General features: G+C 34.2%; 2 protein-coding genes and 2 long non-coding RNA genes across 4 annotated transcripts; 2 read left to right on the top strand and 2 right to left on the bottom strand.

The window, feature by feature from the left end:
* Positions 1-24,493: 24,493 nt before the first annotated feature.
* Positions 24,494-29,373, bottom strand: LOC123537397 (uncharacterized). The gene is made up of 3 exons (XR_008367998.1): positions 28,714-29,373; positions 28,122-28,298; positions 24,494-24,630 (listed from the first exon to the last, which is right to left on the bottom strand). It is a non-coding gene; the product is annotated as an uncharacterized LOC123537397 (long non-coding RNA).
* A 9,781-nt stretch (positions 29,374-39,154) lies between these two features.
* LOC123537595 (uncharacterized) lies at positions 39,155-66,397 on the bottom strand. Its single transcript, XM_053527778.1, has 11 exons — positions 66,338-66,397; positions 47,293-47,491; positions 46,946-47,042; positions 46,179-46,309; positions 45,368-45,619; positions 44,947-45,120; positions 43,498-43,724; positions 43,055-43,226; positions 40,481-42,853; positions 40,165-40,352; positions 39,155-39,277 (listed from the first exon to the last, which is right to left on the bottom strand). The coding sequence occupies exons 1-7, from the start codon at positions 66,395-66,397 to the stop codon at positions 43,519-43,521; spliced, it is 1,119 nt and encodes a 372-aa protein (XP_053383753.1). The 3' UTR covers positions 39,155-39,277; positions 40,165-40,352; positions 40,481-42,853; positions 43,055-43,226; positions 43,498-43,518.
* An 8,153-nt stretch (positions 66,398-74,550) lies between these two features.
* Positions 74,551-85,741, top strand: LOC123536843 (uncharacterized). Its single transcript, XR_008368160.1, has 4 exons — positions 74,551-74,654; positions 75,383-75,440; positions 76,557-76,646; positions 84,021-85,741. It is a non-coding gene; the product is annotated as an uncharacterized LOC123536843 (long non-coding RNA).
* A 22,020-nt stretch (positions 85,742-107,761) lies between these two features.
* LOC128549974 (uncharacterized) lies at positions 107,762-131,216 on the top strand. The gene is made up of 12 exons (XM_053527779.1): positions 107,762-107,776; positions 111,621-111,709; positions 112,435-112,574; positions 113,237-113,326; positions 115,939-116,122; positions 116,509-116,599; positions 118,350-118,464; positions 120,877-121,149; positions 121,885-122,041; positions 125,697-126,463; positions 127,038-130,686; positions 130,768-131,216. The coding sequence occupies exons 1-11, from the start codon at positions 107,762-107,764 to the stop codon at positions 127,142-127,144; spliced, it is 2,028 nt and encodes a 675-aa protein (XP_053383754.1). The 3' UTR covers positions 127,145-130,686; positions 130,768-131,216.
* Positions 131,217-140,949: the final 9,733 nt, after the last annotated feature.

Raw genomic sequence — 140,949 nt, forward strand, 5'->3', positions numbered from 1 at the left:
TTTACCTACTATGCAAGAAGTTTTTAGAATAGAAAAAGTTATCAGACGAGACTATAAGAAAAAACAAGCTTTAGTAAAATGGAAAGGTTACAATGAAAAATTTAATAGTTGGGTTCCGTTTAGTGAATTGGAAGAAATTTAAATTGAAAATATATTATATAAATGAGTGATAAAAATCTAATCTCTAATAATGGAATAGAAACAATAGATCAATTAATTATCCACTTAACTAAACTAGCTGTTGCTTACAGAAAAAGTTATAAAATTTGTGGAAGAGTAAATACAGGATTACAGATTACAGCAGGTATCTTTGGTTGTTCAGCTGCATTAGCACTTGTTCCAGCTATTCCTATATTTGTAGCAGTTGCTGGTGCTGTTCCATCAATAATTACTATATTTATTAATAGACTAAAAGACTAAAAGTTGGCGACAAGAAATTTATTTTAAAAGCACATCATCACAAAATAAAACAACTAATAACAAAAGCACGGACTGCAGCTTTAGCTGTCCGTAACCCCAATGATCCTGGAAAAGAAGAAGAGAAAAAAGTTATTCAAGATATTTTTACAATACTGTTAGAAATGCAGAAAGTAAAAAACTAGTCAATGCCCTTTGAAACATATATGAAGGAATTTAAACTTAACGGATATAAAAGTAAAAAAGAAGAAGAGTTATATCAACTTTAACTTTAATTAAAGATTTTTTTCTATAAGTATTTTATATAAATGAGAAAAATTATATCAGTTGAAGGTAATATTGCATCAGGAAAAAGTACGTTTTTAGGTATTATTAAAGGATATAATCCTAATTTTAATATAATTCCAGAACCAATTTATGAATGGCAAAATGTTATGGACCCAAGCGGAAATTCATATAATCTTTTTGAACTTGCTACCCAAGAACCTATAAAATATTCATTTCCTTTTCAATTAGCAACTTTAAACAGTCACATAAAAATGTTAAATTCTGCTAAAAAATTTGATGGTGTTTTTTTTCTTGAACGATGTTATTTAACTAACAACAACGTTTTTACAAAACAATATCACGACAACGGTGTTATAAATGACCCCGAATGGGCAGTATACAATCTTTTCTTAATTGAACATGTTATTAAAATACATGGAAAAAACCCAATTGATGCTTTTATTTGTGTTAAAACCGATCCTAAAATATGTTTTCAAAGACTTCAGAAAAGAAACAGAACTGAAGAAAACAGAGTTGGTTTAGATTATTTAGAAAAACTACACAAATTACACGAATAATGGTTAAACAGAATGTCTCAAGAAGGTATTAGAATTTTAACAGTTGATAACAATTTAGAAAAAATAACTTGCAAATCTTATTCAAAAGATATAGATAATATTACCTATTTTTTAAATGTTCTTTAGATGTGTTTTTTAAAGATTTTTTTCTATAAGTATATTATATATAGATGGTTAATAGAAAAGTAGATAGAATGATTATGTCAAAATTATCTAGCACTTTAGGAGAAATAATGAATCCAGACAAAAATTCATATGAAAACGTTCTTAAAAGAAGAAATGTTATTAAATCAAAACTTAATCAAATAGTTAGCGATGAATATAAAAATCATGTCATTGATAAATTACAAAATGTTATAGATCCTTATCTATTAGAAAGGAATTTATCTGAATGGGAATGTGGTTGTCTATTAACTGAAGAAGAAAATACCGAAAGATTATGTAATTGTCCCAGACCAAATAATTATCGAAACAATCCTAAAAATGTTATTGTAACCGATTGTGATACTAATGAAGAAAAAACATATAAAAGCACTTACAAAGCATCCAAAGAATTTGGTATTAATGCTGGGTTAATAAAAATGTGTTGTGAAGGGACAAACCGAGTAAAATGCGGAATATCAAAAGTTAATGGAAAAAGATATAAATTTAAATATTTTATTTCTTCTTAAACTTTATTCATTGTTTTTAATCCTTTTTTTGCTTCAAGATTTATTTTCTAAATATAATATATAGATGGAAATCGAGAGATCCACAAAACAATATTATAAGAAATTTGAAATTAAAATTGAATATAGACAAGATCCAAAGAATCAGTTATATTTAACTATAAACGACTCATTTGGTATTCTTAAATCCGAACTTAAAACTTTAAAAGGTATAAAAATAAACGTTGTTTTAAATATAACTTTTGTAAAAATGGATAAAACTGATACAATATATAAATCAGCTTATTTTCAATCAAAGGCTTTAGAAATTATTAACACAAACGAAATAAAAAAAAAACTTTGCGTCAAGCTTTTGATGAAATAATAAATAGAATTGGTAATTGGATTTCAGAAGGAAGTGGTTGGAGAATAGAGTCAGTTGATGCTCATTATATAAATAGATATAAGTATAGTCCATTGGCTGCTTCAAGTTATTTAGAATTACCAAAACCATTACAGAATCCAAAGAAAGGATTAATAAATATAGAGAATGATGATAATGAATGTTTTAGATGGTGTCATTTAGCTTACAAATTTCCTGTTGAAAAAAATCCTCAAAGAGTTTCAAAATATGAAGAACATATAAACGATCTTGATTATACTGGAATTAAATTTCCTGTTACATTAAATCAAATACCTAAAATAGAAGTTTTAAATGATATTTCATTTAATATATTTGGTTATGAAGAACCTATGGGAATTTATCCATTGTACATATCAAAATATCAATACGAAGAACACTGTGATATGTTATTAATCAGTAAATATAAGATAAATAGCACGTCACCAGGGACCCCGGTCCATCATTATGTTTGGATAAAAGACTTTAATAGATTAATGTTTAAAAAAACAAAACATTAACATAAAAAACATTTTTGTAAATCATGCTTACAAAATTTTTCACAAGAAAAAATATTAAAAGAACACGTTGAAAATTGTTTAGCTATCAATGGTGTTCAGGGTGTTAAAATGCCACCAGAAGGTAGTAAAGTAGAATTTAAAAACTACCACAAACAATAAGAAGTACCCTTTGTTATCTATGCTGATTTTGAATCAGTAACAAAGAAAGTTTCAAGTGCCCAGCCAAATCCAGAATCTTCATTTACCGAAGAATATCAAAAACATATAGATTGTGGTTATGGTTACAAAGTTGTTTGTTGTTACGACGACAAATATACTAAACCAACACGGGTTAATAGAGGACCCAACGCAGTTTATAAGTTTAGTATAGAAAAAATGCTCGAGGAAGAAGAGCATTGTAAGGAAATATTTAATGAAAACTTTAAGAAAGATTTGAAAATGTCTAAAAAAGATGAAGCTTTATTTAAAAAGCAAACATCTTGTCATATCTGTGGAAAAGAATATAAGAAAAATGAAACACCAGTAAGAGATGAAAAACAAAGTTTTCCAAACGGACCAAAGGTCCGGGATCACTGTCATATAACTGGAAAAGTTAGAGGAAGCGCTCACTCAGAGTGTAATATTAATAAAATTCCTGTTGTTTTTCATAATTTAAGAGGTTATGATAGCCATTTTATTATGCAACAAATAGGGAAATTCAAAAAAGAAATTAACGTCATTCCAAACAATATGGAAAAATACATGGCGTTTATGATTTCTGATTTAATTTTTATTGACAGTTTCCAATTTATGTCGCAGTCATTGGATAACTTAGTAAAAAACATCCCAGATTTTAAATATTTATCCCAAGAATTTCCTAAAAATAAACTTAATTTATTAAAAACAAAAGGTGTTTATCCATATGATTACATGGATTCATTCAAAAAATTCAAAGAAACCAAATTACCATCAAAAGAAGAATTTTATTCAGCGTTAAATGAAACTAATATTTCTGATAATGAATACGAACATGCTAAAAATATCTGGAAAAAATTTAAAATAAAAACAATGGGAGATTACCATGATCTCTACCTAAAAACTGACGTACTGCTTCTAGCAGACGTATTTGAAAATTTTAGAGGTTGTGTTTATCATATTACAAATTAGATCCGTGCCATTATTTTAGTAGTCCTGGGTTAGCCTCGGATGCAATGCTTAAAATGACCGGAATTCAGTTAGATTTAATAACTGATATCGATATGTATTTATTTATTGAAAAGGGTCTTAGAGGTGGAATTAGCTATATTTCGAACAGATATAGCAAAGCAAATAATAAATATATGAAAGATTACAATCCAAAAGGAAAAAGTAAATACATTATGTACCTTGACGCCAATAACCTTTACGGTTGGGCCATGTCGCGACCTTTGCCCTCTGGGAACTTTAAATGGGTCACCGAAAAACAATATAAGAAATTAATTGCAAAAGGTAAAACTAACTTTATAGTTGAGTGTGATCTTGACTATCCAGAAGAATTACATTCTGTTCACAGCGATTATCCTTTAGCTCTAGAAAAAATTAAAATACCAGATGAATGGTTATCTAATTACAGTAAAAATATTAAAGAAAAATTTGAAATAGGAAAAAGCAATGAAAAGAAGTTGGTTCCGACTTTGAAGAAAAAGAAGAATTATGTAGTTCATTATAGAAATCTTGAACTGTATACACAACTCGGTTTAAAAGTAACCAAAATACATAGAGTATTAACTTTTGATGAAAGTCCCTGGTTAAAAGAATATATTGACTTTAATACACAGAAAAGATCTGAAGCAAAAAATTCATTTGAAAAGGACTTTTTTAAGTTGATGAACAACTCTGTATTCGGTAAGACGATGGAGAATTTACGCAAGAGGGTTAATATTAAACTAACTAATGACGAAAATATTTTATTAAAACATGTTGCCAAACCATCATTTATTAGTGCAACAAAATTTAACGAGAATCTTTTTGGGATTCATAGAATAAAAGAAAGTTTATTACTAAATAGACCTTGTTACGTCGGAATGTGCATTCTAGACTTATCAAAATATTTAATGTATGACTTTCATTATAATTACATTAAAGAAAAGTATGGAGATTCAGCAAAGTTATTATTTACTGACACAGACTCATTGTGTTATGAAATTAAAACTAAAGATGCGTATAAAGACTTTTATAAAGATAAAGAATTATTTGATAATAGTGATGACGAAAGTAATTCAAAATTTTACTTCGGTAATAATAAAAAAGTAATAGGAAAATTTGAAGATGAAGCTGCCAGCATTCCAATAGTTGAGTTTGTTGGATTGCGGAGTAAAATGTATTCATATTTATTAGAGAATGAAGTGAATATTAAAAAATGTAAAGGAATTAAAAAGAGTGTTGTTAAGAAGACAATAGTTCATAAAGATTACAAAGATACTTTGTTCAACTCAACACAAAGTATGCATAAATTTAAAGTTATAAGATCGAAAAAACATAATGTTTCTAGTTATGTTATAAATAAAACATCATTATCATGTTATGATGATAAAAGATATATCCTCGAGGACGGGGTTACTACCCTAGCTTATACATAAAAACTTAAAGATTTATACATCTTTCACATTTTAGAAAGAACATAGTTTCTTATTTTTAGGACATCTTTTACGATGTAATTTTTCACATTTTAGAAAGAACATAGTTTCTTATTTTTAGGACATCTTTTACGATGTAATTTTCACATTTTAGAAAGAACATAGTTTCTTATTTGTAGGACATCTTTTACGATGTAATTTTTCACATTTTAGAAAGAACATAGTTTCTTATTTTTAGGACATCTTTTACGATGTAATTTTCACACTTTAGAAAGAACATAGTTTCTTATTTTTAGGAAATCTTTTACGATGTAATTTTTTCACATTTTAGAAAGAACATAGTTTCTTATTTTTAGGACATCTTTTACGATGTAATTTTCACACTTTAGAAAGAACATAGTTTCTTATTTTTAGGACATCTTTTACGATGTAATTTTTCACATTTTAGAAAGAACATAGTTTCTTATTTTTAGGACATCTTTTATGATGTAATTTTTCTTTGGGACATCACTTCTCAATTTTTAGCTCCGGTTTAGAGAAACATAAGTTTCTGTTTTTATGATTGTTTTAGGAGAAACATAAGTTTCTACTTAAATAATAGAACCATAAATTGTTAATTGAATATTTTTAACGCTCAAAGAATTAATATAAATAACATCATTCATGTTAAATTTATTAGCATAATTAATAGAAATAGATTCATTTTTTTCTGTTATTTTTTACATCGTAACTTTGAAGAATTATATTTTCTTTGTTTTTTAGTTGTAATTTAGCTTCTCCTTTATCTAATTTAATTGCATCAACAAGAATAATTAAAATACAATTAAAATTAATTCTTACATTATTACCATTTTGAACTAAACCAGGACTAGCATTTACAGTTTTCCACTGAAATAATCCACTATCAGTATCTTCGGTATAACATGTTAAGAACAATGGAGGTTTTCTTATTATTTGTCTTTCTATTTTACTTACTTTTTCATTTATATTATTAAATATTCCCATTATATTAATTATTCCAGTTAAATAAAAATACAATAATTAAAGTTTTTAATTCAAAAGTTTACTTTCTTTATAATTTATATATTCCTCCAATATGTAGAATTTGACATGATAACTATCCGTCATAAGAACAAATGATACTTCTGTAGATGATGAATCGTCATAAGGATGAATGTCAAACATTGCCCTTTCTGTTAAATAACTTTTAAATTTTTTTTGATATCTACATAAAATGCTTAGGGGGATGGGATTACTTCTAACTATCTCGGGTGTTATATTTACACTCCCACCGGGAAATGTACCTGTAAAACCATCTTGCCACCACCTAAAAAGAAAATGTGATATTTTGCATTTTTCCCCCTGTCCAGTCGACGTTAAATAAAACCTAATATCTATTATATAAATTCCAGCCTTTTTGACTGAAAACACATTTTTAATAACACATCCGGTACAGCTAGTTTATATTCTTGGTTTGTGTTTATAAAATCTTTATAATCTACGACATTAACAGATTTCAAATTAAATGCACTAAAATAGCCCGTACCACTATTAATTACATTTTCATATAATGAATATATCCAGACACCGTGGCGATCAAAATACTTTTTCATTTTTATATATGAATGTACTGGTTCTCCAAAATTATAACCACTGTTATATTCAAAAAGAAACACTTCACGTTTTACTTTTTCCAGTTCAGATTTATATTCTGTAAATTTATTTTCATGTTCGAGAATTACTTCAGCTAAATCATCAACTCGTTTTGTTGTAGCTTCACCAGAACTTTTAGTTTCATGATATATATTGTCTATTCTTTTTTCAAAAACAACGCCTTGTTTATCATATACATCCAGCTGATCATTAATTATATTAATTGCTTCAGTATTGGTAGAAATTGATTGAGCATTAGTAGAAATTACTTGGGTATTAGCAGTGATTGATTCTCCTTGTTTAGCTGATATTTCAACTACAGAGTCCAGATCATTTTTTTTTTTTTAATTTTATCATTAAACTCGTTGATATCTTTTTGTAATATTGCTGTAAGTGTACTTAATTCCGCGTACTTTAAATTATGACGTGTGTCAACAGTACTAATCAAGATCCGGAGTTGTTTCTTTAAATTTTCTAGCCGATCATTAATTATATTAATTGCTTCTCCTTGTTAAACTGATTTTTCAACTACAAGGTCCAGTTCATTTTTATGTTCTTCAACTTTAGCATTAAGCTGCGTTATATCTTCTTGTAATATTTTTGTAAGTTTACTTAAGTCTGCATACTTTAAATTATGACGGTTGTCAACAGTACTAATCCAAATTCGAATTTGTTTTTTAAACTCATCTATTTTAGAATTAAGCTCTTCTTTAAGGTTATCTAATGCTGTGTCGTGATCATCACCTCTTTGTGAAGCTGCTTTTACCAGTTCAGATTTATATTCTGCAAATTTATTTGAAAATGTATCGAGTAAATCTTGGTGGTTTTTTTTCAGTTTCAGTGTTTAGTTTATTTATTTCTGTTCTGATTTCTAACTGATACATATTTTGTAACTTTTTCTCGGCTTCAATAATCTTGTCTTTTAGTTCTTCATGTTTAATCATACTATCTTTTAGTTCTTGAACTTGAGTGTATGAAATGTTTAAATTGACTCGAAATACTTCTTTTATGTTTTCGTCTGTCAAATCAGATTTCTCTTCAAGTTCTTTAATAGAATCAACCATAGCTTTCATTTCTTTTTCAATTTTATCTTGTAATTGAACTATTAATAATGAATTATTTTTAAAATCTTTTGTTAATTCTTCAATATTCTTTACTTCTGTTTCTAATGTCTGTTTTATACTTTTAATATCTCCAAGATTATAATCATCTATTACACCTTGAACTTTTTTAAACATAAATCGTCTCGAAACTGCATCATTGGGTTTATCTGGATTTTCTAGGTTTATAAGGTTATTACCTCCCATATCCAATGCTCTGTTCATTGTGTTATCAAGTTCCTTATTTCTGTGAAGATATGATTCCGTTTCCTTTTTAAGTTTTTTGAATTGTTTTTAGTAGCATAATCACTTAAATCAATATCAAATTTAACTTTACTTATACTGTCAGGTTGATTAATTTGTTTTACATCATTAAAAACTCCCATCTATATATTACCAGTAAAGTGTTTTCTTAAAAACTTCCTTGGTTTGTCAATATATAAGAAATCATATTTTTGATTTGTTGCATTAGCAAAAGAGTTAGGGTTAATATTTTCTTCATAAAAAATCATATCATTTTCTCGTTTACCTGGACTTTCAAATAAAATATAATGTGAACAGTTAATCCGAATATCTTTTGGTGTTTGATAGTAAGACTGACTTAAATAAATAACGCAACAGTTTTTGTGGCGTCCTTGAATAAAGTATTTTGTTATTTCATTCTGAACCTTTTTATCTTCACATACAAAATCATCAAATATTACTACTTTTTGTTTTTCTGATTCAAGATTCTCACAAGGTTCAATTTGGTTGGAATCAGCTGAATATTCAAGTATTTTTTCTGCAATTCCATTTAAAAGTTTAATTAAATCCTGATATTTAGATTGTTCTAGGTTTTTAGCATACAAGTATAATTTATCATAATATATAAGAGGTTTTCGAAGTATATGCATTAGTGTATTTGTTTTTCCAGATCCAGAAGACCCACATATTAACATTCTAAAACATGAATCCGGCATAAAAGGATAATGTTGTTTAAAGTTATTATACTTGGTATTACTTTTTGTATCATAATTTGGAATTTCCATTTATATATAAATTAAATAATAATATTACATTATCTTACATTATCTTACATTATTATATAAATGCAATCAAAACTTAATGAAATGAGAATAAGAAAAAACTTAGTCGAACAAAAGATTAGGGCTCTTAGAGAAGAAATAATGAAAGAAAAAATTAGAAAAGCTACAAATCGGGATATCTACACTGAAATTTATAAACCAATTACTGAAGGAATAGAAAGTCAAAAGAACAATTATCAAGTCAGTTAAAAGCATTACCTGGAATTAAGGAGCAATTAGCGTTACTAGGTGATGAAATGAAAGACATACAAACATATCAAGATTTACCACGGCTATTCCAAGAACCGCTACCATCATTACAGAACTCCTCTGAACGTGTTAAAAAATCTTGTAAAAATATTGACAGATTATGAAAATCAAATAAGAGAAGAAAAAGAAGATACTGAAGAAGAAACTACTAAAGAAGAAGAATTGGGAGCAAGACCAAAAGAATTTACAGTTGATCTTCATAAAGACATTAATTTAAAACTTTTAGATAAAGAAAAATATAACACACCACAAGAAGTGTTTGACTTTTTTCACAGTAAATCTAAAGACCCCAATAAAAAAATGACTAGAGATGAAGAAGAGAATATCATAGAAAATGTAACGGGGGATATAAATTTTTTTAATGCTCAGGCGGTGTCAAAAAGAAATATAAAAAATCCCACAGAGGAAGACAAAAAGGAGGCAACAGTTTTAAGACAAAAAGTAAATAATCTCAAAAAATATAGAGGTGTGCTCAATGATATTCTAAAACAAGGAAAATATACGGGACAAGGAATAAGATATCATAATCCGTATAAAGTCTCACCAAATGGACATTATGGTAATTTAATTATTAACTTAAATAAACTTTATGGTCAAAACAAATTAATTGCTAAGGATAGAATAACTGGAAAGGAAGTAATTAACACTAAAGTAGATAATGATTTGATTGATCTGATTAATAAAAGATGAAACAATAATAAAAAACATTCAATTCATTCAAGAAAAATATTTAAAGAATTAACAGAAAAATCAGGATTACCTGTCAATAAAAGATCTATGAAATTTAAAAAAGTAATTAGGGGACAGGGTTATGACGTTTGTCCGTGTGATCCAGAAGACCTGATTAATGACTTGGAGTTAATTTGTGGTTCAATTCATGCTGGAAATAATAATGAAGAACTAAAAAATGAGGGTATTAGGGTAGTAGATCAATTATTAAAAATGAATTCACTCTTACCAGAACAACATGAAATGTTATATAAAAAATATTTTTCTTGAATTTACACTTTTATTAAAAAGATATGTTTAATAATTATATAAATGGAACAAAAAATAGTATTAAGTTCGCTGAAACAGTTAAAGATGATGATAAAAATACTCCGAGTGATTTTACAATCAGATTTGGTCGTTCTTTAATTTTAGATAAAAATAAAACTTATGCTGTTGGTTTGGATAGTATTAACACTATGACCTATTCTTGGCATAATATTAGTGATGAATATGATAATAAAAAAATTCGTTATAATAATGGTAAGGATTGGAAAGATATTATATTTACAAATGGTTCTTACAGTTACACTGATATTAATAATTACATAAGGGAAACATTAATAAGTAATGATGATTATAAATTTGATAAATCAGACATTGCTCCAATAAGTTTGGAATTTGATTTAAGTAGTTTTAAGATTTTGATTTCAATTAAACATAATTTTATGTTGGATTTAAGAATGTCAAATTTTCATACATTGCTTGGATTTGAGAAAAAAGCATTGAGAAATACTGAATGGGGAACTACAACACCAAATATAACTAACTCTGTCGATACAATTTATATTCATTGTGATCTTATTGATAATTCACTTGTTGATGGTAATTTCAGTGATATTATCTATGCTTTAAGTACTGCAGATTTAACAAGAGCTTATCCGTTTACAAAAGAACCACAAAGAGTTGGATATTCTGAAATATTATAAATTCAATAAGAATATATATTACAGATATATTTAGTAGAATAATTAATTTTAATGAGGTTGAAACAAGTTTTACATTAATATTAAAAGAAATAAATTAAAATTTAGTTTTATATAATGTACAAGAAAGTTTATGATAAAAATAAAGGAATATTTATTTATGTTGATCCTCACACAGGAGAAGAAAATATACATGGTATACCTGTGGTATCCGAGGACGCAGTCCTTGGTACAGATATCTTTGACACTTTAACGAAATTGTTTTCAAGTGGAGTTGCATCTTCAATTAGCACAGCTGGAAAAAAAGCTCTGGAAACAGCAGGAAAAGCAGCGCTAGAAAGTGGAACAAAAAGGTTGGAACAGAAGTTGGAAATTTAGCTGCTAATAAAATTGTTGAAAAATTTAAAAAGAAACCTGCTCTGGCAGTTGGTGATTTAACTGTTAAGGAATTACAAGAAAAGAATAACAGTAAAAATAATGAGGTGGATATTCATACGAGAATAAATAGAATATTGTCAGGATCGGGGACTTTAGCTCGACAAAATCGTATTAATAGATTAATTTATAAAAAATAAAATTATATATAATATATACATGTTTAGAACAAAACAATATTATGAAAGATACGAACTAACTCCTATTCATTTAGATACAGCTTTAATATCTGTCTTGGGAAATAATGTTAAACAACAAAAAAACGGATATCACTTTACAATTAATGATAGAAGCTCATATTTTGATTGGTTAAATGGTTATTTTGAAGTAAGTTTTATGGTTAATAAACTTGCTGATGGTGCTAATTATGCTGACGGAGATCAAATTGCTTTAATTAATAATGCAGCTTCATTAATTGATCAGTTAGTGGTTAAACAAAATGGGAAAATTGTATAAGACTGTTATTTGTTTATACAAAGTAATAAATGTAAAAAATTTAGTTGAATTATCTAATGATTATGCAGAATCAACTGGAACAAATGAATTTATCTTTTTAGATACTGGTGCTGTTGCTGAAAGCAGAAAAGATAATGACGATTATAATAAAGGTTTTGCTACTAGGAAGTTATTAATCCAAGGTGGTAATGAGATAAATGCTAAAATTCCATTAAATAATTATTCATTTTTTCAGGGTTTAGAAACTAATATTTTACCTCCAAGTCAAATTCAAATACCACTGCAACTGACGGATGATGATGAATTAATTTTTAGAGCTAATGCTGCTGATGCTGGTAGAGTAATTGTAACAAAATTAATTCTATGGGTTCCGCGTTTAATTTTCAATGGATTTGGACTTAATCTAATTGCTGAAAGATTTACAAAAGCAAGATGGTCATACCTTCGGGAAATGATAACACAGTCAATTGATGCAAGACAAGTTGATACAGTCTTTAGAATAACAGCTGGTATAACAAAACCACAACATGTATTTGTTTATTTACAACGAACTACCAAAAGTAATTCACAACAACAGAACCCGCATTTATTAGATACATTTAAGGTAAATGCTAATAATAATGATTGCACTTTAAGCTCCTGCCGTCTTGAAGTTGGTAATGGTGTTTTTATCCCGAAACAGAATACACAAATATATCAAGAATATATGACGATGTAATTAATTATTATTATAAACAAAATAATAAGACTACTGGAAGTCTGCTAAATAAATCAAACTTTTATAGTTTATTTGGATTTGTTCATTTTAATTTGGAATATAAAAAGGAAGTAATAACAGAAGATCATAAGCATATCACGTTAACAGCTAAATTTAATAGACAACCAGTAGCTGATATTCGTGTTTACGCAATTGTATTGTATGAAGAAACAGTTAAAATAAATACTATTGGAAATGAACTTGTTATTGTTTAAATAAAATAAAAATAAATAAAATAAAATTAAAATAAATATAAAGTATATAATGGCATCAAATTATATTGAATATAAGGTTAACCTAACAGATGGGCAAAAGAAACATTTAGCACAGGCTTATAATAATAAAACTCCATATAATTTTAGATTAAAACATGAACAATTACGTGGAAACTTCCCTTTACTTTTAACAAAAACACAAATTAATCAAATTAAAAAGTCTATTAGAAATAATAAGGGGTTAGAAATTACAATTTCAAAAAAAACAGATGTCCATTCAAGGTCAAAATGGTGGATTTTTAGGAGCTTTAGCTGGTTTGTTAGGAAAAACAATTCTTCAAATGGCAGCAAAAATAGCCCCAAAAATATTAGCTCCTCTGGGTATGGGAGCCCTCTCTGGGTTAGCCAGTACCGGTGTTAGTAAGTTACTTGTGAATGGTATGATTTCGGTAGCTAATGATAAGAGAAATATGATGTCGCCATATCTTACACCTAATCAAAGAAAGCAACTAGTAGGGTCTGGGGTGATTAAATTAACACAAAAACAAAAACAAGACGGCGGGTTTTTAGGTATGTTGGCTGCTAGTCTAGGAATACCTTTGATTACATCTTTGTTAAGTGGTAAGGGACATGGCCAGGGTATACAGATTGATTCTCAACGGAGACCGTACAGACGAATTCCTATAGTAAAAAAAAAATAAAATTTATAAAAAAAACAATTTCTAACTTTGAAATTGAACAATGGGTAAAACAATTAAAAATTAAAAATTTTAGGGGTGTATTTAGTAGAAATAATTTACCAAGAGTGAAACTCTCGGAGACCACAGGTTTACCAAAAACGAAAGAAAAGGTTGAATGTGGAATAATCAATTTAGATGACTCTGTTGGTTCTGGAACACATTGGGTTTGTTATTTTAATACTTTGTACTTTGATCCATTTGGACTTCCTCCGCCGAAGGAGGTAATTGAATATATACCAAATGTAAAGTACAACAATGTCCAATATCAAAACAAAACAAGTACACTCTGTGGATATTATTGTTTATTTTTCATTAAAATGTTACAAGATAAAGTACCGTTGTATGATTTATTGTATAGAATACTAAAAGTTAACAATCAAAGAGTAAATGAACAAACAATTATAAATTATTTTAAACTATTTTAAGTGTGGAGTTTAAATATATAATCTCTTAAATTTTCCTTCTGGATTTTATTTTTAAATATATGTTTTCTTCATTTGGTTAAACAAAAGATTTTAATAAATTATTTATTAAAATCTTTTGTTTTTTTAATTGGCCGACTTTGGATTTTTTAGAACAGGGTGGCTTATTAAAATTGAAAAAAGTGTGCCAGAAGCGCCATTTCTTATACTACTAAAAGAATGTGCTATGAGCTGACGAAACTTACAGCTTATGAAGCATTATCATTGATATTTTGCAGTAAAATGAAATTTAGCTACACATGACAAAAATATTGAAACATATAACTACAAAATAACATATTGATATTAATATCTCAAACTTTTTCACTGAAAAAAAAAGAACTTGTCGTACAGTCGTCGGACAATTGAACCCAATCAGTCTATCCTGTGCAAAAATATTACCGTTTTACAGTCTGCTGTAGAACGTCTGTAAAGACATGTAAGTACAAAAGCCCAGAAATAAGGGTTGCAATTTACAGTTGTGAAAAATTCAAGTATCAAAAATACAGTTTTAAAACAATTCCTTTGAAAGTTACAACTGTAAGACTGGCATGTCTCAGAATTACAGCTTTAAGATTTTTTGAGAGGAAACATTGAGAACTGTCAGCCATCTTTTATGTATTTTATGTATTTTGTTCGAATATAAATGAAATTCAGAGAGACAACACATCTTCTCAAATATTGGAAATTTAACTGTGATCGAGTTGTTTAAACATCTAACATAGTTGTGAACTGACTTCTATAAGCATAGCCATTAACTTTATACAGTATATTTATAGCATAAAAACTTACAAGGTGGCAAGATTGTAATACGTTATCATGACAAAGATATTTTTATAAACAATATCTGATGCATAGTTTCTACCCTGTACCTCTTGAATTTTGCAATTGCAATATTTTGTTTTCTATTTTATATTTCACTCATTAAGATTATTTTTTGTGGTAATGGCTGGTTCCCTCTAATGAGAATTACATTTCATCCTTAAACGTTTGTACTTCTGCTTTCCTCCTCTGAAATAATGCACCATTTTTCAGCATCTGTATCATTTTAACATCTGTAACTTTTAGGCATATTTACAGCTGTAACATTTTCATTTTTTCGGGTAAATTTGTTTTGCAGCTGTATATAATGTACATAATTGGAACTATTTTACAGTCGTTTTATATATCTTTACGAAATTTTACAGCTGTAAAATACCTGTATTTTTATTCAAAATAACAGTCATAATTATTTCAAATTTACATGTGTAGATTTTATATCCTTTCGGGTACCATAGCAGACTAATACGTACTACCATAAAAACGGGGGTCGCTATTACCGCTATCATACACCGACTGACTACCGCAGACGCCTAAAACGTACCATCAAAACGAGGGTCCACATTACCGACATCGTACAGCGTAGGACTACCGGAATTTTTTAATTTTTCTTTGTATCTGGGGGGAATTTGAATGCTTTTTATTTATTGCAGAATTTGACCTGAAGTGTAAACTTCCATTTATGTTATTAACAACACGGTATAAAATCAGTTAAACTAATAAGTTAAATCATTCATATGACATACTAAATAATATTACGCAACAAATTACAGGTCTCCATAACATTTAAAACAAAACCAAACGTCTCGTGCGCAATAATGTTCTAAAATCATTGTTATCGCAATTTGTTGATAAGAAAATCCTTTTCAGACAATTAAGGGATCATTACTCTACAAAAATACCCATTAGTTTTGATGGTTGCTCGTCGCGGTAATTACCGAACTCAGTTTTCAAAACTTAATTAATTACTCATTTCTACGCTACGGTATTTAAAGCTATTTTACTACGTCTGCATTATGCGGCTCCGGCATTCTAGAAGTCTGAAAACCACGGGTCTGCCACTGATGCGTTTTGTAGACTTTTCACCAGTTACTTCCACTGTGGCACTACGGTAGTTCTAAACTTTTTTCCATGAAATACAAAATTTCACTGTGGTAATCAGAAATAGTGTACATTTATACACTACGGCAGTAATATTTTAAATTGTTATTGCACATGGAATATACATATATACACTGTGGTAATTCTCTACAGAACGCTTCATCGTTTTTACGCCGCAACGGTAATACATATGCACACATCGCTTCTTCCATTTGCATACTAGACGTGTGTAGATTTATCCACTATGGAAGTATTGCACTTTTCAAATTTAAAACTCAAACTTTAGGTTAGGATGCATTTAAATTATCCCAAAGTACACAATGGTAATTTTGACTGAGCTCCATGCATTATGCATTATAATGCATGGGTACTCTGGAATGCTTTATAAATGGTACAGTATTCAGTATTTCACATGTGCCTTTGTATACTCATTATATCAATTTATAGTCCGGGTCTGTAATGTAGGAGATACATTCGTGCACTTGTAATCTCTGAATCCTCTCGCTGACGGAGGGTCGCAGGTTCGAGTTCTGCTACCGACTAGAATTTTTTATGTGAGAAAGTAGGCAGTTGCTTACGGACTTTGGCGTCTAGTACTGGTCTTTCCTAGGAACGATGGTTAGTTGAACTGGCTGCCTGATATAACTGGAATAATGTTGAAAATGGCCGTAAATTCAAACAAAAACAGACTCTAAAATGATCTGTTTCCAAAACCGTACATGAATGTGCTTTCGGTGAAATGAGATCTTATAATTCTTCATTATATGATTAAACAATTTATACCTTAATTGTGACTTTAAAGAAAAGTATAAACGGAATACAGCTCGCAACTGGGATACGCTCTAATTTAGATATAATGCTATTAATAAATTCAGTTATTTTAAAATTTGTTTGAAAGTCAGTAAGGCATAACAAACTAAGAAAAAGACACTTTTAGCTACTATTATAAGTTTTTACCACGTAGTGTTTCGCATTGTTGAGTTTTGTTTTGGCACTTGCATCGTATACACCAAAAAAAACAGATTATGAATATGAATAAATTTAAATGAACCTTAATAACGTATAGTTGACGCGTTTACATGGTCCGATCCGCTGACATAACTGGTAGGTGACTAAAAGTAAAATGCAACAAAAACATTTTTATAACAGAAAATAATAAGATAAAACAATAAAATTAACAACTGAATGAAAACACTACAGTACAGGAAATCTCCTATGAACGGGTATGAGTAAGAAGAATCATATATCAAATGCTACACAACCTGAACAACGTATTTTGGACTAAATTTCATGATAGACAGTCTACTTATAGTCCGATCCGGAGAAACGGGTAGGAGACTAAAAGTAAAACATTAAAAGCAAGCAAAAACATTTGACAGAAAATAAAAAAAAATATTTAAACGAAAGCAAGTTGTAAAAGCTATAACAGATGAGGATCATTCATTACTTACAATTCATCGCAAAAGGTAACATAGAGCATATGTAATGTTACACAAAAAGTTCACTAAAAGTCATGAAATAATTCCTGTTTTTTTGTTGAATTTGTACTGTAGTCCGTTTAAACTACACTTTTGTCAACAACTTACAACAATAACCGTTAATCTATATATACATGTATTTTTTTCATAGCCGTCTAAAGGCAAGGGGGGAGGTGGGGTAGGGTAATTAGCATATTTAATGACGCATAGAAAGATAAAATGTCCAAAATTCACTGTGATAAACATGTCATCGGTAGAATTGTTTAATCAGTTAGTTATGTGTCTATATTTAATATGCCCGGTTGTATGATTATTATTTCTAAACCATATTACAATGTATCAAAATTTACAAGAAGTCAAACTTTATGAAACATGTTTTTCTTGAATTTCAAAACTTTAACTCTAAGCACCTTTTCCCTTGAGACAGCTCATATTAGAAAAGTATATTGCGTGTGAAAATTAATTATCAAAAGATGAACCAATCAAACTTTCTCATTCGTACTAAAAACATAACGTACATATACACACGACACCTAGTAAAAATGTGTACACCATGTAATGTTGTCACTAGTCTTAGACACTGTCTGTTTCTTTCTCCAGTTTGTGCTTAATGTCCGCTAGTCAGACATTCATTTCTTCTTCGTCGATTTCCAAGATAATTTTGTTGGCATTTTACGGGGTGTTTCTATTTTAATATGTACCTTCCTGGGTGATTTTTGGCAACCGTCATGTAGCTAAATTGAAGGAAGGGATTTCTTATTAAAATGTAATAATAATGAGCAATAATAAAACGTATCAAATTATAACATTTAGTGATTTGCAATGTTTATATATACTAAAATCGATTTTCTGGAGTTTCCAATTTTGCTCTTGTTGCCATAAGTTTTACGGACGTTTTCGGACTGGAGGTCTGTATGGACTTGTCTTTTAGTTAGCCAATCCCAGTTCTGGACGCATGATACGAAAGAAAGCATTCCCTGAAAGTATTATTTAAAAGATCACGGGGATTAACCCTGAAAATAGATGACAAATATTTTTATGTAAGCAAGACATTTTGATTTTCAACTACAATTATTGCACAACTTCTCTGGAACTGGCTTTTGTACTTAAGGGCTGAAACATTTTATCCTGTACTAAGAAGATTAACCTGTTAAGAGCAGTCGAATATATAATGAAATAACAGACTTTTCCTCTTCTGACATGCTTAAATATTTCGAGAAATTTGACCCAGAGCGATAATTTGAGTACATTTTTGGATTTGAGCGACTTGTTGATTCAGACCCAATTTATATACATGGAGTAAAAGAAAGCACGTTCACGTAACATAGCAATGACTCAGTAATACCATGAAATCTTTAAAACTACTCATTAGATCAATATAACTTTTTAATAAGAAGAGTATTGTTATACCTGTGTAAATTGTCTTTACACTGCTTACAACCAAATGATGACGTTGGTGTTCAGAGACCACCGGCGGTCTTTAGTTTCTTCATTTTGCAAAACTGACAAGCATTTGTTCGCCCTGACATTGAGATAATTTCATGTGAGTCTGCAAACTCTCGGTCAATGGAATTAACTACCTGCGTTTGTTTTGGTTTCCTAATTCCTGAACGGTAACCTTCCATACTCTAGCTACCATATTTCCATCTTTGATTTGACGTGTCATATGCTGTCTTTGTTCATTGTACTAACCGAAACCATGAATTATAATGTATTACATGTATTACATTATTCCTGCCGAAACATCCTTCTGTCGGACTAATTTCTGTGGTTTCAAATCATATGGCAAGAATTTTCGCCCTTATTAAAAGACCCACAAAGATGGATTGAGCTGGCAAGGAACGCCTGTGCCAAAGGGATGTGTCTAGAAGTACTATACGGTTCATCCAGATGTTCAACAACCTTCCTCGTTAGTTCTACTTCTTTTTTTTCCTCTAATATAAACTTTAAACTTCCAAAGATATGCAGAAACTGCATCTGCTAAAACGAATATTTTAAAGCCTCTCTTTAATACATACTATTAACTAAATGTTTATCTATTTATATTTTTTAAAATGCATCACTCCTCTTTACGAGTATTACGTGCAGCTGCGCGCCTGTACAAGAATTTTAAAGTAGAATGGACAGGAGAATAAAGTAATACACGGTGTGTATTGAAGGCATGAATACAGTTGATAGTGTTAAAACAAGAGGATTTACAGATAAAAGCAGTTTAAAGAAACAGGTCTATCATGTAAAGCATTGTGTGCAAGTTTGGTTACACCCTGCCTAAACTGGTTCAGGGTTGGGGCTTGCACAAGTTGTACTGGAAGGGAATTCAAAAGCACTATGGTGCCTGGAAAAAAGAGTACTTATAGTTAATTACAGGGAGTGAGGATCTAGGTATAGGAGTGGGGATGCATATGTCTTGTTAGACGGGATTGGGGAGGGGGAGGGGCTGACATAGGGAGGGAAGTGGTACAGCAACCAAACCACTCTGCAAATAATTACCACAGTAGGGCGTTTGCAGGAAACGAATTTCATGTAGTACTGCAGTGTAGTTTTTTCTCGTCCTGTTACTAAGAACTATAGTAGACTTTTGTGAGAAACTTGAATTTTAAGGCAGTGCCATAGTGTAGTTATACGTATTAAATGGAATTATGTGCCACTTCCACAGTGCTGAGAAGTTACCCTGCAAAGGATTTTTACTGGTAATCAAAACTTATCCTGTAGGATTTATTTATTTCCCCCGATTACCACAGTAGTTTAATGCAGGGCATGCGAAACCAAAGAGAGTGCCGCAGCGTATTAATACATATTCACACAAAATAGCATGTACTGCCACGGTGATGCAGTGGCCGTTTAAATATGTGACTTTTAATAAATAACATTAACTGTTTGTTTTATCTGCATATAAATACCACAGTAGACTATTGCAGGAAACAAGAAGCTATAAGTTGTGCCACAGTGTAGTTATACCAATAACCACACAATGGACAAAACTACCATTGTGTAGCAACCGTTTTACATAAAAATTACCGCAGCATAAAAATGTAGTATATTTTTATTAATTCCTTCTATTTTCAATTGCGAAAAAAATACAATTTTTACCCAAATACTGCATTATGCGCTATGGAAATGAGCACCCCCATTTTTCTGGTACGTATTAGTCGTCTGCGGTAGTCCGCCTGCAAAACAGTAGCAAAAATGGAGAACCCCAAAAACCCCAATTATGCAAATTAAATTAGGTACAGCTGTAAAAATAGCTGTAAAAATGCAAATTTGTTCGTAAGACCGTATTGTAAAAACTGTTGTAATAATATAGCGCAACATTATCGCATAAACTGTGCAATGGATTGGCAGAATTATTGGTATGAACTTAATGCAAAAAAAAATATGAAATAGGGCCGTATTATCTAACCAGTGCAAAATGAATTGCTTGGATTTGTTGGCAGGAACTCATTGTCACCATTTGGAACAATATTGTTTCAGTTTAAGCTATATTCAAGTCATAACCATTTAAAACGAAAACAAATATGACATGAAATATGCGCTTTATATTCGTGAACCTGTCTTGTCTTGACTTATCCCAGCTTCGAAATTTCAATGTCATAAGCATATTTTGCAATTTTTAATATATCATTTGGATCTCCACTCATTTTAAACATGTCCATGCATTTTCTACCAAAATAGAATCTCTTTATTCTGGTACGCCTGAGTACTTTCGGAACATACATCCTTGTAATTAACAGATATGTTTTGTAAATACATCCTGGCCTTCTGAATGCCAATGTAACTTTAACTAGACACTTGTATTTCTCATTATTCGTGGTAAATCATGAAAACACAACAGAATACATGGGTCTTTAAACACATTTTACGGACGATTGCTTAAACGGCGGACGTAAAGTGATCACAAAGGCTTGCACTGAGGTTTCACCTACAAATGATTTAAAAAGACGGAAGAATGAGATATTTTTTATCTTTAAGTGGAAATTGGTCTTCTTGCTCGCATATTAGCCTTTAGCCGGCTGACGGCAAGCGATTTTGCCTTTGCGGCATCCGTGCAGGCTGATCATGGTCTGCACTGTTCCCTATGCAGTCAGTAAATTTTCAGTAAACATCCCTTTGAATAATAAATGGTACTGCTCAAACTGAATGATAGACAAGTCCATTTTAGAAATTTAGCAGGGTAAAGGTTAATATTTCAATAACATTCTTACATACTACAAGATGCACAAGAACCTAGCTTAAGTGGACAATTAATTAAAAACGCTAACAACAAAGGAAAGCAATAAATTTTCTGCTAAACAATTTATGCAAAAAGAGAACATAGCTTTAAAATGTATAAAAATGTTTAAAATTCGTTCTTAATATCTCTTGAATTGGTTAAAACGAAAGTAGACTACTGTAAATTGCTGCTGTATGGAACTTCCAAAGACACACTGCAAAAACTTCAATGTGTACAAAACACAGCGGTCCGCATCATAACCAAGACTCCGCGATACAATCACATCAAACTACCCTTGAAGGAGTTGCATTGGCTTCCGGTTTAGTTCCGAATTGAGTTCAAAATCTTGACACTTACATACAAAGCCATGAACAAAGAATCTCCCAAGTACATTGTCGATATGCTGGCTGGACAGTAAAGTATGATGGCAAAAGTTTCAAGCATGCAGCTCCAAAGCTTTGGAATGCCCTCCCAGCAAGCATCAGAGACTCAAGCTCACTGTCCGCATTTAAAATATCTTTAAAAACACACCTCTTTCACACACGTTATATAAAATAACAAAATCTGAAATACTGTTGAAAATGGCGTTAAACCCAAAACAAACAAACAAACAAACAAACAAACATACAAAAATAACAAAATCATGATAGGTTTGTTTAGTGTTGAGAAAGAGATTGCTCTTTTTTAATAGTGTATGTAACGTGATTTAACATTGAAAAAAAATTAAGGATGATCTTGTTTTAATTACTATTCCTTATAATCTTTTACCAATGTATTTACATATATATGTATGTATGTATGTGTTCTTTAATGGCTTTGTAAATCACTTGAACACGCATATTTTGTATGAAAAGTGTGCTATATAAAATAATGTGCTACAATAATAATAATAAAACGAATACCAAATAAATGTTTAAACAGTTAAAGCTAAGGCATATAAATATATACATATGACAATTTATTCAAACACACGTTACAAAAACAAATATCAGTTAGAACTGATTGTATTACAGTTAAGGTTGTCTAAAAATTTCCTTAGAATCTTTTTACACTCTAACATAAGAAAGGCCGCTGTTGCAAAACTGCAGTCATTTTGTATGAATTACTATACTCAGTCAATCAAAAATAAACAAATGTTAAATGTGTATCATTACAATTGTAATAAAGTCAACAAGCAATCAACCTAATATACATACAAAACATTTCCCCAATAGTATCATTTGTCCTTCTTGTAACGTAAACTGTAACTTATACACTGGGAAATACCATATATTCTCAGAATATGATCGATCATCTAACTCCATAAAGATTAAATCTTTTACAGTGATTGTGGCGTTAGTGTAGATCGTGATCACATTTCATAACCTATCATGATCAGAATAGATCAAACCGAAACTGCTATCAATTTGTTTGGTTATGTCTCATGCTTCCAAAGGGTCTTCTTATAAATTTGGTTACCTTTCACAACAGTGCGCTTATGGGCCAAGCCCTGTTGCGGCCCCTTAAGATGTCGACGCGTTTTTTGACTCAATGGTGTTATTATTTCTGCTCGTTTGGAACCATGGAACCCATTCAATTTTATTTAATACTTATATTTACTAAGGTTTTCGACAGGCAGGAAGATTACATTGTATTGTACTGAGAACATAAAACGTTTTTGTAAATTTCAAATTTTATCATTTTGTGTTTTGTGCTAAAAAGGTGCAGACGAAGCTGGTTCACATATGACATCATCATAATATTTTTGTGCTCTCTGGAAGTGAGGGATATTCTCATATTTTTCAAAACAAATGTATTGCAGTGTGATAATATAAAAGCTACAGCCAAAGCATGATGCACTGATGAACAGAAATTATCTCTTTTATAATAACCTTATAGTTTAGAGGTAAAATAATTGTGTTTATTACATACAAGTACTTCCAATATCTTCAATTACAATGGAACCTGAGAGGTCAAACATTTCCATATACATGTACGTACGAATTTTATATCGGGTGCGTGACGTCATTTTTGACGTGTGTCGTCGTGTTAAAAAGTCCATTATCAGCGATATTTTCATTTTCACTCGTGCTAAAGAGCACATTTATATCGCTTAATTGAGTAAATGTGTTGGATATAAAAAACTGTTAGGCTTGCATATGACTATTATCTTTGCATCAATAAATATGCACGTTTTTTTTGCATTTTTTCTTTTGCGGAATCCTATAGTTCTGCTGAAGAAATCATGAACATATCTTGATACAAAGCTAATAACCTGCAGTTATCTGGGAAATTGCACACATATGATTAAATATGACGCGCTATTTACGATGATAATAAAAATAATATTAAACACTAATAATGTCACATATGTAAATAACCCTTATACCTTGATGAGTTTGATTAAAAGTCCGAAACTGCAACATGTAATAATAGTTTCCACTATATTCTCATTTCAATCTTTACACTTATCTTTGACTCATGTCAAGTATATTCGATAAGGTATTCAGGATAAGCCTGAGTATCATGAAATATAACAAATATTTTAGGATTGTTAACATCATCTACAGCACTGTCATAATGTACTTTGAAATTGTTTACTACAACGCAAGGTTTCTCAGGTAACGTTGCCATGTTTTGGTTGCCTTGACAATACTCTCCGGTAAGAACTCTGTTCCGAAACATTCTTTTGTTTCCGTTTGCGTCTCTGGTAGCATATTGATCTCTGTCAGAATACGAAGAATGTACCGCAAAGTAGACACCTTGTCCATGTGCTGTCACTGAAAAGAATGTAGCTTCTTTACTTTATTTATTTGTTAAACATTTATTTCACGCCATTCTAAATATATTTAAGTTATTTGTAGCCGGTTTCAAATGACCTTTTAGTAACGGTTGCGAAGCTGTTATTTAGGAAATAAAATCTATAGGAAGTTCCTTTGGAAGCACAGAATGCAACCAAGCAAAAAATATAGCAGACTCGGTTTGATTGGGTCTGTTTTTTAGTAGTAATGGAAAGTGCAACACCCCTCACGCCCCCTAGCATTATACATTCAACCTTCAAAATTTAAAAGTTAGAGTACACTCTGAGCACAGTAAACATAACCGGGGCCATATATTACATGGCAGGTCGCCCACAAATAGAAACTGCTGTGGAGAGATCGGGAGATGAGTGTTTTAAATACAATCAGCATGTACATTTTAATTATAGGTAAGAAATTTACAAAAGTAGGGGTGTAAAAAAGAGGCGTCAAAAAGGGGGAAAGTAACACCACCAACATATAAAACAACATAGTCAAAAACAAGCTGAAAATATGGGCTCTGCCTTATACCCTAGTCACACATACGGCGCGGATAGCTACGTCTAGCTACGGACAGAAACGTAGTAATCCGTATCGATCCGTATCGATCCGTACCTAAGCCGTACCTCAGAGTAGTCATTCGTATTAATCCGTACCAAAACGTGGTCGAAACGTATTCAAAACTTATTCCAAACTTGCAAGTTTCTCCAACTTTTGAACATGCACACAAGTTTGAGCGAACCGTAGCCATTTGAGCGTGACTTTAGTCCAACTTGGCTGAAACTTATTCATCCGTAGTTAAACGTACTTAAACGTAGTTATCCGTGCTGTTATATACCTCGCCGTAGCCGAACGTAGTTATCCGAGGCTGCTCTTACTTAAGCATAGTTCAACGTAGTTTACCGCAGACCCGTCCGTGCGCTGGGCAAGTTGCAAGGCGCAGTAAAATGTAATTCAACGTAGTACCTCGTACCTATCCGTTCTTTTTCGCGTCATGTATTGTTTTGTTTGTTTCCTGTTTCTCACCATTTTCCCCGTATTAAGACGTACTGCTCCGTAGTTATACACCAACAGACTAATCCCGCACCGTACCTCAACGCACGGACATATCCGTATGTGTGACTGTAGCTTAAGACCGGTCGGTAAGCAATGGAAAATGTTTGGGCAGGGGCGTAAAATATCTTTGTTGCATTCCTGCACCACACTTACTGAGGGCATGTCAATCATACAGTTACCTTATTATCAGCTTGTTAGACGAGACAGTATAATTTCCAGCTGAGAAAAGCTCTAACATAAGTGAACCACGGATGTCGACTCAGTATTATACATGTACTTTAACAAAAGCCGATAAACCTCCTTTTATATATTCGGATTTCACTGATATTTGCCCGTTTTATCTTTTTTTTTCCGACCATATCACTTTTCGATAAGTATGCCTGTAACTGAATTTTATTTTGGAAATTGTTTTGCTAAATCAGACTATGATGATACTCAGTTAACATTATTGTATCATTCTTATCAGTTCTAACTTGATCTCCACAAGAGGGAATAATCCCTGATAAAGTAAAGGTTAAAGACGAATTCAAAAGGTTTGCAAGAGCGTATAAGTGTGCCAATTTCTAAGTGAAAAGGGCGGATTGTGAAATGATTTGATTTCGTGGGTTTGGCCAAGACAGCTATTCGTGGATGAAAAAAATTGTGAAATTTGATCTTTGAACATAAAATGAAATAAATAGGAATTTTACTGCTCGCTAAAATTAAATTTCGTGGATTAACTAAGGCAATCAAAGAAAACAAAAACTTATGAGTTCACGGTAATTTAGAAAGAGTGGTGCCAGAATTATGACCCTTGTGATACGATGTTGGTGGTTATATTGAACAGCTAAATTCATTTATTAACAGCAGTAAAAGAGTGAAAGCGCGTCAAAACTTCAACTTGAATTCCGCTTAAGCCGGTACTAGGGTTTGTAAGAGGTGTTACATATTTAATTACCTCCCATGATCAGTGTGTCCATAAAATCGTGTCTGCTAATATTACCTTTGATTGTTTCTATCTATGCTTCCGGGGGAGGGGCTCTTCTTTTAACTTTTATTAGTTAAGTGGGCAGAATTCATTAAAGCCCCTGTAAAGATCCGGAATACAAATTACATTTCCATCCAAATACGCAAATTTCGTCAGATACATATCTCGATATTTATTTTCACTGTGCGTAAGTGTAATGAATTAAATAATTTTAATTGCGAATATTATACGTTGTAATGTCAACTTATTCAACCGGTTGTTTACTTCAAAAATGACCATTCCCACAAGGGTCATTTAACTGTTCGTAAGGAGTTTCTATTAACGAAACTAAGGGGAGCGTGATGTTTCTTTATGAGTATCAACTGTTAATCCTGTAATAACACTGCGTCTGCCTATTGTACATTTTAATCAATGTCCAATAAATATATGCACAACCTTTACTAAATGGTCAAACAAATCCAAAGAAACATTGATAAATATTCTGTTCGGCGAAAACACAAAGTAAAATATTCTGGTAATAACTTGAGTGTAAATAACTTGGGATCGACAATGTTTAGTACCCGATGTTTTAAACATTACCTTTATAAATGACAATTGGGTCTTTAAATATTGTAGCCAGTGTTATGGACATTGGTTGATGATGAGGAACTACTGTTTCAAGTAAGAATCAAGTGCATTCAGTACTAACAGAGATAGACTGAAAATGCATATCAAAAACTTTAACCTTAATATCTTAGTAAAAAGCAGATTCTGTATAATAATTTATTTTCCTGGTTATAAAATTTCGTGTTTTTCCCAAAACAGCTATTTCATGGATATACTCTTGAATTTTGAACTTTAAACATGAAAAGGGTAACTTTCTGCTTTGCTGGGATTATTTTTCGTTGATTAACTCAAAATTCACGAAAATTAGTCCCCAATGAAAACTAATGATTTCACAGCAATACAGGAAATAGTGGTGCCAGAATTATGACCCTTGTCATATAATATAGGTGGTAATATGGATCAAATTTTAAGATGAAAATTAATTCACATAGTCACAAGGGATGATACCTATTTAATAACCTGTCATGAATAAAATCCATTCAATCAAGGTTACTAATAATTGCTTGGCTGAGGCCTACAATGTATGCTTCAAAAAGATATCTCTCAGATTTCATTGATGAAAATTAGGCATAATGCATGGAATTGTTTTGGAGCCAGTGTTATGCACATTATTTACTAGGAATCTTGAAGCGAACGCCGAACCAAGGGTGAGTAGGATAAATATTCTGTATATCCTTAAGAAGGAAACCTCTTTTACATTCTCGTGGATAAAAATAAAATCAAGAATGAGGTGTCGTGAGTGATTAGGCTATTCTTTTGTTCACAATCGATCTAAACTAAATCAGTATCAACTAATAACTACTCCTTTGTAAACAAGTATTATATAAAAAAAACATACTGTTTGCATTTCCAGCAAAACTACGATCGTAGCCGTTCCTTATAATTTTTGGGACTGTTTGATGTTTGTCCCGTGCCAAAGTCTTCTTTCAATTAGTATGTTCGGATTTTGTTTCTCCAGCTGATTCTTCTTGCTCTGGTACTGCAACCACATGGACCTGTTCTCTAATCGTGTTATCTGTGTTTGAACACACGCAATACAATAAATAATAAAATCATTTAGACGGGTATAACTCCTACAAACTAAATAGTCTATTCATGAGAGGAAATGAAATTCACTACACATACTTGATACAATGATAGTTGTACAAAATATTATAAACTTTTAAAGTATAAAACAATTTTGTCCTTTTTCTGAATGTTAACTTTATAATATTATATACCCGAAAATTTGGGTAAAACATGCCACCTATTTAAACTGAAGTACTGAGTAGGTGCTAGTAAGGAGATGAGAAGTCATTTAGTCAAAATAAACAGAATTTGATAACAACGTCAGTATGGTTTGCAAAATACAGACCAAACTACATTACATTTAACAAAATAACGCAAGTGAAATTAGACACATACAGCTAAACAGTTGATAATTCACTTACATTGATTATCCCATTCGGTTTGCAACCTGCTTTAATTAACGCGTCTTTGACTTCATTAAATTCTAATCCACTGGCGTCCAATTGCACTTGATCAAAGTCACCACCTTTTTCTGATATTGCCCAGGTGTCAGGCAGACCACTTTCTAGTGCAAAATTAAAACAATTCAAGGTAAAGTAATCATGCTTATACTCATATTTGATTTCATGAGTCTTCTTAAACGATTTAACGCCGCGGAAAAATAAAATCGACATAAAAAATTCAAAAAAGTTATCTGTTTATTTACAAGGGCAACGTAAACAACATTTAATATAATAATATCTATGTTACCAAGAAGAATTTCAACTGAATTATACTTTTAATTAGGCATTCGTTTACATTTTTTTTGCTTTTAGTCAGTATTAGCTTGATAACAGAAGCTTATTATAGGAAATATTTTAAAACATGCAGTAAAATTGTACATACACTTTAAGAAAGGTATAGAGTATTTTCATCCGTGTCTCTTACGGTATAAACGGAAGCTACAGTATTTTTGCACATACGAATTACATGTATGAATTATCAGAAGAATGTGCTGAAGTCATCCGAGGTCTCTGAATATAATTATGTGCATTCTATAAATAAGACGCATGATTGGTGTAAACTCTTGCAGGTGATCATTAAGTTATTGTTCAAGAAAAAAGAAAAAAATTAATGTGAAGAGTTTCTGGGTAGTTATGAAGAAAAGTATATTTTTAAACTTAACCTTTTTAAAAGGACTACGAAATAGGTACCCGTTTTACCTTGATCAAAACTGGTTCTTCTTCTTTTCTTTGGATCATCCATGGGGTGCTCCTCCATATCATTAATGGCCATTTTGTATTCTTTATTTTCTGCGTTATTATGGTATGTAAAATCCTGACCGTGAAGATAATTTGTTTGTATTTCATAATTAGATACCTCATCTACTGGGCGGGTCTTCCCATCAGCTGTTTTTGAATATATATATTTTTATATTTAATTATATGAGATTAAATAGAGAAAAAATCAATGAAATACCTTTCAAACACACTAGATCCCAGAAGGATACAAGAACATTATGAAACTTCAAGATTATGAGAAAACATATATCTATACAGTGTCAAATGTTTAATTATAAACCCTGAGCGCTTTCGGCTTAAAAGGGTAGCATAAATCAAAACAGTAATAAGGTATAACTGAGTTAGGATTTATATATCGAACTATAATGGCGGAATATACATATTTATTTATTTAGCAAAATTGGAAACAAGAAATATCTTTAAAAATGATGGTCGGCGAATTGTAATAAGGAAAGAAGTTTATGAATTTTTCATCTAACATTCATATTTCATCTAACATTTTTCAAATTGCAAAACTAAACACCGCTCTTTAACAATTTAAATGGTTCTCTTTTAATTTTTCGCAAAGGTTTCGTAGAGTTGCAATTTTGTTTCGTTTATCCTAAGTTAGACGAATAATTACAGCAGTAGTTTGATGAAGATTCATGAAGCGGTTTATGAGAAGAGGTCATTAAACGTGTTTATGTTTTAGCTAAATTGGTCCCTATCCCCATGTGTAACAAAATAGCAGGAGACCTTACGATATTGTTACACATCGAATTTGATAAAAATCCATTACATTTTAGTGGTTAATACGAAGAAAGGCATATCTGCTTTTAGCTATAGTGGTCCCTAATAGGGCCCAAGTTCCTATATAAATAAATTTGGAAGAGGACCTTATAATGATGCTCCAGACCAAGTATGACAAAGATCCACCAAGCTGTTCATGAGACGCTGTACAAAGGCATTTCTAGTTTTACCTCTAGCAGCCCTAAAAGGGGTCAAATGTCCCAGCTGAACAAAGTTGGCTGCGGGCCTAATAAAGATGCTACAAATCAAGTTTGATTAGAATACATGAGAAAAAATCAATTAAAGGATTTTTTTTATTTATTATTTTTATTTATTTCTAAAATAGGCCAACTGATCCCGCTTTAACAAATAGCATATTCGCTATTCATGAATCTTTTGACAATGACGTCACACCTATAAAAAAAAGAAGGTCAAGCAAAACATACAATTGTAATTATTTCAATATTTCTGCTTCATAAGCAAAGTTTGACCATAGTCATATCACACAGATAAACTGTATGCAGCGTACCTTCTTTTCAGTTTAATGAGATTCAGTCATTATATAGCATACATGTATATATAATAAAACAGATTTCAACTGAGTTCAATATTTGCATACCATACTAAAGAAAAATATTCATATATAATAAATCAGTTAAATAATTTATAACAAATATATCAAAGCAAACAAGTACTCATTTTAATATGCAATCTGAATAAGTCACAAAAGCAAGAAACCTTTTCATATACAGACGACAACTGTAACAAGGAAAATCTTTTAAAAAACACTTCTCTACATAAAAGACTCTTATCACACCCTTATTCATGTGATACGCAGACCGTATTCAGCTCTTTCTTTAATTTGATATATGTTGGTATTTGAACAGGTTTTTATCATATTATTTAAACTTATTTATCATTTTGAGATACATCAATATTCTTGCTAAATATACTTAGCCAAATTTAGCTTTAAAACTGTGAACAGCGTCGTTTAGGATAAACGCTTTGTCTACATTTCACTAAGCGTAGCACAATCAACAGAGTGAAAGAAATTGACACTCTCGTCCAATCAGGCAGTGTTGCATAAATATTCCATTTTGATAAATTATCTATAATGCGTTATCAAGTAGTTTGATTTGCAAACTGAAGTGACGTGGTATAGGTAAAGAAAACGAATTTAGACGGCGTCGCCGAAAAAGCGACTTTCTTACATACATTTAAAACAGCAAAAACAAGACTATTGCCAAGCAATAAAAGTTCTCTACCGGAAGGTGCATTTGTCATATTTGCTGCCATAGGAATCTTATTTTTGCATTGAAATTTAATTGAAGAACCTGCATAATTTCCAAATAATATACCATCTACAAGTCAGGTTTCGTGTAAAAAAAACGCTTAGTGACTAACTCATGGTTGATGGGCAGACAGACAGATAAACATACAGACAAAGGGAATGTATATTTTACAAATTGCTCCCTATCTATGTCCCAGGTTTCATGACAATGTCTCTTGTACTTCTAAAGTTATGACAAACAAAAGAGCAGACAGATTGACAAACCTTCGGACGAACAGAGAAAATAAAATAATGTGCATTTTCTCCATATTGTCTTCTACCTCTTTTTTTATCAAATTTCATGAAAGAATCTCTTGTACGTCTTAGGTTACCGCAAAATCATCTTTTTGTCATGTTGTTTTGGACCAATTTTGCCATAGAAACCACAAATTTTACCATAGTTAGAAACAAAAGGTTGTGCCTGTTCTAAATATCGTCATCTTTCCATGTGTAAAGGTTCATGAAAAGGTCTGTTGCACGTTTCAAGTTGACACAGAATCCACTTTTTATCATATTTTTGAATTATTTATTGACATAGCAAATCCAGTCATTGTCATGAAAAAATAATGTGCATATCCTCCACTTTGCCACCTATCCACGTAACAATTTTCATGAAAATATATATTTACCTTTAAAGTTATCGTAGATTATATTCCAGCTTCGGGTGACCGACAGACTGACAGACAGACAGATGGACGGAATTCAAACCATACATCCCCTCTAGTGAAACACCTGTGGGGAACTAAAAACAAGTAAAGCAAACTACAATTACCATCGTAGTAATACCACTGTACTGATTGCGCAACTGCTCTTATATTCTTGTTTTTCAAACGCCGCTTGGGAAATTCATCTTCTAGTAGTTTTACCGCTACAAATTGACAGTTGTTTACTTGTGTCTTGAGGCCAGTAAGCTTCACGCATTTCGATGCTTGCTCAATCACTATATTAATGCCATATTTCATTTCAAGGGCTTTAAGGGATCTTTCCTGAAATAAGCAATGTTGAGCGATCATGCATGTCATAATTACGTAAAATTAAAGAGTCTAACTTTAAGAGTTAAAGTATATCAAACCAAATATTTTATTGTTTTCCTTATATTCAGCGTCAGATTAGCAATAGAAACCGGCCGATGGCATAATCTAAATATAACTCCTAGAAATGAAAGGGAATGCATAGTATGTAACGACTTAGAGGACGAATTCCTTTTTCTATTTGAATGTTGTATCTATAAAGATATAAGACCTCAATTTTTAACGAGTATTCTTGGGGAAAAAACGAATATGTTAAAATTTACAGAACTCAGGAACTACTTTCAATTGATAATGATATTATTCTTAAAAAGTTAGCAAACTTTGTGTACAAGGCATTTGAGATGGGAACTTTTGTTTATTTCCAAACGTAAAAAACTTTTCTCCTCGCACATATGAACAGTTTAACTAGATTTCGTAATAGGATGTGTAATATGACAAACTATTGTACTTTTACATTGTAAGACTACTGCTGACAGCATTTCTTTGAAAATGTAACTCACCACCATTGACATATATTTATATTGTTTGTTATGTTAAAAGGGAGACCACAGATCTACGGATCGCGAGGTCATGAGTTCGATCCTCGGGTGAGGCCTTTGTTCTCTTTGACGATATGGTAAAAGACATTGTGCCTGAAATCTATCTATCTATCAATCTATCTATCAATCTATCGATCTGCATACATACCTACCTGTATTTTTATATACAAGATAGATAGGTAGTAGGTAGGTTAATTGTTAATTTCCATGTCATTTTTCATTCGTCTCAAATAATTGTGTTTTATGCATTAAATAATTTTTCATTTTAACTTAATAAATGTCGTATCACATGATCATGATTTTCGTAGTATAGTTACCACGAAAGGAAGTGTGTGTGTTCGGGTTTATCAACGAAAGAAAGACGACAAAGCAGGTGTAGATAAAATTATAAGTAATAGTACCTCGGAGTTCGAAAGCCTTTGTTCCTTAGATAATTCCTGGAAATTCAACTTCCTTGTAATAATTTCCTTGTCAACAATATCTTCAATCCTTTTCTGCATTTCCTTTCTGTTTGTTTTTGATACAATTTTAACAATGATGACATCATCTACATCTGTGTGTTTGTCAAACGAAGAGGGTTGTGTGTATTTCACTTTCACTGCGCCTAGGAAGGAACTTTGACTCTGAAAATCAACATGCGTTTAATTCATTTCTCATTCTAATGAAATTTGACCCTGAAAATCAACATGTGTTTAATTATTTTCTCAGTCAAATGATGCAAGCATGTAAAAACAACATGACTGATTGTGTATATCAATTCATATCTTTTCGTGTACATCTATACACCTTAGGTAGCAAAGCTATTGGATTTTCCACTGATAAAACGGTTAAAATATGTAGGTTGACAGGTCTTTAATGACATACATACTGAGAGCGCGATATGTTAAACATACAGTGGCAATCCTTTTTTTATTTTTGCAAAACAAAAATAAAAGTTGTTTGCTTGTTGTAAATTTTGCCAATTAAAACAATAAAAGAAAAACGTTTTAAAACAGTTTTGGTTGGCGTCGAGACTTTCTTGCTTGGCGTTACATCACGTGAAAAATTGACCAGTCAAATATGAGGATGAAAGGAGAGATTTTATCCGTTACTAGTTTAGAGTAAGCATTTGTCGGCACAAGAATGCAGTTATGTGAACCGTCGAGACTTTCTTATTTGGTGTTACATCACGTGAAAAAGTGACCAGTCAAATGTGAGATTGAAAGGAGAGTTTTTATCCTTTACTAGTCCAGAGTAAGTATTTGTCGGCACAAGAATGCAGTTATGTGAATGAGATTGTGGTTTGTTTCAAACTGAAACTGTAAGAGCCTTCAGTGTACAGCAGTTTTATTCACGAGGCCGCATATATTACATTACTTTCCAGTTTTATTCCATTACTTTCCATTACTATTCAATTACTTTTGATTGATTTGAACTGAAACATTTACTTTCCATATTTGTAAACAAAGACATTTTATACCTTGCAGTACATCAATTGTCTCTGCATTATTTTGACCATTCTGCTGGTTTCCGCTTTCCTGTCGGTCCATGTGAGTTCCCTTTAGATAGCAATTACAAAATACTATGTAACGTGCAACATTTGGACTATATGATTGAAATAAAGTATAACATAGATTCGACACATTTTGGCATTTCGAAAAGTTTTACTTTCGTTTGAAACAAACATGACAGAAAAAATACAGAGGTAATCCCCGAAGTAATTTAAAAGCAAATAAACCCATGTCAAAACAAATCATGGTCTCAAACTGTTAATCAACTTCAAAGTTATTCCACAATGGCGTTAATCTGAACAGATGAAGTGTCTTATCAAGATTAGTTGCTTGATACATTTTGTTAAATATCATTTTATGACGTCTGGTTTTACAACAGATTACATTAAGATAATAATTTTTATCTCCTAGCAGCTGTTAAAAAAGATTATGTACGGGGCTATTACTAAAAATTACAATTCTCTTGCATACCAGACCGGCGCTTCTAGTGCTTTCACCGGTGCTAGAAAACTACATCCTACACCCCAGGGTATACGGAACTACGTATATGTAGACGATTTATGTAGAAATTTATATTTTATTACATTAAACGAGACAAAATTTTAATATTTTGATAGCTCTTCTTTGTTTCCTATATTACATTTCTTAATTGAAAATATGAAAAATACATAACGTAACGCCGCAAGTGATAAAACAAAAACGGAATTAAACAACGTTATTTGTCTTTGAAGCGTTATAACGTATTTCCTGTATTTGGACGTTGATTTCCAGTACTTTGAAAAATGACCTTTAACGTCTAAGTGTGACCCTGACCTTTGAGCTACGGACCTGGGTCTTGCGCACGACACGTCATCTTACTGTGGTACACATTCATGCCAAGTTATTTGAAAATCCATCCATGGATGACAAAGATATGGACTGGACACGCCCATCAATGCACTATCCTTTAACGTCTAAGTGTGACCTTGACCTTTGAGCTACGGACCTGGGTCTTGCGCGCGACACGTCGTCTTACTGTGGTACACATTCATGCCAAGTTATTTGAAAATCCATCCATCAATGACAAAGATATGGACCGGACACGCCCAACAATGTACTATCCTTTAATGTCTAAGTGTGACCTTGACCTTTGAGCTACGGACCTGGGTCTTGCGCGCGACACGTCGTCTTACTGTGGTACACATTCATGCCAAGTTATTTGAAAATCCATCCATCAATGACAAAGATATGGACCGGACACGCCCATCAATGTACTATCTTTTAATGTCTAAGTGTGACCTCGACCTTTGAGCTACGGACCTGGCTCTTGCACGCGACACATCGTCTTATTGTGGTACACATTCAAGCTAAGTTATTTGAAAATCCATCCATCGATGACAAAGATATGGACCGGACACGCCCATCAATGCACTATCCTTTAATGTCTAAGTGTGACCTTGTTTTGAGCTACGGACCTGGGTCTTGCGCGCGACATGTCATCTTACTGTGGTACACATTTATGCCAAGTTATTTGAAAATCCATCCATCGATGACAAAGATATGGACCGGACACGAAAATTGCGGACAGACTGACAGACCGACAGACGGACAGACGGTTCAAAAACTATATGCCTCCCTTCGGGGGCATAAAAAGTAATAATCCGCATATTCTATCAAATGTGTACGATATTGAGGTTTAAAAGAATTATTTACTGAATCAAAATCCTCACCTTCTTTCCCCATTTCAATCCGCTTGCCGGTCGAGATGATGTTGGACGCATTTCTGCTCGACAAGAACCAGGTCGTAAATGAGTTACTTCTTGATTTTCTGTCTTTATTCTCGCTGTAAAAATACCAATGCAAAGGGTGTGTTTCTATGTTTTGTTATACAGATCAGTACATCCTTGTATGTTTATCGATATAAAATAGAAATAGTGGAAACTCCACAGGTCGATCAACACGACAAAAACGAAAAATGTTGCAGGCTCGGTTTGATTGAGCCTGTTCATCTACCCGTGAAAGGATTAAATTGTACACATTTTTATATTTGAAAAGAAAAATATAATAAAATAAAATAATGCACATATTTTGTTCTTTTTCTTATGTGTGACATTAACAAACATGTCTCGATATGAGAGAGCACAGGCATATATTGTGTTTTGTATTTTAACACACAAGCTCACATTGTTTTGTTGGGTTTTACGTCGCATCGACACAATCATAGGTCATATGGCGACTTTCCAGCTTTGATAGTGGAGGGAGACCCAAGGTGCCCCCTCCGTGCATTATTTCATCATTAGCGGGTAGCTGGGTAGAACAACCGACCTTCTGTAAGCCAGCTGAATAGCTTCCTCACATGACGAGTTCAACGCCCCGGGAGAGGCTTGAACCTACATCGTAGAGGGGCAGGTGATTCGAAGTCAGTAACCTTAACCACTTGGCCACGGAGACCTCCACAGGCACACGTATCTCGATATTAGAGAGTATAGGCATATTGTATTCATTGCCTTATGTACAAACAACTAAAAATATGTTGATATGACAGATCATAGGCATATATTGTGTTTTGGTATGGTTACACGCATTTTTTTCTTGAAAAAAAAAGCTGTAAACAGCAAAGTTCGCCCGCTATATCATGCCAAATCATATATTATGTTCTTAGTGTATTTGTAAAACGAATTACAGTGAATCAGATAGAAATAACATAACAAGATACAGTATATTCGATAAGTATCCACTTATCAAATTTATCCGGCCCATTTAGTCATTATGATGATAACCAGTACACATTATCAGTGAACAGTTTCTTAATGGCAACTTAAACGACAGCAAAGACTTAATCAGAATTTAATTGAACGATAAAAAAGTTCTAGTTATAGTTTATAGTTTTATGATATACTTAACGAAAACGGACTTACATAATGCCGAAAGGAATCTGAAATACTTTGTCCTGTCTACGTCAACTGTCAAGGTCACACTTAGACGTTAAATGATAGTCTTTAAAAGAATCAATTCAGTTTTACTATTTACATGTATTAACAACGTTTACTTGAATGTTTGGAATCTTCTTCAATCTTCAGTCAATGTGTGAAGACAAACCATGGATCTTTCAGGGTTCCCAGAGCTTCTGTGAACTTATCTACTACAGTCTTTGAGTTGTCACACAGCACTACCTCCTTTATTGTCAAGTCTTCTTTCTAGAACAATATTTCGAAAATATTACCGTTCTTTTTTTTTAATGGCCTAGTTTATGGCCTAGTTTGATATCAACCACTATTGTTTAGTAAAGTAAGAAAAACTAATTTATTCTGCATATGCGCATTATCGAACGTACTTTAGTTGCTACTATAACAGGGCGTAATACTTTGTATTAAGTATCGCTAAAAACCTATTTTTCCATCCAGACACACGGATTCATGTGTTCCAACTGTCATTTAATAACCACTTAAAAACAAAAACCAGCATTACAAATGCTGTAATTCCCCAGCCTCGTCAACATTTTCTAACCTTTCTCCGCCTTTTGAAATTAAGGAATTTCGTTCAACCGCGAGTTGATCTATAGAGTAACAAATTACGTCATATCTACTGTAACGAAGCAGATAAATGCAATCATCTATGCGTAATTTCGATACAATGAAATGTAAATTAAACGTGTGTCCATAGGAAGCAGGTGGCCCTAATCAGTTAATGACTATCAGATGTTAATGTGCTGTTCAAACAGCTGTCAATTAGAAATGACAGCAGAAATATTGTTTTAGAAACTCATAACACAAATTTTAGGTCTTTTGTATATCTTTAAGTATGTTTAGGGCCATCGGTCTTGTAGTGTTTATCAAATTCTCAAACAACACAAGAGGCACACAATTCAGGATGCCGGATTGCATTCCGTTTCGTGACACTAAGTCATATACTTTATACAAACAGGAGGCACAAACATTTACGCCATTTAATCACATTTTACTAAGTTGAGCGTTATGATCCTTTAGACGCATATAGTGTAATTAAACAAAATAAAAGCAAACTTGGTTTGACCGAGTCTGAATGCCATGTGCTACACCCCTCACGGCCCGAAGCAACTCTTTTGTACAAAAACACTAAATGGACTCCATGATCCCAGAGACCCATAAAATACAACACTCGAATCTAGTCTAACTGACAAAACCGGGCACTATTTTATATGCTGAATAACATTCTTTTAAAGTTCATGACTCTATATCCAGTACATTTGGAAACATGTGCGACACAAATTTTGTCAGTCGGACGGACAAACAAGGGCAAGTCTACCCCATCCCAAATAAAAACGTAGAGGACACAAAAATGGAAACGTCATTTACAAAAATCTAACAGCTACTGCGTTCAAATGTGAGCATTGATTTTAAATCGTTTCTTTTTTATTCATATTGCATTTACATGTATGACTTTGCGTCAATTAGATATGTTTATTACATTTTCAACAAATTCCGTCACAGCTTCTACCATGTGTAGCGTAGTCTTTTCTATAGGACATCTTCCAGCACCACAACCAATGGCCGGCAGAGCTATTGATGTCATTGCTTGGTCTTGGCATATCTACAGAAAAACAGAGTTCATTTTATGACACAAAGAACAATATGCAATTTGACATTTTACACGGCTATTTATTTATTGTAGGAGGTAATATTCGTTACCAAAAGTAAATACTACCTTACTAGAAATTTCATGTAAATATTTAAATCAATTAATACTGAGGATGTAATACAAATTTAACACAAACCTAAAAACACACTAGTTCAGCGCTTCAGTATTAATACTTTGCAAAAACAATATTGAACGGAAGATATTCTTTTAAAATGTATGTAACATTTTTCTTTGAAATGGAGTCCAAACTAGAATTCAGCTTTATTAAGCCGATGCAAGGGGGCATGAGAGCTATTGCGTATTTCATTATCCCTAATATTTTTCTGCTTGGATGCGATCAATGCCTCCAATGGATCTTTTAATAGATCTTATTGAATACGTATGTAAACGGCTCTCAATATTTGCCCATCTTTACAAATACTTCGTTACATACTTTAATGATGTGCAAATGCTTAAACGACCTTTCATGCTTCTTGATTGTTCTATCATTTTTAGTTAGTGCTGTAAACAAAGCAATTATGACTTAATTAAGATCAATTTGACCTAGCAAATATGATTTTTATTTACATGGCACGCCCTTCTAAGCATATAATGTTTGAACAAAACTATAATAATATGATCTGGCAAATCAATAACAGCGTCAGGTTAAGGCGAACTTAATCATGGAATAAAATAAATTCGACTTCGTGATCCCTAGGGAACTGAAATGGCAATAACAAATCAAATTATAATTATGAAATTGATACCAGATTTTTAATGTCCAAGATGAGATTTTCATCCAAGAAGAAACCAGATAGGGAAGAGGTCAATAATGATAATTAACAGGGACCATAATATACTTGTAATATTTTCCTTACTAAAGTCTTCATCTCTGTATCATCCAAATTTGAATTATTACTTCGCTTTGGGGGAAAGGCATGCACAATTTTAAGACAACGCAGACTTCCTGACCCTGTCAAAATTACGTCTCTAGTTTTAAATCCACTGAAAATCTTTCCTTCAAATTCATCTTTAATAGTATCGCCACCTTAAAAAAGAATGTTTTAAAGAGCATGACAACAGGTAAAACGCTTTTAGTGACAACACCTGTGTATACATGAGATATTTCATATGTCGAGCTATATTCACTTCTATTTGAACAAAATTTGTGTTTACCTATATCATTTAAACATTTTCCTAGCCCCCGCTCAAATGCTGTCTTGTCTCCATTTGTGCTGTGAATAACGGCTTCTGTTGTCTCAAACGTGATATCGCCTTGACTTACTTGAAAAATTGTTCAAGACTTGGATAAGACAGCAACTACCGTGATTCCTTGTGCAGCAAGACTGTGTCCTATATCTAGTTGCAACAGAAACCTTTCATTGCGTGAAAGTGTTTTCAAGTCTACAAGCTCTTGGATAACACTGGCTATCCAACACTTCTTCATGTAAAAACCAGTGTAGACCTATTTTCTCTCTGAACAGCCTCTTTCAAACGACTGATGTCATTAGCGGAGTCATGAACGGACAGTTCACCAGTTAGGCAACTATTACTATCTTTTACACATTCGAGTTTGTCATGATATTCTTCGCTCTTGAATTCATCTAAGTACTCGGCAGTTTGTATTGGCACACGGAGAGTAACTGTTCCACATTTATGACGTTTCAATGAATTTTCTACTACTAGTTTCGCATATTTACTAGTTTCTACTGTCCCAATTATTGTGATAGTCGGTTTATTACTTGGATCTAAAATGATCAAAGGTCCCTTAGCCCTTTTTGTGATCTCTTGCTTTTTACTTTTCCATTCAGATGATTTAGAATAATCAGAAGCTTCCTTGTCGACAGTTACTAAACATATTCTTATAGTATTTTCTATAACTCCTAGCATTTCCTTTTTCCTCATCTATTCCATTACCAGTATAAATTATAGCACTGTCAATATTGTCCTTTTCAGATAAAGTAAAATTGCTATTCATCCGTTTTTTATGGAGCTATTCCTTTATCAATCTATCGCCCCCTTTTCGCATGAACTGGGCTTCTTCATCCTTTATATGCAATAAGACTGTAGTTGTATCAATGGCAAGGTTTAAAATTCTGCAATTAGCCTCATGGACTTCATCACTAGGGCACTTGAAGGTAACCGTTTCCGCCTCTCTGTTCACTTTAAAAGATGTATAAGGACTCTCATTTTTTAATTTGTTGAGTATTCCTTCTGCGTCTAATGCTATATAATTTTCCACTGTAACTTTTACCGTTTCTGTTACACTTTCTGGGATCGCGCTCTTTCGACCAGCTTTATCAGCGACATAATTCAGCATCTGGTTGTCAGATCCGAATAGTGTTATTTCCTTCAAATTCGAACTCGTTCGTCTCTTGTGGTCTGTTTATTTTACCAAGAACATTTTCAACAGTATCGTCTTCTACATCGAAATCAATCTGTTGTATTGACTTATTAAAGTAGTTCAATACCACCTTCTTTGTTATGTCTTTCCAAAGAGCTAACCTTTTCCATTCCGATTCGGGTAGTTGGCATTTGAACATGATGGAGTTCGGCTCATCGAAAGTTTCATCCAATCCTTCTTCTTTTTCAAATTCATCTTCAAATTCATCGTATTCTTTGTCTCTAACAGATGATGCCCATACCACATCTAGTTTATTGTTTTATTTATGACAGAGATGAATGATTTCTTTTCCTTTTCTCTTGTTTGAATAAACCTAGTACAGAAGCCAATATAACACATTCCAGAAAGATTAATAAAAAGATAAAGCCGCCATCAAAAAGCGTGTAGCGCCATCAAGCGACTAAGGAGAAGAAATCGTTTAATTAGTTTCTGTTCCTAGCCTGGTGACCTCTAAAAGGACTCCAGTGAAAACATGTGATCAAACTTTTAATATTAATACAATAATCCTGAGATCAAGTTAAGAAAGCATTTATCAAGTGAAGAAGAGAAGTCGTCGTTAAACTTAAAATACCTTTTTATATTTTTAGTTATGGGTGCAACTGAGAGCAGTCAAAAAGAATTCATTTGAGTAAACATGAGATAGGTATATGTCGGGATGCCCCTTATTGCAATCAAGAACTTTGAATTCTTGACCACTGTAGCATCTGTGTCAGAGTTGGGTTGTTTTTGTTTTTTTGTATACAAAAAAAGAATAGGAATTCAAATTCAGCAGAGTAGTGGTTTAGATATTTCAGAAAGAAGCTGCAGTTTTTCTAAATGTGCCAATTACTTCTATTGTAAATATGGCATTCTCAGACAATTGTTTACTTGATGACGTGAAAATAGCTAGGATTAAACATTTATAGAAGTAAAACAGCAATCCTGAGGTAGGCTATAAACCAGGTTTTAAGTACTGTGTCTAAAAATTTAGAAAAGTCTGTTTATACGTAATTCGGGGCGTTGAATTTCTTCATATCAGAAAAGTCATCCAGCTGACTAACGGAGGGTTGATGGTTCTACCTTGGTGCCCGCTTGTGATGAAATAATGCACCGAGGGGCACCTGTGGTCTTCCTCGACCTTGAACACTGACAAGTCGCAGTACGACCTGTAATTGTGTCGGTGCGTTGGTTAAACCCAACAAAGACAAATAGACTAACAATACTTTGTCTCCCTGTTTAAAAAAATGTGTGCGTAATTAATTGTTGATAACTATTCATGTCAAGAAAAATAAACTACGAATTTAAAAGGAGAAAAAACAGACCATCACCATGTAAGACGATACGATATTTTAAAATCGTTCTCGTACCGCAGTTTGTTTTTGTTCACTTCAACTACAAAGGGAGATTTGTCATATACAGGCTTATTTCCACCATTAACTGTCAGTCCAAATCCTTCGTAGACAGGGAAAACACGTGCATTAACTCGTTCTTCTCCTATTGTGACGCCGTATTTCTTCATTATCCCGATTTTCCTAGCAACTTGAAATAAAATTGTGATATTTGAAATTTATTTGCAGAAAACACTGGACCAATTTGATAGCTATGAAAAGAGAAATAAAGGAAAGTGCATCAAGACAAAATGCAGAGAGCTTTACACTAGCCGGTCGTATGTTGAAATTTAGTTTATACACCACTATCATTAATCGCAATGCAAAACAATGATACAAACACATTTTGTCTCTGTATTCTTTACTTTGAAGTGTAATACATCTTCCTGCAAGTAACTAATATTAGGTAATTCTAAACTTACTTTCCTTGCTTTCAAATGTTATCAACCAACAACCAGGAATGTCTTTGTCCATTTTTGTACTTTCAATAGCTCCTCCACAAATTTTCCCCTCGAGAAATGCAAAGTTATGTCAAAGCTTATGTTTTCTTCGTCTAATTTGTCAGTTTCATTGAAAAGTACTTGAACAGTATTGGTTTCTTGTATTCCTTTGACTGAACAACCCAAATCATCTTGTATACGCCTCAAATCTAGATGTAAGACATGGAAAGTTGAACGATATAAATTATTCTTGAAATGATATAGAAAAGGGTGTACTCAAAATTTCATAGAAACGTTTGATAGATGACGCTAGACTTCTTTTAAAAGACTTAGTGTAACTTTTGGACTAATTGGCGTTTATACAGAACACGTTTTCAAGTCGTGACAAAAAAAAATGCATCAACTGAATATTTCATTCTTCTTTGATTGTTTTGTTTCTGTCAACCTAACTATCTACGCAATGTTACTGTTTTACCTTTGACATGATTGTTTATTTTTAAAACGTTTGAGCAAGTGTATATTTCAGCCAATTCCAGTTGTAATTATATATACGATGTCAATATTGTTTATTACAACATGTAATATGTTATGGTCTTAAACAATTTAAACAACTGTATATTTATCGAATATCGCTGCTGTGTGTCTTAAGACTCTTAAAAGAAAAACGATGTTATTAAATACAACATTAGTCTTCAAGTGCCGTGTGGTTGCCGTACTTCGACACAGTGATGATATATTTTTTGGTATTTTGGATCATACAGTTCAATCTATGTTTCTAGATTCCGCTTAGGCTGGTGTTAGATGGCGTGAGGGACGTTGTACATTTCAAAGGACTCAATAAAATCAATCTGCTACTTCCTTTCATAGTTTCGGAGAATTATAGCATGTCAGAAACAAAGTTTTGATTTCTTCTTCTGCCATTAGAGTTTCATCATAGCCCCATGACAAATCTTCGATTTATTTCTATCGTTTATTTGGTGCGCATGCGCACTTGTTATTACCACCAAGAGTGGTTTCAGTCAATCAATGCTCTCATATATTTTGCCCGTCAAACTGAAAATTCAAGCAACTTATAATAGTATACTTGCTAAAAGAATTAAAGATGATGCAGATTTACTTCAGTCAAAGATTGACTTCTAAAATGGGTTATATTAAAATAAACGTCAAGAAATAAAAATATTCTCTGTAATTCGGCGTTGATTATGAAAGGGACGCGGTAGTGCGTTTTCCGAACGATTTTGATTGTTTCGCGAAAATATTTGCCATGAAACGCCACTGGGTGGCTGAAACCCTAAACTTAAATAAATGCTAATTCAAACTAATGGTATTGGCGACATATGCCTAGTTATTCAAAAAGGAAACCAAGATGACTTCTGATATGCAAGAATGCATATATACAAAGTCCATCAAAATTGAATGTATTACATTTACCCGTGTCTGTCAATCGTTCATTAAATTCTAAAACAAAGCTGGCTGGTCTATTCCCAAATTGTATACGACCAGGTTTGAATTTGGTTTTTGCACTTATTTCCATCAGTATGCTACTATTTCCACCATCCTCATCATCACACTCATAGCCGGATAGAACCACAGTACTTCCTAGTTCTGAAAAATGAGAGGAAATAGTAATATATCAATATTCAATCATATACAATGACTATGTTAGTCACAACACTTAAACACTGTTAACCATAGTGTGGGTGCGCTTTGAAAATCAAATGTGTTTACTAAGAATATAACTTCATTTGTATCATTTCTTGAAACCATTAGGTGTATTTACTATACATAAATTTGGATCCCATCCATGTCACCAGCTGTATTATATTTTCATATTTATAAAAATAAATTCTACCTTGAGCTATACTAAGATCCGTTCCATGAGTTACTTCTATTTTACCGCTGCTGAATTCAATCACAACATACAGAGAATTAGGTTTAACTTTATCTTTGAGATGATCTTTCGTCGTGTTGCCAACAGAGTTTACTGATAGATTGTGTGAAAACAGCTTGTCACGAATGTTCAAACAAAAAGCAATCACAGAACTGAACGGATACTCTTGCACAGCGCTCTTCCTTTCCCAGATTATATCCTCTTTTATTTTGCCTGAAGACAAACATACTATCAAGTGCTAGGATTAAAATATCTTTGGTAAGAAATAGCTTTTTGTCTAAATAAAAATCGTGAACAGATCTTTTGGAAATACAAAATTCATGAAAGCTACATAATACCAGACTTGGTATGACTGAGTCTGTACATGAGAGGTTAAGAGGTTAATGAAATGAATACCACCTTATCAAGCCCCCTTAGCATCGGCGTCAGCAGAATTCTTCTAAAGTAATAATTAAAGTGCTCCATGATTCCAAAGAAACAGAACATATAACAAAACTGAGCCCAACTATGGTACAAGGATAACCGCCGTTCCAAGTTAATCGATTTTGTTCTACATAGTTTTATTGTTAAATTAATCTGAGCCATTTTTGACCGGAACACTTTGGTCTGAACTAAGTTCTTCTTTACTCTTTTTGGGGCATACCATTTGTGTCTGCGTAAAAATTGTGATATTGACTTACGTCAGTCTGAATGAATTCCGTCCGACTCTGTTTGATCGTTCATTTATCAAACATTGAAATTATATTGTTTCTTTTACAAATGACGTCGTTACCTTTATTTTTCTTCTTAGACACGAGTCTTAAACACATGTAACCGTACGTGGGTGATTTTCCGGCTATAACTTCATTTTCAAGTTTCATATTCCATCGACAACGGTAAACCTCTCCGTTAACGACGGGTTCACTGAAAAAAACTTCTGTAGTGTTCATTTTCAATCCCGTTCAAAAACGACATTAAACAATAAGAAGCAATAAAGTTTTAATATATTTCAATAAATGAATGAGTTTTTAGTTGCTTGACCAAAACAAACGATAAAATCACTGTTTATGTTTGCTACAGCCAGAAGTAGTTTTGTCTCTGCAAAAACTACAATTCATAAGAACATATAAGCATCGGAAATAGCAAGCTTATGTTTTCTGTACTCATTTTACTACAAAAACATCGTTCAAATACTTTAATATGCAGGGGCATTTCATAAAAAGTTAATAAGTTTCATACTAAGTTCTCTCCTATGTATGACGTTTTAAAATATATATATATTATAGTATATAACTCGTATCCTTTTAACAAGGTGTCATTTATTCAATTTAGGACTATCCTATCTTATTTTTGTTTAGCTCAGATTCTAAAAATAGCCGAATAGGAAAGATGAATCTGCTAAAAAAGATCTAACTTTGTCCTAAGTGGGCCTCTAGAAACGGACCCAAGATAAAAAGAAATGCATGCAAACAGGATATTAAGTATTATACATAGAAAAGCTGTAAATAATGCATACATTTGTGCATAGTTTACGTTTAAATGAATGTGAATTTATTCAACCTGATTCTGCAAACAGCTGTATTTGCAATTATCTTGTCCGTGTTAGTCTGCTCTTTTGTTATAGAACAGAGAGTTATCTCTTCCATATCAACCTCATCTGCAACGAGAACAGAGTAAAACGTTTATTTGCCCATGTATGTACACCCACAAAATACGTGTCTAACATGAAACATGTGTATATTTGGAACTTAATCGAATGTCAACCCACCTCACATTTTATTATAGTAATGGTATTTAATTGCTCTCCCTCTTTAAAGAGATGTTACTAAAATGCAATATTTGTAAGGTACTAAAATGGAAATATCATAGCTGTCTAATAGGTGGTAATAATAACAATACTATAATACCATTCTCTACGAGTTCTATCCTGACTTCCGGAACTCCATACACATAGATAAGATAAAGCCACTCGTCTGTCTCTGTTCTCTCACATTCATATTCTATCTCTGCTCCCGGAGATCCGTAGCAGAAATGAAAGTCCGTCTTGTATAGTGTACGGCTTGTTTCATCCTGGTCAAACCCTTCTTCTGTTTCAAATACCGATCCCTAACAAAGGCACAATTTTGTTAAAATCATACATTTTAGGTTTCCAAGACCTTTAATGGTTTCAGTCATGGTAGAGAAATATCCTCCAATGAAAGGATATGTCATGTCCTATTTTCCTACTTCAGCTTGAACATATGCGTAAAAGTGATTGTTACACTAAGATTATATTCCTATTTCATTAAATGTCACGTATACAATCCATTTCAGTATTATTAGTGTCTGATTAAGTGCAAGTTTTGAAATATCTTGGAACGTCTAAAGAATAAATATACAAGTAAATCACCAGTAACATTTCTTTAACACTTTTGAAACTGTAAGTTACGCCCTTATTGCAATGGAATCAATAGATATTATTGTTAATTCTACATTTAAATTGCAAAGATGACAAATGAAGTATCTCTTCATGTACGCACATATTGGAGCACAAACTTCTCATGGAGAAATTAAGATATACCGACCTAACTGTTCCAATTTATTTTATACCTGTCAAAATTGAGTATGTTATAAAGTAACACATCTTTATTTGATAATCGTTTATTAAGTCACACTCAAAATCAAGTTGACGGTGCATTAAACAACTTCCGGGTTAGAAAATAAACGGATTTAATTCAACCGAAGTCAACAAGATACTTTTTATCTTGATTTTAATCGTTTACCAATGTTTGTATAGACTTAACGAAAAATAACAAGACATTTGTTTTAAGATATCATTCAATAATCCGATACGTTGTGTTTTCATGGTATAATTGAGGTAATTCTGAATAACATGGGTACTATATAACTCTAAGAGTAACGCACGTGTGAAACAGATGCCGGTGTGGGACGAAATAAGTGGACCCGTGAAAAAGTGGACAGGCGGTCATATGCGCATGCGCAAACCTATATATAGCTAATGGGCGGAGCGCGCTTAATATAACCTCAGGGTACATCTCAAAACCTAAATTGACTAGTTCGCCGATTGATATTATACCTCCGCTGGATTAATGATATTTATTTTAGCTTCCGTGAAAAAATTGGGCTAATATACTGGTATGACTGACCAAAATGATTTCTGTTTGATTTTCTTTCGGGACATATTTTCTTATCGGCATTGTATTTTACATACTCTTTGTGACTGAGTGGTCTATGGCGCTGGCATTTTGCATGAAATTTACAGCATTTTTTTTATTTCAAACAATGCTGATTTTGCCCTGTGGATATCAGGTGTTCATTAAGAGCTATATGCCATTTTTTTATTGTCTAAGAATGGCATGCAACAGGAATATACAAGGATATGAAATATACATATACACATATAAGAGACAAAGCATGGTAATTAATAGACATACCAAGATTCCCCTGGAAAATAAGTGGACACAATACTATGAGAGATAAATGCGGTATTTCTAAACAAAATAAGAATCATCTAGGAAATGATTGAAAACGATGTTATTATAAATTCTAACACGATCCGATTCATTTTCCTATTAAACAAAGAAGGCTGGAAACAGTGAATTATTAAACAACAATTCACTGTTCTGACGTCACAACTATTACGTCAAAGCGTAAAGCGGCGTAGCGGCGCGGTGGAAAAGAACTCGATTGAAAACGGGCAAATATTTAATGCATGCCGACAAGGGTTTACTTTAAAGTCCATGATAACGTGTAAGAATCGAAATAATATATCTCATTTAGTGATTTGCTCTTGAATAAATCACTGTTTGTCGTTCAGCTGCGTAGCATTATATCACTCGGCTGCGCCCTCGTGATATAATTCCTTCGCATCTGAACTCCAAACAGTGATTTATTCAGCGACAAATCACCGATGAGATATATTATTTCTTAAATACTACATTTATATAACGCCCTTTTCATGATAAACACATTCAAAGGCGCTTTACCTAAAACAAACGCAGCCGCACATGGTGCGAAATTCATGCTCTACTGGCACAGACACAAAGCGATCTGACAGAGGGACAGAGTGAGATAAAGTCCCCAGAACAGATAGAGAGAAGTCATTTCTAGATACATGCCTGTCTATCTCTTTGCGAATAGACAGTCAAGTTCACGCGAAGCCGTCTTCCCTGCGAGGATCCAGTACAGGCGTCTTAGTTATGTGGGAGACACTCGAGAGCATCTTAGAAATGTCCAGTGTCTGGACCAGGATTCAAACCTCGGGTCTGATGATCTAACCGACCGGACACCAAAAAATCAATTTTCCTTTCTATCAGAAAGGTTTACTGTCTAGGCAGTGTGTTTTTAACAAATTTTAAAGATATTAAAAAACAATTTAAAAATCTTTGAAAAATATTAACAATCTTCACAATATAAATCACAGTTCACATAGCATTTGGCACTATAAACAAGGCACTTGCTGTACTTTGTATAAAATATTGATACTGCATGTACTAACAATTACCCTGTTTTAACATTAAACAAGCAATTTAACAATCTTTGAACAATATAAATAACAATCTTTAAGCAATATAAATCACAGTTCACATAGCATTTGGCACTATAAACAAGGCACTTGCTGTACTTTGTATAAAAGAGGTAGTTATTCTGAACATTAAATAAAATATTGAATACACTGCAAACAAACACTTTTATACTTCATATAAAAAAATGTCTCATAAAAGGGGTAGTTATTCCAGAAATTAAAATATGATACTGCATGTAACTAAAAATTTACCCTGTTTAAAATTAAACAACAATTTAACAATCTTTGAACAATATAAAAACAATCTTTAAGCAATATAAATCAAAGACTACCACTAGACTGATAATAACTAATTATCTATTTTTTTCCCCTTTTTTTAATAAATTCAATTCATAGAGCCCAAAAGCCACCCAAATTTTAGAGATTTTCATACAGGACTGATGTTGAAATTATCATGATATTGGACATAGGATATAGACTGGCTCATCAGTTCACTACATTCAATCATAAAATTGTAAAAAGATATATCATAGTCTAGGAGCTAGTCTATATAAATCACAGTTCACATAGCATTTGGGACTATAAACAAGGCACTTGCTGTACTTTGTATAAAAGAGGTAGTTATTCTGAACATTAAATAAAATATTGAATACACTGCAAACAAAACACTTGTTATACTTCATATATAATATGTCTCATAAAAGAGGTAGTTATTCTAGAAATTAAAATATTGATACTGCATGTACTAACAATTACCTTGTTTTTTAGACTACTAACATTAAATGATATTAAACAGGCAATTTAACAATCTTTGAGCAATATAAATCACAATTTACATAGCATTTGGCACTAATATTACTAACTAAATGTGAACCCGTCTGTTAACTTTAACTATAACATATTTATAAAGCCATACCCAATAGGTTGTTAACCTTCATAAGCTGATTCAGTGACCTGCAACGCTTTAACCCGAAAAAAAGTTATTCTAAGTACAGAATTTTAACTATCAATGTGGAAAAGTTTGAAACAATGGTGAATTCCTTCACGAACGAAATGAAGGAAATAAGTGGAGTACACCACAAAGTATTTTTTAGTGAGGTGCATTACAGTAAAGTGCATCTTGGGTTTACAGCAGAAACTTGAATAGAAATATTAGACAATTATTACTTGGTAGATATAAAGTGTGCTTTACGCAACTTTTCTAGAAGCGAAGGGGTGTCTCTATGTTAAGTGCAAGGACATAACAAAACAAGAATACAGTTCGATATAGAATACTCTATATGGATCTATATGCTCCGAAAATATATGAGTAAATACCATCCAGAAATAGGACTTATAAGGTTTAAACATAACTTGCAACTAAATTCTTATTGCACATATAACATCATTACGGGAAACCCGAAGGAAACTATTGTTGTAGAGTCTTAACTATGATGTGGGTCACAATATTGACAGAAACTGGTAATAATAATAAACAAAAATCGTAGAAGTGTTGATTGCGAGAGACACTTTTGTCGTATCCTGCCCCCGGTGATCCGCTACAAAACCCAATGACCCCAAATCCGTTACTGACACAAGTCATGCAAACGTTTTGACCTTCAAAAGGTATTCTGGCCTAACTCTCAACCGGTTTAATGAAAGAGCCTTGAACCATTTAATTACTAACAGCTAAGAGATAAAAAAATCAACTCGCTGAAATTTTTAAATCCCCAAAACCCACCAAATCCAATAGGGCGGAAAACGGGGGCATATTTAAACCCACAACCAAACTTTTAAAAAGTTTCGTCTTTTTAAAAATTATCAGCATCTATTTAACAACTTTGATATTTATTTGTCCATTTTTTTAAAAGGGGAACCCTGACAATTTTAGCGCTCTTTTATTTAAATTTTAAATATGCCTAATTAGGCTAAAAATAACCTAAAAGATATGCAGTATCTTTTTTTCGTTTGCATTTTTTAAAGGATTGTCTGGGGGTTAATTTTGAAATATGATTATTTTTACTACACTAAACACTAAGGAAATGGATTTAATATTATGAAAATGCTGGGAAACCCTTTCTACATACCAAAACAGTTACTACCCGCCCAAACTTTGCCAGGGCTGGATTTTACATACCAAAGAGGCAAATTTAAATTTTGTTTCCGTTGCGTTTAAAATTACTTCAGGGACGGTTTGATGATCATGGGGGGAAATTTAAAGGGGGTCACCTAACTGTAAATCTTAAAGTGGTAGGGGGGAAAAAAACCACCACCACGTCACCAGCTTTTTTTGGAGCTGGTTTTGGAGGCTTGTTCAATTTACAAGTGCAAAATGATAAAAAAACCTGGGAAAACATTATTTTTTTCTGGTTTTTGGGTAGTTTTAACTTGTTTGTCAACATGGATTTGAGACCTTACGTTCCATCTGATAGCATGTTTGATTCATTTTATGAAGAAGAAGGGAACAGGCTGCATTGGGTGCTGGATGATGAGGTATTAAACATATATTGGTGGACTTATCAGAGCCATAGATTTATGTTGGGTATGTTACGAAATTATCCAAATGTATAACAGACAAGAAGGCGCCAAAACATACACTGGCAAGAAAACACTTTTTTTTTAAAAACCTTTCCTTATAACAAAAATTCAATAACTTGAAGACTATATCCCAAAGACGAAAACGTTTACTGGGGGTTTTTTTACGAAAACCCGGGTTGGGGATTTCCCTATATTTAGAGGAACATTAAGGAGTGAAATTTGACATTAAAATAAAATTTTTGGATAAAACCTGTTTTTCTTTAAAATATTGCATCTTGATTTTTGAAAACAGTTCACAGTTTCACCAGAACATTTTTTGGGAGAATACACATTTTGAACAGACGGTAATGTACCCATTGTGGACCCTTTTAGGAAAAAGTCATCAATATGCTTTAAATCTTTTTTTTCACTTTTAAAACAATTATCAAGCAAAACCTTTATAAACGATCGAAAGGGGTTCAAAAATTTTAACTATTTAAACCTTGGGACTTAAAATGGCGGACCAACGCAATTAATTCAAAATTTTAAAGTTCAGACGTAGATGCCTTCATTTAAATCGTGAGAAGACTATATATATAGAAAACTTCATTGTCTTACAAAACGAGACGTTTTAAATTTAAGATAGACAGTTTTAGGACTCAGTCGAGCAACGGGCGGGAAAAAGAATTTTTTAACAACAATCATTCATTGCTGGTAAGAATATTTGGGGACATTATACTATCAACAAAGCGCAAAAATAAGGGACTACTTTTAAAAAGACGGGAAGAAATGAAGTAAATATAACTTAAAAACAGATTTTTTAAATTAATCAAAACAAATTAAAAGCATGGCTAAAGCACAGCTACTGTTTACAGAAGACTCTTGAGTTTTTTAAGAAGTGCGGTTTTAAAACGTAAATTGGTGTCCTTTGTCAAACGGGTTTTTTTTGTCCAGCTGGATGAAAAAATTTTTTCTTACTATCAAGAAAAACGGAATAACCTGTATTTTCTGGGGAAAGGAAAATCTCATTTAAACATTAATTTAAAAATTTAAACTTAAAATCCCTGTGAAATTTAAAGGGAAAAAGGTTTTACTATATCCTCATTTTTAAAAGGGCAGCAACATAATGGATTAACTGGACATCTGGTTTTTTTAATCTCCAACGAGAAATTGTATGTAAACGACTGAATACATTCGAATCCGGGTCTCGCAATTTCCCCAACAAGCACCTTGGGCATCTGCAAATTTTATACAAAAAAGGGGAAATAGTAGAGCGTTTTTCCTGTTGATTTGACTAAAAAAATGGAAACCAGAAACACCAATAAAGAACACAACTTTGCGTTAAAAAAGCTGTTTTTTTTTAAAAATGTTTAAAAACAATCAAAAATATAAAAAGTTCTTCTGTTTTTAAACGGGGGATTGAATGGAGTCCAGGGAAATTCCTCTACAACACGGCGGTAGTTGTTCTAAATTTAAAAAACCTTTAAAAACTGTTTATATAAAGAGTCCCTTTACATAAAATTTTAATTCTTTTGACATTTTTTTTGGGTTAAAAGTAGTACTATTAAAACACTTACTTTATATAAAGGAGTATTTATCATGGGAGGAAAACAAAGTTCCAAGTATGTTTTTAAAAATCCAATGTCCATTTTCATAAAAAATGCCTGAGTAATCAGGATTAGTGTCTTTTAGTAGCAGTCATAAAACTCAAATGAAGCCGGACGGTGCATTATAGGAAAATTTCATGTTTGATGACTGCAGAACTGAATCTTTTCATGGTTATTCAAAATTTACAACTGTGAGATTGAGGCTATTGATTTGAACTGTTACATTAAAGATAAAGTAGAAGACTTATATTTGTTAATAGCTGGCTGTTGATGATAATCATGAACATGGCGGGAAATGTTTCTGGTTTTAAAAGATGAAGATATTGTTCTACAATTGATGCAAAATAAAAAAAAAATACAATTAAATAACTTGATACAGTGTTTTATCTTCTTTTGCATTTTTCCAGCAAAGTTGGACTACACTTTTTCACATTTTTTACACATTGCACATTTTGCCACTATTTTAAAAAAATAATACTCCATTTTAACCATCTGAAAAATAATTTCCCATTTTGTTTTTCAACAAAAAATCCCTCACTTATATTTTAGTAAAAAGAGGGAAATCTCAATTAGCCAATTTGATTGTTGAAAACTTTTACTGTTAAAAGGGGTGGTTAATTTCCACTTTTAACTTTTCAACATGTTTTTTACATAATTAAAATACCATTTTCTTAAATTCTTCTACCTAACGATAATGGTATTTATTATTTTTCTTTACACCATTTCTTAAGTATGCGCCCACTTTTACCTATTTGTTTCGGGCTATGTTAAATTGTCCTTAACTTATGAGAAACGATAATATCTGACCTACCAAAACACGGTAGCAAAGTTAGCCACAATAACAGTTTTAAACCCCCGTGACCTTTTTTCGGCTCTTTTTTAGTGGGTTTTACATTTGTACAAAAAAACATTTATTAGGTGTTAACACATTTAAGAAATTGATTATCAAAATTGTATCATGTCAGGGAGCTCATGAAAATTACGCGTCTTGGAACCCGGTGGCGGAAATAGATATTTTTGGTGGAATAATTTTTACCTTTTCAATCTAAAGCCATTCTTAAATGTTTCCCTATATATGCAAAAATCTATCTTTTTGTAAAAATTTTATCAACTTCGATCTATTTTTTTTCTAAAAAATTGCTAGATTTTAAACCTCGTAATTCAAAATATTTAAAAGGTTTTAAAAACTGGGAATTTTTTTCTATGCGAGGAATTTTCCAAATTTTTTCAACAGAGAGTGTTTAAAGTCACGTTAAAATGCATAACGGAAAATTTTTTGTCCAAGACAAAGAAAGCAATACATTTTTAAAAAAAAACAAACCATCCCTTTAAAGTGCAACTAAAACTCCCTTTTTTTTTTAAAAATATTGGACAGTAAACTTAAATGAAAAAGTTTCAAAAGAGATTCGAATTCCCAAAAAGAAAAGACGATACATTCTTATATAAAATATTCAAATGTAGCAAAGAACGTGTTTTAAAAGGAGGGAGCATGCAAATTTTTCGTATAAATGAAACAAAATCCAAAATGGGGGCAGTAATATTCAAATACTCCATTCTTTTACCCTAAAAGGGAAAAGAAATTCAAAGAACTCGAATTTTTCATATAAACAGTTTTTGTGAATTGGCTTCATTTATAAATTACCACTGTACTTAACACTTCATTTTAAACGAAACCATTTTTTTCCAAGTATGAAACGATTTAATTTTTTTTAAATCACAAAAATGAAAAAAAAAGGAAATGAAAACTTTAAAAGGAGAAAAGCATGGGGAAAAACTTTTAAAAAAAATAATACTGCTTGAACCGTTTTAGATATTAAATCATCCCCGCTTACACAAGAGGGGCGCAAAATGCAGAAATTTTTACACTTTCAAAAAAAAATACGAAAAAAAGATAAAAATTTTATTTTTTTTTTAATTTGCAAAATCAAAAAAAAATGTACGTTTGTTGTGGTTGTGTGATTTTAGTAATTTACTGAACTTGACTTGTAAAATAAAACTTTAAAAAAATCGTGTAGTTCTCATCATTTTCGCACCAGGTTAACAATTTAAAATAGGTAAACAGTAGCCTTTGCAAATACCAATGAAGCATAAAACAGTTTCAATTTACGTGTATCGTTGTTGCTTTTATTGATCTACAGTTCATCCTAGCGAAGGAAAAGGTATGAAAATAATAGTATCACCTTTCATGTTTACGCTTTTGTTAATAGTTTAGTACGCGTGTCAAGGTCATAAAAGAATTTTTGTAAAATGTCATTGTAAATATTATATTTTGAAGCATGGTCTACTCGTAGAGATTTAAATTTTAAAAGGAAATATTTTTTTCAACCTATTTAAAAAAGCTTTAAAGGGCTTCCCCCTGCTTTAACTTTTTAAAAACCTCATTTAAATTATAACTTTAAAAATATCCAATAGCCATATTTCACAAAAAAAATTTTTACCTTTTAAAATAATTTAATATATAAAACCCTAAAAACAAATGTATTTATTAAATAATAAATTTTAGTTTTATAAGGGAACAAAAAATAATTAAAATTTTGAAAATTAACAAGATTTAAAAAAAAAAAACAAAAACAGAAAAAAACCATTTTTTTATGTAGTATAAATTTTTATATTGTGTTTTTTCCTTTTTACATACATCCCAAAAAAGTTATTACTTGAAAACCTAATGCAGTACTTCATACAAAGAAATGTTTTAATTTCCCCTGTTTTTGGCATAAACTATCTGAAAAATTAAATTGTTCATTTTGTAAAAAAAATAAAAAACATGAGCTTGTGATCACTCAGTGTCTGTATTATAAATCTTGTATTACTATAGTTTTTAAATGAAGTGGTAAAATCTCAAAATAAGAAACAAAAAAGATTGTCTCATATTTTAAAAAATGCAACCTTTTTAAAAATGAGACAGTGTAAGTTAAAATCGTTAAAAAATACAATACTGCTTGAACAAAAAAATATTAACATTAGGGGACTACATTCTGAGTTTTCGTTTTTTGGTCTGTAACATTTAGTTACACTATATTTAAAAGTTTATTAAATATGCTATATAGTATAAAACAATCACTGTTTATGTAAACAATAGTTAAATACTTTCTCTGTTTTGCCATAGTGATAAAAAGGCCTTTTCATATAAAAAACGAAGGAGCCCCGTTCGTGGCCGGCGGCGGGGGGGTTTTAGAAAAATGGTCTGGCATGTAATCTTGCATGGGGCATAGGTGATAGCGACTCCCCGAAAATTGATCTCACCTAGTTTGGCCGTGGGTGGCTGCCCTGTAAGGCGAGCGGAGTAGGAGGGTCCTGGAATTTGATTGTGGCCCATGCTCGCGCCTGGGACGTATGATGCGTACTGTGTTTGCATGTGGCGCATCTCTTCCTGGCGGGATGTGGGTGGGGGCCAATCCGACATCTTTGGCGCTCTAATTCGGTGTGACTTTCAGGGCGGTCGTATAGGCCCGTTAGCAAATTCAATCGGTCTAGTCATGCCAAGCTTCCCCGCTAGGAAATCCACGCTGTAACGTTTACATTTTCTATCGTGCCTTATTTCAAAGCTGCATCTTTATGTGATAATTTTATATTTTTCATACAATCACAATCTTTGGATACAAAATAGTCGTGTACATCAAACCTGTTCTTTACTTCTGCTCTATGTCCACATTTTAGCCTCCATGCTCAATAAACAATCATATTACTTCACAATCAAATGTATTTTAACAATATAGTTTCATATGTACTTCAATCTAGTTTCCTAGAAGGCGTGGCGTAGGGGCCATTCGGGTGGTGAAAAAAAAAAGAGTATACAATCGGCCTTAATCGCGTGATTGCATTTCTGCATCCAGTATGGTGAATATAAACAGATTGTAAGAATACCCTGGCCGAGTATATCAGCTACAGGATCCTCTAGACGATGTATGAGCTGGATATTTCCGCATCTGTTTTCATGTTCCCTATGTTTGGACTGTCTCCCGCGGTGTCGGCGGTGGGGGCTAGCGAGTGACGAATTTAATATTTCAGTATGGAAAATCAAAATAAAAAACGACGCATACGCGAAACGGATTCATACGGGCTATGGAAGGGAAATTCTCATCAACCTCTCACATCAATATATGGCTTTTCGCAAGATTCCTGACTCATATGCCTATCAATATATTCCCGAAGATTTCAATGACAAGAATAGCCCTCACCGTTGGCAATGAGAAAAGCTCATAGAAGTATACTGTGTTTCCTAAATCCATTAGAGAAACTTGCGTACTGGTGATCTGCTCGTTGAAGTTGACAGAGGGCAGCACACCTAAATCGACTTGGCATTATCAATCCTTCTCTTACCATCCGTGCTGCAAATTTATACCGCAGCACGTACTTTGAACTCCTCAGGGGGGCCATTGCGTGTCGCCGATCTTGCTGTGTATCAGAGCGAGATTGTTACAGAACTTACTGCTCAACCACTACATGCGTGCGAGTACGGGCATCAAAATAAAATTTAGGGGAAAGCATCGCACACCACACTATCATTCTACACATTTTGGCATTCCGTCCATACGCCTTCTTTTTAAACATTGGCTATCTACGTACAAAGGTACTACTTACATACGCAATCCCTCTTCTTCAGTGTTATCAATTGTGTGCAAGTTTGGCGGTCACAACGAAATACCTGTAGAGCTGACTGCAACATTTGTCTCAAACGCTGCCAAAATGGAATATTCTCACGAACATGACACTGCAAGGACCAATGCGTTGTGTGATATTGTCGTCGAGCCGCCTTAGAGCTAGGTCTCGAGATTGCGAGACATGGAGATTGAGAAGAGTTTCTGCTCATGGGCAAATTCATAAGGGTGTTGGATTTCCATGAGCAAGAGCAAATGCAAATGCGTGCAAATTCTTATGCCTCCCCACGAGCATCGACTTATTCTTCATAACAAATCTACATCAAACAAATCACTCATGTATTGGAGGCAGTTCTCACGCTAAACTGATTCTCGTGGCCACGTATCCAAATGCTGCAAACGAATAAGCCATTTAAAGTATCTTAGCAAAACGCTGTCAGTACCCCGCAGTTGCAAAATGCAGGCTGCGAACAAGGCTTCCACCAATCGTAGGCAACTGTTCCAAACTACGCAAATTCACATTGCCATCAAAGGCAAAATGCTAGCATCAACTACTAACAAACGTGGGGGGAGTCAAACACCCAAACAAAAATGACTTGAGGAATCTGATGGGTTTGGTAAGGGATCGGATGTATCTCCATACAAACCATGAACCGGTCCGCTTGCTTGATTTGAATAAACCGGTTGACAGGGGTAGGATGATGACGATCTCGCCTTATCTGCTCCTCGTATTTAATTCAGCATCAGAAGGAGGGGACAAATCAAAAAGGTTCCCAATATTCATGAGTCAATGCAACACTAAATACTGCTAAATTTCGGTCAGTCGCTTCTATTATTTTTTTGGCCATTGTGTAATGAAAGTGACAATTATCGCAGTGGAATCTGGCCGTGGACTAATAAAAGCAAATTATAATGAAATTCTCCTAACTCTTATCAAAATATAATCCTTCACGTCTATGTGCCTTAGTCGAAACATTTTTAAAGGAAGCGTACAAATGAGCTTTCAAATTACTGCAGTGTATAACTTCATAATACTAATCACTAATAGACTACTGGTGGTACATCTATTATTATTAAATGGTCATGTCCTCACAGACGAAATTGTTCTAATAGCTAAGTATTGCAATCAGGTTGCAATAACGTAACATTAGCAATCGACCATATTACTATCTATTGCGATTTACATACCTCCCATAATTCAACCTAAATCTTGAAGACTTGATGATCTTATAAAACAATTTACCACAAATCACCAATTTTTGCTTATGGGGATTTCTAATGGTCCATCATGAATTTTGGGCTGTTCTGACAGGGAACACTAAGGTGCAAATTATGAAACATTTTATTAGAAAGAATATGGCCCTTTGTTTGTTTAATGATAAATCCAAACTCTCTTCATGCGCCATGGCAACCGGTTAACAAGCCACGCTTGTCCTCAGCTTGATTTGACAATTTGGTCTAACCGTAACATCTTTGCTGAGTTTGATTGAAAGTACTGGGATGATTTGCATTTTATGACCATTGTCGCGGCGAAGGCTTATTATTTCATACGTTCTAATCTGGCATGCAGACTCACCCTTCATATTTCAATTTAATAAGCGGACTGGAAGCAATTTGAACGCTATGTAAAAATGATTTGTACTTTGGAGAATTTTACTAATTATTATGATCCTAATTGATGCGTGCAGTCCTCTGTGCCGATATTGCTGAGCAAGTCTCTTCCTGAACTTTTCAAGAGAATGGTAAACTTAAAAAAAGTGCTGGGTATAATGATGATTGTAAGACTATGCTGTTTGGCGAAAACGATAGAGGCGGGGCCATTAAAAAAAGATTCAATATTCCGGGCTGCTAGAGCGAAAGAAAATCATCTAGTCAATCAATTAAGATTCTGAGAGTCACAAGCTGCGCAGACTATAAAACAAGCTAAAGAAAAATCAGGCATTCATACGTTATGCAAACAAAGCTAATTCTAGTCATCGTTAAAAAGTCTGGGATAAATGATTCGAAATGAGTGGGAGAAGTGAAGCATTCTTCAAAATGTTTCGGGCTCATCCTTATCAAAGTCAGACCAGTCTGATTGCTCTAGCAAGGAGAGAAAAAAAAAACATTTGCGCAATACACTTGGTTAGACTTTTTTCAAAAATCGTCTTCATCAAACAATTATGATAAAAGGTTTCTAAACATAGAAATCCGACCAAAAAGTACACTGTACATTCTGTGATTCAAATAATGATGAAGATATAAAAAGCGCTTTTTCACATCACAGAATTGCTGACTCTTAGATAAATGTCACGATACGCATAGCAGCTGGTTCCGGACCAAATTCATTATCAACCTCTTGAAACATTTACCCTACAAGATATCATTAGACCTCCTACTTGAATTATGAAGTACATTTACGTGGAAAACTGGCATTTTCCAGATTCCTGGAGAGAAGCTATAGCTATTGCGCAATAAACTCAAACCTGGAAAGTATAGCTACTAACCGCCAGTATGATTATATACCGACTTGCACTTACCAGTTTTTAGGAAAAAGCGCTATTAATCTTATGATCGACTTCTAGCTATTTGGTATCTGAATCTGCAAGAGGGTCCTAATTACAACTTCAAAGCGGTTTTCCGCAGTCAGCGCAGCCAACATGATCATCTGTCGAGCTGTGAACATTTTATTTGTGATACATTTGTTAAAAAAGATCATAGAAGTGTCTGATCTTTTTCTTGATTGTAGAAAGCCTATGAACTACATGGAAATATGGTATTATGATGATGCTTAACGACAATTGAGGTTTAAAGGTCGTCTTCTCCAGCATTTATATATCGCAATTTTTATCAGATCGCAATTTGTAAAGTAGGCTTGGTGGTTCTAGAACCGGCTTTCTGACTCTTTGAGCAGAACAGGGAAGTTCCAGGCAAGGTCTATTTTATCTGTCATGCACTTTTTAAGCACTCATAAGTAATAAATATTGTGAATGTTTGTCATGCCAGTGGATATGTATCTGTTCAATTATATGTTGATGAGAGACCTTTCTGCATCTGTTACGTTGCAAAGAAATTAGGCTACGATTGAACGCAGCCAATTACAGCAAGTGTTTGAAGGCAAAGTCAACTTGGGCGACTGTACACTGGTTTTTAAATTTCCTTGCCACAAATCGTCAGTGTGTTCCACTTTGTCATTAGGCGGAAGACACATTGTGACACCTGAGTCTTTTTGCAATAATTGGTACATAAAATAGCAGCGTTGTTGACGAAGATCAAATTCTTGGTGTTTATTTTTGATAAACAGCTTTCTTTAATATACGCACACATACAATACCTGAAAGCATGTTTGAATTCGTTGAATCTATAAGGTTAATTTCAAATCCTGATTGGGGAGTCAGATCGCAAGGTTTTGTTTTTAGATCTGTATAAGCTTTATTGCGATCTCAAGCTAGATTTACGGTTGTGTTAGTTTATGTTCACCATAAAATCGTATTTACAGTGCTGGATACTATTCAAATGCAAGTCTTCGTATTGCTCTTATCTTGCGCATTTAGAACAGTCGGCCTGTTGTACAGCTTGTATGTGAAGCAAACGAACCCCTCCCTTTAGTGCAACACCACGAGCGAGACGTGAAAAATGTCATTACAATATGTCTCTGAGGGTAGCTCGCCTAACAAATAAATCGGCTGCTGGCATAATCATATTTATAACCCAAATACCAGGATTCTATGACAGAGAAAACATAAAGCATAATAAACGCTTTTGATTCGCATCATCCAGCAATTCGATGAAGGAACTGATTTGAATTGTGATGATATCAAAGAAAACTTAGTCGATATACCACCGATGGACTCCTTTCTCCAACAGTAGCTTTTGATATGAAAACGCGCCTTGAAAAAGTCGACCAAACCCGCTAGAAGATTCAAGTCGCAAATATAATGAATCGTCAGATCGACTTACATAGATCATTTTCCCATTTATCCAGATGGTTCTAAGATGATTCAAAGTGGATGTGCGCGGGGGCCGGCCGCCGTTAGCTATCTGGGCATCAATCAAATTACGCTTGCGGCAAAACAGCTACAATTTTTCAGAGCCAGAGCAAAAGCTATTGATTTGGGCCGGTCTTAATTTTTATTTCAGAATATAATGAAGAAATAGTTTATCATCTTTTCTGAGTCTCGTCACTTTTCTGTATTAAAGCAATCAATACAGCACATCAACAGAAAATCCATCGGTCAGTCAAAATAGTCTTAGTCAATGTCATGATTCTTTAAGAAGTGCCATCATATTCTGTTGATTCCTAGTCATGTTGGTATTCATGGAAATGAGGATGCTGATACCGCAGCAAAGAAATCACTTTCATTAAATCAATCTAAATTGAAATTACCGTATACTGATTTTAGGTCAAATATCAACAAATATATTTTAACTAAATGGCAGTCTTCATGGAACAATGCTTCGTTCAATAAACTTCGTGAAATTAAACCTACTTTAGGTGAATGGCACCAGGGAAATAGATCTGTTCGCAGGGAGGAAGTTGACTTCGATCCACAGCGCAATTCATACTATAATGTAGAATCGTTAAAAGAGTTGTTTGATCAAGTTCCTGCCGACAAAATTTTGCAATTTTTGAAACAAATAGGCATATATCATAAAATCTGAACTTTATTTGATTTTTATTTACATGTTTTACTTTTTTATGTTTGCAATTGTCTTTTTACGCTATATATGTATATACCTTTTTACTTTAATAGTTTTATAGATGCTTTAAAATTAACGTAATTCATTTAACTTTTTTTCTCGGCGATATATGACCTTTTTGTGTCGATTCGCCGTAAAACCCAACTCATTCATTTAACACAAAGGAAAAACTTAAATGGATCATATAAAGGAAAAGTTTAAGCATCTTTTGTTTCTCACACCATATCTCAAAAATGAACGGATTTCTCTCATTTCAACTTCTCTTCCGCTGTTTTTGTTACAGTCCATGAGTATGGACAAAGTATTATGCATATATAGTCAGTCACTGATATAATCCGTGGATTTAAAATTTATAACAAAGGATCAAGTAAACACAGAGTTGTTTTTAAGATGGACAAAATGATAGCGCACTGATCGTTCAACAAATTTCCTGGTGGTATTCTATGAAACTAAACAACATAATTGGTACTTGTCAAAACAGTAAAAATACTTTCCTGACTTATTGTAACTAATTCATGAAAGTTAGACATCCAGTCTATAATTTTACAAGTTTTTTGTATGAAGATGAAAAGCCAAGGATGTAGCTGCATAATGAGACCAGTTGATCAGGTTTCTAATGTGTGGGCTCTTAAATATACAAGTTTTATCGTACATACAGGTAATCAAATCAAGTGCAAAGCTTTTTAGAGAACGTGTTTCTTTTAATATTTTACGTTTCAGTCATGTATCACAATGAACACCAGAGAAAGATGCCCTGAGGAGAGATCGTTAATGTCACTGCTTTGTTGGGGTGGGAAAATGTTTGAATGAAATCTTTAACGATTAAGTTTCAGATCAAGTTGGACGGTTTTTGAAATTTGAAAGTATTTGATTTAACAATGTGGTAGTTAAAATTTGAAAACCCTACTAAAGGTTGATCAAATCGCATTTAGATAATTGTTCTCTTTAGGATGGTTAACCTTTTTAATAGCCTTTGTTGTTCATTGAGAGAAAACCTTTTCACATATTATCAATGAAAAGATAAAGATTTACTTTACTCTAAGGTCATTTTGATCTATTCGTAAACTATATGAAAAGAATTCGTTGCGTTTGTATAAAGTATTGTGGTAACCTTAAATATTTGAAAGATGTTCCACTTGATGTACTTGTAAAATGAATCGGATCGTGTTAGAATTTGAAATAATCTTTGATAGAACGGAAGAAAAAAATCAAAAAAAATCTGACAAACAAAGAATAAGAAAGAAGGCAGGAAATTTTGCACATTTACTTTTAATTATAATTTTTGAATAAAAGTTTTAACTTCTGCCTTAAGTTAAGAATCTCCTGATTTTTCAAAAGCCAGTTCGTTATCCAGTTTCAATCAAATAAATTAGTGTTATTATCTAGATATATGTGGAAAATAAAAATAAGTTGAGTTCCATTGGGCAAAAATGTAAGGAAATTCATTATTTTCAGCAAATTTGCCATTTTCAATCACATTTCAATAACTGAATTAGGTAAATATTTGCACTCAGAAGTCAAATAATGATACAACTTTTCATAAAAAAAGGTGCCATTAGTGTTTAAAAAATGACAATATTTTTGTATTTAATCTGCCTTGGAAGGAAATACTTCATTATTTTTTCACTAGTTACCATTCAATTGGTAGGATTTTTTTAAATATCCACTAAACTGTCATAGATTTTTGAAAGATAATAACTTCCTCTGTTTCAGTTCTGCTTAATATCATATTATCATTAATATGACAAATGAGTCCTATTACCCTTTTGAAATGCGGTACGGAAACTGCGGATATATATGCAGAATTAAGAAATTGCAAGGTTTCAGAATACAAAATATACAGAGATATTTAAATTTCTCAATTGCACACACAATTTAACTAAAACAGGCCTGAACTGGTTATTAACTTCTCTGCTAGGCCATACTTTTTGTCTTGATATTGAAGTTTAGAAATAGTTTAGAAAGTAAAACTCATCTTAAGATCAAAGTTCAGTTTAATATGCAGAAAGGTCATTTTAAGCCCAAATCTGGAAATCTGAGCCTTAAAGAACCGAAATATTGATGACTCATTAACATATTAAATGAAGAGAACTTAGCGGTTTACTAAAACGTTGTCTTCTATCGAACCAGCTGTCTCAAATTGAAATATTGTAGTGTCTTTTATCAATTCACACAGCATTTTTTTCTTCATTCACAGATACAACCATAGAATTTTGCTCCAAACTACAATTTTCAATTCCGCCTGCTAAATTTACACAAACAAATCTTAAAAGACGCTGAAGTAATTGTCCAGAATTCAGATTTGACCATCTGCACAAATATAATAGTATAATAAAAGCATTTCAACAAGCCAGTCCTTAAACGGCTAAATATATCAAATTGAATTTTGAGCTCCTCTTTATTCAATTTAAAAAGACATTGACAAAATATAATAATTATAATAATAAAGACTAAAACCGTGATGTATGGCAATCAGAATTTTTCATTCACATCTCCAAAGCTTTTCAACTCCCTGACTCTCAAGAGTGCTGGCTGCTTTCAAAAGCCTGCTAAAACCCACTTCTTTGTACATTTTTTTTTTACAATGACTAATACATTTTTCTTTCATGTTACAGCGTAGAACAGCATTTTATCTAGGGTCACTTAAATATTTTCAAATATGTATATATGTTTGCCATTTTATTCATATATTTTTCACATTCATGATCTTTGTAAATGTGAAAATGCAACTTCCTTCGTGTTGAATGTGTTATTGTTTGTATTGTTTGCAATAAATTCTGTAAAGCATTTTTGAACATGCACCGACATGAAAAGAGTGCTATTATACATATGGTATAATAATAATCATAATTATCATATACATTATATATATAATATTAACATAGCATTATGCAACATATGCGTTTTCATTTTCTATGCTTATACATGTATTTCGATTTTCATCAATTTGAACTTCAATTATGCCTTGCTATGTATTTTGGTTGATGTATAAGTTATATTGCTTCTCTGAAGAAGGTCAACTGACAGAGGATAGGAGTGGCTATACCTTCTTTTGGAGTGGACGTAGTGCAAATGTGAGATGCAAAGCAGGTGTTGGATTTGCCATCAAGGCCAAACTGGTACGCAATCTAACCAGCCTATAAAAGGGCCTGAACGACCGCCTCATAACAATGCGTCTGCCAGTAGGGAAGAACAAGCACGCTACAATCATAAGCGCCTATGCCCCTACAATGACCAGCCCAGAAGAAGTTAAAGACAAATTCTACCTGGAGTAAAACGACATGAACAATGCAGTACCCAAGGGAGACAAGCTATTCTTATTGGGCGATTTCAACGCTAGAGTTGGAAATGAATACCAAACATGGGAAGGAGCCATTAGTAGAAATGGTATACTATTTTTAGACAAAAGCAACAGCAACGGGCTACTTCTCTTGCGAACCTGCATTTCACATGACCTGATCATTACCAACACACTGTTCCGACAAGCCAATCGCAACAATTGCATTTACAATTTTTTTTATTTATTTTTTTTTTCAAACTAGCAATTTTTGTAGAGTGTGTATGAAACTAGCTGTAATAAGATTTGTCCTCAAAATTACCGGTTTTAATGAATTGTTGTTATTTACTAGTATGCACAAATAAAAGCCATATCCTTTCGACTACCGCTATCGTACACCGACGCACTACCTGAGATGCCAAATGCAGACTATATTTTTGGGGTTCTCCATTACCGCTACTGTTTTGCAGACGGGCTACCGAAAGACGACTAATACGTACCAAAAAAAATGGGGGTGCTCATTTCCATAGGTATAATGCAGTATTTGGGTTCAAAATTGTATATTTTCGCAATTGAAAATAAAAGGGAATTAACCAAAATATATACTTCATTTTTATGCTGCGGTAATTTTTATTAAAACGGTTGCTCACTATGGTAGTTATGTCAAATTTTTGTGGTTATGGTATTAACTACAACTGTGGCACAACTTATAGTTTCTTGTTTCCTGCAATAGTCTACAATGGTATTTATATGCAGATAAAAAAAATTTTAATGTTATTTATTAAAAGTCACATTTTTTAAACGGCCACTGCATCACGCGGCAGTACATGCTATTTTGTGTGAAAAATGTATTAATACGCTGCGGCACTCTCTTTGGTTTCGCATTCCCTGCATTAAACTACTGTGGTATTCGGGAATAAATAATGCCTACAGGGTAAGTTTTGATTTACTAGTATAAATCCTTTCGCAGGGTAACTTCTCAACACTGTGGAAGTGCATTTAATTTCATTTAATATGTATAACTACACCAGAGTACGGCCTTAAAATTCAGTTTTTCACAAAGTCTACTATAGTTTTAGTAACAGGACGAGTAAAACTACACTGCGGAAATTTAAAACGGGAAATTCGTTCTTCCTGCAAACGTCTACTGTGGTAATTATTTGCAGAGTGGTTTGGTTGCTGTCCCACTTCCCCCTATGTCAGCCCCCCCCCTACCCAATCCCGTTAACAAGACATATGAAATCCCACACCTATACATAGTTCCTCACTCCCTGTAATTACTATAAGTACTCTTTTTTCCAGCACCATAGTCCCTTTGGGAATTCCTTCCCAGTACAAATTGTGCAAGTCCCAACCTGAACCAGTTTAGGCAGGGTGAAACAAAACTTGCACCAATGCTTAACATGATAGACCTGTTCTTTAAATTGCTTTATCTGTAAGGCCTTCTTGTTTTTAACACTATCACTGTATTCTGCTTGCAATACACATCGTGTATTATTTTTATTCTCCTGTCCATTCTACGTTTGAAATTCTTGTAAAAGGGGGCAGTTGCACTTAATACCTAAGAGGAGTGATGCAGTATAAAAAGATAATAGATAAACGTTTAATTAATAGTATGTATTAAAGGAGGCTTTAAAATATTCGTTTTAGCAGATGCAGTTTCTGCATATCTTTGGAAATTTAAAGTTTTATTAGAGGAAAAAAAAGAAGTAGAGCTAACGAGGAAGGTTGTTGAACATCTGTTTGAACCGTATAGTGCTTCTAGACACATCCCTTTGGCACAGGCATTCCTTCCCAGCTAAATCTTTCTTTGTAGTTCTTTTAAAAAGGGGCGAAATTTCTTTCCATATGATTTGAAACCACAGAAATTAGCCCGACAAAAGGGATGTTTCGGCAGGAATAATGTAATACTTGTAATACATTAAAATTCCTGGTTTGGGTTTTAGTAACAATGAACAAAGGACAGCATATGACGCGTCCAAATCAAAGATGGAAACATAGTAGCTAGAGTAGGGAAGGTAACCGTTCACGAATTAGGAAACCCAAACAAACGTAGGTAGTTAATACCATTGCCCGAGGAGTTTCAAGACTCACAGGAAATTATCTCAATTTTCAAGGCAAAACAAATGCTTGTCATGTTTTACAGTAATGAAACTAAGACCGCCGGTGGTCTTCGAACACCAACGTCATCATTTGGTTCTAAGCAGTGAAAGACAATTTACACAGGTATAAGAATACTCTTCTTATTAAAAAGTTATATTGATCTAATGTGTAGTTTTAAAGATTTCATGGTGTTATTGGGTCATTGTATTTTTCGTGAACGTACTTTTTTTACTGCATGTATATAAAATTGGGTCTGAGTAAAACAAGTCGCTCAAATCCAAAAATAACTCAAATTATCGCTCTTGGGCAAATTTCTCGAAATATTTAAGCAGTCAGATGAGGAAAAGTCTGTAATTGCATTATATATTCGACTGCTTTTAACAGGTTAATCTTCTTAGTACAGGATAAAATGTTTCGAGAAATCTAGCCCTAAAGTACAAAAGCCAGTTTCCAAGAAGCTGGGCAATAAATTGCAGTTGAAAATCAAAATGCTTGCTTACATAAAAATATTTGTCATCTATTTTCAGGGTTAATCCCCGTGATCTTTTAAATTAATACTTTCAGGGAATGCTTTATTTCGTATCATGCGTCCAGAACTGGGTTTGTTAACTAAAAGAACAAGTCCATACAGACCTCCAATCCGAAAACGTCCGTAAAACTTATGGCAACAAGAACAAAACTGGAAACTCCAGGAAATCGATTTCAGTATATATAACCATTGCAAATCACTAAAATTTATAATTTGATACGTTTTATTTTATTGCTCATTATTACTACTTTTTTAATTTTAAATCCCTTACTTCAATTTAGCTACATAACGGTTGAAAAAAACTCCACCCAGGAAGGGGTACATATTGAAATAGAAAACACCCGTAAATGCCAACAAAGTTATCTTGGAAATCGACGAAGAAGAAATGCTGTCTGACTAGCGGACACTAAGCACACACTGGAGAAAGAAACAGACAGTGTCTAAGTTTTGTGACACCATTACATGGTGTACACATTTTAACTATGGGGTCGTGTGTAATGTACGTTCTTTTTTTTTGTACGAATGAGAAAGTTTGATTGATTCATCTTTTGATAATAATTTTCACATGCAATTTACTTTTCTAATATGAGCTGTCTAAAGGGAAAATGTGTTTAGAGTTAAAGTTTTGAACTTCAAGAAAAACATGTTTAATAAAGTTTGGCTTCTTGTGAATTTTGGGATACATTGTAAATGGTATAGCAAAAATAATCATACAACCGGGCATATTAAATATAGACACATAACTAACTTATTAAACAGTTCTACCGATGACATGTTTATCACAGTGAATTTTGGACATTTTATCTTGCTATGCGTCATTAACAATGATAATGACCCTACCCCCCCCCCACCCCCCAACCGTTCAAACAACCATCGTTCCCTGGGAAGACCAGTACTAGACGCCAAAGTCCGTAAGCAAACTACCTACTTTCTCACATAAAAAATCTTAGTCGGTAGCACAGCTCGAACCTGCGCCCCTCCGTCAGTGAGAGGAATTCAGAGATTACAAGCACGAATGTATCTCCTACATTACGGACCCGGGACTATAATTGATATATGAGTATACAAAGGCCCACATGTGAAATACTGAATACTGTACCATATATAAAGCTTTCCAGAGTATCCATGCATTATAATGCATAATGCATGGAGCTCAAAGCCCAAAATTACCATTGTGTACTTTGGGATAATTTAAATGCATTCTTACTAAGTTTGAGTTTTAAATTTGAAAAGTTAATACTTCCATAGTGGATTTAATTTACAAACTACTGGTTTGCAATTGGAAGAAAGCGATGTGTGCATATGTATTACCGTTGCGGCGTAAAAACGATGAAGCGTTCTGTAGAGAATCACCACAGTGTATAATATGTATGTTTCAAGTGCAATAACAATTTAAATATTACTGCCGCAGTGTATAAATGTACACTATTTCTGATTACACAGTGAAATTTTGTATTTCATGGAAAAAAATTCAGAACTACCGTAGTGCCATAGTTTAAAGTTATGGTGAAAATTCTACAAAACGCATCAGTGGCAGACCCGTGGGTTTTTAGACTTCCAGAATGCCGGAGCCGCATAATGCAGACATAGTAAAATAGCTTTAAATACCGTAGCGTAGAAAAGAGTAATTAATTAAGTTTTAAAAACTGAGTTCGGTAATTACCGCGACCAGCAACCATCAAAACTAATGGGTATTTTTGGAGAGTAATGATCCCTTAATTGTCAGAAAAGGATTTTCTTTCAACAAATTGCGATAAAAATGATTTTAGAACATTATTGCGCACGAGACTTTTGGGTTTTGTTTTTAAATTTTATGGGAGACCTGGAATTTGTTGCGTAATTTATTTAGTATGTCATATGAATGATTTAACTTATTAGTTTAACTGATTCTATACCGATTTGTTAATAACATAAATGAAAGTTTACACTTCAGATCAAATTCTGCAATAAATAAAAAGCATTCAAATTCCCCTCAGATACAAAGAAAATTTAAAAAATTCCGGTAGTCCTACGCTGTACGATGTCGGTAATCTGGACCCTCGTTTTGATGGTACGTTTTAGGCCGTCCTGCGGTAGTCAGTCGGTGTATGATAGCGGTAATAGCGACCCCCGTTTTTATGGTACGTATTAGTCTGCTATGGTAGCCGAAAGGATATCTGTATTTCAGTCATTTCTGTTCAGCTTTACAGTTAAATCAAAACTTAATTTTAGTTAACAGAACTGACAGAAACTTGCAAATTATCTTTATTTCGAAAACCATAAGTAACACAATCAAATCCATCCTGTGTTTTTGATGATGAATGTAATCTCAGCAGTATTCATACACTTGACTTGTATTTTTATACCAGACTGAAATATTTGCAAATTTATAGATAATGTATAAAGTTTATTCAAATTACTGTAAATATATACTGCCTTTTAAATATGATTGATTTGTACATAGTACAGTACCCCGGGCCTGAATTCTCTATATTTGTGTGCGACACTAATTTTGTGCCCCCTCCCCCATGAGTGGTGGGGGCATATAGATTTGGTCTTGTACGTTCGTCCGTCCGGACGTCCATCCGTCCGTCCAAAGTTCCTGACGCGCCTAGCTCAAAACTATTTGATATAAATTGATGAAACCTTGCAGGAGTCTTTATCATGATAAGATATTGCGCAGCTCTTATTTTTCGTCTGGCTCCGCCCCCTAGTTTTAGAGTTATGGCCCTTGAAATAGTCAAAAATGCACATTTTCACCTTGTGAAACGCCTAGCTCAGAAAGTATTTCATATAGATTCATGAAACCTTGCATGAGTCTTAATCATGATATGAACTTGCGCATCTCTTTTTATTTGTCTGGCTCCGCCGCCTATTTTCAGAGTTGTGGCCCCTGAAATAGACAAAAATCTTCATTTTCACCTTGTGACGCGCCTAGCTCAAAACGTATTTCATATAAATTGATTAAACCTGGTACGTGTCTTTATCATTATATGAACTTGCGCACCTCCTAACTTTTGTCCGGCCCCGCCCCATATTTTCAGAGTTGTGGCCCCTGAAATAGTCAGAAATGCACATTTTCACCTTGAGACGCGCCTAGCTCTAAAAGTATTTCATATAGATGCACGAAACCTTGCATGAGTCTTAATCATGATATGAGCTTGCGCACACCCCACCCCCACCCACCCCCCTCTATTTTTATTTGGGTCTGCTCCTTATTTTCAGACTTATGGCCCCTGAATTAGTAAAAAATGTACATTTTCACCTTGTGCTGCACCTAGCTCAAAAGTATTTAATACAAATGGTTAAAAACTTGCGTAAGTCTTTATCATGATATAAACTTGCACACCTCTTATTTTTGGGCTGGCTCCATCCCCTATTTGTAAAGTTATGGCTTCTGAAATAGTGAAAACAAATGCACATTTTCACCTTATTATGTGCCTAGCTCATAAAGTATTTAATGTAAATTCATAAAACCTTGCTTGAGTCTTTATCTTGATGTGACCTTTCACACTTGGCATTCTTCTTGAGAGTCTTTGCGCTTATTACAGAGTTATGGCCCTTGAAATAGCCAAAATAGTGGATATTTGTTTGTAATGACCATAGATCAAAAAGCATATGACCTAGAATAATGAATCCTTTTCATAAAGTGTTTGTTTAGGCTAAATCCCTTTAAGACTGCAAACATTTGATTATTGCCCCTTATTTGTGACAAATGTACCAGTGGGGGCACACACTGTGTTCTACAGACACATTCTAGTTTATCAATGAGAAGATACGAATCGACTGGCGTCACTTAATTATACAATAGAAAAAGTGGAAACTCCAAAGGCCGCTCAACACAACAAAAACGAAAATGTTGCAAGCTCGGTTTGATTGAGCCTGTTCTCGGACAGTAGTGGAAATGCATGCTACCGTCCAAGCCCTCTAGCCCCGGGTTGAGCAGAACTCAAAATTTACACGTGCTAAAAGTACAAAAAACAATTTAGAGACATCTGCAGATGTGATCATACGGCGGTGCACATGGAACCTTCAATGCTACACTAGCGTGTAATTCCATGCGTATGGTCCCCAGTTAAAATAATGGGTTTGCCCTAAACGAAAAAACAATGAGCAGAACTAAACAATCTGGAATTTAAAAGGGGATCTGAGGTTATGGAGCCTGCATATCACAGGAACTGCCAAAAGACAAAATTAAAAAAGCAGGCACCATATCCAAGGGGGTGATTAAACAAAACCAAAGCAATGAAAGCGGGAGTATTTGAACCACCCAGGCCCAAAATGTTCATGCGAGAAACTAAACAGTACCATAACACCCACATAAAACGTCGTGCTGAACGATCTGAGAAGATCGAGTATAACAGTCATGATTGAATGTACGGGGAGACATTTTACGGCCGCCACACGGCACAAACAACGCTGCTGTGATAATAAAATAGAAAAAGTGGAAACTCCACAGGCCGCTCAACACAACAAAAACTAAAATGTTGCAGGCTCGGTTTGATTGAGCCTGTTCATGGACGGTAGTGGAAATGCATGCTACCGTCCACGCCCTCTAGCCCCGGGTTGAGCAGAACTCAACATTTACACATGCTAAAAGTACAAAAACAATTTAGAGACATCCGCAGATGTGTTCATACGGCGGTGCACATGGAAGTTTCTTTCTTTAAAGTAGTTGACCCCAAAGGCGTATCCAGGAGAGGGTGGACCCCTCTAAAAATCTAATACGGCATACGTTGTTTTAGTCTAATGTTGAGACATGAATCATTCAACTGATAAAAAATTTTCAGCTCTTTGCTCGCAAAAACACCTAAGAAATTTCCAGTGCCTCCACCGGGATTCGAACCTCTGACCAATGAATTGTAAAGATTGTTAAGATTTTTTTTTTTTGTATCCTCAAATATATATACATATAAAAACATTCTAGTAAACTGTGTCAGTCGGCAAGGTAGCCCACCTCCGGTTTGAAATTTGAGAAATTTGAGAACAATACTTTGAAACTAGAGACATATACTAAGCGTTTCATTCGCCGTCTGTTTAAACGACAAGCACGGGCTTAATGTGATAATAAATGTTCAGAAGAGTTTATAATGATTTTTCAGTTCGGATTAAATGATGGCTTTTAGTACAAAAAAGAAACGTATCAATACATTTAGCACATTCAAAATCCCTTTTTTATTTTTTTGGTACCAATAGATTAGTCATTTTAAGCGAATAACATATGTTACAATCAAATAGGATTTTAAGATAACTGTTTTAATTAACATTATTAGGTTATATTCAAAAACGAAACATTTTTACAGAGATTTTATCCATTTATATTATAACTTGTTCATTTTCGTTCAATAAAATCTTATTTCAAATATAAGTAATACAAGATGGCAAGTATTTCTCTTTCAGCCATTCATTCTGATATTCGTGGTGAGTGACATACATACCATATGCAGGAAACGTTGCAGGGAAAAGAACCCAAAGGTTTGTGGAAATGAATTTAAATTAGCATAAAGTTGGAAATTAAATTATTATTGTCATGATGATATAGGGTTTCAATTGATTAAAATCTAAACAAATGGTAACGCTGTTAGCAGAAATAAATACATTGTGTTTAAGAAAATGCAATGTTTTTAATTCAGTTATACAATATTCGGACATTTTTGGATAAAGATAGCTCGTTACCGATTTATGGTCAAGCAATATATTGTTACAAAAGTTTAAGGAATACCTTATTGTAGCTGAACAGTTTTGAAAGGGGATCATAATACTATTAGAAGAAACTATTAATGTTATATAAGCATATTCTCTATTTGACTATGGCTGAAAAATGTCGGCGAATGTGTTTTGAATCGGACGTTGTAATACGACTTGAGTGTTGTTGTTGCCTTTTTCATTTGTGTTACCAACATAAAATGTATCGTAGGGTAATTATATATATTAAAAAACAGATTGTTATTGAAAATTCTCCAAGTTGAACAAAGTTTATATTTTCTAATCCAATCAGTTTCCCTAACGCGTTTATGAAGACATTTAATCTAAAGAGTTTTATAACCAGAAAATAATAAACAATACGAAACAATTTACTACCTTAAGAAAAGCGAAAATATCAGAAATGTAGATACAAAGCTAAATCAAGACAAGATATTTTTTCTACGTTTGAATGATATTTTCCTAGCTGTGATACAAACACACAATCTATCTATCTTCAGTCATGTGAATATGGATATGTTTGCAAAGAAGATAAAGCCAAAGTAAAGAGATGCTATAGTAAGTTCATTTTAAAGACATATATTTTTAAAAAAAAAACGTGACCCATCTAAATATCGCGTTTAGTTTATACTAACTTATTTAGCTCGATTGTGATGAAAGCTTCCGGCTTATTGGAACCACTCTGGAGTTCACTTTCTAGAAAAACCAGTACTAGTGTCATATAAGAAGTCATTGTCGTGACCCCAGTGAGGCTCGAACCCAGGACCCCTTGACTGAGCTGCCGACATCTTATCCGCTAGACAACCACGCTAGCCAAATTTTGAAGATAACAATTTCCCCCAGGCCGTATGATTCATACTGACACATTCTTATATTAACCCTTTCGCTGCCGAGGAACCAATAACGTTATGTACACTTATTTGCCAAGGCACTTTCCTGGAAATCACCTTGGTTTTGACAGAATAGTTTAGAGGCTTTATTGTTTACAGAATGTATACAAAACCTATAATTTTTAGAAAAAAAAAGATGCATACAAATGAACAAATTTATTCTACAAAATGTCTTGTTTTACTTTGAAATATGCTGACGTGAATGTGGGACGGGTATACCCGTACATGCAATGATGCATTGTAGTTGACACATCAGTTGTGGGCTTCGTCCTTGGTCTTATACATTTTATTTTTATCTCCTTAGCACTATGCATCAACACTTAATTACAAGAATATACAATTTATGGCTTAAAGGTTCTCGTGAAATTTAACATTTTTGTTTGTCACCTACTCATAAACCATTAAAATGTATTACAGAATTATTTATACATTAGATACAGGTGTCTTATTATTGTTAGATACCTTTGTGTGGTTTTTAGTCCAAAATACATTAATATATAACACAATGATATACCTGCTAAATATAGAGTTCTTCGTTGCAGAATTAAACATTTATGTGTGACATTTAAACAATTAACTACATTTACAAAATTGTACCTGTGAAAGGTATTTCAGTATCAAACATTTATGCGTGATATTTATTCATAATATAAATACGATATATTTGAATGCACCAAGTACACATGTACGTTCTGATGTACTGTTTTTGTCCAGTTTGAAAGAAATGACTTGAGGCTAGAGTTAGAAACGTAATAAATAATTGAACATTTATGCTAATATTCAGATAAAGATTACCAATGTAGCAATGGTTCCCAGGCGAAGGAATGCGACTGCAATTATGAGTGTAGTGACAGTATGGACGAAGTGTTCTGCCGTAAGACATTTCTTTTGTTTATGACATTATCCCAGTGTTTTAATATTTTCTGGTCCTTCGGGATCATTGATTTCAACACATTTAGATTTGAAGATTGAATACTTGTTAAGCCGGTGCTAGGGGGCGTTGGCAGTGTTGCATTTTCCATTACTGCTCATGAACAGACTCAATCAAACCGAGTCTGCAATTTTCACTGTTTGCCTTGTTCTCGGTGCTTCCGAGGGATCTACATTCCAGATTTTATTTATATTTCACAATAGTTGTGAAAATAGTTCACTGACTTCACAATAAATCCAACTTAACTTGAACTCCTGAAAAAGATTAATTGGAAAACAACATCTTAATCAAAACGTCTGCCTTGGTTCGTAGTCAGGTTCTATTGGTTACATATAACCTCTCTATACCGAAAAGTCCTCAATGTAGAAACACTAACTCCTAAAAGATACATACATGCTTATATTATAAAATAATTGAATATTTCATGCCATGACATACTTAGACTCTTGGTCAATTCATCCACTCTCTTTATTCCGTACCTAATATATGTATATTATGTTGACTTGAATGATGGTCGTAATTCTTTCTTCTGCCACCCTGTATGTCACTTCCGCAAATTCAGATCAGTTATATATAAATTAAACTATATCTTGAGTCTTCCCACTGCCAGACCAGATGTTTAAAGAGAAATAAAAAGACTTTAATCAACTTTTCATGAATCGTTTGATAGAGCTATATCAAACTTTGTCTGTAACATCATTATTAAGTCGTCTCAAAAGTATGTTCAAGCTGGGACACTTGACCTATTTAGGGGCTGCTACAGCTAAAGATATAAATACCATTTAATGACTTCTTCATGAACCGCTTTATGGATCTTTATCAATCTTTGTGCTGAATATTTTTCTACTTTTGTTCCAATGGGGGCTGTCGACCCATTTAAGGGACCTCAAGGGCTAAAACAAAAAAAAATCACTTTTAATCGACTTCTCATGTACCGCTTGATGAATCTTCATCAAACTTGGTCAATAGCATTATTGTTATTCTCTCAATAATTTCATCAAACGGGGTAGGGAGATTGACCGTCTTTAAAGCCAACAAGAAATATCTTTGAAAATGATGATCGGCGAATTGTAATAAGGAAAGAAGTTTATGAATTTTTCATCTAACATTCATCTTACATTTAACATTTTTCAAATTGCAAAACTAAACACCGCACTTTAACAATTTAAATGGTTCTCTTTTAATTTTTCGCAAAGGTTTCGTAGGGTTGCAATTTTTGTTTCGTTTATCCTTAGACGAATAATTACAGCAGTAGTTTGATGAAGATTCATGAAGTGGTTCATGAGAAGAGGTCATTAAACGTGTTTATATTTTTAGCTAAATTGGTCCCTATCCCCATTTGTAACAAAATAGCAGGAGACACTACAATATTGTTACTCATCGAGTTTGATAAAAATCCATTTCATTTTAGTGGTTAATGCGAAGGAAGGCATATCTACTTTTAGCTATAGTGGTCCCTAATAGGGCCCAAGTTCATGTATGAATAAATTTGGAAGAGGACCTTATAATGATGCTCCAGACCAAGTATGAAAAAGATCCACCAAGCTGTTCATGAGACGCTGTATAAAGGCATTTCTAGTTTTAGCTCTAGCAGCCCCTAAAAGGGGTCAAATGTCCCAGCTGAACAAAGTTGGCTGCGGGCATAATAAAGATGCTACAAATCAAGTTTGATTAGAATACATGAGAAAAAATCAATTAAAGGATTCTTTTATTTATTATTTTTATTTATTTCTACTGATCCCGCTTTAACAAATGCATATTCGCTATTCATGAATCTTTGGACAATGACGTCACACCTATAAAAAGTGAAGGTCAAGCAAAACATACAATTATTTCAATATTTCTGTTTCATAAGCAGTGTTTGACCGTAGTCATATCACATAGATAAACGGTATGCAGCGTACCTTCATTTCAGTGTAATGAGATTCATTCATTATATAGCATATAAATAATAAAACAGATTTCAACTGAGTTCAATATTTGCATACCATACTAAAGAAAAATATTCATATATAATAAATCAGTTAAATAATTTATAACAAATATATCAAAGCAAACAAGTATTCATTTTAATATGCAATCTGAATAAGTCACAAAAGCAAGAAACCTTTTCATATACAGACGACAATTGTAACAAGGAAAATCTTTTAAAAAGCACTTCTCTACATAAAAAGACTCTTATCACACCCTTATTCATGTGATACGCAGACCGTATTCAGCGCTTTCTTTGATTTGATATATGTTGGTATTTGAACAGGTTTTTATCATATTTATTAAACTTACATATCATTTTGAGATATATCAATATTCTTGCTAAATATACTGAGCCAAAGTTAGCTTAAAAAACTGTTAACAGCGTCGTTTAGGATAAACGCTTTGTCTACATTTCACTCAGCGTAGCACAATGAACAGAGTGAAAGAAATTGACACTCTCGTCCAATCAGGCAGAGTGTTGCATAAATCTTCCATTTTGATAAATTATCTATAATGCGTTATCAAGTAGAATGATTTGCAAACTGAAGTCACGTGGCATAGGTAACGAAAACGAATTTAGACGGCGTCGCCGAAAAAGAACGGAATATGGAAATACCATTAAAGGGGGATGTTCGTAGCGGTTGGTTGTCATAGCAGGTAGCTTATTGTCAGTTTATTAAGAATCATCGTTTCATATGTGTTATTACCCTGTGATTACTGGAAGCAAACCTGATCATCCATTTCCAGCTTGACCATCTGATCTATCAGTCAGCATAATGTACTATACGTGTATACTATATATTTGCAATGAACAAATAAAGTACATTGATATACTAACTGGTAATTGTCAAAGTAGCCAGTATATACCAAGAACGCATGTGATAAAGGATCAGACTGTTCGCTAATATGCTAGATATTTCCATTTTATTTTATGCATTTCGAGAATATTTTGTAAAGAAACGAATAGTTAGGTTTTTATCAGAAACAGTTTTTCTCATTACTGTTTATTTGAAAGTTTATTCATTTTTCTTTTTCAATTACCCTGTTTTGAAAATATCATTCAGAATTGACCGACAGGATTGTCATTAATAATCAAGTACATGTTATCCTGTAATTTATACAGCTATAAGAATATAGTGTGGAATTTCCTCTTCTGAGATGTGTAATGACATTATTTTTTTTACATTGGTCTTTTACATTTTCAAATATAGTTCATTATATTTATTCTAAAATAAAATTCATAAGAACTCGCTTAACAATAAAGATAAAATAATTGTTGTCACAATAGTATAAAAAGGAATTATACCAAATAATATTGCATTATTAACATGGACACTGAATCAAAAGTCTATAGCCAGTTTTATCCTCAGAAGTGTACGTTTTCTTATGATCTAGTACGAAATTAAATTAAATTTAAAAATCATCGTTTCAACAATCGCTTTTTAATCTTGAGAAAAGAAAGTACTGATAACACCAGGCCAAACCATAGAACACATTTGATGGTCAGAAAGCGCTTAATGGGTCTTCATCAAAGTGGGTCTGTAACGTCATTTAGGGTGTTTCCCCAAATTTGTTCAAATGGATCTGCTTGATTCCTTTTAGGGGACACAGTTTTTATAAAAATAGAAAAAAAAATATATATCTTTAATTTTATTCTATCAGACTATGGTAACGCACTTTCTGGCCGTCACAGCAAAATATAGTTAAAAAAGCTTTTGGATAAGCTTTATTTTCATGAACTTCTAAAAGGACAAATCTAAGTCAGAAGCAAGCCTTAGGTCAGATGTTCATTGTCCTCTTCAGGTGAGCGACTTAGGCCAGTTTGAGCTTCCAGTTCTATTTTCGACTCTGGCCTTGAGTTGCTGACTGATAATAACAGCTGTTACAACATTCAGATTATAAGCTTGTAGTTCTGTTCATTATATTTTTGTTCCTGTGAGAAAATTATATAACCATTTACTTGAAGCGTTCGCCATGAAATCAGTTTTTATTATGCTGGATATATAAGGGTTTTATTGTCTCTCTGTCTTCTAGATCTTAAAATTAGCCAGCGAAGTACGAATTAATAGAAATTGAAAAAGGACAATACAATACTCAGCTAATAGTTGTGAAGCCATAATTTGTAAATGGAGACTAAATTGCAAAATGTCTGATTATTAGCCCTCTACTAATGTTTCACTTCAACCTGCCTTTACTTGAAAAGGTACTGATGGATTACATTCAATCCAATTTTTGAAATGTTATTCTAATAAGGAATCGATCCTACCAATTTTCGTCGCGAAGCGACGTTAATCGGGATCGATCCCTCTACGGTTACATGCGAAATATACTAATTGAGATATTTCGGATTTTTTGGAAGAATACGCATTTTCCTTGTAATAAGTGTCCACATAACTTGCCCGAACCGCAACGTTTGTATCTCACAAGCTTTTTTTTTTCAATTAGTCAATCTTCTATGTAGAGTTCTGCGTATAATTTCAGTCACAAAGTCTCGAAATATTTTATCAACACAAAAACAGTGAACATTACACACATCGATATACGGGTGTAATGGACTAAGATATTGATAATCCCAAAATATTTGAAAGTCATGTCCATCTACTGTTCAATAGCTACTTTAAAATCTATAATATACACTCGATACACTCTTATGTGCTTGTTTTTACACAACAATAATGCATATGTTTATAAGGTGGACGGATGAATATTTACAATAATGAAAAGCCAGGATAGATAGAGTATTATGTTATTTTCTTTCTAGGCATAAGTATGCCAGGCTCATCTCCGAAAAGTTTATCTCCATCAGTGGAACCTTAGATCGATTAACTTTTCTACGACGTATCGTTTAAATTTAAGTTAGAAAGTGTTTTGTTTGTTTTGGGTATACGCCATTTTTCATCAGTATTTCGGAATGTTATTTTTATTATATTCTCTATTTGACCGTCTGCACGTCTGTTTATCTGTCATGTAATTCACATCAGATGGAACATCAAATAACGTTAAAATGTACAAATGATTATTTTCATGAAATCAATTTTATCCATGGCAGGAAATTTGGAGAATACTATTTGTACCCCCCACCCCCGACAACAAAGTTGTAAGGGGGAGGGGTGTATACTGGTTTCAGGTTGTCTATCTGTCTGTCTGTATGTCTGTCCACCGTCCGTCTGTCCGTCTGTCTGTCCGTAGACACAATCTTGTGCGCATCATCTCTCCTCATCCCCTTGACACAATTTAATGAAACTTCACACAAGTGATCAGTAACAACAGTAGTTGTGCATGGGGCATGTTAGGTTCTTTCCAAAAAATGCAGAGTTACGGGACTTTGTTTTTGTTACTATACTATATACATAGACACAATCTTGTGCTCACCATCTCTCCCGATCCCCTTGACACAGTTTAATGAAACTTCACACAAGTGATCAGTAACAACAGTAGTTGTGCATGGGGCATGTTTGGTTCTTTCAGAAAAAAGAATTGCAGAGTTACGGGACTTTGTTTTTTGTTACTTTACTATATACATAGACACAATCTTGTGCTCATTATCTCTCCTGATTCCCTTGACACAGTTTAATGAAACTTCACTCAAGTGATCAGTAACAACAGTAGTTGTGCATGGTGCATGTTAGGTTCTTTCAGAAAAAAATTGCATGGTTACGGAACTTTGTTTTTTGTTACTATACTATATACATAGACACAATCTTGTGCGCACCATCTCTCCTGATCCCCTTGACACAGTTTAATGAAACTTCACACAAGTGATCAGTAACAACAGTAGTTGTGCATGGGGCATGTTAGGTTCTTTCAGAAAAAAAATATGCAGAGTTACGGGACTTTGTTTGTTTTTGTTACTATACTATATACATAGACACAATCTTGTGCACACCATCTCTCCTCATCCCCTTGACACAATTTAAGGAAACTTCACACAAGTGATCAGTAACAACAGTAGTTGTGCATGTTAGGTTTTTTCAACAACAAAATATGCAGAGTTATGGGACTTTGTTTCTTGTTAACATACTATGTACATACAGTCTGCATATGCAATCTTGTGCGCGCCTAATCTTCCGAACCCTTGCACACAAGTTAATGAAACTCCACACAAGAGATCAGTACCAACCCTAGTTGTGCATGGTGCATGTTAAGTTCTTTTAGATAAATATTCTGCATAGTTATGGAACTTTGTTTTTTGTTACTATGCTGTATACAGTCTATATCCATACAGTCCACATGATTATGCAATCTTGTGTGCGTCAGATTGCAATGTACTGTGTCAGTGCATGCGGGGATGGGGGGGGGGGGGGGGGGGGGGGATGTACATTCATCACCTTTAGTGAAAGCTCTAGTTTTCCCTGTAAAAAGATCAAGGGCAGCCATTTTATCAGTTTACTACATCTTAATTTTATGTTGCTAAGACAACATAAGTTGTTGCTTTTTTCAATGAACAATATTTACTTTAACAGCTTGAATTATGAACAGCCTTCAGCTGATAAAACCTGATCCAACGAGTTCTATTATCCGTTTGTCTGCTTCACAATTTCCACTACGGTCCGGAAACAGACCTAATCAAACCAGACCTACAACATTTTCAGTTTTATTGCTGGACGACCTGATTATATCATTTTTTTTCTATTGTCAAATACTGTATATAATTGAAAGCGTAGGTCGTATATAAGTTTGAGTTTTTTGTTGTTATTTTTTTGTTGTTTTTTTTTTTTTGTCTTTTGTTTTTGATACTGTTATTTTATTCATTTTCATTCTGTATCTTTTGTAAAATGATTATGGATCATGGAGTACATTTATCTTTACTATAATTGAATTCCGCTTAAGCCGGTGCTAGGGTGCTTTAGAGGTGATGCACATTTCATCACTTAAGTCTTATGAATGAAACCGAGTCTGAAATTATATTGCTAATTTGCTTCTTATGTTTCGAAATGATCTTTCCACAGACTTTGTTTACATCTTAATTGTCACGTATCGTAAGAAGTACGTTTGTAGTTTCCTTCTTATCGATCAGCGACATGCACTGAATATATACATATTGTATAAGAAGTTTGGAATGTTACAAAATTATATCCCTATCTGTACAATCGTCTTTCTGAAATTATTAAAAACTGGTGATTGTTTTATCTGGCGTACTAAACATTTGCTGAATTATCAGCAAAACAAATCTGTAGATTTGGAAAAATACTTTACTTCGTTTTCAAATTTGTTGTTCGGATTCTATGGTGTTTTAATATAATAATGTGTCTCATGTTTTTTGGGGTTTCTTTCACAGGTCATGTTTGACAGTATTAATCTTTCCACAAATATCTTAAAATTAAATTGCATCATTATTTTCAGCATGCACAGAATATAGTCAGGAATTTGTAAGAATTCCAGGATATTACATCGACCAAGATTACGAGGTCGACCAAGAAGATGATCACACAGAGCAAACCTGCATGGACTTCTGCTTACAAGAACCAGACTGTGTAAGCTTTGATTTCGATATAAGTGATGACACATGCTATCTAAGCTCTATATCTCCAGCGCAAGATAAAGACGCATTAGTTACGTATTCAAGCTTTACGGTTTTTGTGAGAAAATGCAAAAACTGTGTGAAATAGAAATACCAAACATCTTTGATTGAATTTTAGCCAAATAATGTCCTTTTGTCTATCACTTTAATATATTCGATTGACTTATATTTGTTGGAACGATCAACGATTTCCATCGCGATCAGAAAAGTTATGATATATCACAAGTAAAGATTTAATTCAGAAGAAAATCACTGTTTGAGATTCAGATGAATTACACTTATCATAAGTAACCGAAGTACAATATGAGCACTCTACGGTTGGTAAAAAAGACATAACTTCATAATGTAAACTATGTTGAATTCAATCGCATTTCAATTAGTTTGGTCTAAACGAGCCATTTTTATAATAAATTACCTATGTACGACAATGAAAATATGTGTAATCCTTTGCACATCCACGCCTACCTTGCTCAGAACAAGAAACTTTGACTAATGCGTATTTCAAAGAAACTTTGACTAATGCGTATTATAAAGAAACTTTGATAAATGCGTATTATAACTGAAAATAAGCTAGTTTATATTAATTTATTTATTCTCGATTGCCAAACAAGTTCTTACAACTTATATTAATGGCTCTCGAGACTCATTCCAGAAGGAACCAACCTCTAAGAGCAGAGAGAGAGGCAATGTGGAATTAAAGTGTCTTGCCTAAGGACACTACCACCAAGGCAGTGGTCGGGATCGAACCCGGGACCCTTCGATCTCAAGGCGGACGCGCTACCACTGCGCTACGGCGGCTCCACAAATAAGCGACAGTGAATCATTGTTCAGTCATCAGTCACATTGACTTTCATCTGGAAAAAATAAAAAATATTATATTATCTATCAATTTAAAGCTTACGCTTTTATGGATTTTTCAAAACCTGACCTGACAGAAATTATAACGTGCCACTATTAGCTTCCCGGAAAATTTCATTTTAAAGTCGAATATAATGAAAAGTTTAATGAAGTGCAGTTGAAGTAGCTATTTCATTTCCGGACACGGATGTTAAAATTTCAGAAAGTAAGGATTACAATATTAAGAATTACAGATTAAGAATAGCATTTCGTTTTAACGAAATAACTAAAAAAAAAAATGTCAGGCATCTGAATCCCCAATAAACTGTATCCTGTCTGTTCCGGTCTGATAAGGGTTCATAAATTAGAAAAGAATTGTTTCCCTCGTATTGTTCCTGACGGACCACTGCGGGGCGATATTTCGCGCTCTGTTGAGCACGATTTTCTCACTTCAGCGCTTGGTCACTCGACTGTTAGCATGCCCATAGAAAATTTTTAATATTAAGTTTTAATACTTTAAATGTGCGTGTTCCATTTTGTATATAAATATTATACACTGAACGGATTTCGAGGCGCGATAGTTATATGTCGATTAGCTATATAGAAAATCACTGGGATTTTTAAAATCGGTTCAGTGTATACGAGAAGTGAATGTAATTTCATGGTATTATTTTCGTTGGGTACATAAAATAACCTGTTGATTATAGTTAACTTAATAATATGAGTGAAATGAAACATATTCGTCAATTTATTTTCGAATAAAATGTATAATGTTGTATTTATATTTATGATGATTATATACGAATGTTTTGTACATGTTCAGTTGACAACCAAGACGCTTACAACAAATTAAACTATTATCATTGAAATGTTGTTCGTATTATATTATGATACTTAACATTATGGTAACGTTATATTGTGATAGTTCATGTCCGTTGGGTACGATTTGAGGGGAGTACAGATATCTGTAATTATAACTCTTACAGCAACCTGTTAGAAAACTCTCACCTTTAATAATATGAAATAAGGCAAAGCCTCAAAGCGAGCTCAAAGAAATCGGATTAAGCTAAAAATATGCATCATTGTCACAAAGAAACTATTCACTACTCACAAGAATTCAGGAGAACCTATTCACTTGAAAAAGTCTACATTTAGTGTCACCATACCTATAACAATGAATGTCATACGTTGCAAAATTAATGGGAAGCCGGTGTCACGGTGACGTCATTATCGCGTTCCCTTATCTTTCTGCTTATTAATGACATTTTTTTCCATTTTCTGGCCGATGCTTGATCTTTTAAATTAAAATAATATTTTTTTTAAACAACTTGAAATCATTCTTTCATTATTGTTGAGTGATGAATAATTTTTAGCAATTGAATGAAGTTCTGTATTCACTCCGGAAAGAAGTACTTCCTGTGAGCACCTATCCGCTAGGGCGCGCTTTTTAAAAACTTCCGACGAAACTTTTCAAATCCATCGCCAAGTGTGCAAGTATACTTGCGTTACCGTAAAGCTCGATTCTCGAGCTCGCTATAAGTACAAGTACAAGTACATTTTTATTCAATTATTATGATTTTATCTAAGTAACAAAATAAAACCAGAAAAATTTATCATTGCTGGATTTTATTAGAAATTAAAGAAGCGATCAGTTGCATTTTTAATAACTAAAAACGAATTATGAACACAAAAGGATTTTATTTATAACAAAATGATATAATATTCATAAAAGGTGCCTGAATGCATTTTCTTTTTTTTTTATAAAAATCCAGCATTATTGGAATATTATTGTAATAAAACTTGATTTGTTTAAACATAAAAATACTGTTGTATCTAATTTAATCATGTTTTTAAAACTCGTTATAAAGGTGAGAACTGGTTTGCTATAAATGTGAGAAATATCACATGCAATCTATGCGCTGCACAGTAGCTGTACAGTAGCTTATTATGATAAACAGAAGCTACTCTATCAATGGTCTAGTCTTGTATATTGGCCGTTACCGCTAATACGCAGATTGTATCATCCCTAGTCTGTGTTCAGACCTTATGTTTTGTTCATAGGAGAGAACTCTTGAGACTATTCAATTTTTGTATAATTATGTCCCTTTTCTTCTCGAAACATAAGATAATCAGAGCCGGGACTGATGAAGTCAGAATTGTTTACAGAATTTTTTTCTAAAAAAGAAAAAAAAAAGATTATCTAGTCGGTAGCCAGACTGTATCATCCCCATAGGCCACATACCTCGTATACCAGAATCCGTGCCTAAATCCAATTAAAAATATCACACTATAAGTTTGATGGAAATATAATTTCAAAATGTTCATACTGAAAATAATTCTAAATTTCATTAGAATTTGATACACCTGCGTCTTTTATAATGATTGTACCAAGAGCTCAATCTACTACTTTCTTTACTTAAGAAATAATAAATCTGTTCCTATATTTTTTCAGTTAATAAAATATGGGCAGGAGTTTGGATGCGTAATAATTAAATCACGAGTGCGTAGCACGAGTGATTTAATTATTCGCATCCAAACGACTGCCCATGTTTTATTAATTGATAAAATTGTTGGAACATATTTATTATTTCGATTCTAACAACGCAAATAATTCGTATTTTACAGTACTACATTTTCAGCGTAATACGTCATTTGGGTCATATACTGTTACAATTTACCTCCTATGTTTAGAAAGTGTTGCATAGCCAATGGAACGTATAGATATTATTTCTTTTTTATCAGAATTTTGAGAAGTATTATAAATAAGTAGTCTAACAGCTCGCAAACTAATTATGAATAGAATCATCAAATTAGGCGATTTAACCCTGTGTTACGAGTGACAACTTAACTTTTATATGACGTCACATCATTATGACGTCATACTTTATGTCATACATTTATGACGTCACCGCTGAATCATAATTGAGCTAATTGATATCGTTTGTAGAGATCAGAACGTGTTTTGCGGTCCTACACATAAGTCAGTATGACATTTTATCATAGTTATGTTTTTGAAATGCTGTTTTAAACCGTTTGGCCCTGAAATAATTCGTATGTAATGGAACTGAAGTAGAATCTCTAATCATAAATGTCACAATCATAAGGGGTGAAATGTAACAGCCAGCCACATTTTATCGTAGATTCATATATAGGCGATTTCGCTATATGTTTATATGGCAATTGCTGTGGGTCGTGTTAGAATTAAATATCAAATTTATCAAATGTTTTGTTTTAATATAATTGTCTATTAACTATAGAACATTTAACGTGATCAGAATCAACGACGGTCAAGTAATAGCATGACGCTATACTTAACAGAATAATTTCATCGTCTGCAGTGAAATGTTGTGTTTGTGTGTAGTATTACATCTCCTTTATTCGAAAAATACACTAAAATCAGGAAAGTCTAATAAGCGTGTAGTAGTTCCACCTATAAAGAGGAACTATCAAAGTTTTCGATTTTTATCAAGTCTTACTATGAATCCGGTACATATATGTAGTACGTTACACTTCATTTATAACGAGAGAGTCATCTTACATCCGGGTGTTAGATAGATTTTCCAGCTCTGCTAAAAACACAGGAAACTTCAGTTGAATATGAAAGAGCAGTCGACAATTAATGAATGTAAGCTATGCTTGGAATATGAGTGAACACCATAGTACATGACTAATGTTAAACAGTTTGGCCTGTTACCTGCAAGTTTTGTCCCGAATTCGACTCGACCAAAATCATAATGCCCTGGCCATATGTTAAGCTAACATCACAACAATCAAGAGTGTTTTAATAATGATTTTCCGTGTTATACTTCACCTGGCTACATTCACCTTCCACCTTTTGTCACTTACAGGCTCATATTACATTTGTGTAAAATGTGGCTGCCACATGTTTCGTTATGAGCATAAAATATATCAAATTCTTGTTAAATCTTATTTCCGATAATTGTTTCCTCTAATATTAGTCAGGCGTTCGAATACTAAAGAACACAGAAGAAAGTTTTATTGAATATATTGTTTTATTACCTCCCTTTATGGATATAATTCTAAAAGGTAATGTGCACTATTAAGAATAGCGCCTTTCTACTCATATAATGGACTTTAATATGCACCATAAAACTCTTTATTATATACTTTACTATAAATAGTAACAAAAACGCCATTACAAACGGCCATTACGGCCGCCATTAACGGACCCATAATGACGCAGTGTGCCTCACGCGCCATAATAATAATGGCTCCGTGTAACCGGAACGTCAGCACGTCCCGACGTTGACGTCATGAAGCAACGCCAATATGGCGGGTAAGATGGTGCTGAATCTTTTTAGATCGATTGTCAAATAATTGATGGCATTTGTGATGAAAAAAGGAATACAAATGATGCTAATGGCTTGTGGAAATATGTAAAATGAGAACACCAAGATAAATATGAAGTTAGTGTGTAATGAAAAGAAAAATAAACGACTGGTGTATCAAATAGTCATAATGGCACACCTAGTTTCATACTGGCACTCGGGCTAAAGCCCTCGGGCAATGATAACATCAGATGTGCTATCATTAAGGAAGGCACAACCAAGCCCTGAATTAACCTCTTAGTAATGAAATTCAGAACACTCACCCAAACATTATGACGAAAATAGCAAAAATGCTCCCATCTTTATAATAAAATTCACAACACTCCCACTTCATAATGAACTTTGTTTCTAAAACAATAAGTAAGATATATAATATTGACATTGTTTAACAGTTCATATGTTGTTTCTCTATCAGGTTTTAACAGCATTAGATTGCAAATACATATATAATATTTTCACAAATAATTTCCATGTTATAAATCTAATCTTAATCAATTTTGAAAAAAATGCATATATTGCCTTATTTGCTTGTGAAACAATATCCTTTTTTGGCATTGTAAAAAACTACCCGATTAAGCGAACAGAACTCCTAGATATTTATATGTTTTTACGACTTCAACTGGTTGTCCACCTAACATAAAATTATAATACCGTGGCGTATTAGTTCCGAAAACAATAATTGTGAACTTTGTAAAATTTGTATTAAGCTTGCAAGCGCGGCAGTACGAAACAAAATCATCTAGACTGTTTTGGAAGGCGTTTCGTTATCGCTAATGACAATAGTATCAATAGTATCATCTGCGTAAAAAGTAAAAAGTAAAACTAGTAGTTGTAAAAATAAAAATGCGTTGTCAACTTCAGCATTTAGTTTTATTTCATGCATTTTTCGTAGATAAAAATTCTTCTAAATCATCTAAATACAATGAAAACATGACCGGAGACAAATCCTCGCCCTGTCGAACCCCGCAATGACTTTTAAATATCTAATAAAACAGGGGCATCTGATTATGTCAATAAGCTTACTACTATATACACTTGAAATATTCATTGAATTATATGAATGAAAAGACAAACAAAGTAATTAAAAATGCGTTAAGTACACTGAAACAGCGAAAGAGCAATGTGCGAAATATTATGATAAATTATCAGTGCAGTTCAAAGAAAGATGAAAATATATATGAGCAAGAATGACTAAAGTACATAATATTTAACGGAATTTATAATTTAAACGGCTAAACAAAATGTAGTTCAAGGAAAAATGATATTCGCTATCAATCTAACCCTTGTTTTTATGGATATTTCATAACATGATTTGACAGAAGCTACAACGAGTCACATTAAGCTAACATGATGATATCATTCAAAGATAAATTTAAAAGTGTTATATTTTATAAAGAGTTGAAGTAGATAGTTCATTTCCGTTCATGGATACTAACCATTAAAACATTTTAAACTTAAAGATATTTGATAAGGTTACAGATCCATCCGATGTGGTGTACAACCCCTTTCCTCCCTATCGAACAAAATTCCCCCTGCTAAATATGACCAAGGACGACACAGACCCGCTCCTATATTTGTATGTTTTTAATTGTATCAAAATGAACACTGTATTTCGTTTAAATTGATGATTATCCTCAAAATTTACTTTTTAAATGGTTGACTTTTCAAAAACATATTAAGTTTACAGGTGACAATAACAAAGGGAAATGTTGACCTCAGTCAAGTTAGACCGTGGGGTTTTTCTGAGGTCGCGTGGGGGTGGGGGAAAGGGAGGGGGGCGCTGCGTAGGCATAGTTCTACACTCACATTCATTTTTGTTCCATGTTGAACAACCACACTTTATAAATCCTTCCTTCCCACTGAATGTATTTCAAAGAATTATCCTCGATATATCACCCTTTCCGAAAATTAATTTCCATAAAACTACTGCTTTGAAAACACACTACGCTTTTCTATCGCGTCCGATTTGAAAGTGACATGACAAATGACATAACACTGAGTGACGTCACAGTAGACTTGCCTATTATCTTTTGCCTTACTGTTCATCCACCTATAAATCCGTAATGTTCAGAGCTTTTCGTGAATCGCGTGTCAAATGCTATAGAGCCAGATCAATTTAGATGTAGAGGAAAAATGAGCGTGCGCCGACTAGCACTGACTGCCGTCCATTATTTAAAGAATACTCAAATAATATGAGAGGTATTTATTTTTAAACTATATAGTCCTGTCGAGTATACATTGAAATACTCTCAGGTAAAAAGATTATTTCATGCGTCGCTTATTTTAGAAATTATAAAAAAGTCTACGATTTTCTGGGACAACCCTCGTACATATCATTTTAAAGGTATCTAAGGGTTTTGAAATTTTGATAGAATGTATAATTTTATAATAGTAAATTAATATCGTCAAATTATATTTCCTGTGTAAAAATCGCTCTAAAATCACAACTTCGAAAAAAATTAATTTTACCAAAATGTTAAAGTGGACCCGAAATTTTGTTTTAATGGTAAATAAGATAAGCTTAAAATATGTTCACCTAGATTTTACATCACAATGATCACTGTTTTGTCAGGACAATATGATCATTTCTATATGTTCAACTGGGATAGTTTTAAATTTGTTGAAAGTACCCTTAGCTCAAATCTCCGCAAAATATGCGGAAATACGCATTTTTCCGCACAAAATTCTACGCATTCGATGTGTAGAAATTGCGGAGTATTGGAATGCGGAGTTTTGGGTTTTTTTGCAGAGAAAATGCGGAAAGCGGAGTATTGGAACATCTCCGCATTCAAAACTCCGAAAGTCTTCCAAAATTGTTCTGCATGCGGAATTGTATACATTTGCGGAGAACACACAGAAAGCGGAGTATTGGAACATCTCCGCATTCAAAACTCCGCAAGACTTCCGAAACTGTTCCGCATGCGGAGTTACATATATTTGCGGAGAAAAAGCGGAAAGCGGAGTATTGGAACATCTCCGCATTCAAACTCCGCAAGACTTCCGAAATTGTTCTGCATGCGGATTTACATATATTTGCGGAGAAAAAGCCGAAATCAATAGTATTGGAACATCTCCGCATTCAAAACTCTTTAGAAATTTACTTGAGGGAGAAGCTATATTTTCATTCCAAAATATCACTTAACATTTGAATGCCAGTTTGATGACGGCCATTGGGTGGTCACAATAGCTAGCTATAAACACTCTGTGCTTATGTGAGCTAGAACAGTCAAGGTCTTTTAAATTATATTCTTTATTCATATTTAGTTAAAAATATTTTCACACACAAGCTCATGCAGTTGAGCATGAAAATGCCTGACTCTAATTGATTAAAGCATTGAATTAATTTAGTAACAACTAGAGTTTAGAATTATAACCCCACAATATGGCCTTGTCACAGAACTAAGCTAATGTCAAAGCAGAACTTGCTTGACCTTTGACTTACTGATCTAAAAATCAAAAGAGAGAATCTGCTGGTCATGATCGACCTCACTATAAAGCTTCATGATCCTGGGCCCAAGTGTTCTCAAGTTTTGTCCAGAGAAGGTTTAAATGTTCCGGGTTATCCTGACCTTTGACCTTCAAATCAATACGGATTATGTGTTGGTCAAGACCACCTTCCCTATTAAGTTTCATGATCCTAGTCCGGAGCATTCTAAAGTTATTGTTCGAAAACCGTTTAAATGATCCGGGTCACTGTGACCTTGACCTGTAACCTATTGACCTCAAAATCATAAGGGGTCATCTGCTGGTCATAACCATCCTCCCTATCTATTTTCATGTTCCTAGGCCCAAAGTGTTCTCAAGTTGTCATCCGAAAACCGTTTGTTTTGTCTTATTGTGACCTTGACCTTTGACCTACTAACCTCAAGTTGATCTTGACCTGTATTTTATCATGTTACACATGTGTACAAAAAATGATGAATCTAGACCCAAGCGTTTTTCTAGTTATCATCCGGAAACCGTTTTAACTGTTCAGCGTCACTGTGACCTTGACCTTTGACCTACTGACCATAAAGTCAAACTTGACTTGTATTTTCAGATGTTACACCTGTGTACCAAAAATTATTTAAATCAGTCTTGAAAGCCAGTCTGAAAGTTTCATGAGAAATCATCTGGAAACCATGAAAACCACAGACAGACCGACCAACAAGCTCACTACTATATACCACCACCCCCTCCCCAACTTTGTTTTGTGGGGATATAATTATGAAACAGGACATTAATTTGATGACAAGGACAGTAGACTGAGTTAAATTTTAAAGCCGCAACAAAACCTCAAACACAGGATTGTAGTTTGTACTGTGCAAACATTCCAGCTGTATACACTATCTAAACAAATGCAATAAGGAATATGCTGCTTTGTAAAACTTAAGTTCTCATTCTCAATGTCAAAACAATGCGAATGCTTCCGATCATTCTTGCCGTGAAAATTGGTATAATTGGTTGAATTACACAATATACAATCAGACTGTAAATAAAAACCAAAAGAGCAATGCTCTGCAGTCTGCATGTATAAAAAAGTGATTGCACAAAAAAGCTTGGGTGGTGAAACCTGATTTTGACTTGCTTGTCCGCTTTTTGTCAATTGCTATTTTGTACTTGTCCGTATGATAGTTATATAGATATTCTGGTCAAATTTCACTTAATCATGTTAATTGTCCATACAAGCTTTGGGACAACCTGGGCAATTACTGACAATTGAATTTGCCACCCGACATACCCTTGAAAAGTTCTTAATATACATTTTTGTTTATGATTTTGTGATCACAATTATGATGTAGATGTACTGCTGTCATAGTAAAATGGCTGATTCAGATCTCAGATTTGTTTAATTTTCAGATTTATTGATCTTTCTTGATGCCAATGGTTTATAAAGTTCTGCCAGTTTTCTGTTGATCTTTACCAGATTTATGTTGACATAATTTGGGAACATCTCCAACACTAAAATTCTGAAAAGCAAATAGAATTTATGAAAATAAGTGTGGTGATCTTGATCATGCAGAATACTGCAGTGATTTATTTCTTTCAGTTAAAAAGAGTCATTTTTTTATTCGACCCAACAACTAGGCTTACAAGGTTTTACAGTGAAAATGAAAAGAAATTAGTTTATATTGAGTTAAAACTTTTTAGCGCTTGTTTTCTCGGGCGTTTTCTCAATTGAAACAGGCAGTCTTTCACAATTAGGAACATCTAACACCTAAATATCAAAATGACAGGGATCCGTCATGTGCTGGTAGATTTTAATTTTTTTTCAAAAGAAATTCAAGAACTATACTTATATGTAAACAAATCACACATAAAACATATATAAAGAGACAAGGTGGATAACATGGTGGATTTTAATTTTTACCACTATGTTCTTGTACGTACGTATTGCGCAATATTTCGGTAAAATCCGAGTCATAACTACTGAACTACATGAAAGAAGTTTAATTCTAGCAGAAATGTATACTTTTTCATCTTCAAATGTACCACAGTCATAAATAATAATTTTCTACATGCTGACACAGCCATGTTTACAACCTGTACACAATTGTGTAAAACACTGAAACGGTGTAAACTGCAACAAGAGGGCCATAAATGCCCTCACAGTATTGCTAACCTTACCTACTGACCTAAAGATCATCAAGATTAAGTTAACATTCCGACCAAGTTTCATTAAGATATGGTTATAAATGTGGTCTCTAGAGTGTTAACTAGTTTTTCCTTTAATTTGACCTAGTGACCTAGATTTTGACCCCACATAGCCCAGATTTGAACTTGGCCTAAACACATCATCAAGATTAACATTCTGACCAAGTTTCATGAAGATAAAGTCATAAATGTGGCTTCTAAAGTGTTAATATTACAAGCTTTACTTTTGATTTGACCTGGTGACCTAGTTTTTGACCGCACTTGACCCAGTTTTAAAGTGGACCTCAAGATCATCAAGTTTAACATTCTGAACAAGTTTCATTAAGATACAGTCATAAATGTGGCCTCTAGAGTGATCATAAGCTTTTCCTTTGATTTACATGTAACCTGGTGACCTAGTTTTGACCCCACCTGACACAGATTTAAACTTGACCTAAAGATCATCAAGATTAACATTCTGACCAAGTTTCGTTAAGATACAGTCATAAATGTGGCTTATAATAGAGTGTTAATTAGCTTAACATTTGATTTGACCTGGTGACCTAGTTGTTTACCCCATATGACCCAGATTCAAACTTGGCCTAAAGATCATCAAGATTAACATTCTGACTAAGTTTCATTAAGATAAAGTCATAAATTTGACCTCTAGATTGTTAACAAGCTTTACATTTGATTTGACCGGGTGACCTAGTTTTTTGACCCCTATGACCCAGATTCTAACCTGACCTGGAGGTCATCAAGACAAATAATCTGATTAATTCCCATGTGTTTCAAACTTAAAATTAGGTCTCTAGAGTGTTAACAAGCTTTACCTTTGATTTGACCTGGTGACCTAGTTTTTGACCCAATTTCAAACTCGTCAAAGATTTTATTAACGGTAACATTCTGAACAAGTTTCATTAAGATTGGGCCAAAATTGGGACTTCTACAGTGTTAACAAGCTTTTTCTTTTATTTAAATTGGTGACCTAAGTTTTGACCCCAGATGACCTAATATCCAACACGTCCAAGATTTTATTGACGGTAATATTCTAACCAAGTCAGTGTTAACAGTCAAATTGTTGACGACGGACGACTGACGACGCTGGGCACAGGGTGATCACAAAAGCTCACCTTGAGCACTTAGTGCTCAGGCGAGCTAAAACGTAGCCGCAGAACTTGGTGAAATGAGTTCATATGAATGTTAATATATATAATAACTGCAAACATATACACTCCTTGGAAAGCTCTATCAGAGAAGAATAACTTAAAGTCAATTACGGTTGAATCATTCACCTTCCATATGCATTTTAAGAAAAAAAAACCAGTGTGACCTTGATACTTGACCTATAGATCTTGACCTATCATTTTAGCTACCGAGCGTCATGGGTGACTTGCATATAAACTTTGGTGGCAAAAGGTAGATCTATGCATACATTAACCCGCTTAAATGCCATACAAGAAAATTTCTTTCTCAATATATTTGACCTTTAACCTCTAAGTATGACTTTGACCGTAGAACTAGGGACTTGTTTCTTGTACATGATACTGTCTAATTATGGTGTTGAACATTTGTCCCAAATAACTGTACATCAAAATCCCTCCATACAGGAAGAAATGCTCCGGATTAAGTTGTCTTGTTGTATCTGACATTTGACCTCTAAGTGTGACTTAGACCTTAGACCTTGGAACCTTGTTTTTGCACATAATACTCTGTCTCATAATGGTGAACAAATGTCCCAAAATCCCTTCATGCATAATAAAGAAATGCTCAGGACTAAGTTGTCAATATTGTATCTAAACTTTGACCTTGAACTGCGACACTGACCTTGGACCTACTAGTGACCTGGTTCTTGCGCATGACACTCAGTTATGAACAATGTGCCAAGTTACATCAAAATGAAGAAGAAATACTCTGGACAAAGTAGTTGTCAGTAGTTGTATCCGAGTGACCTTTGGCATCTAAGTGTAACCTTGAATTTAGACGTAGGATCTGGTTCTTGTGTATGACACTACATCTCATGATGGCGAACAATTGTCTCTTCGTGCACGAAGAAGAAATTTGTATGCACTCACAAAGTTCTTGTTTTCAACTTTTATTGCTGCAACAGTCCTGTAGTCTGTGTGGAGAGCCGTAAGCTGAGCCTTAGACTTTAATATAAGTTCCAGACAGATGTCTTCTCTGCCAATTCTGATGCATCATTAATTAGCCAAATCTTGGCTCATATATGTGCGACGCTTCTGTGCATTCGATCGAGATCTGCAATAATGATTTAATTCATTATTAATATCGAAACTATACAAAACCTTAAAATGATGTGTCAGACAAAACTTTGATGATACTTTTGAAGTATTATTAATTAACAAGTGTAATATACATCCATGTAACAATAATCTGTTAATCTACCAATTAATTTTTTGACTTGCCCAATACGAGAAGCCCTACAATAGCATATAATGCTATGAATACAATCGGTCTGTCAAGACACTGTTACCAGACCTCTAGGCAACCCCTACACTAGGCTTGCTTAAGATGTAATCAATATGAATACTAAGAATGGTATTTACACAGAGGAGAATGTGTAAAATTTTGAAACCGTTTATTCATTTGTATGAAATCGAACCGAACCGGTTAATCGGCTGTCATATCTAAAATGCTGTTTTCTTTCCTGACGACTGTGTCAAGGTATTTCCAGCAGCTAAATACATTAGAAACTTACGGACTTTATCGTTTGCAAACAGTGTGATAACTAATAAGTCATATTTTGATGTATTTTATTTTAAACATATCTTGAAATGCAATTTATTATTGACTATTGACTATGTTCAATGTGTTTTAGTCGAAATATACTGTGGTATAAAGACAAAGTATGATTCGTGATGTTTATAATTAATTACTTTTTGAGAGTGATTAGCGGTTTTGCAAAATTGAAACCGGTTTCCCACCTAGCAATCAAATTGGATCCGATTAACCGAGTTATCGTCCCAGTCCTATTAAAAACCAGGAGATGATTTTGATTGTTTGCTCTCATATTTTTCTTATCATTTAAAATACATCTAATACGTTTTAAACACGAAGAATCTATAGAACGGCAAAATTGCTTTCAAATTTCTAGAAAAATATCATCACAAATTACATAATCCATATCGATTTGTACGCCATAATCAGAAGCTTTTATCAAATTCTTGTTTTTCTCGGGATAAATTAATTTAATGATAATGTTAGTGTTTTTTTAGTATTGAAGACATAGAAATGTGCCACAATTTGTGGTCATGTGACGTCGAATTTTTTGATTCGTTTCACTGCTTGAGTAAATAAGTAAAGATGACTATCGGATAAATCGCTGTTAAAAAAAATGCAATTTTATATGACAACTTAAATCATAACTTTTACCAGCAATTACCTTATCACCAGGAATACAGATATATATACAGTTTGTTTTACGTAACGTATCCGAGTTGTTCCTGGTCGTTAATTTTCGACACTAAACATTTTCCCTTGACTTCTATTCCGACATCGGGCATGTTTTACTTCTGGAATTAAGTCAAAAGATTTCTCGGCGCCAATTTCTCTACGATTATCTTTATGTCAACGTGATATATACAGACTAAAACAGTCACAAAACAGTCACAAACATCTTCCTTTCTCTCAATCTTTAAAAATGCCGCCAAAAAAATAGCAACTGCTTTGATAACCAATAGAAATACTTGAAACAATTTCCCTCGGTCTTACAGCCAATCAAATATGTCATTATAAAAATACAATATTCGTCGATCTCCTGATTGGCTGAAGGACCTTGGTAAACAAACATGGCGGCTTCTAAGCGATCGAGTTTTACTTTCTCAAGAAAATTATGTTTATTTGAAATAAATACAGCCGTACGGGCAGTTTAATGTAGGTCGTTTCATTTAAATGTTACAGTTTTACTGTTCTTCATTGTTTTTCTGATGTGAAGTGGACAAAAGTCCTAAAAAAGCGCGTAAAATGTTGTCTTACAGTTCATTCGTCCCCAGTCAACTCGTTCCCATTTTGACAGTTCGTATTAAAGTAATAATTTACGCATAACATTCACGATTTAAGTTCATGCTTGACGTCCCGTAGACAACTGTTTTTTATGTTTTATGCAAAGTTTATAAATTAGTTAAAAAGAAATAGAATGGCATTTTTTAGAAGCTTTTCCGAGTCAATCAACTTAGCCCTGTTATACAGTGATTGTATATTTGATTACCAGACCTCTAGACTAAAGCTCAAGGGGTCCAGTTACCACATCAATCTGTCCATAAACATGATAAATATTTGTGATTATGACTATTGAACTTTTTTTAGTTGACTATTTCAATAACTATTACTGTTACTAATATTTCTTCATGATAGTCAACTTAAAATAATATTAGAGCACCCCTATTCTTTGCAGTGACAACAGCATTGGCTCTACACCTTAGTTAAGTTTTCCGGTCAACATTTTGAGAAAACCGTAACTATGAGAATTAGAAAATAAGATCAGAACTTTGTAATACTCAATCACAATTTTATCAGCAAATATTCATTAAATGAAAGTGCCTTTCAATATTCATTGTCCTAAATGGAATTAATGATTTAGTAACAGTATACTTTCTTTATTATTTTTCTATGTATTTCCACTGGCCCCACACAATATCTACTGACCAGAAGTGGGAGACTACCAGACCTCTGCTAATTTTTATGGCTGACTGATTTGAGAATTAATGTGGTTTAAGGTTTTTCATATTCCTGAAAATCCATTTTATGGTGAAATTCTCTTGTTGAGCTTGTGTATTGCAAAATTGTAACTATAAACAAGTCTTAAAAATACTTTTTACAAATAAATGTTTAAAAAGTATTCTAAGTTGTACTTTCCGCATCTCTATATAGACTAAGTCGGAAAGTCCGCACTGTAGAAAGTTAATGTACAAATCTCCGCATCTGAAAAATATTCAAGTAATGAATATCCGCTTATTTTCCGCATTTACACATAATCTCCGTACGGAAATGTTGTAGAAAATGCATAATTTATGCTTTTCCGTATTTCTTCCACTCTTTCTCCGCACTTTTTCCAATTTTCCGCAAAAGTTGCGAAGATTTGAGCTAATGGTTGCGTTACGTCGCATGAGACTATTAGTCTATATGTAATTAGCGTTTGAAAACAATTTATTGATGGTACGTCCATGCGTGGATCCAGAGGGTGAGGATCCGGGAGTCCGGACCCCATCATCCCCCCCCCCCCCCCCACTACCCCTGGAAAATCCTAAAAAAAGAAAAATAAAAGAAGGAAAGAAAATATTTTTTCGAAAAGGCAACATTAGGGACCGCATTCAAAGTGTATGCGGCTGCTCGACGTAGAGCGTTAATTCATATTTATGTTAATTATCTCAAAGATAAAAATAATTTCACCTTTTGATTTAACAGGTGAGCTCATAAAAGTGTGAAAATAAAGAGTATGTTGTATACACAATGGCAGTGGAAAAGATGTTATTAAATGCTCATAAAAACCTAAAATGTCCCAGAATGCAGGAAATGGAGCGCTGAATTTCAAAATATTCAGGGGGTGAGAGGGGGAGGGACATGCTCCACTATTTTCTTTTTCAGCCTGTTCAACAAATACTTATTGACAACTCTTTACTTGTAAACGGCTAACATCCGCAAACAATAACCTCAAATTATTTAGAATAAACAGACACATGTAGTTCCGTAACCGCTGGTTATTTTTAGATGCAGTTTTCGGCACATGATAGAGCAGTTTATTGGGAACACAATTCTATATAAATTATAAAGATTTGTAGATTCAAAGTAAAAATATAATCATTTGAGTGAGGTGTACTCGGGTATACTGGGCAATTTTATGTCCAAAATATTGAGATTGTAATATGCAATTCCTTGATTCTACTATTCGACAACTAGACTTATAGTTCAATTTTCAGTTTAAACAGATAAAACAAACCATGATCTTCACAAACACATATGAAAACCAAAATAAAATAGTTTATAACAGTTTTAAATTGAGTGTGTATATTTTAACTCGAGAAATGATAAGGTGAGTACAATAAGCCTCTGCAACTTTGTCAGACGCGATGATCATCGCTTAAAAAGTTCTTGTATTTTAAGTTGATACTAGTATCTTAATTGTTGACTGCGAAACTAGTTCTTACAACTTTGATTAATCGCTCTCAACACCCATTCCAGATGGAATCCGCACCTCGAGTTCAGATTTTTTAGTTGTGTTGTAAAATTAAAAATGCAATAAATAGTTAAAAAAAACAAAAGCAAACTCAACACAAATTGCTGTACCTCGTAGAAAAATGATAGAATTTTGTGATTTTACAGTTACCGGTATTCTATTTTTCTGAGACTCTGGATGCCCCGGACAAACCTAAATTATAATTATGGTCCAGTATACCTGAGTACACCTCACTAAAATGATTATATTTTTACTTTGAACCTGCCGATTTTTATGATTTATATAGCATTGTGTTCCCAATAAATTGTTCTATAATGTGCCGAAAATCGCATTTAAAAATAACCAGCTGTTACGGAACTACATACGGAATAACATTACATATTGAGCGTCCCTCGTAAACAAAATATCGGCCGATATGATATGAGCGAGTAAATACGGCGAAATAAACAGGTAAATCACGAAAAGTGAATAATCAATCACAAGAAATGTAATTTATTTAACTGATATAATGATTCTTTATAATACAGTTTATCAAAGCCGGATACCTTGACTTTCATATCATATACAATATGTATATAATATTATAGAGAGCCGGCTACCTAGCCACTGCCTTTCAGGCATTGAAGATCAATAGATTACATACAAAATACATTCCGAAAATAAACCAAATTATCGTAGTTACTGAAAAAATAGCCACTGAAAGTTCTGCAAAAATTACGTAATGTACAATTTGTTTTTTCAATTTTAATTCAAAACAGACGTTACGATATCAGGATTTGTTCACGTACATTTCAACTTATTACGATTATGTCATGCTAAAATCTCGTATATGTGCGATAACTGAAGTATAACCGATAAAGCTATTTTAACTTAACACGTGTTGTCATGAAAAAAGGGTTTCTTACTATATCCTAAAAGTTACGAAACGAGATTTTTGACGCCGGCCGGCGATTTGTGTATTCAGTATTAATTTTAGATTTTTATAAAGAAAAGAATTAAATGACAAAGTTATTAAGACAAACTTCATGATAAAATATCAAGTAACTGATATCCGCTATTTAATTCGGGAATTAATACCAGTGTTTTTTTCCGCTTTGACAATTGGTTTGTCCGCGGGAAGCGGGAATCTTGTCCGTATTCTGTTCATGAGAATGTTCAAAGCGGCATCATCTAAGATATGTCCTTTTGCTTTTGTTTTTCAAAATATATGCAGGTAGGCAAGTTATATTTAAGTATTTTAAAAAAAAAAACAAAAAAAAAAAAAAAACAATTCATAACGCAAATGCGGGCGACCCAATACGCACGAGGGGAAATTAAGCTGGGCATGAGAAAAAGGTAAGATATTCTACCTATTTCTGCTTGACGGGTAACATTAATCTTAAAATCAACCCAAATTTAAGGAAGCTTTTAAAAACATTTAGATCTACTAACGATTAATACTCAAACATCAAAAAATATGTTTAAATCACTCTGTAACACTGGAAATTAAACATGCCAATTGTTCCCCGTATCATCTTTTATTTATAACATTAATTTGAATTGATAAAACAACAATGCAACATTTTTTAGCAATACAGTGTGAACTCGGACCGAGTTTTATTTTCTAATTCATTTAAACGTCGATAATTTTGAGTTGTCCCCTAAAAAGTGTTACAGGGCGCCGCCATATTGTTTATATACAAGAAGCGACGAGACGCTATTTAACATTACGGTCTACTGAGAAAAATACAAAAATGAACATATCAACTTCAAATAATTTTTTTTGGAAAAATGAAAAAAAGTGCTTAGAGATATAGACCTGCAACTATAATATAAAAACATATTTTAGGGCATCATAATGCATATCATTACTTTAATAATGATGTTAACCAGATTGTTGGGACAAACTTAGACTATAATGACCACATGTTGTATTAAATGGAGGCAACTCGTACACGCATTGTGGAATACGCATTGTCTTGGTTGTCATTCGTTATATAAAAGTTACACATGATCTTCTTATGAAAGGCGTCTTCGTAATTAACCTCCGTAAATATTATTCTCTTTCATGTCCATTGACAGAAATCACATTTGTTTGCTAGTAATTTGTCGCTACGATTCTCAAAATATGTTTGGGTAGTGTACTGAGACCCTCTTCACAAGAACAGTGTAATGTTACGTATCTGGTAACAATTGCATATTACTTAAAATACTAAAGGTAACATAAAAACAAGCCAACAACAACGTTTCTTTTTGAAAAGAAACAATTCAAATAGCTTGAATTTTTTTTTAGCTATAAAGTCCAATATTAGAATAGTCAAGCATTGTCCTTGATATAAATCAAATCAATATTTGAGCCGCGCCACGGGAAAACCAACATAGTGGGTATGCGACCAGCATGGATCCAGACCAGCCTGCGCATCCGCGCAGTCTGGTCAGGATCCATGCTGTTCGCTAACAGTTTCTCAAATTCCAATAGGCTTTAAAAGCGAACAGCATGGAGCCTGACCAGACTGCGCGGATGCGCAGGCTGGTCTGGATCCATGCTGGTCGCATACCCACTATGTTGGTTTTCCAATGGCACGGCTCATTTATTTAAGAAATCTCACTGAAATTAGTATATCCAAAGAATATATTAGTCCTCTCATTTAAAACGGTTTTTAAATTTAAAATGTAAATATTAATAGTAAATCCATCAAATGTTTAAAGTTCAAACTGGTAATATTTTGTTATTAAGAAAGGCAGATAATATTTTAAATAAGGTCTGACTTATGTTTTGATTGTCCTCTATTTAAGACATCCTGTAAAGTAATATTAACACCCTATTTATGGAACCTTTTGCAAAATCATAGAATTACTTTTTGGCATGCATGATGTTTCCAAACAAGGACTGACTTTAAAGTAGACAATGAGTCATCAATATATAAATGCAATAGTATAATCACTCAAATAGTAAGAGAGACAACTACTCCAGTCTTACTGTAATACTTACAAGATTACAAATTTAGGTGGAATGCGCCTAATTTGAAGTTATTCCGTATCGACATTTTGTTAAATATAAAATTCAGCATATTCCTCATACAATGCGTCTTTTATTTTTTTGATATTTCTGTAACTTTCTTCTCTACAAACTGTCAAAAGACCATTGACGTCAATTTTTGATAAACCGCGATGTTACGTCCGTCAGAGGGCTTCCGTTAATCGTTTTGTTCATTCTACAAGAATTGATTTGCTTGTTACTCATCACATTTTCATTTTAAAATGTCTTTAAAATGGTGTATAATTTGTAAAGTGACGTCAGATCGACAAATATGACGTTGAGGTTTGAATAAAAGTTGCTTTAATCTTGTCTCATGTAAAACCGAAACGATAGATTTTGAGGGAAAAAAAACTAACATAATAATGAAAACTTTAATATTTTCTGTCGATCGAAGGAATAAAATTATGTGGTCATCGAATTCATTTCCGCGTAAAATTACATAACGCTACCCCCACCCCCAAATCACAAGAAAATGTGGTTTAGCTTAGTTTATACTAATTTGTTGTAGCCCGATTGTGATGAAAGCTTCAAACTTATTGTTACCACTCCCGTGTCATGTGCGAAGTCATGGTTGTGACCCCAGTGGAGATTTTACTTAACTTAGGATTTTAGTGAAGAAGGTAATATACATTAACACCGTATCCACTTTTTGGAGATTTTACTTAACTTGTGGCTTTAGGGGATACGGTATTAAACATAAGTACCCTATCCACTTTCTGGAGATTTTACTTAACTTGTGAATTTAGGGAATAAGGTATTTTTACAAATTATTAAGTACCATATCCGCTTGCTGGGGATTTTACTTAACTTGTGACTTTAGGGAGTAAGGTATTATACATTAACACCATATCCGCTTTCTTGAGATTATACTTAACTTATGACTTTAGGGAATAGGGTATTATACATTCGCACCATATCAGCTTTCTGGAGATTTCACTTAACTTGTGACTATAGGGAATAAGGTATTACACATTAGCACCATATCCGCTTTCTGGAGGTTCCACTGAATTCGTGTTTTTGGGAGAGAAAGTATGGCAATGTCTAAACATCTGCTGGACCGAAAAACAATCCACCGAACCGAAAATGAAGTTGTAATACAAAACCAAATAAAGCCTCTGTAAACTACCAGTTTAACACGCTGTTGTACAAGCCAGGTACGAATCTTCGCCATTTATCATTTATATTATTACATAAGATAGAACCTCTCCATTTCGTACTCATTTTTGCTTTCTGTACGTTCGGCCGGTGTGTATTTTCATTAATTTTCTGGATTCAGCACCGTATGTTTTTAATGACGCCATTTTGCCCGAGATGCTGCGGTTCTCGGGATACGATCAGTCGCATCTGGGTTAAAACCGGCGGACTGCATCAAAACTTTCCGGAAGTCTGGTTAAAAGTGTAAAATGAAATATGGTTAAAATATTAACAGCTAATGATCGAAATATGTTCAGTTTTTCAGTGTCCAATTCTACACGATGATTTTGCACCTGCAAGGGACCAACAGACCAGTTATTTTCCAGTTTTTGATGATGTCAGTTAACTGGCATTTAACTGTATGCTTATGTCAGCCAGTTATTTTCTAGTTTTTGATGATGTCGTTTTACAGGATTAATACTGCCATTTTTAATTAACCAGTTTTATGCCAGTTTTTTATAATGTCATTTAACTGGCTATCTTATTAACATATTTCGGCTTTTTTAACTCGTGTTTAACTGGAGTTTGACTGGATTTTAACTGGAGTTTGACTGAAAACTGGAAAAATAACTTGTTCATTTGCATATTTGCAGCATTATCACAAATTTGTGATTTGTTAGTATTGTCAGAGGTTTTTAACTGGCTTTTAACTGGAATCTAACTTCATTTCAAATAACTGGGATAAAACTGAAATGTAACTTCAGTTCTTTTTGCTAAGGGATTTTAAAGCCTGTTATTGGCCTGTTGTGAACAGGGTCCGACAATTTTTTTTCCGATGTCCACCGATGACCAGTTTTAGCTGCCCACAACCAGTCTTTCAGAAGCACCAGTTCGCCGGAGAACCATAAAAATTTAAAGTTACTAGCCCGGTCACATCAATGAGACAATCATACAAGTCTGTCCCACTACCATAAAACTTAAGTAAACAGGTTAATTGATGGTGACATTAAACAGCCACTATACAAGAGCGCTAATTAACAGACGGGTGATATCCTTATTTCCAAAATAGGCTCTACCCATGACTGTTTTTAATCAATAGATATACGAAAAAAAATCAGTTCTCAAAAGATTACGCTTGTATATGTAATACTGTTCACATAAAATGCGTAGAGGAAACAAACAGAAATTATCCTTGTTAATTAGCGCTTTGTCAGCAATCTGACAACTTCTTGAGCAGGTAAGTAAATCACAGAGATAAAGGCAATTATCTGGGTGATTGATTTGTATCGAATCACAGCAATCAGTCACATTTTAATAACTTTTTTCAGTAGAATATGAACATATAATTCTGTGTTGACAGATAAAAGTCATAAAACTTAATTGTCTTTAACAATATGATGTGTCGCTTTCTTACGAAGGCAAGTTTCTTTTTTAACGGTAAAATAAACAAATTTTGTCATGTTGGTAAAAAGCTACACATAGCTAATGTTTTCCTGTTCATATACACCGCCTGTAAATAAAATTTGTGTAGTATTGTTTTGTCAACTACATGTATATGCTACTGCAAAAAGAATAAGGTCATCTAGATTCTACCCTGTTTATAATCGCTCATCTCTTTTTCATCAGTATCAAACATTATATATGTAACAGTCTCAGGAAAAATGTGCAGCCTCGTCCGGGATGCTCACCCTTGGAGCCCATGTAGGGCGAAGCAGTTTGGCGGTGCTAGGAGTCTTATCAGAACTGTGTGTTTTCTCTCTATCAGACCATCTTGGTAGACATTGCCATCCCAGTAAGTAATTCACAATTGAAATATTACTTTTGTTCCTGACCAAAGATTCAGCAGACTTTATTTAGGCCAGCTAAATTTCAGCTTATTGCCAAAAACAAATTACTTGAATTCCGCAAATACCTGTAGCAAATACTTGTACTACCCAAAGTTTCACAAATGCTTCTATCTTCTCTTGCTATTAAACAGTTGAAATAAAGCTACCGGAAATCTAGTGACAGCAGCACTTAACTGTAATAACACACTCAAGATCTGCTCCCACTTCTCGCAATTAAATTTAAAGTCTTGTCTGTCAAACCTCTCTTGCTAACAGCACTTAACTAGTATTCCAGTTAAGATCTGCTTTCAATTTTCAAAACACTAATATTCCCCATGAAACTGTTATAGTGACATATCCAAATAAAATTTGTTAATTACACTGTTGATGAAATTTCTACCTTTACACTACAGATTTATACTGACAGTACTTATTTACTACTGGATTCTATATCACACTACAAGCCTAAAGATCTGTCACAGTGTCAGTCAAAGAAATTTACTGAATCCCCAAATAATTACAATTTGGCTTTTTTTTTTTTTTTTTTTTTTTTTAAAAAAAAAATGTTGAAAAATATGTGGAATCCTAAACCATGTTGGAAAATCAGGTAAGCTATAGGATATAATTTATTGCTAAATGAGATGTTATTGTATAGATGAAATACTGAGGGTTAATATTAGTCTCACCAACACCAAATGTTACTGTAATACTTCATGCAGCTCCGTGTACTCTGTGTAGGGACTGTGACTCTCTCGGCTTTCAACACACACCAGCTTCAAACAACAACCAACTCTAACACAATTCAGTTTTAAGAAAATATATGCAGAGTTTAAGCATACAGGAGCATCCTGCAATGCACAAAAGAAAAAGAAATCAAACACTAAAATATATACAAACAATATGGTGTAGTGTAAAATAATATAGTCCTTATTTAATACAATGTTCAATAAAGTACTAAAATTTTAAACTGAGGTCACTGATTCACTCAACTTTGAAAGGTAACTGAATAACTACATGTAGAATTCAAATAGCTGTTATTCCTGTCAAACTGAATTTCCTAACTGCACAGTCTGCAGTGCATCAATTAGATTTCCTTGAAATTGAATGAATTCTGACGAAGTGCTCTTTATCTAAATGTAACTCTGGAGTGATTCCTACCGATAACGAAGTTTATATCCGGATATATTATTCACAATTCTAAAATATTTAATAGATTTTCAAAACTGCATGTATAAATTCCTGAGGATATCCGTGGAAAGTGTAAATATTGTATGACGTATGCACAATTTGTGCTTCACCACTTCTGGCGTTTTGATTGGCTGAATGGAGGAATACCCTTTGACGTCATGCCAGTTCGGTACCCTTTCGCACCTTTTTTTGTTCGTACCGTAACATGTCGACCCAAAGTAACACTGGCCACCAATTTGTTACCCGTTCAGATAGTCGGGATTTGTAGGTTCTCTTCAGGTCTGTATGTTAGTGACCTGAAAGGGGCACGCAAACAGCACAAATAAATAAATAAGTCGAGACAAAGATTTTACGTCCTCACGTATAATCTCTCTACTGATGTGCGCATTACAACAAATGCATAATTTCAAAATACAACGAAATATGGAAAATGATGAATAGCAAAATGAAGAACATTGCTTTATATAACTAAACATACTTAGGTTACCTGAAAGGGGCAGGCAAACAGCACAAATAGATAAATAAGTCGAGACAAAGATTTTACGTCCTCACGTATAATCTCTCTACTGATATGCGCATGCGTGACAAACAATTGGCGGTTAGGTAAATAATGGAGGCCCGTCACCTATATTAGATACATGTTAGTTATAGGGCTCTATTGGATTTAGTGATGAAATGAAAATTATGGAGTTTATAGGAGATAATACTTCAAAAATTATCAGGTCATATTTCCTAGACTGTTTAATTATAACTATCTGATGACCCAAGCGATTAGGGATCACTTGACTGTGACCTTGACCTACTGACCTACTTTCTTGTCTTTTAAGATACAGCCTTAAAATTTGGATGACATGTACAGTTTTGCATACCAATCTTAAATCTGTCTTTCAGTGACCATGAATGCGACCTACTGACCTACTTTCTAATATTTTAGCATCAGTTTGTCATTTGAAACATGTGGCTCATATTACTCAGGTGAGCGCTTCAGGGTCATCATGACCCTCTTGTTATATGTAAGGTAGTATCTCAGTACCCACTAATTGGAATGGATTGAAACTTCACACACTTGTTCACTGTCATGAGCTGATAAGCACTGTGCAGGTTCATTAACCCTGTCTTGCATTTGTGCAAAATTATGTCCCTTTTTCGACTTTCGTATTCAATCAATTGACAAGGCTGTTGAATAGTCGAGCCTTGCTGTCCTCTGACAGCTCTTGTTATCCCCCGACGAAAGTCGGAGGGATATAGTTTTGGCGTTGTCCGTCCGTCCTTCCGTCTTTCCGTCCGTCCGTCCGTCCGGAGCCATATCTAGGAAATGGTTGGGAATATTTATTTAAAACTTCATATACGTGTTCACCACTATGAGTTCTTGCGGCCCGTCAAGTTTCAGTCAGATTGCCCAAGTAACACCAGAGTTATGGCCCTTAGAAGTTTTTAGTATTAACTATATAGGGTACTATAAATATGGCAATTTCTGCATCATAACTTTTGATATATTTGACTTAGAACTATGAAACTTAAACAGAATTTAGATCACCATAATGTGGTTGTGTACACAGAATTTCATTCGGATTTATTTTGTAAATTTAAGAGTTATTGCCCTTTAATTGTATAAAAATACACATATTTGTACATAACAAACTTACCATTTGGTAGAATTTCATTAAATTTCTTTCATTCTTTTCCATGAACATTTATTGTAAACATGTGAAGTTGTGTACCCACACCTGGTCACCCCCCTTACCTTGATCACACACCTCCCCCTGACCCCCCCCCCCCCCCCCCCCCCCCCGCCCAAAAAAAAAAAAATTCCTTATTTTAGATTTTTTTCAAACAAACTTCATATACATGTTCACCACTATGAGGTTATGGGGCCCATCAAGTTTCAGACAGATTGCCCAAGTAACACCAGAGTTATGGCCCTTAGAAATTTCTAGTGTTAACTATATAGGGTACTATAGATCTATAGATATGGCAATTTCTGCATCGTAACTTTTGATATATTTGACCTAGAACTATGAAACTTTAACAGAATTTAGAGCACTATAATGTGGTTGTGCACAGACAGTTTTGTACGGATTTCTTTTGTAACTTCAGAGTTATTGCCCTTTAATTGTCTAAAAATCCACATAATTTATTTGTACATAAACTTACCATTTGGCAGAATTTCATTAAATTTCTTTCATTCTTTTATATGAACATTTATTATAAACATGTGAAGTTGCGCACCCACACCTGGTCACCCACTTGCCTTGGTCACACCCCCTCCCCCTTCCCCACACCCCCCCCCCCAAAAAAAATTTTGTTTTTCATTTCTTATTTTAGATTTTTTTCAAACCTTCCAAGTTGTACCATTCCCCCACCTCACTTCTCCACCCAGTCATGCCCACCACTGATCATGCATCCTCTCCCCCCCCCCACCCTCCCCCACCAACTTCACCCTTTTACCCTTTTTTTCTTTTTTTTTCATGTTTAATTTTCAATCAATATTTATAATCAACATGTGAAATTTTGTTTCCTCTCCCGTTCCCCTGCACCCCCACCCCCTAAAAAAATAAATATATACATATATGTATATATACATATATATATTTCCATTCCTTTTTTTTTTTTTTTAAATGTTCAAACCTTCAACATGTTAAGTTGTGACTGCACAAACCTTGCCCTCAGCCATGTTCAAGATATCTTACCTGTGTTCTCTTAAGGACAACTGTCCTTTTAAGTTCAAATGTACATGTTAAACAGCAACACCTGGTGCCAAACCACTCGAAGACAATGTTTCGTTCCAGTTAAACTTCAAGCTCATATTTCAATTAACTGCATTTAATTTTAAAAGCTAAGCTTATTACAGTAAGCATATCCCATTCAAAATAAATTCTTTAGTCAGGATCAAAGTATCATACATTTATTATATACTCTTTAATTAAACATTTGTTTTCTGTTAAATTGATTTTGACTAATGAAATTATTTGCTTCTTATTAACATCCTTTCACTTTTTGCCGGATATATATTTTTGCCATTCCTCACCACAAACCCTTTCGGCGGGGGATACCAATTCATCGAATTTGCTTGTTTAAACATTGAGTTTGCAGAGAAAAAAACGATAGAATTACTTGATACCAATGTAAACTGCTTAAATTTGAAGGGAAAATAAATGCTTATGTAGGGGACTGCTTGAAAAAAGTTTTGTCTTGAGTTCACTTGGTTAATTAATTCTTGATCTTTCACTTATTCAAACGAAATATTTTCTATATTATTACAGAAAATGTTTAGTTGGTCTATAGAACATATAGCCGAGTTACGTCCAGCAGATATAGACGAGATGCCTGTACATCAGACTCACTCTGTCATGTAAGTACTGTTACGTCACTGTATAGTTCATGTTGAAAGTTAGATGGTAATGAAATTATTCCCATCCTCTTTAGCCAGTGTTTGATGAAACATGATTTTGTAAGCTGAAATGTAAATACACTATCTTAATAAGGAGATATTTAGCCCTTACCCTGTTAAATTTTTATAATGAACTTGTCCATCTTTCAATTTTGACAATGCCATTGACTGTAAAGAGGGGTGTTTACGAAAAATGATTCTGACTGAATGGCGAACAGTGCAGATTATGATCAAATTGCACAAATGTGCAGGCTGATCGTGATCTGCACTCATCGCAAAGGCAGAATTAGTCGTGTCCAGCATGATACGGGTTAGATAACCATTTCAGAGATAGCTAAATATTCTCTGGCTTAGTCTAATATGTTTTAAATAACAGTCATACAACGTAGACTTTTGTATGGCTTCCAGGAAGAGAGTTTGAGCCCTTCTCAGGCTTCAGTGTGGAGAGTTCTGGAACCCCTTCTCCTGGCTGTGATAGTTTTGGCATATTAGATATTTTATATGAGAAAGCTATCCAGATGGCGCCAAAGGTGGTCAAAAATTGTGTCAGGAAGGCACATTGGATCTTCCTCTATGGAAAGTACATGTATGACCTAACCTAAAAGTTTGAAAACAAATATAAAAAATGAATTTAGGAAAAAACAGCTGGTATGCTTTTGACAGTTTAAGAATAACAATGTTTGTAGGCCAGACCGCGAGACAGAGGAGCGTGCTCAGCGTGCCATAGAACAGTTCTTTGCCAACAATCTGATTCACCCCTCACCATGGAGTGATCCTAAAAAGAGCAAGAAGAAAAATATACTCCCTGTCACACCTGCTTCACAAGGTATAGAATATATATATATTGCGTAAGCAGTTTATGAGTAGGCTGTTATCATAGTGTGGTTGACATATCTGTTCTATGTTGTATGTACACAGTGTTAGGTAACTATCACATTTATGTTCATTCTACATTCTCCAATCTCATGTGATTATGGGAAGACTCTAGTATGAAAAGGATCGAAAGTAAGTGCAGGGTAATTCCGTCAGGAAAGGTTTTGTAATTTGTTCAAGAAAGTGTAATTCCTCCAGAAAAAAGTTTTGTAATTTGTTCAAGAAAGTGTAATTTCAGGGGGAAAAGTTTTGTAATTTGTTCAAGAAAGTGTAATTTCAGAAAAAAAAGTTTTGTAATTTGTTCAAGAAAGTGTAATTTCAGAAAAAAAAGTTTTGTAATTTGTTCAAGAAAGTGTAATTTCTTCAGAAAAGGTTATCTCAATCATCTCTAAACATTAATAGGTTTGTATTCAGAACTTACAGTCTGTTAGCTATGATATGTGAGACTGTTTAAAACTTGGACCAACTATGTTTTAAACATCTTCCACTTTTTGGAGGAAAGAAAACAGTAATTGATGCAAAAGAGTCATTTGGTAGTACTTTCAAATTCTTTTGACTGCAGAAAATTTCTTTTTCTGTAATATATTTATCATTTTATGCATGGTATTGTTTCAGGGAGTGGAAGCAAGCAAGCAGAGGATATGATCACAGAGTTACAGGGGTCTATACAGAAAACATTGCCTCATAAACACGGAATGGTTGATTGTAAGTTTGTTTTTCTCATGAGAAAACAATACCTCATAAACACGGATTGGTACATTTAAAGTTAGTTATTATGTCTCCCACCACGAAGTGGTGTAGGAGACTATAAGGATCTTACATGCCTGCCTGTGTAAGACAGGTTTTTCCCTACCCGAGGGACAGTGTGGAATGAAAAACCGAGCGTTAGCGAGGTTTTTTATCCATGCTGTCCCGAGGGTCGGGAAAATAGCTGTCTTACACAGGCAGACATGTTGGATCATTTTTCTTGCCTATCACGTTCAAAATAGGTTGTAATGACGAATAGATCTGGGTATTTCCTGGCATTATTTATGCGCTTATTTATATAGTTTATGACGTCATAATAGTGCTAGTACTATGTGACGTCACCGGAGTGCACACTATTTTAGACAAGGCTTTTCCCTAGGGAAAGACAGGAATATCTATCTCTGGCGCGTGCTCGGACAAATGAATACTTTCCCCGCTGGGTAGGCAAGAAATATTGATTTACTCCAGTCTGTCTGTGTATGTGTGTCCGTCACAAAGCTTGTCCGCACTCTAAGTCAAACATTTCTCATCCGTTCTTCACCAAACTTGAACAAAATGTGTTTGACCATAAGACCTTGGCCAAGATCGATAACTAGCCAAATCGGTTCAGGCATTTTGGAGTTACAGCCCTTGAATTACCGAAAAATTGGCTTTTTTGCTCTTGTCTGCACTCTTAAGTTGAACATTTCTCATCCGATCTTCACCAAATTTGAACAAAATATGTTTGACCATAAGACCTCAGACAAGTTTGATAATGAGCCAAATCGGTCCAGGCATTTTGGAGTTCTGGCCCTTGAATTGTAGTGAGTAAACAGTATATAAAGACTGACTTGCTATTTAGATGATTAGGCAGTTGTGGGAGACATTTGCTTTTCTCAAAAGCAGCTCTAGTTCTCATAAGAAAACATCTTGTTATAAACTTGGAATGGTAGATTGTAAGTTTGATATTCTCATGCAGTCACGGCAAAAGAGTTTCAAGACTTGTCTAGCATTCGGGCAGAAGACCAAGTATAAGTCGTCTGACCGAAAACATGTCACAAAACATAAACAAAAACAATTAGATATGCAGATAGATGAAAAATGAACAGGTGTGTAAGAAAACTGTGTTGTAAATAACACTTTTGCCATAGTAAAAACTGACCTCCATACTGTATCGGACATATGAGTCCGACGCCCCCAACTTCAGACCTAGCCATTAAATTTTTTTGTCAGACAGGTCAGACTGTCGGACGGGAGTTGGCCATGACTGCTCATATGAAAACATTGCTTTGTTAACACCAAATGGTAGATTGTAAGTTATTGTTACTAGAAACCATTTTTCATCTTGCTTCCTATAAGATTCCGACATTTCTGTTGTATGGGTCAACATTCTGTTTTGAAATTCATGAACAATATTTGAGTGGTAAACATCTGATATGGATTTTGATTTAAACAGAGTGGCTGTCGCATCTCAACCTTAGTCAGATTGAGACAAATCATAATCATAATAGATAGGCTTGATTGTGTACCCTGATTTCACAGGGCCTTTTCGACCTGTCTAACGGGACAGATAGGCCCATTCCCAATGCCAAATATGCTCCATTTTCCCCAATTTGAAGCAAAAAATTCCCAGTCCGAAAACATAATCCCAACAAATCAGTTTTTGAATATAATTATTCAGCGCAAATGAAATCACACAAAATATTGGAAAACCCAACTGGTTTCTATTTTTAGTAACAAGACTGTCTGCATCTTGGCAAAAATTACATACATGATTATGCCAGAAAAATTGTATGTTTTGTAAGAAAAACCTAAAAACACGTAAATACATTAACATTTATTGAATTAAGTACCAAAAACTTTTTGACAGATAGTGCTTACACCATTAAAATCAAATGTCACATATTTTCGCGACCCAATTTTTTGTGGTGAAAAGTTACTGAGTGTAAACAAAAGCTTAAACCTTACAAATGAAGATTTATTCTGTTATTGCAAGGTCTGTCTAGAATCAACAATTTAAGAAAAAAAATCCCTTAAAAATAAAACATCTAAATTTCACTAGGGGATACTTTAAAGTTGTACTTCCTTTGAATATTTACCAGTAAAACTTGAAAATGAAAAACAGACTAATATAATTAAATGTTAAAAACTGACAATTTACAAAATTTGTCAAAACAAATTTTTTCCCCCCCCCCTAACTTACAATTTACCGCATATAAAATTCCCAATTTGACCAGGGTCCTTTTTCCCAGAAGCCCTGTTTCGCCCAGCAAACCAGTTTGCCTGATTTAAATTGTGCTCATTTCAGTCAGGCTAGTTGCACACAGTACACATGCTGGACATGCCAAATAGCCCTATCGAAACATCATGGTGCATTTCGGTGTACCGATCACATGATCATGATAGCCCTGTGTTTTATGAATTGAGCGCACCTTATGTTACTGAAAAATTGAAATAACATCATCACAAAGTTAGATGACCAGGTAGGGAGTATAATTATTATGTTGTCTCAGAAATCTATATTAAAAATTAAAACGGAAGTATGGACTATTTATTGGAAGTTGATAGGCTACCTCATGGTTATTTTACAGCCTCCTGTCAGACAATGTTGTCTTTGCCAGTGGACTTTGACATGCAGAAAGTATTGGGTGCCTACATGTCACAGGATGGTAATGTTGATGAGGGGAACCAGCAAGATATGTTGAGTACTTCCTCTCTGCGCAGGAAGTTGTTTTTCCATGGAGACACAAGTAGTCTGGCTCCTAGCCCTGTTAAGTAAGTTTTACACCATGGAGACCAGAGTTTTGTTCTTTGCAGCCAGAAAGCATTTTCTTAAATGTCTGAGCACTTACTCTGGAACACAGAAATATCACACTGAATGATGCTTGAATAGCTTTTTAGTCAATCAGGGCTCAAAGGATAGTTTACATGTTTAAAGATGTTATAAACCATAGATCTGACATGATATAACTTTATGCAGTAAAATTGAAATTTGGAGATAATTGAAGTAAAGTTTATTATTTAATACCAATAAAAGTATTATAATATATGATATGAAAAGTCATCAAGCAGATTTGTTAACTTGTAATAGAGTTTACATATGCAATTTCTGTGTTGTTCATATATTTTCTGTTTTTAAAGTGTTCATTGTGTTTTAACAGGGGAGTAAATCTAGAACCATGTTCTCCAGTGTTCACAAAGCAAACACAACCTAATTGGGAGCGCACCACTCCACTGAGAAACACACCCAACGTGAGTACTTATTTAACCTTTAAACTGCTGGCGGCAAGTGATTCTGTCTTTGCGACCAGTGCAGACCAAGATTAGCCTTTTCAGATTAGCTGGCTGATCATGGTCTACACTGTTCACCGATAAGTGGTACTGCCCAAATTGAATGATGGACCAGTCCATTTTAGCAGGGTAAAGGTTAAAATTAGGGATGGGAATGAATATTCGAAAATCGGTCGAATATTCGAATATGAAAATCAAATTCGAATATTCGTAAATTATTGTATTTTTTTTTTTAAATAAGTATCATTGATTTTGGGCAATATGAGCATGCTAATTCTACAGAATAAAACCATGTCATGTTAGTTTATCACGTATCAAAAGATGTCCAATTAACAAGAAAATAGCAATGCATAGTTGGCAGGCACCATCGTTACGGATTAACAGTTTGCAACAGGCGTCAATGTGTCAGATCATGTCAAAAGATGTCCAATTAACAAGAAAATTGCAATGCATAATTACCTGGGGTCATCGTTACGGGTTAACAGTTTGTATTTGGCGTAAATGTGATATCTTTTTATCTTTTGTTCATTTTTATTGGCACCTGTTTTATGTAACAAGTAGATTTTTTCCGAAAACAATACCAAACTTGTAGATATTGTCGATCTTTTCACAATATTTTGTACGACGTTTCATACCATCCGCAGAATCGGTTTTCATCCGCAATCGGCCGTATTTGAATTAAATTTTGAAGTAGTTAAAAATAAAATCAAGAAAAACATATGATTGATGCATAAGTTCATATTAAAGGAGGTTTAAGTCTGCCTTACTTGCTTTTTACACGACGATTTTTACACGCCAATTGAAATTTTTCAAAATGGCGGCGGTAATACAACAGCGCGTCACGTGTTTAAATGGGACGACCTGCTATTTTTAGATAAAATTGCGACGGTCTAAATTATAATTGTTTTGATTTTTTGTATCATTTTGAAGCTAAAACACTGAATTAGTTAAATATGTTCATGATTATACTGACAGAATCGTGAAATAAAACGCTAAAATCGGCGGGTTTTGCTATGTAGGATCAGGTTACCCGAAACAAACATTTTTTTTGGCCTTATTTACGATGATCCACGCTTTAAACAAATGAATACGTTGTGTATATGCCAATCACTTAATAAGAATTTAAAGCTTCCATTAAAACTAACCGAATATTCGAATATATTCGAATATGGCAAACCGAATATTCGAATATTGATTTAAGTATTCGTTCCCATCCCTAGTTAAAATTGACTAGAGAGCACATAATGCCCTGATTCACACATGTCAGGATCTTATTTCAGCAGTCCCTGTAAAGTACCCGAATCTGAAAACAGTTAAAACGTGGCTGTGGTTTAAACTTTTATTCCCATGCAACCTTTGTTCAAAGTGGCAACTTAACCGTAGACATTATTTTAGTGGTTGTTAGTAATAATCATGGACTTCCCTTTTCTTATCACTGAAAATTTGATTTAAGGTTACACAGGTTAGGTATAAGGATAATAGACTGAGCGACTGCTGATGAATATATATTGAATAGAACTGAATTATAAAGCTAACAAAGAGGAAAAGTTATTTAATGCCTATGAAAGAATATGTCTCCTGGGTAGACTGGTCTTTAATGGAAGATGTTACATACTTTAAACTTTGTTTTGAAAAAAATTCAGACCAAGTTTGATGCAAATGTATTGATAAAAGAATATTTCTATAGACTGGTCATTATTCTGATTTTCAGTTTTCATCTAGTCCAATCAAGAGTGCTGGTACACCACAGTATAGAAGACGATCATCAGATCCTGAGTTCCTTGCTTCACCAGAGTTATCTCCCATTGTACATGGCAATCTCCCTAGTAAGTCCATATGTTATGCCTATATTCCTCTATTTTGGAGAGAATTTCTTCATTTCTGTGAATGTCATATCTATTTTTTCCTGTTTAAATAACAGAAGGTCCACTGTGGCAGATTGGCTTAAGTGACTTTCATTGACTTTAATACTTGATCCTCACCTCTGTGGGTTTGAATCCTACTTTGGTCATTTTGTGAGGAAGCCCTCTAGCTAGACTTTTGGAAAGCTGGATCTATACAACTGCACACTTTGTTGCCTTAATTCCTGAGTGCTGTAAGTCCATTTTTGGCAAAATTGAGATTTTATTGCCATTAGGTACATCTCTATGACATTTGTTGGATGATGAATTTGTGACCTTGTAGAACAAACATAAGCGGGCTAAATTTTAGTTCAACAAGTCTGTAAGTAGTGTAAAGTCATTGACACACAAATCTTTAAACGTTGTTTCCCAAAACTATCAAAAATCGAGTTATGGCATTATGCAGATAAGGCGACGACTTGTACCAGAAAAATGTGCTGGAGCACCTGATAGTGGTGAGGATGGGTGGTGGTGGGGGGGGGGGGGTCTTCTTTTACCACTGAAACTGAGAAGTTCCTTTATGGTTCAAACTTCAAACCCAACACTGTAAAATCAGAAATTTTTCAGATGGGATTTATTTTTGCAATATTTACTAACTGTCCCAATTCGCCAAAATAAGCACTTGTGAATATTTTTTTTGTCCCCGCACATTTATGTGGTGGGGGGGGGGGGGCATACAGCATTGAGCATTGCTGCTGTCTGTATGTCCGTCCATCCCAAAATCTTGTGTATTCAATTCCTCCCAGACTAATAGCCTGATTTGCTTCAAACTTCCACAGGCGAACAAGCTTGATGTCCAGATGACCATAAAAGAAGGAATTTTTTCTGTGAATATTTTTATTGCAAAGGGCAAGAACACATGAGTCATTCATGTTCACTCAAGGTCAAGGTCACAACTCAAGCTCAATGGTTTGAGCCTTCCATTTTATGTCTGCTCTGTATCTCCTAAACGCCTTGAAGGATTTTAATATGACTTGACTGTAATACTGTGAAATCATTAATATTCGTGGGCGACTAATTTTTGTGGTTGAGTCAATCCACGAAATTAAATCCAAACGAACAAGTAAAATTCGCATTCATTTTATGTTCAAAAGTTGAAATCCACGAATTCATATCCCCACGAAATTGCCGTTTTGACCAAAACCACGAAATTTCATGCCCACGAAATTAAATGATTTTACAGTATTTTCCTTATCAAGACAATGTGCAGAATTCAGAATTCACCCGTCAGCTTAAGGTCAAGGTCACTACTCGAATGTTTAGAGGTTCCACCCAATACCATCAACCCTTTCACTATCCATAACAGTGTAGAGGGATGTAGCTGTCTTTCCGACTGCCTTGTTTCTTCTGTATAAATATTCTTAAATATTTCACAAGTTGGCAGTATATTTGGAATATTCTACCTCGCAACCAGTTCTAGTTTCAAATGTTATGAACATTTAGCCTTGTAGAAATATAATATGATTTTACATTCTAATATGCTTGTCTCCGTTGAAACACGCTTACGCTAGAATGACGTTAACGTGCGGTGATGTCAAAGTTTCTGTTGCGACCAAGAAAGAGCGGTACTATATTTTATTATATACTTTTATAAATTCTGTAAAAAATCGGCTTGTATTTCACAATTAAATATGAACAGGCAGAAAAGAATTTCGTATTGTACCTTTTAAATTCCGTATTGTACCTTCCGTATTGTACCTGCCGGACTACTTTCATTAATATGCATAACCTGACACAGTTCTATAAATAGCGCACATAAAAACTTCACTTAGTTCCATTTTAATATCGATAAACATTGAAGATTTCGTTCAGTAACAAATAACAAACAAAAAGGTAGAGGTATATAATAAAAGGGTCATTATAACAGTTACTAGATCTGGGATTTTGTATTCGGCTCTCGTGGATTTTGCACAGTTGGATCACACACTGGGCGCTTGCACTCCTCGTGAGATCCGATCTGGCAAAATCCACTCGAGCCAAATACAGCATCCCAGATTGATCTACTGTTATAATAACCCTATTTTATCTACTGTTTTAGGTTAAAGACATATTAGAATTGAAATAATTTATAGCAAACCCGTGTTTTAACACTATTCATACACTTGGGCGGTAATATGTTGTACAAATAAATTCACTCGGGCTGCACCCTTGTGAAATTATTACGCACGATGTATAACCGCCCATCGTGCATAAATAGTGTTAAAGCACTCTTTTGCTGTAAATCATTTCTTAAGTAGACAGTACCATAAGTGTGCTGAATAAATGTTGAAGTGAATGGAATGGTATGAAGTATCGTTAATTTGTAATTGACTAAACGTTTTCATTGTACATATCTAGGTACAGGAAGAAAGTCAAAGTCAAGGTCATCGGGAGTGTTTCAGGCTCACAGTGCAGACTTTGAGATCAGTCCAGTCAGTGATTTCTGTGATCCACACTCTGGTAGGGACAGCCCCATGTCTCCTATACCATACCACGGGATCTCGCCAGACAACCACGAGGAGGACTTCCGGCCGAAGTTTGAAGACAGCCCAGGTTTCTCCCCGATTCGGCCTCCTAAGACGCCTATCAGGAAGATACTGAGAAGAAGTCAGGAGGAGTCGTATATACAAAGTTTGTTGTCTATCTATATTACTGTGAAATCATAAAAAAAATTGTGCATGAAAGCCAAAATGACTATTTACTTTAGATATGAATTTATGGTTTTCAAATTCTAAGGAAAGTGTGTTTGTAAGCATTTCAATTTGTGGATTGGTCCAAAAATGAAATCCAAGAAAATCTCCCACTAAACCTATGAATGATTTTGCAGATCGATAAACATAATATAAATTAAATTTTAATGTATTTAGATCAGCTGGTTACAGAACAATGCAGCATGTTATTTGGTATATTAAGTTCAATCTCTAGCCAGGTCACATGAAAGAGTGGTGATATTATAATGTTACTGAGTGGGATATTGCGTCATATGTCTGTGGTGTAATATTCCAGTGAGACAGTACTATAAAGTTGGACTTTGTTAATCCTTAACTGATGTTAAAACTGAACCCTCATAGCCTCATACTTCTTGTATCGAAATTAATTCTTTAATTTGTACAATATTTAATTGGCAGTACTGTGAAAGGCCATTTGCTTGAGACCCAGGCGCGCTTATGCAGTCCAGATGGTCCCTGGCCAATTTCCTTACATTTTCTGTTTGGATCGCTGAAGACCCTGGATAACCTGATCATTTTGCTTGTCACGTTTTGACCTTGAGCAGTCGATTTTTTACTGTAAATGGAAGTTGTACAAAGATTTATCCTTGAAGTTATAACCAGATGCAGCACAGTAATGTCCTGTGTTGTATTTCAGATGAATGTTGTGACAGTGAGGAGGAGAATGAATCAGTGACGCCTGTATCCACCAACGCCAAACTGACCAGTAACTCTCTCACACCTGTAGACGCAATATCGCCAATACGACAGTCACCAAAACACACAATGTCAGGAACTCTCTCAAAATCTCACAGGTACAACTTTAATTCTGAAATTGGAGTCTTGCGTTTGATGCTTATTACTGATATCAGTAGAAAAAGATGAAAGTTCTTTGTCTGTTAGTGGGGCATTCGATCAGACTGCTGGTTGTCTTCAAAATACAGTTGAACCTGTCTTTGTGGCCACCTGTATTAAGCAGCACCTACCCTTAGGCATCCAGCTTACTTCCCAAATTGACATTTTATTCTAATATCAACTTGTCTCAAGCAGCCACCTGCTTTAAGCTGCTAGATTGTGTCACTGCCTTGACTGGTCGCTTAATACAGGATTTGACTGAATAGAGTATATACAATGTGAATCATTGAGTTCTAGGCAGTGGTTATCAATAAAAAAATTCACGTAGCCTGTAAAATATATTATAGATAAATTTAATTGAGCTGTACTTACGTTTTCATTCTCTTAAAATAGAAATTAACTTTTTAATTATTTCTATATGATTTTTGCTATTTTGAAGATGTTGATATCTGTTTACTGTGAAATCATTTAATTTCATGAGTACAAAATTTCGTGGTTTTGGCCAAAACAGCTTTTTCATGGGGACATTAATTCAAGGATTTAAAATTTTGAATATGAAATGAATAGGAATATTACTTGCTTGTTTGAACTTAATTTCACCCACGAAATCCACAAAAAATAGTATCCCACAATTACGATTTCATAATAATTATAAAAAAAACAGATGTGATGAACATGGTCATCTGCTGGTGTATTACATTTGTGAACAATTTATGACATGCTTTCAGTGGAATATTGAAATCTTGTATTTTAACACTGAAAATATTTTATTCTGAAACAAATATTCTCTATATCAGTATGATAATTCAGATAGCCAATAATATTTTGCATTCAAAAAGAAATATGACTAAAATTGTATTAATTCTCTGTTTCATTTATAGTAAAACTTCAAGATAAGTGAGGAAAAAAATAAATATTATGTTACGACAGTCGTGGAACAAGACTGCAATAATAAAGAAAACATTCATTTATTATACGCCCGTTTGAAAAACGGGACGTATTATGGGAACGCCCCTGGCGGGCGGGTGGGCGGCGTCCACAGACTTTGTCCAGAGCATATCTTCAACATGCAGGAGGGATTTTGATGAAACTTGGCACAGTTGTTCACCATCATTAGACGGAGTGTCATGCGCAAGAACCAGGTCCCTAGGTCTAAGGTCAAGGTCACACTTAGAGGTCAAAGGTCAAATTCAAGAATGACTTTGTCCAGAGCATATCTTCTTCATGCATAGAGGGATTTTGATGAAAGTTGGCATAATTGTTCATCATCATGAGACGGAGTGTCGTGGGCAAGAACCAGGTCCCTAGGTCTAAGGTCAAAGTCACACTTAGAGGTCAAAGGATACAAGAATGAAAACTTTGTCCGGAGCATTTCTTCTTCATGCATGAAAGGATTTTGATATAACTTGGCACAAATGTTCACCACCAAGAGGCGGAGTGTCATGCGCAAGAACCAGGTCCCTAGGTCTAAGGTCAAGGTCACACTTAGAGGTCAAAGGATACAAGAATGAAAACCTTGTTCGGAGCATTTCTTCTTCATGCATAGAGGGATTTTGATATAACTTGGCACAAATGTTCACCATCATGAGACGAAGTGTCATGCGCAAGAACCAGGTCCCTAGGTCTAAGGTCAAGGTCACACTTAGAAGCCAAAGGTCAGATACAAGAATGACTTTGTACGGAGCATATCTTCTTTATGCATAGAGGGATTTTGATGAAAGTTGGCACAATTGTTCATCATCATGAGACGGAGTGTCATGCGCAAGAATCAGGTCCCTAGGTCTAAGGTCAAGGTCACACCTAGAGGTCAAAGGATACAAGAATGAAAACTTTGTCCGGAGCATTTCTTCTTCATGCATGAAGGGATTTTGATATAACTTGGCACAAATATTCACCACCACGAGGCAGAGTGTCTTGCGCAAGAACCAGGTCCCTAGGTCTAAGGTCAAGGTCACACTTAGAGGTCAAAGGATACAAGAATGAAAACCTTGTCCGGAGCATTTCTTCTTCATGCATGAAGGGATTTTGATATAACTTGGCACAATTATTCACCACCACGAGGCGGAGTGTCATGCGCAAGAACCAGGTTCCTAGGTCTAAGGTCAAGGTCACACTTAGAGGTCAAAGGTCAAATTCAAGAATGACTTTGTCCAGAGCATATCTTCTTCATGCATAGAGGGATTTTGATGAAAGTTGGCACAATTGTTCATCATCATGAGACGGAGTGTCATGCGCAAGAATCAGGTCCCTAGGTCTAAGGTCAAGGTCACACTTAAAGGTCAAAGGATACAAGAATGAAAACTTTGTCCGGAGCATTTCTTCTTCATGCATATAGGGATTTTGATATAACTTGGCACAAATGTTCACCACCACGAGGCGGAGTGTCTTGCGCAAGAACCAGGTCCCTAGGTCTAAGGTCAAGGTCACACTTAGAGGTCAAAGGATACAAGAATGAAAACTTTGTCCGGAGCATTTCTTCTTCATGCATGAAGGGATTTTGATATAACTTGGCACAAATGTTCACCACCAAGAGGCAGAGTCTCATGCGCAAGAACCAGGTCCCTAGGTCTAAGGTCAAGGTCACACTTAGAGGTCAAAGGATACAAGAATGAAAACCTAAAGAATGAAAACCTTGTCCGGAGCATTTCTTCTTCATGCATAGAGGGATTTTGATATAACTTGGCACAAATGTTCACCATCACGAGACGAAGTGTCATGCGCAAGAACCATGTCCCTAGGTCTAAGGTCAAGGTCACACTTAGAGGCCAAAGGTCAGATACAAGAATGACTTTGTCCGAAGCATTTCTTCATGCATGGAGGGATTTTGATGTAACTTGGCACAATTATACACCATCATGAGACGAAGTGTCATTCATGCGCAGTTCCCTTCTTTAGAATTACTTCCCTTTGTTGTTACTATAAATAGCTTCTATTGTAACTTTTTCACTACTAGTCGTAGGGAAAAATCAAGACCACTTTTCTGTAGTACAACATACATGCTACATCCAATTTTGAGGTGTATTTTGACCAATCTCTACCTGGTAAAGATTTTTGTGTGGATTTTTTTTGGATTTTTTTTTTTTTTTTAAGATTAACTTCCCCTAGTTGTTACTATAAATAACTTATATTGTAACTTTTTTATAATTGACCGTAGGGAAAAACCAAGACCACTTTTCTGTGGTACAACGTAGATGTTACTTTCCAATTTTAGGTGTATTTTAAGGTATCTCTATCTGGTAAGGAGTTTTTTTGTGGACTTAGAAAAACAAAAGACTTACAATGATTACTAAACAACCACAAAATTAAAATTCCATTTGCAAATACAGGTGCTAGAATAAAGAAATTTGCTGTGACGGGCGTATATTGTGACATTCTGGCACTCTTGTTTCTTTTATTATAAAGATATTCTAATTTTTATAGTGCAACCTTTCTCAAGTTAGAAAAGCTGAAAAAATTAAGATGTGTTTTTCATACAGAAAACACATCCCGGAGAGGTCAGTTTACTAAGATTTTAATCAAATGGGAAAGAAAATATCTGCCACTTTAGGGAGTTGTTTGTTCATCTGTCTTAGATGTCATTAACGAAAGTTGCAGTGAATATAATTTCTTTTTCAGTTGTACAGATTTACAGCATACAATGGATTTTGAGTCTGTACCTATCCCTCGTGATAACATCCTCACTTCCAGTCTATGTGATACAAGAGATTTCTCTGCTTCAGCTGACTTCAGTGATGACACACATCTGAGAACCAGTCTGTCCAATCAGGATACTGGATACCAGACAGCTAGTTTGCAATCAACCAATCAGGAATCAGTATCTCTTCATACAAATCTGACCAATCAGTTTGGCTCATTGCCTTTCAATGTGACCAATCAGGATACAAGTCACATGTTGACCAATCAGGATAAGCCTCCTGTTTTAAATCTGACTCATCATTTCTCTATGATAGCCAATCAGGATGAAGAGGACAAAAATTTCATTCCTGACACAAATAATCATAAAAGTGCTCCATTGTTTCCGAAACAAAAACTTCTGTTTATGGATGATGACGTAGATATTGAGCATACTCCTAAGAACAGTCTGGCCGTGAGACAAAATTTTGAAGATAGTGCTTTACCAGACGATTTAAGCTCAAGTCAGGGCAAAATGGATATAGATATGAAAACTGGTGACCTAGATTCAGTAGATTGTGTGGACAGCCAGGATGAGGAGGAGGTGTTGACGAGAGCCCGGCAAGCGCTGGCCATGGCTAACAGTATGTACCCTCTTGATAAAGAGAGAGACAAGATGTCAGCTGCAAGGATATCTCCCATTGAGTCATTGTCACAAAAACCTTCAGAACATATCAGTTCTAAAGCGAAAGAGCATCAGCCAAGTGCTAGTAAGTACAATCTATATTAGATCAGTTTGATTAAAAAATGAATCAGTGTTTATGTTTGATTAAAATGAGAAAAGGGCAATATTTACCATACATTGAAGTTTTGTTTTCTCTTTCATTTACATTCATCTATTTATATCACATAAGTTGGAAACAAATATACCTCTGAGCCCACCCACTTAGCTCAATAGGGAGAGCACAGATGTATGGATCGCATGGTTGTGAGTTTGATCTTCGGCTGAGGCGTATGTTCTCTGTAAAGATTTGATAAAAGACATTGTGTCTGAAATCTTGAATCCTCCACCTCTAATTCATGTAGGGAAGTTGGCAGTTACTTGCATAGAACAGGTTTGTCCTGGTACAGAATCCAAGAGCACTGGTAAGGTTAACTGCTCGCTGTTACATATTAATTGAAATACTGTTGAAAATTGGTGTTAAACCCCAAACAAACAAATTGATATACCGGTACCTATAAATAAAAATTCTGTTTGAAAATTTTAAAATTGAAAATATAAATATCTTAAGATTTATCAATAGCCCAAGACTCGTATATTAAAACTTCTTGTTTGCATTTCAGGCGAGATCGCATACTCGATAATCCAGCGGGCTGGAGAAGATCTCGCTAGATTTGGTTCGTTCAAGTCCAGTAAAACTACAGAACTAACAATGGAAGGCCTACACTGAAATTTATATAACAACTTTACGACACTGAGAATGCAAGTGATTGCAGAAATTGTCGTATACTGTATTACAGGGTTTGCATAGACATTGAAAAATCCTTGCATTTGATTCTGGTCGTTGAAAACTTCTGAAAAATAACTTAAAATGAATCTGATTTTTGAAAAGAAAATGATAAAATTTTATCCATATGCAACTCCTGAGTTCTTTGTGTACTTACTTTAGGAAAAGAAATTATTTTAAAAAATGAAATAGAATAAAAAAAAAGAAGATATGTACAAGGAAAATATTTTTAGGTATTTCTTCACTTCTTGATCCTGGTATGCACCAAGACTTCGAGTGGTTATACAATGTATAATGTAGTAGTTTATGACTGCATCTTATTGCAGTTTACACCGGTGAAATTTCAGTTGTTACACTGTTTTATGGAAGTAGTTGATAAAAGTTATAAAGAAAAAGATTTCATTGGAAATGGAGAATTGTCTTCTTACTCTGGCTTACAAATCATGTTATATTTCATAATCTGTTTTTGTGATTTACCAAAGATAAGAGGTTTAGATGCATTTATAATTTGTGTTTTGAAAGTATTATTTTTTAATTTGTTTTTGAAAGTGAATCATATCTTTAATTATTCTTTAAATGGTGTAAAAGTAACTGTACAAGTATATAATTATTTAAGTTCTTTACCTATTTTAATTCCTTTGTTTCCGACTATAACTTAGTATAAGGGATGGTACTAAAGTTTGTGTATGTTTATATAGTATTTTTATATTTGTATTGTTGTAATGTACAATAAGAAAAGTGAATGAATTGTCAGAGAAAATTGAATGAGTATGACATACATATGTACCTTTAAAATTTGAATTGATAAAGGATTGATAAAAAAATGATTAAATGAAATGATGAAAGTTTGCTCAGTATATATTCATACATTTATAGACCATGACAGCTTGTTGTCCAGAGTAATTTATACAGGAGCTTCAGTGGCCAAGTGGTTAAAGTCACTGACTTTGAATCACTTTCCTCTCACTGCTGTGGGTTCGAAACCACGCTTGGGATATAGAATTCTTACATGTGAGGAACCCATCCAGATGGCTTAAAGAGGGGTAGTGGTTCTACCCAGGTGGTCCTGCCCATGATGAAATAATTATAATGCCTTGAGGGGAACCTGGGGTCTTCCTCCAACATCAAGAGCTGGAAGTTGCTATATGACCTATAATCGTGTTGATGTGACGTTAAACCCAACAAAAGACAACATCAATGTGAATCTGTATCACAATCCTATGGTATGAAATTTGCAGTATTTTAAAGTTTTGGCACCTTAAGATGCTACATATATTAAAATAAACAGCAGAATGCTACAGTGTACCCTTTAGAAGTGGGAAACCCAAATCTCTGACAAGGAAGAGTTATTTATAGTGAACTAAACCATTGCACTGTTTGAATAATCTAACCAGGTCTTTATTTGCTTTGTATCTATATTATTGAAATACCTTAAAAATTCATGTTTGAAATTTTAAAAGCAAGGATCTGAATAATATTTATTGGAATATGTGATTGCTGAGATTTTCTATCCATGTATATGAATGCTGGGAAATCATTGATACTTGTAGGGGACTAAAATTCATTGGTTTCCTGGTTGATCCAACCCACAAAATTCCAACCAATCAAAAATGCCCACCTGCTTTGCTAAATTTAAGCAGAGCGAAGACCTACGGATCGCAGGGTCGTGACTTCTATCCTTGGCGCATGACATGTTCTTTCTGACTATTTAATCCCCCGCCGTGTCGGAGGGATTATAGGAATGGTCTGTGTCCGTCTGTCCTTCCGTCTTTCAGTCTTTCCGTCCTTCCGTCCGTAACAAAATCGTGTCCGGTCCATATCTCCTAAACCCCTTGAAGGATTTTCATCAAACTTGGGTCAAATGATCACCTCATCAAGACAATGTGCAGAACCCATGAGTCAGTCATGCCGGCGCAAGGTCAAGGTCACAACTTAGGGTCAAAGGTTTGAACCTTCCATTTTGTGTCCGCTCTATATCTCCTAAACCCCTTAAAGGATTTTCATCAAACTTGGGTCAAACGATCACATCATCAAGGCGATGTGCAGAACTTATGAGTCAGCCATGTCGGCTAAAGGTCAAGGTCACAACTGAAGGTCAAAGGTTTGAGCCTTCCATTTCATGTCCGCTCTATATCTCCTAAACCCCTTGAAGGAATTTTATAAAACTTGGGTCAAATGATTACCTCATCAGAACGATTTGCAGAAAGTCAACCATGCCAGCTCAAGGTCAAGGTCACAACTAAGGGTCGAAGGTTTGAGCCTTACATTTGGTGTCCACTCTGTGCCTCCTTAACCCCTTGAAGGATTTTCATCAAACTTGGGTCAAATGATCACCTCATCAAGAACTCATCAGTCAGCCATGTCAACTCAAGGTCAAGGTCACAACTGAAAGTCAAAGGTTTCAGCTCTGTATCTCCTAAACCCCTTGAAGGATTTTCATGAAACTTTGGTCAAATGATCACCTCATCAAGACGTTGTGCAGAATTCATGAGTCAGCCATGTCAGTTCAAGGTCAAGGTCACAGCTAAAATCAAAGGTTTTACCCTTTCACTATCCATAGCAGTGGCGGGGGATTTAGCTGTCTTTCAGACTGCCTTGTTGACAAAATACATTGTATCTGAAATCAGAGTCCTCCACATGGGGAAGTTGGCAGTTGTTGGCAGAGAACAGGTTTGTACTGGTACAGAATCCAGGAACACTGCCTGCTGTTTCATAACTGAAATACTGTTGAAAATGGTGTTAAACCCCAAACAGACTAACATACAACCAGTCAAATACCAATTGACTTTATGTTCAAAGGTCACTGTCCACAAATAAATATCCAAACTAAAATAGCCGTTTTGCTCAAAAACCATGAAATTATGTCCCCCCCCCCCCCCCCCCCACCCCTGCACACCCCCCAAAAATGATTTTGCAGCACTTGATTTCGTTTGCTGGGTACATGTATTATGTTTTTGTGGATTTGTTTGTTTACTATGATAACTGATATACCTATTGTGCCAAAAGAAGATTTCATTGTGTAATAATTGTGTACATAGATTCTTAACAAAAGTTTATATGTGACTGTGTATTTGATGAAATGTGTAGTATTAGTAATGCCTGTTTGTATTTGCGTTGAATGCACTTCATATTAATTTTTATTGCAATATATTTTTTGAAATGTTTATAAATTCTGTTCATACACTGATATGCCCTGCACACTGAAAACAAATATCTGCTCACTCCCATCTTCTAACATAAAATTGAAAGACATGGAAACCAGTTGTGTGTTTTTCCCTTTGCTCTTGTTTATGGCCTTACTTAACCCTGGCTAGCTTATTAGGAAGGTATAATACCTTGTATCAATGGTTGTTTGTAGGACTCCCCAACACAACTGATGTTCTCTGTGAAGATAGAAGACAGTGCTTCTGAAGTCATTAGTCCTCCCCACTTGGAGTCATGTTGTGTAAACGTGACAATTACTTGCAGCTGCTAAGTCATTACAGGTCGTCATGTCAGCGCAATAACTCACTAAGTGCTTATATAATATATATACACTTATTGAGTTACTGCACTGACATGACGAGGTGCAGAATCCAGAAACACTAGGTTAACTACAGTCACATAACAGAAAAACTGTTAATAATTTAGGTTAAACCCAATCAAACAAAAAAAATCTTTGCTATACATGTATTATACTCATATGAATTAAGATTGTTAATTTTGGTTCAACTTCATTTGATTTATTCACTGCTGTGTCAGTTGAAATAAGTTTCTGAAGACGAAGAAAAATCTTGTACTACTCTTATTTTGCAATTTTCAAGCAGTTCAGAATGATGCACTGTACAAGTCAGATAATGTACGTGTTGAAAATCTCAAAAATTCTATATTGGAACAAACTATCAGATTTTTATCCTTTATTTTTTTTTGAAGGGTGGTTAAAAATATTTGTAATTGTGGTGTACATAAATATTTCCATCTTGTTATGTAAAACTTGTGTTGATTTTATGAAATAAAATGAATGTATGCATAAATATGTTGGAAGTTTTTGTTTACTGAGGAGAATTTGTTTTGGTGTATTTGTAAACGGTCTTTGTCCTGCTACTGTACTTGATGATAACTTCAAGTAGCCTACTGTAAAATCATTAAATTTCGTGGGCATGAATTTTCGTGGTTTTGGTCAAAACGGCAATTTCGTGGGGATATGAATTCGTGGATTTCAACTTTTGAACATAAAATGAATGGGAATTTTACTTGTTCGTTGGGATTAAATTTCGTGGATTGACTCAGCCACGAAATCCACGAAAATTAGTCCCCCACGAATATTAATGATTTCACAGTATCTTCTGGAATGCCAAGGTCATTTTTATCAGTACTTAATAGAAATAACTCTTGTTTGATCTCTAAATACAATAGCTAGAATCAAGTAAATTGTTATAGTATTTTGAACAGAAGGAAAACTTAAATCTTCTCAGATATGGATGATCCAAATTGCCTCGCACTTACTGTAATTTAAGTTTGCCATAATAGTTATAAATGAAACATTCTTCCTTTTTTTCTTAGAATCTGTGGACATAAATGTATTGTCGTTTGCATACTTCAGTTCAAAACTATTAATTATGTCTCCCCCAGGAGACATATTGTTTTTGCCCTGTCCGTCCGTGCGTCTGTCCGTCCGTCCTTCCGTCCGTCCATCCGTACGTCACACTTCATTTCCGAGCAATAACTGGAGAACCATTTGACCTAGAACCTTCAAACTTCATAGGGTTGTAGGGCTGCTGTAGTAGACGACCCCTATTGTTTTTGGGGTCACTGTGTCAAAGGTCAAGGTCACAGGGGCCTGAACATTGAAAACCATTTCCGATCAATAACTAGAGAACCACTTGACCCAGAATGTTGAAACTTCATAGGATGATTGGCCATGAAGAGTAGATGACCCCTATTGATTTTTGGGTCACTCCGTCAAAGGTCAAGGTCACAGGGGCCTCAACATTGAAAACCATTTCCGATCAATAACTAGAGAACCACTTGACCCAGAATGTTGAAACTTCATAGGATGCTTGGTCATGAAGAGTAGATGACCCCTATTGATTTTGGGGTCACTCCATCAAAGGTCAAGGTCACAGGGGCCTGAACATAGAAAACCATTTCCGATCAATAACTAGAGAACCACTTGACCCAGAATGTTGAAACTTCATAGGATGATTGTACATGCAAAGTAGATGACCCCTATCGATTTTGGGGTCACTCCATTAAAGGTCAAGGTCACAGGAGCCTGAACATTGAAAACCGTTTCCGGTCAGTAACTTGAGAACCACTTGACCCAGAATGTTGAAACTTCATTGGATGATTGCTCATGCAGAGTAGATGACCCCTAACAATTTTGGGGTCACTCTGTGAAAGGTCAAGGTCACAGGGGCCTGAACATTGAAAACAGTTTCCAGTCAGTAACTTGAGAGCCACTTGACCCAGAATGTTGAAACTTAATAGGATGATTGCTCATGCAGAGTAGATGACCCCCAACAATTTTGGGGTCACTCTGTGAAAGGTCAAGGTCACAGGGGCCTGAACATTGAAAACCATTTCCGGTCAGTAACTTGAGAACCACTTGACCCAGAATGATGAAACTTCATAGGATGATTGGTCATGCAGAGTAGATGACCCCAAACGATTTTAGGGTGACTCTGTTAAAGGTCAAGGCCACAGGGGCCTGAACATGGAAAACCATTTCCAATCAATAACTTGAGAACCTCTCGACCCAGAATGTTGAAACTTCATAGGATGATTGTTCATGCAGAGTAAATGACCCCTATTGTTTTTGGGGTCACTCCGTTAAAGGTCAAGGTCACAGAGGCCTGAACATTGATAGCCAGTTCCGATCAATAACTTGAGAACCACTTGACCCAGAATGTTGAAACTTCATAGGATGATTGAACATGCAAAGTAGATGACCCCTATTGATTTTGGGGTCAGTCTATTAAAGGTCAAAGTCACAGTGGCCTGTTCATGTAAAATCATTTTTTGGAAATAACTTGAGAACCACTTGACCTACAATGTTGGTCAGTCTATTAAAGGTCAAAGTCACAGTGGCCTGTTCATGTAAAATCATTTTTTGGAAATAACTTGAGAACCACTTGACCTACAATGTTGAAACTTAATAGGATGATTGGACATGCAGAGTAGATGACCCCTACTTATTTTGAGGTCACTTGATTAAAGGTCAAGGTCACAGGAGCCTGAACAGTGACTTGAGAACCACTAGGCCAAGAGTGTTGAAATTTAGCGGGATGACTGGACATGCCAAGTAGATGATCCCTATTGCAGCCAACCATCAGTGTCTCTTTGACTTTCGCTCCTGACCCCTATTAACTTCTTGCCTATAGGACTTTGCATTGGGGGAGACATGCGCTTTTTTACAAAAGCATTTTCTAGTTAGTAGTGTTTATATATCCCAAAGCTTAAGTCAAAGTGTAAATAACTTCATTACACTGTCCAGTGTGGAAGTGATCTTGTCCGGCAGTGTCCGTCATGCGTCAACATATGCCTTGTAAACACTCTAGAGGCAACAGTTGTGACCCAATCTTTATGAAACTTGGTCAGAATGTTTATCTTGATGATCGCTAGGTTAAATTCGAAACTTTCCATTACAACCTCTTTTGTCTAAAGTTATTCTTAAACAAAAACAGGGATGTAGGTTTATGTATGACTCACTCGTGGTAACAAAACACAAACCAATATCTCAGCAAAAATGGATATTAAATGAGATAAATATGGTTAACTTTGATTGGCAAAAGATGTATAGTCTACCTTTTAAAGTTACAACAGATCCAAAACTACAGTGGTTACAATACAGAATCAATCTCAGAATCTTAGGAACTAATCATCTTTGTTTCAAAATGGGTATTGTTCATGATAACCAATGCTCCTTTTGTCATAGAGCTTCAGAAACTATTTTACATCTGTTTTACGAATGTCCGTTTATAACCACTTTCTGGTTAAATGTTAGAAATTGGATTCAAAGTAAGTGTTCATCAATTACCGGTACATTAGGAGCAAACTGGACAAATGCTGATATTTTATTTGGTAACAGACTGTTTCCAGATGTACTTAACCTTGTCCTTATCTCATGTAAATCATATATTTATTCATGTAAAATGAAAAATGCTTTGCCAAACCTGGAAGGACTGAAAAAATGTATTAAATACTTGTTTAAAGTAAATAAATACAATGCAGTTAAAACTTCCAAGTTACAAAATTTCGAAAGTCAATGGAGACATTTCCTCCCATTGATAGATTAGAAATTCTTTGAAAAGATATTATTGTGGTTACTGTTATACCAGATTTATATAAATGCTCCTTTTTTCTACCATTTATGCGCTTATATCAAAAGATTGAAAGTTAAAGCGCTTCTATATTATTTGTACCAGTTTAAAAATAGGTTGCCCACTCCGCCAAATAAACACCCGTCACACAGATAGAAGACTTATGCGCTAAACCCCCTTGCCTTTCTATTTTCTTTTCCTTTCTATTTTTAGCTCACCAGAACCAAAGGCTCAGGGTGAGCTATTAGGATCAGTCGGCGTCCGTCATCCGTAAACTTTTACTTTAAACGACATCTCATAAACCGCTAGGCCAATTTCATCCAAACTTCACAGGAATGTTCCTTGGGTGAGCTCTACAAAATTTGTTCAAAGAATTGAATTCCATGCAGAACTCTGGTTGCCATGGCAACAGAAAGAAAAAACTTTAAAAATCTTCTTCTCAAAAACCAGAAGCCTTAGAGCTTAGATATTTGGTGTGAAGCATTGCCTAGTGGACCTCTACCAAGTTTGTTCAATTCATGACCCTAGGGTCAAAATTGACCCTGCCCCAGGGGTCACTTGATTTTACATAGGAAAATCTTAAAAAAATCTTCTCAAAAACCAGAAGGCCTAGAGCTTAGATATTTAACATGTAGCATTGCCTAGTGGACCTCTACTAAAGTTGTTCAAATCATGACCCCGGGGTCAAAACTGACCCCGCGCCAGGTGTCACTTGATTTTACATAGGAAAATCTTCAAAAAATTTCTAAAAATAAACCAGAAGGCCTAGAGCTTAGATATTTCTGGTTACTTGCACATTCCCAGGGTCGTCAAGAGTATAGATTTTTGTGTATAATATCTGCACAGTTTCTGCAAAATATTTACTTGACAAAACTTAACCGATTCTTGTATGTGACATTAAAATCTATAGAGACTAGAGTGGTCTAGGGTACAGCTGTTGTATAAGGGGATAGTTGGACAATTTTTACAATTAAGACTTGTACAAAATATCATCTCACTCGTTTGATTGCAGGTAGACTGGCATTCTGACATACATTTAAAATATGTGTTTATTGTGTTGTTCTTCACATGTACAGTAATCCCATTAAAATCAGATTTATAAATATAGCTGTAAATATATCTTATTCCAATTACTTTTGTAGTATGATTGTGATCATCATGATTGTAAACATGCGAAAAAAATATTTGCCTTAGTACTTTGATGGCGGGACCGTAAGCTCTGCTTACACCGTGTAGCATTGCCTAGTGGACCTCTACAAAATTTATTCAAATCATGACCCCAGGGGTCAAAATTGACCCAGCCCCAGGGGTCACTTGATTTTACATAGGAAAACCTTCAAAAATTTTCTAAAAATAAACCAGAAGGCCTAGAGCTTAGATATTTCACATGCTGCATTACCTAATGGACCTCTACAAAATTTGTTCAAATCAAGACCCCCGGGTTCAATTTGACCCCGCCCCATTGGGTTACTTGATTGTACATAGGAAAATCTTCAAAATTTTCTAAAAATAAACCAGAAGGCCTAGAGCTTAGATATTTCACGTGTTGCATTGCCTAGTGGCCCTCTACAAAATCTATTCAAATCATGACCCCCGGGGTCAAAATTGACCCCACTCCAGGGATCACTTGATTTTACATAGGAAAATCTTCAAAAATTTTCTAAAAATAAACCAGAAGGCCTAGAGCTTAGATATTTGACATGTAGCATTGCCTAGTAGACTTCTACAGACTTTGTTCAAATCATGGGTAAAATTGGCCCCGCCCCAGGGGTTACTTGATTGTACATCGGAAAATCTTCCAAAAAATTTCTAAAAATCATCAGTTTGACATTTGAAACATGTAGCGATCTGGTGAGCGATCCAGGGTCATCATGACCCTCTTGTTTTTTTTAGCTCACCTGTCACATAGTGACAAGGTGAGCTTTTGTGATCACGCAGCGTCCGTTGTCCGTCGTCCGTTCGTGCGTTAGTCCGTCCGTCCGTCCGTAAACTTTTGCTTGTGACCACTCTAGAGGTCACATTTTTCGTGGGATCTTTATGAAAATTGGTCAGAATGTTCATCTTGATGATATCTAGGTCAAGTTCGAAACTGGGTCACGTGCCATCAAAAACTAGGTCAGTAGGTCTAAAAATAGAAAAACCTTGTGACCTCTCTAGAGGCCATATATTTCACAAGATCTTCATGAAGATTGGTCAGAATGTTCACCTTGATGATATCTAGGTCAAGTTCGAAACTGGGTCACGTGCCATCAAAAACTAGGTCAGTAGGTCTAAAAATAGAAAAACCTTGTGACCTCTCTAGAGGCCATATATTTCAAAAGATCTTCATGAAAATTGGTCAGAACGTTCACCTTGATGATATCTAGGTCAAGTTCGAAACTGGGTCACGTGCCTTCAAAAACTAGGTCAGTAGGTCAAATAATAGAAAAACCTTGTGACCTCTCTAAAGGCCATATTTTTCATGGGATCTGTATGAAAGTTGGTCTGAATGTTCATCTTGATGATATCTAGGTCAAGTTTGAAAGTGGGTCACGTGCGGTCAAAAACTAGGTCAGTAGGTCTAAAAATAGAAAAACCTTGTGACCTCTCTAGAGGCCATATATTTCATGAGATCTTCATGAAAATTAGTCAGAATGTTCACCTTGATGATATCTAGATCAGATTCGAAAGTGGGTCACGTGCCATCAAAAACTAGGTCAGTAGGTCAAATAATAGAAAAACCTTGTGACCTCTCTAGAGCCCATATTTTTCATGGGATCTGTATGAAAGTTGGTCCGAATGTTCATCTTGATGATATCTAGGTCAAGTTCGAAAGTGGGTCACGTGCCATCAAAAACTAGGTCAGTAGGTCTTGAAATAGAAAAACCTTGTGACCTCTCTAAAGGCCATATTTTTCATGGGATCTGTATGAAAGTTGGTCTGAATGTTCATCTTGATGATATCTAGGTCAAGTTCGAAACAGGGTCATGTGCGGTCAAAAACTAGGTCACTAGGTCTAAAAATAGAAAAACCTTGTGGCCTCTCTAGAGGCCATACTTGTGAATGGGTCTCCATAAAAATTGGTCAGAATGTTCATGTTGATGATATCTAGGTCAAGTTTGAAAGTGGGTCACGTGCCGTCAAAAAGTAGGTCAGTAGGTCAAATAATGAAAAAACGTGACCTCTCTAGAGGCCATATTTTTCATGGGATCTGCATGAAAGTTGGTCTGAATGTTTATCTTGATGATATATAGGTCAAGTTTGAAACTGGGTCAACTGCGATCAAAAACTAGGTCAGTAGGTCTTGAAATAGAAAAACCTTGTGACCTCTCTAGAGGCCATACCCTTGAATGGATCTTCATGAAAATTGGTCAGAATGTTCATCTTGATGATATCTAGGTCAAGTTTGAAACTGGGTCACGTGCCTTAAAAAACTAGGTCAGTAGGTCAAATAATAAAAAAACCTTGTGACCTCTCTAGAGGCTATACTTTTCATGGGATCTGTATGAAAGTTGGTCTGAATATTCAACTTGATGATATCTAGATCCAATTTGAAACTGGGTCAACTGCGGTCAAAAACTAGGTCAGTAGGTCTAAAATGAGAAAAATCTTTTGACCTCTCTAGAGGCCATATTTTTCAATGGATCTTCATGAAAATTGATCTGAATGTTCACCTTGATGATATCTAGGTCAGTTTCGAAACTGGGTCATGTGCGGTCAAAAACTAGGCCAGTAGGTATAAAAATAGAAAAACCTTGTGACCTCTCTAGAGGCCATATTTTTCATGAGATCTTCAGGAAAATTAGTGAGAATGTTCACCTTGATGATATCTAGGTAAAATTCAAAACAGGGTCACGTACCTTCGAAAACTAGGTCAATAGGTCAAATAATAGAAAAACCTTGTGACCTCTCTAGAGACCATATTTTTCAATGGATCTTAATGAAAATTGGTCAGAATTTTTATCTCGATAATATCTAGGTCAGGTTCAGAACTGGGTCACATGAGCTCAAAAACTAGGTCACTATGTCAAATAATAGAAAAAATGACGTCATACTCAAAACTGGGTCATGTGGGAAGAGGTGAGCGATTCAGGACCATCATGGTCCTTTTGTTTTTTTTTGTTGTTTTTAGCTCACCTGTCACATAGTGACAAGGTGAGCTTTAATGATCACGCAGCGTCCGTCGTCCGTGCGTACGTCCGTCCATAAACTTTTGCTTGTGACCACTCTAGAGGTCACATTTTTTGTTGGATCTTTATGAAAGTTGGTCAGAATGTTCATCTTGATGATATCTAGGTCAAGTTTGAAACTGGGTCACGTGCCATCAAAAACTAGGTCAGTAGGTCTAAAAATAGAAAAACCTTGTGACCTCTCTAGAGGCCATATATTTCACAAGATCTTCATGAAAATTGGTCAGAATGTTCATCTTGATGACATCTAGGTCAAGTTCGAAACTGGGTCACGTGCCATCAAAAACTAGGTCAGTAGGTCTAAAAATAGAAAAACCTTGTGACCTCTCTAGAGGCCATATATTTCACAAGATCTTCATGAAAATTGGTCAGAATGTTCATCTTGATGACATCTAGGTCAAGTTCGAAACTGGGTCACGTGCCGTCAAAAACTATGTCAGTAGGTCTAAAAATAGAAAAACCTTGTGATCTCTCTAGAGGCCATATATTTTATGAGATCTTCATGAAAATTGGTCAGAATGTTCACCTTGATGATATCTAGGTCAGGTTCGAAAGTGGGTCATGTGCCGCCAAAAACTAGGTCAGTAGGTCAAATAATAGAAAAACCTTGTGACCTCTCTAGAGGCCATATTTTTCATGGGATCTGTATGAAAGTTGGTCTGAATGTTCATGTTGATGATATCTAGGCCAAGTTTGAAACTGGGTCACGTGCCGTCAAAAACTAGGTCAGTAGGTCTAAAAATAGAAAAACCTTGTGACCTCTCTAAGAGGCCATATATTTCATGGGATCTCTATGAAAGTTGGTCTGAATGTTCATCTTGATGATATCTAGGTCAAGTTCGAAACTGGGTCACGTGCCTTCAAAAACTAGGTCAGTAGGTCTAAAAATAGAAAAACCTTGTGACCTCTCTAGAGGCCATATATTTCACAAGATCTTCATGAAAATTGGTAAGAATGTTCACCTTGATGATATCTAGCTCAAGTTCGAAACTGGGTCACGTGCCATCAAAAACTAGGTTAGTAGGTCTAAAAATAGAAAAACCTTGTGACCTCTCTAGAGGCCATATATTCCACAAGATCTTCATGAAATAGGTCAGAATGTTTATCTTGATGATATCTAGATCAAGCTCGAAACTGGGTCACGTGCCATCAAAAACTAGGTCAGTAGGTCAAATAATAGAAAAACCTTGTGACCTCTCTAAAGGCCATATTTTTCATGGGATCTCTATGAAAGTTGGTCTGAATGTTCATCTTGATGATATCTAGGTCAAGTTCGAAACAGGGTCATGTGCGGTCAAAAACTAGGTCAGTAGGTCTAAAAATAGAAAAACTTTGTGACCTCTCTAGAGGCCATACTTGTGAATGGATCTCCATAAAAATTGGTCAGAATGTTCATCTTGATGATATCTAGGTCAAATTCGAAACTGGGTCACGTGCCATCAAAAAGTAGGTCAGTAGGTCAAATAATGAAAAAACCTTGTGACCTCTCTAGAGGCCATATTTTTCATGGGATCTGTATGAAAGTTGGTCTGAATGTTTATCTTGATGATATATAGGTCAAGTCTGAAACTGGGTCAACTGTGATCAAAAACTAGGTCAGTAGGTCTTGAAATAGAAAAACTTTGTGACCTCTGTAGAGGCCATACCCTTGAATGGAACTGGGTCAACTGCAGTCAAAAACTAGGTCGGTAGGTCTTAAAATTATTAAAATCTTTTGACCTCTCTAGAGGCCATATTTTTCAATGGATCTTCATGAAAATTGATCTGAATGTTCACCTTGATGATATCTAGGTCAGTTTCGAAACTGGGTCACGTGCGGTCAAAAACTAGGCCAGTAGGTATAAAAATAGTAAAACCTTGTGACCTCTCTAGAGGCCATATTTTTCATGAGATCTTCATGAAAATTAGTGAGAATGTTCACCTTGATGATATCTAGGTAAAATTCCAAACAGGGTCACATACCTTCAAAAACTAGGTCAATAGGTCAAATAATAGAAAAACCTTGTGACCTCTCTAGAGACCATATTTTTCAATGGATCTTCATGAAAATTGGTCAGAATTTTTATCTTGATAATATCTAGGTCAAGTTCAAAATTGGGTCACATGAGCTCAAAAACTAGGTCACTATGTCAAATAATAGAAAAAAACGACGTCATACTCAAAACTGGGTCATGTGGGAAGAGGTGAGCGATTCAGGATCATCATGGTCCCCTTGTTTTTTTTTCCTGGAGTACTCCTATTGTATTGTGTTCAAGATATTACAGTATCAGCTAACAAC

The sequence above is a fragment of the Mercenaria mercenaria genome, chromosome 17 (assembly GCF_021730395.1).
Source record: "Mercenaria mercenaria strain notata chromosome 17, MADL_Memer_1, whole genome shotgun sequence".
NCBI lineage: Eukaryota > Metazoa > Mollusca > Bivalvia > Venerida > Veneridae > Mercenaria > Mercenaria mercenaria.

Coding starts and splice junctions, on each gene's coding strand:
- LOC123537595 (XM_053527778.1), bottom strand. CDS start 66,397: ATGGCAAATCCAACACCTGCTTTGCATCTCACATTTGCACTACGTCCA. Junction 47,043..47,292: donor GATAGAACTCGTAGAGAATG/GTATTATAGTAT, acceptor TTCTCGTTGCAG/ATGAGGTTGATATGGAAGAG. Junction 45,620..46,178: donor GTCTAAGAAGAAAAATAAAG/GTAACGACGTCA, acceptor GTTTGTCTTCAG/GCAAAATAAAAGAGGATATA.
- LOC128549974 (XM_053527779.1), top strand. Junction 116,600..118,349: donor CACTGAGAAACACACCCAAC/GTGAGTACTTAT, acceptor TCTGATTTTCAG/TTTTCATCTAGTCCAATCAA. Junction 122,042..125,696: donor ACTCTCTCAAAATCTCACAG/GTACAACTTTAA, acceptor TTTCTTTTTCAG/TTGTACAGATTTACAGCATA.